General features: G+C 43.4%; 3 protein-coding genes and 1 pseudogene across 4 annotated transcripts; 3 read left to right on the forward strand and 1 right to left on the reverse strand.

Moving 5' to 3' along the window:
- The first annotated feature begins 9244 nt into the window (after positions 1 to 9244).
- LOC139573481 (popeye domain-containing protein 3-like) lies at positions 9245 to 11348 on the forward strand. Its single transcript, XM_071396973.1, has 3 exons — positions 9245 to 9897; positions 9981 to 10089; positions 10652 to 11348. Exons 1-3 carry the CDS (start codon positions 9395 to 9397, stop codon positions 10976 to 10978), a joined length of 939 nt encoding a protein of 312 aa, XP_071253074.1. The 5' UTR covers positions 9245 to 9394; the 3' UTR covers positions 10979 to 11348.
- A 388-nt stretch (positions 11349 to 11736) lies between these two features.
- LOC139573480 (blood vessel epicardial substance-like) lies at positions 11737 to 20872 on the forward strand. Of its 2 annotated transcripts, XM_071396972.1 has the most exons (9): positions 11737 to 11891; positions 12558 to 12834; positions 15937 to 16061; positions 16729 to 16916; positions 17104 to 17212; positions 17434 to 17601; positions 18355 to 18496; positions 18905 to 18952; positions 19749 to 20872. In XM_071396972.1, the coding sequence occupies exons 2-8, from the start codon at positions 12570 to 12572 to the stop codon at positions 18943 to 18945; spliced, it is 1038 nt and encodes a 345-aa protein (XP_071253073.1). In that variant the 5' UTR covers positions 11737 to 11891; positions 12558 to 12569; the 3' UTR covers positions 18946 to 18952; positions 19749 to 20872. The 2 variants fall into 2 exon arrangements, with proteins under 2 accessions (XP_071253073.1, XP_071253072.1); XM_071396971.1 differs by lacking the exon at positions 18905 to 18952.
- On the reverse strand, positions 20812 to 34119 carry LOC139573482 (protein lin-28 homolog A-like). Its single transcript, XM_071396974.1, has 4 exons — positions 33708 to 34119; positions 32991 to 33175; positions 28979 to 29172; positions 20812 to 26038 (listed from the first exon to the last, which is right to left on the reverse strand). The coding sequence occupies exons 1-4, from the start codon at positions 33715 to 33717 to the stop codon at positions 25669 to 25671; spliced, it is 759 nt and encodes a 252-aa protein (XP_071253075.1). The 5' UTR covers positions 33718 to 34119; the 3' UTR covers positions 20812 to 25668.
- A 9268-nt stretch (positions 34120 to 43387) lies between these two features.
- Positions 43388 to 72810, forward strand: LOC139572584 (E3 ubiquitin-protein ligase HACE1-like; annotated as a pseudogene).
- The last annotated feature ends 71369 nt before the right edge of the window (positions 72811 to 144179 follow it).

The raw sequence follows: 144179 nt of genomic DNA on the forward strand, positions 1-144179 counted from the left end.
CTGTTACTTTTAGATTACTTTCCTCTTAAGAGGCATTAGAAGACAAAAATGGATGTTACCAATTGAATGACATCTATTGCAGGATAAATCAATGTTAAAGTTTACATAGCTGGCCATTATTGGATGTTAAATTTTACTTTATGGGTTGGTTATGTAGACTTCCTCTAACCCATCGCTTTCTACTACATATGAATCATTTATAGCTTTACATTAAAAACCAAAGTCCAGTCATTCCAATAAATCTTATACCCCTTGATCTTCAAGAATAGGACATTAAAATATGGAAGTACAGATTAGCCAAATTGTTTTACCGGAGCATGATCCCAAAACTAAGGACTTATTAGCCAGCCCTACTCTGTTGTTTATTTTGTTGTCATGGAGGACTGATTGGGCTCATTGATTCGAGTTGAAAAATAAATGCTGCACTCGTGGAATGGCATGCTTTGAGCACTACTGAAAAGTGCTGTTTACATGTGAAATGAATGCCATATGCTGCATTTGCTATCGGACTGTTTACCTTTTTGTTGGTGACACTTTGATATCTTGATAATATGCAGCTGTTTAAAGGGTAAATCCACAGATTAAAAAATAACAAAACGGTTGCCCCGCCTCTGTTTTGGTAAACAGCTGAGGGGTGGGCCTGGAGAAATGTAACCACTCTCAGATTAATAGACAGAGCTATGGATGCAAACACTGACCATCCATGATAAATCCAAAAATTGATGTAGCAACTACAGATTGCCCCTTTAAGTCTATCAAAAGCGTGCAAATTTGAGCATGTATCCATTAGGCCTATGGATTCTTTTTTTTATCAGCATGAATTAGATTGAGCAATAAAAGCCCCACTTTTATTCCGTAGGCTTGGATCCGCACTATGCAGCTGTTGCAAGAGCGCATTTTTCACTGGCTGTTCATTGGTTTCAAAAACAATGATTGATAGGCAGCTTAAACTTCTTGAATTCATCCATTATTGGATTCAAATACACATTTAGATTGGTGAACAGCAATCCACAACACCGACAATCTGTTAGGCGCAAATAGCTTAATGAGAGCGCAGCAGTGTGATTCACATCAATGCGCAAAGTAGATATCAATAATAAGTGAAATCCGTATTGCCGCAGACTACACCACTGCTGTCATCCTTACCTCCAAACGTTTATTCAAATTGAATAATCTTTAGGTGCCGACAGCAGTTGCACCATTGGAAGACATAGCTTGGACTGTAGCCTACAAAAGCATATTCCTGCTCTTTCCCGTGATCCACCAACACATTTGGTGTGTCATCATAGTGGTCTCTGACTTGTGGTCAGACTCGCTCAGGTGGAAAATACTTAAACTTGCGCCTTTTTTTAATGCTGATTTGAATGTCATTGGTGAAAACAGAAGTGTCAAATACTTTTTTTTTTAAACATCCTTTCTGAATTTAAAATGAATCCTCAAAGTAATCATCTAGTTTCCCAAAAGTATCTGTAATCTGATTACAATATTTTAGCTGGTAAAGTAACGGAATACAGTTACCGTTTTTTATAATCCCTTACATGTAATGGATTACATGTAATCCGTTACTCCCCAACCCTGGTTGCTGTGTCAGTTAGCCTTGTTCCTAAAAGTTTATCTAAAAACAGCAGTAAAAATAGAAAAATAATCAAAATCCCCTCTAAGCACAATACCCCAAAAGAAAAGAGATTCTATCCCTCACACAATAATTTATATACTGACCTACCCTTTAACTCCTACTTCAAAACTGGTTATGTCTGGTCCATATTGGACTCACCCACCCCCAAGCCCCATTTTTCGTTGCACTTGTCGATCTCCAGAAGGACGTCAAAGGAGGGTTTGGAGGAAGTTCATGTTCCATTGCCCTTTCTTCAACCTACCTGTCTGGTTCTTCCCCAAGCTCCACCCTTGGATGCTGGTGTCGGCAATGACCATGCTTACTCTGCAGTCCTTGGCTGACTGCGACGCTGCCCAGCTTTCCCCTTACTGTTTTTCCTGCCCCACGATGAATCTCTATTTTTCTGGCCTCATGCTCCCTCTGTCCTAGAATTAACTGTAGCTCAGCAGGGATGAGAGTTACATCCATGGTCACGACACCCCCCTCCATGGATTAACTCTCTCTCCTGGTAGATAACCTTTCCATTGGCCTGGTGAATGGTTCGGGTTCTGCCCCCACACAGCTTTCCCCACGACTTCACCTCATGGATATATCCCATCCTTCTCCCTCCAGCTCTCTCGGGTCATCCCACTCCTTGTGAGCCCAGCGAGGTGTGCTCTGTACCTCAAGCTTTTTGTACCTTTCCATATCTACCTCCGGCAACTGGTCCCTGAAAATCCAGTCACCACCAGACCTCTTCTATCACTGTAGACCTCTCTACACAGTTGGTGCATAGTGGTTCCCCCCGAGGTCAACCATAGGTAATGGCATCCTACATGGGCAATCCCGCATGTTCCACAGTGGGCCTACAGAAACAAACGGCCATTGTTAGCATGTAAATAAACCCACGAGTGACTGCGGCCCCTCATGAGTTCAGAATGTTTGTGGCCCCCACCCCCATCAAAGTCGGAGCTCCGACTTGTTCGCTCTGTAAAGAGGATACCGTACATTATTAACCATAACATAATCAGTCCATTTATTTGTAATATAATCCAGTCTAATGCAGTGAACAATCCCAACACCAGCAGCCACCCTGAGATCTTACACACAGCTCAGTAGTATCTGTCACCACAGATACACACCTGTCTGCGGTACACCCCATTCTTACACGCTGTTCCCAACCTGCCTTGTTGATGCACATTCTTGCTGCCCATGTTCACACACACCACCAGATGCATTCCTAAATACACCACTATCAGTGCTTCTATCACCCACAACAGTGGCCTCAGGGTTCCATACCGTTCTAATCCTACGTCCACAGCTTGACACACCATCAACACTCCACATTTGCAATACTGGTCCTTGTCTTGTTCCATAGGGCATCTCCTCAATAGGTAAACCATAAACCAACTGCATTAGTACCTCCAGGGCGCTCCCAACCATATCCTCCCTCCTAGTTTGTTTCCCCCTAGTAAAATTATAATCCTAATTACCCAACCCTCCTTCCATGAGCCCTGTACACAGTATCCCAACCAAGGTATAGTCTACCCCACTCACCCAGGACTCATTCAGGTGTGTCTCGTTCTTGGTGTAATTGCCCTCATTGCTGCTGGTGAGGTTAGCCGACATCTCACCCCTTGGCTCCTATCCTCTCAAGTGCATCCCTCACCTACAACACTTGACTTATATCACATTTTCTCCCTTCAACAGGTAGTGAAACTGCTCCACCTCTACTTCCCTTTTCTGCATACAGAATGTTTTACTGCTGACTCAGGGGGGGCTATTTTAGCCCATTCTGTCAGCAATTCTTACACTCACCAAAAACGGAGCCCCTTCCTACACGCAGGAGACCGGGTTCAATTCTCTGATGGGATGGGGAGCCACTCCCAGCTATGTTCCCTTCCGCCAAGACTATTATTAACCTGTTTACTAACTGCTCTTGTTCAATTATTACAGGTTCATCACGGAGCACCTCGGATTCCGGTCTTGCGTCAAACCATGAAACTTTCGACATACCTCAGATAGCCCTTCTCCTCTCCTCCATCTGCTCCCTGAATGTTTTCCGAGTGCCCAAACTCCTAGGTTCAGACTTGACCAACTTAGGGGGACCTCCTTCCCTAAGATATCCTCCATTCCCTGGTGCTATATAGCCACCTGGCCCGGAGCGTGCGGTTCTGTCCCCACCAGCGCCCTTGAGGCCCCTTTGGCACAGCTCCACTGCAGTGGTTATTTTCCGACCCTTTAGCAAAACAGCCAGATCCTTCCGGTTACATCCATCCCATAGGTCAAGACAACTGTAGCTAGTGGTTGTCGTGGAGGAGATAGCTGTGCTGCTGTTGCGGTGCCATGAGTGGTCCTCATCATTGAGAGATTATCTGTCATTCCTCCCCCGCTCTCTGTCTCTGTTTACCGGCCACTTTGGCACAATGGCTCAATGGCTTATCAAACCGCCCTCTCCTCCTCCCCTTCATCTACAGTACACTGATTGGGAATGACTTGCTAGGTGGAAATAATATGGTGGAAGCTCATCATTAGGCTGGATTTCACGTGGTCAGGTCTTTCAAATCAGTGCAATGAAGGAGAGGAGGCAAGGAGAGGACAGACTTTTAGACAATGGAGAGAGAGCCAGTGAGTCAGTCCTCTTGTGTTAGACACACACACCTCCCTGGTCCTCCTAGCTGTGACTATGCAAGCAGCTTCCTGATTACTGGAGTGGGACCTACAGGTACACTGACTAATGAAGAAGACAAGGAAATTAAGACTCTCTCCTCTGCTCCTAGACATGTGTTCATATGAGTGTGTGTGTGGGAGAGATGGAGAGTTTACTGAGTTTGACTTGAAGCAAAGCAGAACCAATGGCTCTAGCTAGCTACCAACTCTGTGAAGCTAGTTGGGATGTTTTTAATGCCAGTACTTTATGTTGGGGACATATTCAGAGTGATGTGTGTGACTGGAGCTTTGAACTCTGGAAAGTGTGTGTTTATACACTCTTTAAAAAAGGGTCCAAAAGGGTTCTTTGACTGTCCCCATAGGATAACTATTACGATCCAGGGAGAACCCTTTTTGGTTCCACGTAGAACCCTTTTGTAGAACCCTCTGTGGAAAGGATCCTACATGGAACCCAAAAGGGTTCTACCTGGAACCAAAAAGGGTTCTTCAATGGGCTCTACTATGGGGACAGCGGAAGTACCCTTTTAGGTTCTAGATAGCTCCTTTTTTTCCTAAGAGTGTAGGAGCCATAAAGACACCGCTCACCTTTTCTCTTTTTCGTTAAGTCACAAAAAATAGAAGAGTCTCTTGTTCGTCAGAAAGAATGAACAAATGAACGTCTTTGGAACACAGAGAGAGAAAAGGCCAGATAAGAATCCCCCGTCTGAGTCTCATTATACGAGAGGAATGAAAAGAGGCACTTCGTTTTCCATATTCTCTTTTATCAGAGGCCAGTCTCCTTTTCCCTTTCCCTGTCGTGTGTGTGTTGTATAGACCCAGACACATATCGGCGAGGCTGATCTGCTGCTCTGATGGACACGTACAGGATGAAGATAACGAGGAGGAGGACGATGGCCTGTTTTCTCTTCTCCACTACGAGATGCAACAGATTCTCTCTGCAACAGGAAATCAAAGTAGGCTAATAAATAGCTCTTTTTGAGGTAATAACAAATGAAAATGTCCTGGGAGTGGGAGTGGAACTAGAGACAATCTCAGTCCTCCTGTATAATCTGGGCTCTGGTAGCCTGTAGTTACATTACTTCATTTGTATTTATTAGGGATCCCCATTAGTTTCTGCCAAGGCAGCAGCTACTCTTCCTCAGGTCCAAACACATTAAGGCACTTACGTTGCTCATTAAACAAAAGATAAAACAAGTACATCATATAACATTATTACACCACTACATATCTACAATACAAAATGTATAATACCCCCATAAAACAATATTACAATGTACGTGTGTGTAGAGTGTGTGTGCTAGCGTGTGTTCATGATTTAAATTAAACACAATATTCTCTTCCTTCATAGAATACGTGTCATAATATAATTGTAAACCAGTACTGTTATAGCCTCGTTGCAATATAAGGCTTTCAGAGACAAACAAACCCACACCACTTTCATCCTCTGATCTGCCTCTCACCCTCACCTCTCACCATACACCCCCCACCCCAGCTCAGTCCATCTATCTGTCTGTCCTCTCTACTTACCCCTGAAATCTACCTGCCCCCCACCCCTCCTTACATATCCCCAGTTCTGTCCCCTTCCTGTAGCTCTGTGTTCCCCTAACACGGTGCAGCAGGCCTGTCACACTGCATTTGTAGAGCTGGACTGCCTCTTTAGGAAATAAATTAGTTCATCATCCAGACTCACAGATGAAGGAAGGAACACAGAAGAGTATGTGATATGTATGAGAGTTTGTGTATGAGGTTAATAGTTATGGGCTTGTAGTTAATGGCTGCATCTAATGGAGACTAATGGAACACTATCACAAGCTTGTCCCTTGTCGGACTAATCTTATCTATCATGGTGTGTGTGTGTGTGTGTGCGCATGACAAAATACATCAGTGTATCTTTGCATGAGTAGAGTCATTAGAGACGGCGTACAGTGTGTGTGGTTTCCTCAGTCAATCCAAGGTCCAGGGCCTCTATCTGGGGAGTCTCTAAAAATAACACTAATGACAGTGCTGAGAATTCTCTGAAAGAGATTCATTACGCCTCGGTTTGAGTTCACCAGTGTTGTGTGTAGAGTGTAGGGGTGGATGTATTTGTCTGACATACTTTATCCTAACCAAAGTTAGTACCAGACATTCAGATATCCCTACATGCTCATACTAATTGGCATTTTTCATACCCACCTGCTCTCTCTCTCTCTTCTCTCTCTCTCTCTCTCTCTCTCTCTCTCTCTCTCTCTCTCTCTCTCTCTCGGACAGATGAAGACCTAAGGGACAGATACTTCTCTCTCTGCCAAGGTTGTTTAATGCCATGGCCCAATTAACACCATCCCTCTCTAAATTAATGAGGGAGAAGGTCTACCATTTGTCAAACCTGAACATACACACAAACACACACTAGCGTGTGGAGGGTGTAGTCCTATTTATAGATGGGTTGGGTTTCTGATAGTCTTTGTATAGCTGCTGGTAGCTGGCACAATCTATATCACATTCTCCCTGTGTTTAAATGTAGTTGCACACTCACGTACACACAGTGCTTGAATTGGTCCGGTGCACACCAGCACCTCTAATGCTGTACTTTGTAAGTACAGGTTATTTTAATCTCAGACTGGAGTGTGCCCCGGGGGATAAACACTGCTCCAATATTTGCTCTACAATATGAACATTGGTACTGTAAAAGTACCAACGCCTAAAATGAATTGCACCTCTTTTATAATGAGATTGAGTTTGATAACCAGGGTAGTGTGTTGGTGAGCGTGTATGTTTAGTGTTCTGAGCAGCCCGTGGTGCAACCACAATGTTAACCTTAGACTGGAGTGTGGGAAGGGGGATAACCACTCCTAGCATCAAGTCACTCACAACAGCTGAAGCCAGGGTTCGATTCCACCACTACATACCTTCAGACTGTCCCTTACTGTTTCCCATCTCCCATAGACAGTTGTGGTAACCTTCAGTTTGAAAAGAGGGCAAGAATTCCTCAGAGAGAGAGAGAGAGAGGGTGACTGAGTGAGACAGAGGTGGAGGGCTGAGAGAGAGAGCGAATGAGAGAGAGAGATAGGGGGACTGAGTGAGACAGGTGGAGGGCTGAGAGAGAGAGTGAAAGAGAGAAAGCACTCACACAAACACAGAGGATGTATCTAGCTCTCTGTCTGTCTGACATACTGAAGGATTTGGACCCAGGGGATCTCTGCATGTGATTGCAGCATGTCCTAAATATTTCACACTGCCTGAGTTTTCAGTCCTCTGCAGCTCTGTGATTCTCAATGTCACCTTGACTGTCTGGTCAGGTAGCAGCAGCTCACCAGGGGAAACTGCAGTGGGTTATTTTAGCCCAGATAGATCACTGCTGCCTCCCTGCCTCCCTACTGTTAGTCTATCACTGTGATTTATGATGTCCTGGTCTGAAAACAGAGAGATCAAGGAGTGGGAAAGACACACACACACACACACACAACCTCTCATTAGAGTTGAGCTGTTTCATCCCCCCAGGGTCCACCCTACTCACCTTTACACCTATAGCAGGGTCCATCCTACTCACCTTTACACCTATAGCAGGGTCCATCCTACTCACCTTTACACCTATAGCAGTGTCCATCCTACTCACCTTTACACCTATAGCAGGGTCCATCCTACTCACCTTTACACCTATAGCAGGGTCCATCCTACTCACCTTTACACCTATAGCAGGGTCCATCCTACTCACCTTTACACCTATAGCAGGGTCCATCCTACTCACCTTTACACCTATAGCAGGGTCCATCCTACTCACCTTTACACCTATAGCAGGGTCCATCCTACTCACCTTTACACCTATAGCAGGGTCCATCCTACTCACCTTTACACCTATAGCAGGGTCCATCCTACTCACCTTTACACCTATAGCAGGGTCCATCCTACTCACCTTTACACCTATAGCAGGGTACATCCTACTCACCTTTACACCTATAGCAGGGTCCATCCTACTCACCTTTACACCTATAGCAGGGTCCATCCTACTCACCTTTACACCTATAGCAGGGTCCATCCTACTCACCTTTACACCTATAGCAGGGTACATCCTACTCACCTTTACACCTATAGCAGGGTCCATCCTACTCACCTTTACACCTATAGCAGGGTCCATCCTACTCACCTTTACACCTATAGCAGGGTCCATCCTACTCACCTTTACACCTATAGCAGGGTCCATCCTACTCACCTTTACACCTGTAGCAGGGTCCATCCTACTTACATTTACACCTATAGCAGGGTCCACCCTACTCACCTTTACACCTATAGCAGGGTCCATCCTACTCACCTTTACACCTATAGCAGGGTCCACCCTACTCACCTTTACACCTATAGCAGGGTCCATCCTACTCACCTTTACACCTATAGCAGGGTCCATCCTACTCAACCTGTACACCTATAGCAGGGTCCATCCTACTCAACCTTTACACCTATAGCAGGGTCCATCCTACTCAACCTTTACACCTATAGCAAGGTCCATCTTACTCACCTTTACACCTATAGCAGGGTCCATTCTACTCACCTTTACACCTATAGCAGGGTCCATCCTACTCACCTTTACACCTGTAGCAGAACAAGAAACAAGTAGAGGAAAATGATACAACCCTACTGAGTTGTTGGAGACCACCTTCTGTCAGAGACCTTGGAGGCTTATCATTCATCATCACAATCTTCTCTTAATCAGGCAAATTCATAACACCATCATCACAGTGTATGTTTAGTGAGTTTGAGAATTATCAGAGATTTGCATTGAAAGGTAAATATGTTAGGCCTACTTGGTGGTGTTGTGTAATGTCATTTGCTTAGGTTGTAAGTTGATGAATGCGTCATTTGATATCCGTACATCTCAATATCGCATTTCAATTATTGGATTTATCCTAGACGTCATGTGCATAGAAAATTTGGTTTGGATGAGCCGGATAGAGCTTTAACCAGTAGGACGTCAGGACCAAGGGGAGCAGTTACTTAGCCACCCCCGTCCCGATACCCGGGTCATATTTTAAGAGGTGATATAATCAAAACTTAGGGCGATTACATTTTAGGGTGGAAGTCTCGGTGACGTTTCACTTATTCGTTTTCTCTTACCACCTCTCAGTTTTCTGAAAAGTGACGTGCTCCACACGCGCGACAATGGAGGCGCCAGAATTTTTCCCACCTTCTGAAAACTTGACGGCGGCTGTCGTGCACCCGTTATGCGAAGAATGGAAGGGGGGATCCGAGGGTGCCATCTTCCACCTCGCCAGTATCTTCCTTGTTTTGGGGTTCATGGGAGGGAGCGGGTTCTATGGGCTCCTCTACTTGTTTACCTTTCTGACGCTCGGTTTCTTCTGCACAACCATTTGGTCATGGTCGGACGCATGCACCACCGACACCTTTTTGTGGAATTTCGCTCTCTTTGGGATATGTGCGGTTCAACTTGTGCACGTCGCCTACCGGTTGAGGAACGTTACTTTCGAAAAGGAGTTTCAAGATCTGTACAGCTACCTGTTCAAAAAGCTGGGGGTGTCGCTCACCCACTTCGGCAAGATAGTCGCCTGTTGTGAAGGGGACATCCACACTATAGAGAAAGACCACTGTTTTGCCATGGAGGGCAAGACTGCTATTGATAAGCTGTCCGTTCTTCTGTCCGGCAGGTGCATTTCAACTTCACTTTGACATTTTATCCAACTGTATTTGGTGTTATGTCATATAAAAAGCCATTTTTTTTTTTTTACAGAATTCGTGTGACAGTAAATGGAGAGTTTTTACATGACATATATCCTTTCCAGTTTCTCGATTCACCTGAATGGGACTCTCTCCGGCCGTCAGAGGAGGGAGTTTTCCAGGTAAATAGTAAACTGATCGAATAAAGCAAATTTTGGCTAATGTGTCTGGCATATACACTGAGTATACAAAACATTGGGAACACCTGCTCTTTCCATGACATAGACTGACCAGGTGAATCCAGGTGAAAACTAGGATCCCTTATTGATGTCACTTGTTAAATCCACTTCAATCAGTGTAGATGAAGGGGAGGAGACAGGTTAAAGAATGATGTTTAAGCCTTGAGACAATTGAGATATGTATTGTGTATGTGCGCCATTCAGAGGGTGAATGGGAAAGACAAAAGATCGAAGTGCCTTTGAAATGGGGTATGGTAGTAAGTGCCCGGCGCACCGGGTTGTGTCAAGAACTGCAAGCTGCTGGGTTTTTCACGCGCAACAGTTTCCCGTGTGTATCAATAATGGTCCACCACCCAAAGGACATCCAGCCAACTTGACACAACTGTGGGAAGCATTGGAGTCCACATTGGCCAACATCCCTGTCGGGAGTGCAACTCAATGCTAAGAAGGTGTTCCTAATGTTTGGTATACTCAGTGTATAAGCATTCGTGTTTTCTTTCCCCAGGTGACCCTGCGTGCAGATAATTGCTGTAGGTACGTTTCTTGGAGACGTAAGAAACTGTACCTACTCTTCGCCAAGCACCGCTATATCGCCAAGGTCTTTGCGCTCGTGGTGCGGAATGACATCGCGGACAAGCTGTACTCCCTCAACGACAAGGCGTTCGACAGCAGCGGGTTCCGATATGATCTCCGGTTACCCACCTACTGTCACGTGTCCCCGTTGCCAGAATTAGACCGAACAGATGGGTTCCTACGAGTCCCAGCGCAATATGACCATGGCCACCGTGGCCGTGTACCTATAACTATAACAGCACCCGAAGAGACTGACTAGTGACTGGAACGGAACTTTTAAATGTTTGTTTTTCATTAATGGATGTTGTTTTTGTCTGTTTGTTATCCTCAAGTCCTTAGCTTATGCCATATCCATAGCCTATGTAGTTTACGCATCAACATAGAATACATTGTAGCACATCAAGTAACCCTCCACTTGGTTTTGCCAGACATCATGCAATAGGCGCGTGCGTGTGTGGGGGGGATTTTCTCTGCATCAAAATACCAGTGAAATGTTACCCCCTGATTCCTGTTTGTTTTATAGTGCACTTTACTACCTGTCTGTCTTAAATTGAGACTGTATTTTCAATTGCCTTATTGAGTTTTTTTTGTCAATATTTATGTTTAATCATAAAAAAGTATTAACAATGCAATGTGGCCCTATACGTTTTGTATCTCGAATAACTTTCATTAGGCCTGCAACATTTTCTTCGGAGAGCGTGAATTTCTGTGGAGCATCAACAGGTGTGTCAATCACTTTCTCGCGCTGATCATGGCGCTGACCTTGGTGCTGATCTCATTAATATCCGCTCTTGTCACCCCATCACGCAGCTCATGTCACCTCTGGAGGGCGAAGGAGCACTGTTCAATTAGGTTTACCAACATCTCGAAACACATAACACGATTCACTCGACTGGCTTCATAATATTTGCTGGCTGCTAGGCTATATTATCAGTTCTCAAAAAGGGAAGTTTTACCTCCCCCTGTTGGCGTGCCCGGACTTTGCAGGTGCGCAGCGACGGATAGTGTTGACTGCTGTCCCCTCGCCTCTTGCCCATTTTAGTCAATGCCTGTCAGCTCGCTGGAATGTGCGACTCACATTGTGCAGTCCCCCAGCTCGCGAGGACCTTACATTTATAGCTCCTCAATACTTGTCCATTGTTTTCTATTCGTGATCGATTGTTGTCAGATTGGTAAGTTACATCTCCCATTCTCTTTTATTTTACTCTGACTGAGTGGTGAAAGGAAAGTTAACGCTCAAACAAATTAGGCTATTTCGTAGGTCCCGTTAATTTTCTACAAGCAGCGTATTGTAGCCGAATCATTTCGCACTTTTTCCATATCCATTTCATAACCTATATCTGAGGGACTGGCAGTCAAATATTGTTGCGCGTTGGTCGGCAGATCCGCTCAAAAACCCAGCAATGTTAAAGTGAAACCTTTCAATATCACTCCAGTGCTGTATGATCGGTATGATGAATTCCCAGGCTATTTACAGTATTAAATCAGTTAATTGCTGAATCAAATATGAACTTGACAGTGTCAGTAGGCCTATAAGCATCTCAAAAGTTATTCTAATGCATTACTACATAAAAGAAAACATTTGGAAATACAGTAATCTGTTATGAAAATCTATTGAAACCTGAGGATATTGAGATTGTGATAGTGACAAATTGATGTACACTATGAGAACAGCAGCAGCGTGAATTGACATTACAACTGCAAAAATCTGCTGTTTCTACCACCAATCCTGTAACACTTAACTTGAAAGGTACCAACATAATACATTCATAACATGTACATACCCCATTCATAAGCAGTACATAAACAACCACAACACCCTCCCCACCTCTCTCTAGGTGAGGATCAGGATGTCTACCTCTCCAGAGATGACCAGTAGCCTGTTCTACACCACCCTGGCCCCCCTGCGGTCGGCAGTCCCTGGGTCTGTACCCGGGGCTGGAGGTGGAGGTCTGGTGATGACCACCATGGAGCCCAACGTAACCTCCTGTGAGGAGTGGGAGGAGGCCCACCACCTGCTGTTCCACCTGGGGAACCTGTCTCTCCTCCTGGGCCTTGTCATTCCCACCACCCTGACCCTGCACATGATCCTGCTGCGCCTCATGCTGATGACAGGTGGCTCCATTCTGGCCTCTGCTGGCCCAGATTACAGTCCAACTCGGTGGTCATGATACGATTGCATTACACACTTTTCAGTTTCATTACCAGCTCTACCACCACAGTATCTCTCCCTTCTCTCCAAAGTATTCACTCGTTCACTCCCCCTCAAGGATTCATATGCATTGAATTGCTTTTAGAAATGTGATAAACACTATAGTGAGTGAACGAGTCCACACTTCCTGGAGATGGGGGAGTTGATGCGGTAGTATAGCTGGAAAGGGACTGAGCAGAGTGGAATGATATCATATCATATGACCACTATGTTGGTGGTAGTACAACTGGGGAAAGGGACTGAGTAGAGTGGAAGGATATCATATGATATGACCACTATGTTGGTGGTAGTACAGCTGGGAAAGGGACTGAGCAGAGTGGAATGATATCATATCATATGACCACTATGTTGGTCGTAGTACAACTGGGGAAAGGGACTGAGCAGAGTGGAATGATATCATATCATATGACCACTATGTTGGTGGTAGTACAGCTGGGAAAGGGACTGAGCAGAGTGGAATGATATCATATCATATGACCACTATGTTGGTGGTAGTACAGCTGGGAAAGGGACTGAGCAGAGTGGAATGATATCATATCATATGACCACTATGTTGGTGGTAGTACAACTGGGAAAGGGACTGAGCAGAGTGGAATGATATCATATCATATGACCACTATGTTGGTCGTAGTACAACTGGGGAAAGGGACTGAGCAGAGTGGAATGATATCATATCATATGACCACTATGTTGGTGGTAGTACAGCTGGGAAAGGGACTGAGCAGAGTGGAATGATATCATATCATATGACCACTATGTTGGTGGTAGTACAGCTGGGAAAGACACTGAGTAGAGTGGAATGATATCATATCATATGACCACTATGTTGGTGGTAGTACAGCTGGGAAAGGGACTGAGCAGAGTGGAATGATATCATATCATATGACCACTATGTTGGTGGTAGTACAGCTGGGAAAGGGACTGAGCAGAGTGGAATGATATCATATCATATGACCACTATGTTGGTGGTAGTACAACTGGGAAAGACACTGAGTAGAGTGGAATGATATCATATCATATGACCACTATGTTGGTCGTAGTACAACTGGGAAAGACACTGAGTAGAGTGGAATGATATCATATCATATGACCACTATGTTGGTGGTAGTACAACTGGGAAAGGGACTGAGCAGAGTGGAATGATATCATATCATATGACCACTATGTTGGTGGTAGTACAGCTGGGAAAGGGACTGAGCAGAGTGGAATGATATCATATCATATGACCACTATGTTGGTGGTAGTACAGCTGGGAAAGGGACTGAGCAGAGTGGAATGATATCATATCATATGACCACTATGTTGGTCGTAGTACAACTGGGGAAAGACACTGAGCAGAGTGGAATGATATCATATCATATGACCACTATGTTGGTGGTAGTACAACTGGGAAAGACACTGAGTAGAGTGGAATGATATCATATAATATGACCACTATGTTGGTGGTAGTACAACTGGGAAAGACACTGAGTAGAGTGGAATGATATCATATCATATGACCACTATGTTGGTGGTAGTACAGCTGGGAAAGGGACTGAGCAGAGTGGAATGATATCATATCATATGACCACTATGTTGGTGGTAGTACAACTGGGAAAGGGACTGAGCAGAGTGGAATGATATCATATCATATGACCACTATGTTGGTGGTAGTACAACTGGGGAAAGGGACTGAGTAGAGTGGAATGATATCATATCATATGACCACTATGTTGGTGGTAGTACAACTGGGAAAGGGACTGAGCAGAGTGGAATGATATCATATCATATGACCACTATGTTGGTGGTAGTACAGCTGGGAAAGGGACTGAGCAGAGTGGAATGATATCATATCATATGACCACTATGTTGGTGGTAGTACAACTGGGAAAGGGACTGAGCAGAGTGGAATGATATCATATCATATGACCACTATGTTGGTGGTAGTACAACTGGGAAAGGGACTGAGCAGAGTGGAATGATATCATATCATATGACCACTATGTTGGTGGTAGTACAACTGGGAAAGGGACTGAGTAGAGTGGAATGATATCATATCATATGACCACTATGTTGGTCGTAGTACAACTGGGGAAAGGGACTGAGCAGAGTGGAATGATATCATATCATATGACCACTATGTTGGTCGTAGTACAACTGGGGAAAGACACTGAGCAGAGTGGAATGATATCATATCATATGCCCACTATGTTGGTGGTAGTACAACTGGGAAAGACACTGAGCAGAGTGGAATGATATCATATCATATGACCACTATGTTGGTGGTGGTACAACTGGAAAGACACTGAGTAGAGTGGAATGATATCATATCATATGACCACTATGTTGGTGGTAGTACAGCTGGGAAAGACACTGAGTAGAGTGGAATGATATCATATAATATGACCACTATGTTGGTGGTAGTACAACTGGAAAGACACTGAGTAGAGTGGAATGATATCATATAATATGACCACTATGTTGGTGGTAGTACAGCTGGGAAAGACACTGAGCAGAGTGGAATGATATCATATCATATGACCACTATGTTGGTGGTAGTACAGCTGGGAAAGGGACTGAGTAGAGTGGAATGATATCATATCATATGACCACTATGTTGGTGGTAGTACAGCTGGGAAAGACACTGAGTAGAGTGGAATGATATCATATCATATGACCACTATGTTGGTGGTAGTACAGCTGGGAAAGACACTGAGTAGAGTGGAATGATATCATATCATATGACCACTATGTTGGTGGTAGTACAGCTGGGAAAGGGACTGAGTAGAGTGGAATGATATCATATCATATGACCACTATGTTGGTGGTAGTACAACTGGGAAAGACACTGAGTAGAGTGGAATGATATCATATCATATGACCACTATGTTGGTGGTAGTACAGCTGCCTACTGGAGTTTTCTCAAACTAGTTTAAGAATTTACCGCTATAGGGCAATATGAGGATATAACTCAACCAATAACAACTCAAGTGTGCTTTATTACTTCCTGTTCCTGTCCCTGACAGGAAGCTGTCTGTTCATCACCTGGGCAACGCTGTACCGGTGTAATCTGGATGTCATGGTGTGGAACGTGGTCTTCCTGCTGGTCAACTTCATGCACTTCTTCTACCTGGTCTACAAACGCAGACCTGTGAGTTCTGCCCCAACCCAACACAGTCCAGTTAGAGGCAGACTGTGGTCCATTTATATACAGTACATACATACAGCTTAGAGTAGGTACAAGTTGCCTGGAACAGTTATTTTGATGAGGACTTTTGGAGATTCGTTTTCCATTGTGTCTCTCAGCGGTGAGACAGCGTCACATCCCCCTGGGGTTGGGGCCACTCTGTCTCTCTCTACCTAAATGAGATGCAGGTCTTTGAAATGCACTGCTGCAACCAGGGGACTTCTAGTGTGTATTGGGCCTTCACATAACTGACAGAATGGGACCACCTCTCCTCATAACGAGAAAGGAAGTTATGTTTACGTCTTACTGCTGTCCTCTTCACTCCCATGTCTCTGCTCCTCCCTCCATCTACTAACACTGAATGACATACATGAGTGAATTGTGTCCTATCAATTCAATATCAAGGATGAGTAGAACTTGGTGGCCCTCACTTTATGTTGGCTGCTGTGGTGACATTGTATTAAAGACCCTAAAATATACCTAATGCCTGGTCCTTTATGTTACACCCTGTGGTTATCCACCCTGAATCAGGAGCCTAGCTCAAGTCACGTCAATCATCCATCATAACACTTTATATTCCACTCTATCAGCTATAGACAATGAGCTGTAACCGTGCTATGTCTTCTGTCAGATTAAGATTGACAGGGAGCTGAAGTCAGTGTACAAGCGGATGTTTGAGCCGCTTCACGTACGCGAGGCCCTGTTCCAGAGACTGACGGGCCAATTCTGCACCATCCAGAGCCTGAAGAAGGGACAGGTATATGCTGCCGAGGACAAGACCTCCGTGGATGAGCGCCTCAGTATCCTCCTTAAAGGAAAGTAAGTATCACTCTGAGACATCTCCCTGTCACCTATCTACCATGTCATTCCACCCCAGGTTTTCCCTGAATGATGATCAATAATGATAATAATAATGATCAATAAGGTTTAGCAGTATCTGTGTGCATCTGTGTGCATTTGATCCATCCATGGTCATCCATGTTGACTATATGTTTTTGTGCGACAGAATGAAGGTGTCATATCGAGGTCATTTCCTCCATAACATCTACACAAATGCCTTCATCGACTCCCCTGAGTTCAGATCAACCCAGATGAACAGAGGAGAAAAATTCCAGGTAACTAGACACTCAGATTATTGAATGTACCATTTATTTATTTTTTGTATTCTTTTTGTATTCTTTTTGTATTTTATATATACATATATAGGTGTTCCTATATAACCCAATTTACCACTAACCCATATTCCAGTTGATAGTGTATCCATACTGGGTAAAACCAAACATGATAGGGCAGGTTTGTTACCATGACAACCTGTGACTTGTTGATTCATTTACAGGTAACCATCATGGCGGAGGAGAACTGTAAGTTCCTGTGTTGGTCCAGAGAGAGGCTCACCTACTTCCTGGAGTCTGACTCCTTCCTGAACGAGGTTTTCAGGTACCTCATTGGCAAAGACATCACCAACAAGCTGTACTCGCTCAACGACCCCACTCTCAGTGACAAGGTGGGTTTAGTCACTGTTCAGAAATTGAGACACTGTAGTTTGTATTGTCTACAAACATACACGGATTGTACAAAACATTAGGAGCACCTTCCTAATGTTGAGTTGCACCCCCCTTTGCCTTCAGAACAGCCTCAGTTCATCGGGGCGTGGACTCTACAAGGTGTCCAAAGTGTTCCACAGGGATGCTGGCCCATGTTGACTCCAATGCTTCCCACAGTTATGTCAAGTTGGCTAGATGTCCTTTGGGTGGTGGACCATTCTTGATACACATGGGCAACTGTGAGTGTGAAAAACCCAGCAGCGTTGCAGTTCTTGACACACTCAAACCGGTGCACCTGGCACCATACCCTGTTCAAAGGCACTGAAATCTTTTGTCTTGTCCATTCACCCTCTGACTGGCACACATACACAATCCACGTCTCAACTGTCTCAAGTCTTAAAAATTCTTCTTTAACCTGTATCCCCTTCATCTACAATGATTGAAGTGGAGTTAACAAGTGACATCAATAAGGGATCATAGCTTTCATCTGGATTCACATGGTCAGTCTATGTCATGGGAAGAGCAGGTATTCCTAATGTTTTGTACACACAGTGTAATTGTGATTTGGTCATTAACCTTCCTAAATTATGAATTGTCTCCTTAGATTCAAATAACAATGATTATGTAAGAAATTATTATGATGATGGTGGTGGTGACACCGATCATAACAATGATGACGATAACAATAACGATGACTATGTTGACATGAACAGGCAGCGAAGAAGATGGAGCGTCAGCCCAGCCTGTGCTCCCAGGTCTCTATGATGCAGATGAGGAACAGCATGGGCAGCACCAGTGACACCGACGACATCCTGAACCAGATCCACCGTGGAGGCTCCAGTGGATCCTCACATCGTAAGTCTCACCACCTCCCATCAAGCTGTGATACTATTGGCCCATCTGTCAGTGTCCAACAACCTGATTAGCTATTGAGTCTGAAAAAGACTGACAGTATCATTCTTGTAATGCCACCTTTTAATAGTGACAAAGTTTCGATTCACAGTGAATCTTTGCCAGGTCAATAGTAGCTGTTATACAGTCACTTAATTTACTCAAATCATGAGGCAATCTGGGTTGAGTCCGTCTTCATCGTTTACCCCTCATATCCTCTCTGATGTGTGATGTTAACAGTCACTAAATCCTTGTTTATTAGGGGTTTAGCTCCAATCTGACAACATTGTTTACTAAGTGTTGTGTTCTAGTTAGAGTTGTTCTCTGACATTGTTTCTCCTGTCCCCCCCCCTCCTCCTCCTCCTCCTCTAGCTGTGAATCAACCCACTCTCTCAGATCACACCTTGCCCTGAAGGGGGTGTAAGACTATCTCTTTTCTCCCCATCCCACTGCCCTCAAATTCACCTTCCTAATGCCTGAGTCCCAGATCTGTTTGTGCTGTCTTGCCAACTATCATTTGGCGTGACAAAGACATAGGAGTTGGCAAGACAATTGAAACAGATCTGGGACTCGGGCTAGTTCATTCCCTCAAACCCAACCCTAAATATTTAACCCTACAGCTCTGCACTATGTTGCCTGTTCTAAAACGAGTGATCCCCGGTAACCTGGTTTGTCCTTTTAACATCTTCAAAGTTCAGTGTTTAAGAGTAAGACAGCATTCATTCATATCATCCATCCTGTAGTAATAGTGCTGCCGTACAGCTCCTACTCGAACACGTTCAGTATTTAGACATACAAGATACTCTTTAACCCCAATAGCTTCTACATTATCCTGTTGCAATTTCCATATCAAATGTAGGGATTGAATTGCAAATGTGAGGGATATGTCTGGAAAAGGATTCAGAGTGCTTTTGTTTTCTTACCATGATTTAACTTCACACTGTCTTCCCCCTGTCTCCAACACAAACATACAGTATGTGAAATTAGGGCTTATCTGTGTATTCTGTCAAATGTGTGGTTGTGATTCTGTTTTGTTTTTAAAGTATTGTCATATGAGTCAGAATGAAGGCTTGTGGAATTTGTGACCTATGACAACCTCGTTTGTGCCACCTTTATGGTGTGTTTGACTGTGACCATATGGAAACACACACGGTTATATTAAAAAAACACACACACACCTCTTTTCCCACGCTAATTGTTGTGTCCTTCTTTCCAGAAAAATCTCCTGGCTCCAAGACATCCAAAACGATGAAGCCCATTGAAGAACAAATGGAAGATGACGTCTTTATAGAGTCTGAGTCAGACTCTCCTGTTAAGAAACGCCACACCCACTCGACAGCCATAGAGGTGTAAGATGTGACATTATCCTACAACAACAGTGCTGACCACCCACCTATATTGTAATCTGATACAGACCCTGGTTAGTTATGGTAGAATAACTTAAACAATAGCTTGAAAAAGGCTTTTACATTATCAAAATATCTATGTACATGTATCTAGAAAACGGAACTGCACATTTTGGCATCTCACTTTGTCTTGTAGTGTTTGGTATTATTGTGAGTTTGTAGCTGTTGTACTTTTTAAATCCTGTTTGATTGGATGTTGTACAATGCCTTTGCTGTTCATTCCTACACAGTGAGTGTTCAAAAAAGTATTAAGTGTCACAACCAAAACATTTTATGGTAAGCACAACCTCTGAGGAAGGTTTATTTTAAATATTTTACTCATTGTGTGACATATTGTGTGATAAATTATCTTATTTATGCACTGAGCTTCTGCATGGTTGTGTGTTGATGGATGTAGAGATTTAACAAGTTAAACCTCCTGGTCAATGCTAACCATTTGAGGCTGTTGTGCTGTTTTTTCACGGCTATAAGTACACAAGCTTGGGATCACTCTTTTATGCCATGATTGTTACCTTGTTACCATGATTAATTACTCAGAGGGAACACCTGAAAAAGAAATCAACAGAATTGATGCATTTTTATCCTCTAGCGCCCTCTAGGAGCTATCATGAGTACTACCGGTTTCTTTTCTCATTCTGAACTCCTGTCACTGTTAAAACCAGGTCAATGTTCAAACTCATTCCATGGAGGGCGTGTTTTGGTTTTCCCTTTCAATTAAGATCTAGACAACCAGGTGAGGGAAGTTCTTTACTAATTAGTGACCTTAATTCATCAATCAAGTACGAGGAGCCAAACAGAAACTCGGCCCTTCGTGGAATGAGTTTGACACGTGGTTTAAACCATCACATCCCTGAAAGATCAACCAGACCAAAAGAAGATGTAAGCAACATGCTTTATTATTTCAGTCAAATAAACCTTTTGAATATCCAGACAATCCATGATTGATGTAACAAACAAAAAAAGACGTTGAATACAATGAATGAATGAAAACAATACAACAGATATCAGTGCTCTTTCGAGATGTTAAGACAATCTTCTGCTATGGACAAACACTTGATTGTTTTATACAACCACAACACTAAAAATACATACATACACAAGCTTTTATTTTTTTTACAAAAACGTGAGTCCATCACATCACAATATGTCCTTTATGTGGGCTACTCAACAGTGCTTTCTGGTTTGTATTTGGGGTATATATCTCCCCAATAAATGTGTTGGTTCAGTCTGCATCCACAGGGCTGTCTCAACTATTACAGAAATGTTGCAGAATAGTTGGGGTCAATTCCATTTCCATTCAGGCAGTTCAGGATTTCAACTGAAATTTAAATTCCATTTTACCTAATTGCTTTCCAAATGGAATTGGAATTTTAGTTTCCAACCTGAACTGACTGAATTGAAATGGACCCCTACCCTGTTACATAACCATGAGATAGCGATTCACTGTTGTTTATCTGTTATGAATTGATCATTAATACACACGATTAGATGATATGATCCATACAAGGTTAAAACAATATCAGTAGTTGCATCAATCTCTGAGGATCACACATAACAGAGAGGATACAACACACACCGAGGTGTTAAAATTGTCAAATAAACAAAAAATATGACTAAATGCTACATTTTTTGTCAGATGAGTTTAACAGAAACCACAGTTCCATATGTCCAGCGGTGATTTGATATACACTGACTGTACAAAATATTTCTTACATAATCATCGTTATTTGAATCGAAGGAGAAATTCATAACTTAGAAGGATAGTGACCAAATCACAATTACACTGAGTGTACAAAACATTAGGAACACCTGCTCTTTCCATGACAGACTGACCAGGTGAATCCAGATGAAAGCTATGATCCCTTATTGATGTCACTTGTTAACTCCACTTCAATCAGTGTAGATGAAGGGGAGGAGACAGTTTAAATGAGGATTTTTAAGCCTTGAGACAAATGAGACATGAATGGTGTATGTGTGCCATGCAGAGGGTGAATGGGCAAGACAAAAGATTGAAGTGCCTTTGAATGGAGTATGGTAGTATGTGCCAGGTGCATCTGTGTCAAGAACTGCAACGCTGTTGGGTTTTTCTCACTCAACAGTTTCCCGTGTTTATCAAGAATGGTCCACCACCCAAAGGACATCCAGCCAACTTGACACAACTGTGGGAAACATTGGAGTCAACATCGGCCAGCATCCCTGTGGAACGCTTTCGACACCTTGTAGAGTCCATGCCCCGATGAACTGAGGCTGTTCTGAGGACAAAAGGGTGGTGGGGTGGTGCAACTCAATATTAGGAAGGTGTTCTTAATGTTTTGTACACTCAGTGAATAAGGCCCGTGTGTAGGATTTCAGTTTGGTCCTTTGTCTAAGTGGTGTGACCAACGAATGCTAAGACAAACAGAAACCATAATGTAAACAGAATATAAATTACCAGAACTTACCACTAGATGGTGGTATGCACTTACAATAACGCACAGGTTCAGACAGGTGTGGACATGTCTGTTTACAATGTAACATGGACATAATAACAGTATGTATACCTAGAACTCAGAGGTAGTTACTAAGATCAGTACTTAAGTCTATAGAGTTGAACACTAACTCAATATCACATGGTTTGCTTAAAACAAAAACACATTTAGTTCTATGATGATGATTCCCCTCAAAATGAAAAGTAAACTTTTTGGTAAGTTCCCTGAGAACATTATTTCTCCTGTGAGAAAATATAAAATTTGAGTCCTCCAGGGATCTAGTTTGGTTTGTGCTAATGTTTGATTATATATATGATCTATGAGTATAACATGTATTCACTGTCAGTAAACATAGTAGAGCCTAGACGTTCAATTCATAGCTGCATTATAGAACATATCAGGGCTTTGTTTCATGCAGTATCATGCCCTTCAGTCACGCAGTCAACAGATTGAAGGCAAACATTTCACCCCATTGATTATTTGTCATCTTACACTTCCTACTAAGGTCATTCAATTAGATTAAGTTTGATTTGTCAACACACATTAAGAAGTGACTGCTCCGCTGACACACTGAGAATTCCCTTTCACAGTCAGTCAGTGCAGCCGTACCCTGTGGGAGAGAGAGTACTGTATGGTCATGATATGGTGTGAGTAAAGTTAAAACAAACATAAACCATGTCTCCTTATAAATGCATTCAACATTCATCTTAATATTTACATTGAGTATTCTTATTGATGAGGATGAATGAGACCATGAGGAAGCAGGTATACTACTTCTTCACTGCCCTGAACAGACAAATGATCATATTAGCATTGGTTTAGTTAGAAACAGTTTCCCAGAGACAGATCTAGTCTAGTCCTGGACTAAAAAGCACGTTCAATGACAATCACGATTCTCCATTGAAAGGGCGTTCTAGTCTAAGACTAGGTTTAATCTTTGTCCGGCAAAGAGGTATGAGAGCTATGATTGGGTTTGGGTGTCTTTGGCTACCGTCTGATGAAAAACGCACAGAGAAAACAAAGGCTTCGAACCGCCCCGTGTAGTTCTCCAAAATAGAGAAAGAAAATCAAAGAAATACTTCCCGTTGGAACAGGTGAATGGTGAATCCATGTGAATGGTGAATCCATGTGAATCCAGGTGAAGGGTGAATCCATGTGAATCCAGGTGAAGGGTGAATCCATGTGAATCCAGGTGAAGGGTGAATCCATGTGAATCTAGGTGAAGGGTGAATCCATGTGAATCCAGGTGAATGGTGAATCCAGGTGAATGGTGAATCCATGTGAATGGTGAATCCAGGTGAATGGTGAATCCAGGTGAATGGTGAATCCATGTGAATGGTGAATCCAGGTGAATGGTGAATCCATGTGAATGGTGAATCCAGGTGAATGGTGAATCCAGGTGAATGGTGAATCCATGTGAATGGTGAATCCAGGTGAATGGTGAATCCAGGTGAATGGTAAATCCAGGTGAATGGTGAATCCATGTGAATGGTGAATCCAGGTGAATGGTGAATCCAGGTGAATGGTGAATCCAGGTGAATGGTGAATCCAGGTGAATTTGAACAGACTGAGCTTTGGGACAATAGAGTTCAGATCAGGTAAATTATGAAAAAAGAAAGAACAAGATTGCTTTGGCTGTTTGTGTGTCAGTCCCATTCCCAGTTGTCTTCTTATTGCAATTGATAGTAGAGCGGATGTCAATGAACCTGACTGAGCAATGGAAACACAAGGGTGACTGACCATCCCTGTGCTACCAGTCTGAGGTAGATGAGGCTGAATCTGGCCCAGGAGGTAACTAAGAGTATAGGTCTATCTATGTGGAGATGGATTGAGTTGGCCCAGGAGGTAACTAAGAGTATAGGTCTATCTATGTGGAGATGGTTTGAGTTGGCCCAGGAGGTAACTAAGAGTATAGGTTTAGCTATGTGGAGATGGTTTGAGTTGGCCGAGGAGGTAACTAAGAGTATAGGTCTAGCTATGTGGAGATGGTTTGAGTTGGCCGAGGAGGTAACTAAGAGTATAGGTCTATCTATGTGGAGATGGTTTGAGTTGGCCTAGGAGGTAACTAAGAGTATAGGTTTAGCTATGTGGAGATGGTTTGAGTTGGCCCAGGAGGTAACTAAGAGTATAGGTTTAGCTATGTGGAGATGGTTTGAGTTGGCCCAGGAGGTAACTAAGAGTATAGGTCTATCTATGTGGAGATGGTTTGAGTTGGCCCAGGAGGTAACTAAGAGTATAGGTTTAGCTATGTGGAGATGGTTTGAGTTGGCCGAGGAGGTAACTAAGAGTATAGGTCTAGCTATGTGGAGATGGTTTGAGTTGGCCGAGGAGGTAACTAAGAGTATAGGTCTATCTATGTGGAGATGGTTTGAGTTGGCCCAGGAGGTAACTAAGAGTATAGGTCTATCTATGTGGAGATGGTTTGAGTTGGCCCAGGTGGTAACTAAGAGTATAGGTCTATCTATGTGGAGATGGTTTGAGTTGGCCGAGGAGGTAACTAAGAGTATAGGTCTATCTATGTGGAGATGGTTTGAGTTGGCCCAGGAGGTAACTAAGAGTATAGGTCTATCTATGTGGAGATGGTTTGAGTTGGCCCAGGAGGTAACTAAGAGTATAGGTCTATCTATGTGGAGATGGTTTGAGTTGGCCGAGGAGGTAACTAAGAGTATAGGTTTAGCTATGTGGAGATGGATTGAGTTGGCCGAGGAGGTAACTAAGAGTATAGGTCTAGCTATGTGGAGATGGTTTGAGTTGGCCTAGGAGGTAACTAAGAGTATAGGTTTAGCTATGTGGAGATGGATTGAGTTGGCCGAGGAGGTAACTAAGAGTATAGGTCTATCTATGTGGAGATGGTTTGAGTTGGCCGAGGAGGTAACTAAGAGTATAGGTTTAGCTATGTGGAGATGGATTGAGTTGGCCGAGGAGGTAACTAAGAGTATAGGTCTAGCTATGTGGAGATGGTTTGAGTTGGCCTAGGAGGTAACTAAGAGTATAGGTCTAGCTATGTGGAGATGGATTGAGTTGGCGCAGGAAGTAGCTAAGATGTACACAGTTTAGTAGAGGGAGAGTCTGGGAGGGATTGGGGAAGTAAAATAGATACTTTACTGTCCATTTGGTTAGAAATGTGGATCTGCTTGAGGTTGCTCAGGAGGTAGCTCAGGATGTGTCTGTGTGAGGAGGAGACTGATCAGACTGAAGGAAGGTGGTTTTATTGGACCAGAGGTAATACTAACAGGTGGCATCCGTCCATGGTGGATGTGGATCAGGATTGTTTCCACCTGTGGTGCACTCCAGATCTCCTCTGGATCTGTGCCGGGTCTTCCGGAGAGCTGGAGGACTTGCTAGAGGACTTGCTGAGGGGGGAGGAACTGTCCTGAGGGGGCTGGGAGTGCCTGTTTCCCTGCCTGGGACTGGGGCTGTAGGAGGTGGTGGTAAAGGTACCGGGGTACTGGTCCACAGTAGTGCGTCTTCCCTGAGTGGCTGTGGCAGGGCCAGGAGACAAGGGGCCGGGGGAGCGGTGAGGACAGTGGGCCACCATGTGCGTCGCGCTCTGGCAGTAGTGGCACTTCTTTGGCTGGGGCGGCAGGCCACACTCTTTGGCATGGTGGTCTAGTCCTCCACAGTTATAGCATCTGAGACACAGAGAGATGAGATCCGTGTCACATTCCAATTCACAAACAAGCAATTTCTTTCAACTTCAGGGCTTAAAGTGCGTATTTATTCTGAATTCAAAGAATAATACCTAGAACTTCTTATATGGGTTATCATTACATTTTCTCTAGAATGTAATATGGTACAAATACAATTATAACATGCTTACTAGATTGGTTGAATTATATTTACCCAAAATCTGTTGGTCCAAATGTATCCTTTAGAAGGCAGCATTTCACATAGAATACACCATAGAATATGCATAGAATACACCATAGAATACACCAATACTGAACCTTTAAGAGAAAACAGTTAAAGTGACCAATGCAAATACAATACTTCTCATATGTGTTCTCATCAAGAGATGACAAACCAAATAAATAGATAAATAGCTTATTATTTTCCCTGCTAAAATGCGCTTAAATAACAAATTTGCACACTTGCTGATATTTATAGCTTACTGCCAAATGTCTATAGAAATGCAGTATGTCAACAACAGGCCTAAGGCCTGCAATAAATAACCAAGACGCTGCTCACGGGCGGAAACAATGACAAGGCGAAACATTGATGACAAGGCGAAACAAAGCAGGGCTCCACACAGGGAACTAAGTCGTGTCACTCCAGCCTGTCACATGGTCTGTTTTACTGAATCAAATAGGAAGCTATTCAATGAACTGGTTAATATAAGAGCAAATCATACCAATTCATTTGCAATAGACGTGATCATTAGATATCAGGTCATAAACAGATAGGCTCATTACGACATTATTAACTTGCAGTCAGATGTTATAAGGCTACATTTCAGGCCGGTCACCCAAAAAGTTACATATTGCAGCTTTAACTCTTTCAGATGGAAACAAAGTGTTTCGCATGACTGAGCTGGAGGCTTGCAGGGGGTCCCTCGGTGGCATCTTCAATTAGAACATGCGAGGGGGGAAGAGGGAAGGAGAGGAGAGGGGGAAGGGCATTGGAATTTAGGTTTCATCCAGGCTAGTTCGCTTGCTTGGGAGGTTACCTACCAATACCCCCTCCTCCACTTCCCAACCCCCACCACATAGACTCCCATTCTAGCTGGTAAGAGTGAAAACCAGTTTTCACAAGACAAGCTGCCATGATGGTCGTAAATGTTTCAAAATTGTCCCTGAATCTATGTTTTTATAACATATCAATCACATAGGCAGGCACTGTTTAGACACATGGTTACATAGTTTCCACAACGTTTATGTTTGCATCATTTCTAATACTTGCATAGAACAACAAATCAGCTGAAGTTTGACTCAAGTAAACCAATAACTCAAGTGAAGAGAAAGGTGTTGGCACAATTTATTTGTAAATTCCAAAATGTTCAAATATTGTCAATGTTTATAAGATCGGGGATGTCACGTTCTGACCTTAGTTCTTTTGTTATTTCTTTGTTTTAGTATGGTCAGGGCATGAGTTGGGTGGGTTATCTATGTTCGTTTTTCTATGTTGGTTTTTTCGTTTGGCCTGGTATGATTCTCAATCAGAGGCAGGTGTCGTTAGTTGTCTCTGATTGAGAATCATACTTAGGTAGCCTTTTTCCACCTCTGTTTCGTGGGTGCTTATTTTCTGTCTTTGTGTATGTCACCAGACAGGACTGTTTCGTTTCGTGTATTCTCGTTTATCGTTAGTTTTGTTGTTTTGTTCGAGTTTCGTTTTCATTAAAAGGCATAATGAACACTTACCACGCTGCACCTTGGTCCTCTGATCCTTACTACTCCTCCTCGTCAGAGGAGGAGGAAGACAGCCGTTACAGGGGAGCCAAGAGTTTAACTGTGTAACACTGTAATACATCAACCCATTAAATAAAAAATATGATAAACCAATATAAAAAAATAAATGCTGGTGGATGTTATTAAAGGGAATGTAGTGTTTCTAAAATGTTTTTAACCTGCCTATTTGGATCCAACCAGCAGCTCTGTTACTGACCCAGAAAGGTTAGGGGTTAGAGGTCAACACACTGACCTCAACATATTTCTATTCCTGCCTTGAAGAAAGATCCTTCTTACATTATAACAATGGGGAGGGAAATTAGGATGAAATGTCTACACAAAAAATAAGTAGACATTGTTAAATAAATGTGATCATTGATGTAGCATAGGCCTAACTCAGGTCATAAAATTAGTATCCTCCATAACACAACATGATGCAATATAACATCACCTAACATGATGAATAAAAGGGCAATCCTGTATAAAATAAAAAGCCTGTTTCTGAGAATTCCTCTTCAGTCTAAAGTGATATTTGCTATCCATTACAACATTGCATCTACCAATCTATGTCAGTGGGGTAAAGGACAAATTTGTATTCAAAGCAAATAGCAGCCAGCAGTAGAGCCTCAAAACCAACCATCACGGAAATAGCAGCACTTAAACCGACTAGACCTCCGTCATACAATATTGCTGTAAAACCATGGCAACTGGAGCCCTATAGAATAACAGTTTGGGTGGAAATGAAGCACCACACAGGAAATGGTCAAGCACAATCACATTCATTATTTATACTAAACTCATCATACATTTGACCTCTAAAGGAACACCATGTAACAGAACCTCTACAAATGTGGACCTTTGACATAATGTAAATATTGCAGCAGGTATACTCCACACAGAACCTCTGAATCATACACAGGTAAATACGAATATGCAGCTACTGCTAAATATATTACATCAATGCACACATACACAGGCACACGCACATGCATGTATGCACATACAAACACACACACACCACTAATGATCACCGCAGCACTACCCTGTTCCTTCCAACATCATTGTCTGTTCTGTTGCTAGTCTCAATTCCCTCCCTGCAGCAGCAGGTCTTAACCACTCTATATTCACTCATAACAGAACATGAAAGGAAAGTCTGTTCTAGTAATTATATTTCTATGGTTCACTCACCGGTCTCCTTTTGGCTTCCATCTCTGCTGCGGGGCTGGGGGCTTGGGTTTCTGTCTCCTCTCACTGCCCGAGCAGGGGCCTCCCTCGGGGCCCGTGACTTGTACAGACTCCAGGCCCCTGAGGGACCTCTGGAAAGTAAACTCTAGTGGCTCTCCCTCCCGCAGGCTGCGAAAGCCCTCCATGTGCAGTTTGCTCTGGGATAGAAGGAGGAGGATAGGACAGGATAGGGAGAAGAAGACACAGGTTACACAGGGATCTCCTGGTCTAGTCACACACAGTAAAACTAAATCAACCCACCTCTCCATCTAGGTCTCAATCAAACAGATGGATGAATCAAATTCATCTATCTACATCACATTTGATAATTTGCTACCATGTATCCAAATACGTGCTTGAGGACTACTTTTATGGTAAAGACAGACATAGCCATCATAATGGCTGATCCCTACAGTCACTTGCTCCCTGCCATTCCCTGGGTCTGTCGCTGTGTACTGAGCACATTAGTTCACTTCCAATACCAGAGGATTCAGATGGACCATAGCACACTACAGCAGAACACTAGACTTTTAGAATTGACGCACAAGGGAATTTTAGATCTTTACACAGACCCACAGAGACACAGACCCACACAGGAATGCGAATAACTGTACTTTGAGCAGGATATTGTTAATGCCAAGTAGAAAACGAGGTATGGTTGGTGTAACATTTACATTTTTTACATTTTAGCACACACTCTTATCCAGAGCGACTTACACTTAATGCATTCATCTTAACGTAGCTGGGTGAGACAACCACATCTCACAGTCGTAGTGAGTAAAACTTTCCTCAGTAAAGCAGCTATCAGCAAAGCCAGTGCTAGTAAAAGAAGTCAAGTTTCAGTCTTACATGATGATCTGTGAACTCAATCATCGGAATCTTAGGCATTCAGTTGCTAATATAGATCACTAAATGTTTCTAAAACAATTTAATGGCAAGTGAAAAAGTATTTTGGTGTAAAAAAATGCATTTGTTGTATATAATCTTGTAATAACAAATCTATTATAATTACTGCAATTATCATCACTATTGTCCCATTATAAAATACAACAAATATATTTTTACAGTATTTAAAATATGTATAAAAAAAACAAATAATATCTTACTGTTTGTGAAACTTTAAAACAGTTGGTTCCTTTCCATATTTGTTAGAAATATATTTCTATGTATGATCTATTCATGTATCAAATACTAATAAATGCTTGATTAAGGTTCATGAGTTCTTTAAATACATTTAATCCAAAGAAAAACACAATTACCAAATACTATTTTACAATTATTTTATTATAAAAATTTTAATAATAGGCATATATAGTATATAAATGGTAATACTATTTATGTTTTATCAAATTAAACACAGATAATTTAGGTTTTGAATATATTCAAAATATCCTAATAATCTCTCAATTAAAGCTTTATTCCTTTTCTTAAACAACTTTTCTTATTAAATTTACATCTAATAAAATTTTCATGGATCTTGTCCAAAATAAATGTTTACTAAATGAATTAATACATTTACAGTAACTTTTACCTCAACAACAGCATTAATTAAGCCAATTCACCCCCAGTTCACAATACATAATAACTTTATCTAATACACAAAAGGAATACCACTGATTAAAACAAATTATTTGATTTCTGTGAAAGTTGTTTACAGTAATGTAAATTATTGCATGTCTGACCGACTGCAGTGACAAACCCCTAAAAACGAATAACTCAATCGAGCAACGAATTAAAAAAAAAAACTAAATAACCCATGAATCCTAATGAAACAACATTCAACTAAACTTAATCCTAGTTCATCTTTACAGAGGCCAACAAAACTAATCTAGCCCATATTTCTACGAGTCACTCGAAGTCACTGATTTGTGTTTCAACAGAAGTCAAAGCATAGGTTCAGGATTCTCTGATCCAGACACCTCGTCCTCCCCCCGACATATTTGAGCCATCAGACCTCAGCCCAGGCCAGCTCTCTGTTAGCCCTGCTGGAGCCACCTAAACTCTGGGCTACCACAGACCAACCCAGCACAGCAGCCATTTTGCCTGTTTTCGGTTGGGGGATGTGGGAATGAAAAAGGGCATAGAAGAGAAGGGAAAAACAGAAAAAGTGAGCAAGGAGAAAGGAGGAACATGACAAAGAGGAAGGGGTGCAGGTATATACAGTACTTTTCTTTTTTTTCAGCACATGGTCTGTTTACTAGCTCTTCCAATAGTGGAGGAAGCTTTTGCCACTGGACGGCTTGATTGAGAGAAATGTGATATGAATGACAGGGTTGGAGAGGACATACATGTTGAAAAAAATGACAAAACCCTAGAGTTCAGGCTGGGTCAGGCTTCAGCAAGTTTAACTCCTGAATATACCTCAGGCGTTTGTTGAGCTTCAACTGTTTCATCGTCAACATATCACAACTAATTCCCAGTATAAAGAGAGAAATTCCCCCGCTTGAAGCAGTTCTTCAGGTCATTCTCCAAAGCCATATGCGGTCTCTCCACAGTCCTGTCTACAGAAGCATCCTGTTAGTCATTTGTTAGTCACAATCAAGCTATGCAAGGAAACCTAGCATATCAATCCACGCAACTTTGTGAAACATTTCCAGAAATCAGTCTCAGATTCATGCACCAAATATTTCCCAGTTAAAATGAATCTGAATTGTAATTGAAGAGTGAGTAAATCATGCATTGCAGTGGTCTTAAAAGCCCGTGGAGGCAGTGACTCAACATCAAACAAGCAGTGGTCAAAAGCACAGACAGATAACATACTGCAACTGCAATGCTCCAACAGTGTCGGTTAGCAGTTAGCTGCACTGTCGTCATAGGCATTTCATCAGCTGGTCATAGAAATCAGTCTTCTCTATAATCAGTCCCTCTATCAATAGATGACTCACTGTAAGAAGGAAGTCATGTGAACACAAGTAGGTAGGTAGCTTTTTTTTTCTTTCTCCCCTTTGAGGGAAAAAAACACCAGGAAGAGGAACAAACAAAGGCTGGTATTAGCCTAGCCCTGGAATGAAGGAGGAGCCTGCCAAACACACAGTGAGATGAGATGGACTGATGAGCAGTCATAACCAAGGATCCACTCCAGCCAGTCTCCCATCGCATCATACACTATATCCCCCACCACACCACTCCCCAAACCTATGCTGCCCAAGCAAATCCTACTACATTTACATTTGAGTCATTTAGCAGATTCTCTTATCCTGAGCAACTTACATACGTTTTCGCACTTGTTCCCTGTGGGAATCTAACCCACAACCCTGGCATTGCAAGCGCCATTCTCTACCAACTGAGCCACACGAGATGGGGACTTGGCAAGCTAAATTAAGCACACCTAAAATGTGGCAATTTTGGGGTGGATTTGGTGGAATTCTGGCTCTAATTGGGCTGTAAAGTGTCAATAGAATCTAACAACATGGCACGGGATGGTGAAGGAAAGCAGTGCTATAACATAAATAGCCCAAAGCCCACACAGGAGTGAAATAATGTTCAAAATCTAAACCTGGTTGTGAGGTTGGCCTCTAAGCACATGTTTAACCTGACCACTACCATGCATGCACCACCTGTCTTTTCTTTGGCTTCAGAAAACCCCCTCTTATACAGAGGCCCTTCCCCCTGTCTTCTGGGTCTATAAAACATGACAAGTAACATCTATCAATCACCCAATTTTCCATTGCAAAACTATTTCACTATAACAATCATTTTCCCGAATGTTAATTATTTCCTGTAGTCCTACAGACATCCTAAATAGAAGCTCATTCATGAGGATGCTACAACTTAGGTGTTACAATGTTACCACTGCTCCTCAACAATGTGCATGTGTCTCAGAGATATGTGGTAGATACAAACTATCCAATAGCCTGCACTGTGTGATCACCTCGTATGTGGGACAATTTGTATCCAACTTGTGTAGACATGAGGGTTCAGCTTGACTATCTATCAGCTGATTATTTGTATCCATAGATGGTTCAACTTAACTTACTTGGTGAACAAATACATCCATAGGAGGATCTACGGGAGTTCCCCCACGACTAGTCATGGATATAAACCCGAAGCCCATCCGCACATTGAACCACTTGCAGTGGCCTGCGCCGGGCATGGACTGTTGCTGCCCACCCTGCAAGGATCCTGGCTCCTCTCCTCTATCACCACCTTTGCCCACCCCTCCTGAAAGCAAGTTGAGAATACAATGTTAAAACATCAATGAAATCACTTCCCATTCGTTTCAGTAAAACTTATTTGGGCAAATTATTCCACTTCTAAAATGTATTCTGCCTTGTACACAATTCATATGCAAAGTACTTATTTTCCAGAGCGGGTAACCAACTCATAAAGAACATAAAAAAAACTTTATTTACATGATTTGCCAGCAGATGGAATTTGCTTTGCTTTGATGGCTATCTAATAAATAGCCATCATAGGCTACTCCAACTTGGATATTGAAGTGTTTATATATCAGCTATGAACTTTCATCTGCACTTGCATCACTTTTAATTTTCTAACAACAAAGGTGAAATAACAGGTGTCCATTGTCACCCATAAACCTCAGCAAAAAGCGCACAAAAAAACTCGAAGTATATAGCAACCGCTGTGGGCGGTAACAACATCTCGGAGGCTACAGTCAGTCCCCTCTCCTTTCCCAGGAAAGAGGGACGCCAGAGAGACAATCTAAGCAGAGATACATAGAATATAGAATAACCTTCGGCCATGTTTCCCTGCCAAGTTTCCGCTCCAAACTTCGGTGATATAAACCCTGCTGGTCTTGATATTGTTTATTCCTCTGCGTCAGTCGAATATTCTGATTCGAGCGACCATACTTTTGCGTGCATGATCCAACGTGCGTTCCCCCATAGATTTTCAGCATATTCTTCTATGGATTTCTCTTGCTTTGTTCACGTGACTCTGTCAATTTACATGCTTTCTGGCGACTATTTTGTTCGGTCCGTGCAATCTGGGATCCTTAGGATGTCCCTAACCATTTGAATTTGAAATGTAAAATGGTTACGGTAGTGGTTAAGGAAAGGGTTTAGTAAGGGTTATGGTTAAGATTAGGGTTAAAGTAAAGGTAGAGGTTAAGATTAGGGCAGGGTTTAGGGTATGGACGTCCCAAGGATACCGGATAGCAGTGCCATTTTTTTCTCCTCGAATCCAGGCAAAAGAGTTCGTTCGGAGCACAGAGATAACCAATCGTCGTTCCACAAACCGAACATCAACATATTTGTGTAGGCCTATGCCACGTTTATTTATTCATTAGAAGTTTCAAAACATAAGTATTTGGCACGCAAATGCTTGAGTTGTCATTTCGTGCCAAGAATAAACTGAATAAGTACCCTCATATATGTGTGGAAATGTGGTTATGTTAAATACATAGGCATATCCTCAAGTCATGATATATACAGTACCAGTCAAAAGTTTGGACACACCTACTCATTCAAGGGTTTTTCTTAATTTTTGTACTATTTTCTACTTTGTAGAATAACAGTGAAGACATCAAAACTATGAAATAACACACATGGAATCATGTAGTAACCAAAAAAGTATTTAAATATTAAAAAAAAAAATATTATTCAAAGCAGCCACCCTTTGCCTCGATGACAGCTTTGCACAATCTTGGCATTCTCTCAATCAGCTTCATGAGGTAGTCACCTGGAATGCATTCCAATTAACTAATTAATTAATTTGTGGAATTTCTTTCCTTCTTAATGCGTTTGAGCCAATAAGTTGTGTTGTGACAAGGTAAGGGTGGAATACAGAAGATAGCCCTATTTAGTAAAAGACCATGTCCATATTATGGCAAGAACAGCTCAAATAAGCAAAGAGAAACGACAGTCCATCATTACTTTAAGACATGAAGGCCAGTCAATCCAGAACATTTCTTCAAGTGCAGTCGCAAAAACCATCAAGTGCTATGATGAAACTGTCTCTCATGAGTACCGCCATAGGAAAGGAAGAACCAGAGTTACCTCTGCTGCAGAGGATATGTTCATTAGAGTTACCAGTCTCAGAAATTGCAGCCCAAATAAATGCGTCACAGAGTTCAAGTAACAGACACATCTCAACATCAACTGTTCAGAGGAGACTGCTTGAATTAGACCTTCATGATCAAATTGCTGTAAAGAAACCACTACTAAAGGACACCAATAATAAGAAGAGACTTGCTTGGGCCAAGAAACACGAGCAATGGACATTTTCACACACTGTACATAGATTTTTCTATTGTGTTATTGACTGTACGTTTGTTTATGTGTAACTCTGAGTTGTTGTTTTTGTCGCACTGCTTTGCTTTATTTTGGCCAGGTCGCAGTTGTTTATTAATCAAAATGACGCCAAACAAAACAATAAACTCTACAAAAACAAACCGTGAAGCTCAAAGGCAAAGTGCCCTAAACAAAGTAAACTTCCCACAAAGACAGGTGGGATAAAAGGCTACCTAAGTATGGTTCCCAATCAGAGACAACGATAGACTGTTGTCCCTGATTGTGAACCATACCTGGCCAAAACATAGAAATAGAAAATCATAGAAACACAAAACATAGAATGCCCACCCCAACTCACGCCCTGACCAAACCAAAATAGAGACATAAAAAGGATCTCTAAGGTCAGGGCGTGACACAACCTCAACCCAATTGAGATGGTTTGGAATGAGTTGGACCGCAGAGTGAAGGAAAAGCAGCCAACAAGTGCTCAGAATATGTGGGAACTCCTTCAAGGCTGTTGGAAAAGAATTCCAGGTGAAGCTGGTTAAGATAATGCCAAGAATGTGAGCAAAGCTGTCATCAAGGCAAAGGGTGGCTACTTTGAAGAATCTCAAATATAAAATATGTTTTGATTTGTTTAACACTTTTTGGGTTTACATGAGTCCATATGTGTTATTTCATAGTTTTGATGTCTTCATTATTATTCAAAAATTTAGAAAATAGTACAAATAAAGAATAACCCTTGAATGAGTAGGTGTGTCCAAACTTTTGACAAGTACTGTATATATCAATAAAAACTGTGATCACATTTAACTCCAAGGTAACTATTGCACCGAATTAGGCTACTTCTTATTATCCGTTCAGAATGAATGTCTCTGTAACTATCACATATCACACATATGCCTATCCTTCCTGAAATGTTTATGGGAGTAGAATAGTCACAGGGTTGATTTATGTGATAGAATAATAACTAGTTAAGATAGGGTTTCTGTATCGAGGTCTGAAACATGGTGGCTGACATTAACCAATCTGGTGGGTCCAGTCTTTCCGGGGATGAACAAGTCCTTAGCCTAACTACTTTGTCAGACTCGTAAAATATATAACTACGAGCATCACAGCCACAATGCTTGGGGCATTAAAATAAACCTATTTTCACAGGTATCACAGTTGTCTCACAAAGACAAGCCAAAATTACTCTCAACTGACTTTTAATTTGTATTTTTATCTATATTATTATTATTATTATTATTATTATCACTGCGTTGTTGGGAAAGAGTTCAAGGTAAGAATACCACTCTACTGTTTTACACCTGTTGTATCCTGTGCGCGTGGCGAATTAACTTTGAAACTTGAAACTCACCAGGTAAAGTGAGTTTAGGCTATTTATCACAAAATATGGAAATCCGTATTACTTATAAGCTAATCTGTGTTGACATGTATGAGGCAACAACAGATATGCCTAAATATATATCTACCGCGTAAAAGGAAACTAAGAACAAAACATGAACGCATAGATCATACAGGCCCGACCTGACATTCCTGTGCTGTTCTCGACCATAGGTTATCATTTTAGCAAAACCCATGTACAGATCAAGTTAGCAGAAATATCTCACAGATAGGCGTATGTGTTCCTTGCATGGTACACATTTAACAGGCCACATAAAGACTATTCGTGCGTATTAACACCTGGTTTTAGTCAATACTATCATCGAATTGTCAAAATAAAAACAATTCCCCGATAGATAATTAGACTATGGCATAAATAACATGACAAAGGGTTCAAAACACAGAGATTGGACAGGGCGAATGTTAGGGGAATTCTTTATGAAGGGGATTGGGGTAGAAATACTCCCAATACATTGTAAACACGCCCACACTACTGCAGGAATAGCCTGATGGACCCCGCCTCACACTTCAATCCGCCTTCAAACGGTGTTTGTGAAGATGCAGAATACGAGAGGAATTGGAGCTCAGCACAAACGCAGCGTGGAACATTGGGCCAGAATGACCAGGCAGCAGCCGTATCAGATGTTACCGAAGCAGCTATTTTCTCAGCTATTATACATGAGTGGACAAATGCGTCAAACTGAATCAGCTCCAATTTGGAAGATTGAGGAGGATTTGGAAACAGAGTTATGTGTTGTGTGTATGATATAAAAGGTGAGGACTGAGAGCAAAACATCATCAGACCATGTATAGTCACAGTTATGAGGTGAAAGTAACCATGCATAATTGGTAATGTGATTGGTACTTATCAGTTATTTTCAACCAGAAATGCCGAGGCCACCGGAGAGCCTCCCTCTCTCTCCCTTTCTCTCATTTTATCGAGTTCATTGGGTTTCATTCCATTTTCTATCATTTAGCACTTTTTTTGCAGTCTAGCTTTTGAGTGCCAACAATGTTCATATTGATAAAAAAAATCATTAGGCTGCTACTAATATTAACAACTCTAAGAAATGTAGAAAACTACAATTTAACTGTTTAAACTACAATGTAAAGTGTAAATATATCAGAATCAGATTGTACACAATATATTTAGATCGAATGTCTCTTTTTTTGAACAGTTTTGTGGAAAAAACATTTGTAAAATGGGCTCTACATCCATATAGTCTTTGCGCAAATGTCGATTGTATTGCCTATTCTTGTAACCCCTTTCGAGAATCTGAGATCCTTTCGGAGTGATATTGGGGTACTTATGATGTTTGGTGATAATCAGGAATTTTCCCCATGCAAAGTAAGTGGCTGGGAGGGGCCCGGGCATTGATGGAAGGGAGGCAAGGGAAACGTTAAGGGGTTGTTCTCTTCCAATGCCTTAGCAGATCGAGATAGTGAAACTGGGGAACGAACGATTCGATTTAAAATAAACGTAAGAAATGCGCAATTGGAATCAAATTTTAAGATTGTGCAACTTTTATTTAGGTGCATGTGTAAACTATTGCTCGTTCTCTGAGGCTACCGCTTTGCTAAACTGTTGAGCTCAATGAGGTTATATCTTAGTCCATCAAATTTTTAAATACACAATTGTGCCCAATAAATCAGATTATGGAGATTAAAAACGATATGTTGAAACACATTAAAGGGAAATTAAATATTGGACAATGAATATATTTAAACCATACGGTAGTTAATAACTAAGTCTCAAACATACTGAACAAAAATATAAACCCAACATGTGAAGTGTTGGTACCATGTTTTATGAGCTAAAATAAAAGATCACAGAAATGTTCCATAGACACAAACAGCTTATTTATCTCAATTTCTTGGCACAAATTTGTTTACAGCCCTGTTAGTGAGCATTTCTCTAATAATAATAAAGATAATTCATCCACCTGACAGGTGTTGGATATTAAGAAGCTGATTAAACAGCATGATCATTACACAGGTGCACCTTGTACTGAGGCCAATAAAAGGCCACTCTAAAATGAGCAGTTTTTTCACACAACACAATGCCTCTATCTCAAGCTTTGAGGGAGTGTGCAATTGGAATGCCGAATGTCCACCAGAGCTGTTTCCAGAGAATTTAATGTCGTTTTAGAGAATTTGGCAGTACATCCAACTGGCCTCACAACCGCAGTCCACGTCTCACCACCCCAGCCCAGGACCTCCACATCCGGCTTCTTCACCAGCGGGATAGTATGAGACCAGCCACCTGGACAGCTGATGAAACTGTGGGTTTTGCCCAACCAAATAATTTCTGCACAAACTGTCAGAAACCTCAGGGAAGCTCATCTGAGTGCTCATCATCCTCACCAGGGTCTTGACCTGATTGCAGTTCGGCGTCGTAACCAACTTCAGTGGGCAAATGCTCGCTTTCGATGGCCACTGGCACACTGGAGAAGTGTGCTCTTCACAGATTCAAATGTACCGGGGAGATGGCAGACGTGTGGCGCTGTGTGGGCGAGCGGTTTGCTGATATCAACGATGTGAACAGAGAGATGGGGTTATGGTATGGGCAAGCATAAGCTGCGGACAATAAACACTATTGCATTTTATCGATGGCAATTTGAATGCACAGAAATACCGGGACGAGATCCTGAGGCCCATTGACGTGCCATTAATACGCCGCCATCACCTCATGTTTCAGTATGATATTGCATGGCCCCATGTCACAAAGATATGTACACAATTCCTGGAAGCTGAAAATCTCCCAGTTCTTCCAAGGCCTGTATACTCACCAGACATGTCACCCATTGAGCATGTTTGGAATGCTCTGGATCGACATGTATGACATGTTCAAGCTCCCACTAATATCCAGCAACTTCGTACTGCCATTGAAGATGAGTGGGACAACATTCAATAGGCCACAATCAACAGCCTGATCAACTCTACGAAAGAGATGTGTCGCACACACACACACACACACACACAAATATTATTGCACAGCTAACCTTGTGGGGAGCTAACCTTGTGGGGACATACAATTCAGACCCATTCAAAATCCTATTTTCTCTAACCCCTAACCCTAAACCTAACCTGTACCCTTACTCTAACCTTAACCCTAACCCAAAAATCTAACCTTAATCCTAGCTCTAAAACTAGCGGTCTGGCAAGGGTTGACATCTCAGCTCAACTAGCGGTCTGGCAAGGGTTGACATCTCAGCTCAGCGACTGAAGACTGAAGAGTTTCGCCACAGAGTTTCTAAACCCAGAGGCGCAACATCGCGAGACTACCGGGAGCGCTTGCCAAACAGACCAGGCCAATGAGTCAATGAACGAAGTAAAAAATTCTTCCTTAATTTTCTCGAAATCTAAAGGTACAACCTAGATTCGAGCCAATGTTTTAAGTAAACGAATATGTCATTACTCCAACCTCGTGAAACTGACAGGTTAAAATTTTTCATCAAAAACAACCTATATCGAAGAAGTGCCATTGATTTGACGGCATGCACATGCGCAGTTTGGCGCGAGACGAACGTTAGACGTGTTTCTACGCATGCGCTTAGCAAGCAAACGTTGCCATGACGTCGCCTACAAGTGAGATCGGGGATTTCTATTGGAGAAGAAATTTTAGCCTATCTTCATACTGTGCTGCCTTTGATTTCGCAGCTGTTTATCCTATTGCCTCCATCTCCATCTTCGGAATATAGCCTTTTAGAAAGTATAGCCTAATGAATGTCAATAGAATGTAGGCAAGAATGTCCACATGGTAACAAACTGTTTGGATGCTAACCAATGGCATTTATTAAAAAGCCTATAAGAACCCGGAAGAATTTGAAATAAATCTCATATTTTTCATTATAGTAACATAATCTCCGTGTTGGCTCATTTGACCACCCTCTCCAGTCTCTGCGTTGCCTGGTCCAAAATCAAAGCATACTTACATAACGTTTATGGTTAATTAATTGCAGAACATTAGGCTATAGGAAGAAGTGGGGAACACATATGCATCAATTTAGCTTACCGATTGTTCACCATTGCCGAGAATATAGCAACTGATGGATCGGCTATTAGTTCCTGAGGAAAGATGGAGAGGGTAGTTTGTATCGATACTAGTCTATTGGTAAACTGTTTGCAGCTACCAGCTGCGCTGTCCAGCCATAGCGCCTCTGCGCAGCCTCACCTTCTGCCACTCTCGTGGCTGATTGGATGCCTGTACAAATAGCGCCAAATTGGAACAGTGAGTGTTGCTCCCTAGGAACTCAGTGCAATCATGTTGATATAGGTAACAGCGTAGCACCATCTAGTGTTCATTTCATTACATTGAAAGAAAGCCTAGTACAGTAATGTGTAGTGTGTAGCCTATTGGAAATAGGCAGCAATATACTTTATATTATTTTACTCCCCCCCCCCCAAAAGCCTTTGTCGTAATTAGATACTTCAATATTGTTCAACTGTGTGTTGACTGTTTTTGTTTCTTTCGATGTGTAGTTTCTATTTTAGACCTTCACAGCAATAGGTAGCCCTGGGTATCTATTTAATTTCGGAATGTGGAATTTACATGAAAGGTTTTGCTCTCTTGTGTCATCTGGTGGTTGCTGGGGATTGGCTCTCTAGGATGCAGCCCTAATGCATGTAGTGAAATATATGTGAATAGTAAACCATACAATAACTACAATACAATTCACAATCGAACAGTCTACATGTTTTAAAATAGATAGTCCTGTTGTAGAAGAGATTCGATTAAGATCAAAGTTGTTTGATTATCCTATAGTGTTTGGGTAGCTATCAAGCAACGTGCATCGATGAAGAAGAATCTAAAAGTAGATTTTAAAAACAAATGAAACACGGACGTTATTTTTATGAAACTTAAATTCCCAATAAGGGATAGCCTACCAGACTAAGAGTTTTAGGACAAAGTCTAAGTATTTCGATTGGAACGGACCTTTTTGATCATCCTCACAGATATATTATTCATACAGAACCTTTACATCTCAATTTAAACCAGACAAAACTTCATTTCATTCATCTGAATCACAGAATCGGACAATAAAAACAACAACAATGTATTCAAATGTTTGCCCAAAATGTTGTGTAACATCTAAGAATGTTACACGTTTGAACAGCCCTTTTTATAAAACAAATAAAAATAAGTAAATGCACAAATTAACTGCAAATATTTTTTGAAGACTAAATTCACGAAATTCTTAATGAAAAAAATGTACATTTCCATGTAAGTGCCAAAGGTGTAAAAGAGAGAAAGAACAAGTTCTGGTGCCGTTTTGGTTATCAACAATTATATTAACAAAATATTATTATTTCAGAATTTCTAGAAGGAATTTAATTCAACTCCTGGACATAAATTGGAAATGTAGGCCTTTCTAAATACAACACATTTTCTCTCTTTCAGATACAGTGCTCATTTTGATAAACCTGAAATAAATATACAATTCCTATCCTTTCCTGTATTAATTCATTCTTTAATTGTTTACTTGGTCCTATACTTTTTTATGATTTTGTTATTGTTTTATTTTCTAATAAAATGTTTCCAGTGATGGGAATTGAACAACAGGTTGTTATCAATACACAAATGAATTCATGGCTGATTATTACTAATTGATCATATCTGACATTTTAGCTCAAAATGTATTACTCTAATTAAAATAAATAGTAACAGAGTGAATTTTATGTTCCAATCCAAATGTTGATTTTCATAATTTATTGTAACCTTTTGTATAATCTACCTGGTTAATCTTTGGATTTATTATACTACTCATGTCTTTCTCTTGGTGCATTTTTTTATTATCACAAAGGTAAATATAAAATGTAATGATGATGAATAAATATTTCAATTAATCAATGCTTTTTTCTCAAATTTCCCACACTTGTCATATAATTTACAGTGAGACATTTCTGGCCTCAGTCCTTATGCTTAAACATTGAAAAAGCATGCAAATCAGAATTTCCAATGCAAACAAAGTGTGATGTATGAAATGCATGATATTTTCACTGAGGTGGTTGGGCTACACATGACTGGCACCATAGCTTGGAAGCCCTTTATTGAGAGTCACTGGAGGGTGAAGCATGGTCGCCATTTTGTTCAAGCATGCCTCAACTTTAGGTTCTGGTTCTAGCTACCCACACAGTGGAGGCTGCTGAGGGGAGGATGGCTCATAATAATGTCTGTAACTGAGCTAATGGAATAGCATCAAACACATGGAAACCATTCCACTCAATCCGCTCCAGCCATTACCACGAGCCCGTCCTCCCCAATTAAGGTGCCACCAACCTCCCGTGACACACACATTATTCATGTCTTGGAATATAACTACACGTTTTCAATTCTAGTCCCACAATCTTTTTTTGAATGCAAAAAGACACATTAAAAGTCACCAGAATCATATGGGGTAGAAAGGTGTGAAAGCTAGAGAGGTTTACTACATGTTGGACGTTTGAAACTGATGTTTTTTCTGAAGACATCAAACCTGAAAGTTTTATCCAAGTCAAATCAATTTAAGAGAACATGACCATAAGCAGCGTGACGCAGAGGTGTCATTGCATTCATTCAATAGCAATTAATGAAATGAAAAAATGAACAGTTAAAAACATTACAAGAATAATATCTTATATATATGAATTATTTGCCTTTTTTGTATAATGAGATTTTTTTTTACACATTAGTCCGATCTCTATGGTTGAAACACAATACACATTCTGACAAAAAAAACATTTTAACAGCATAGTTCACTAAACAATACAGAGATATACACATTTGATGATGAATGAATCAATCAATAAACCGTCATAAAATACTATAAACTACACATATTGATCACGGGAAAACTACAGTACCCAGACCGCATTGCCATCGGACGTAATGAAAACAGGAAGAATGAGACTTGACACAAGCAATGTTCACGAATGAATCAGAGGGTAGAGAGAGATAAATGGGCAGCCTAATGTAAATTTCTCGGCGGCTCGATGGATGACATCGAAGCCAGAAGCACCCTTTTAGCCGCAAAATAATCTTGCTCGAGGCTTTGTACCCTCGGTTTTGTTCCCGGTTGTTGGTACACCTATGATGGAACGGGCGATGGAGCAACTAAACGTACATCTGAACAGGCTGACCTTTCTGCGTCGCGCCAGGACCGTCGATCTCCCAGAAGGTATAGCCTATCGACCAAAGGACACAAATAATCGACCGAGCATAATAGGAGGCTTTAGCTATATCTATAGCATACTGTATATTAATGCTAATACATATAGTCATTAAATGTTGGAATTACAGTATCATTTTACAGTTGGTCAATAACAAGGCGCAAGCCAGCAACCCGTGAGGGCATTAGACATGTCCCAGTGTACAGACTGTATGCTGGATAGGGTATTATGCTAACCATGTAATAGTAATAATATGATATGAATCTAGTGAGACCAACTGATACATACTTTGTTTCATGATACAAAAACGAAGGATTGACTGAAAGATGTCATGGTAATATAAGCCTAGTCGTGACGTAAAGTAATGGGTTGCAGATACAGACAGACCTGTCAGTAAATATACTATTTAGACTGACTTCACAGACAGTTCAGTAGGAAGCATTTATTTTATTTTTATTTTACCAGGTAAGTTGACTGAGAACACATTCTCATTTGCAGCAACGACCTGGGGAATAGTTACAGGGGAGAGGAGGGGGATGAATGAGCCAATTGTAAACTGGGGATTATTAGGTGACCGTGATGGTTGAGGGCCAGATTGGGAATTTAGCCAGGACACCGGGGTTAACACCCCTACTCTTACGATAAGTGCCATGGGATCTTTAATGACCTCAGAGAGTCAGGACACCTGTTTAACGTCCCATCCGAAAGACGGCACCCTACACAGAGCAGTGTCCCCAATCACTGCCCTGGGGCATTGGGATCTTTGTTTAGACCAGAGGAAAGAGTGCCTCCTACTGGCCCTCCAACACCACTTCCAGCAGCACCTGGTCTCCCATCCAGGGACTGACCAGGACCAACCCTGCTTAGCTTCAGAAGCAAGCCAGCAGTGGTATGCAGGGTGGTATGCTGCTGGCATAAGCATAGCTGTTATGGAAGAGGATCCCCTTCTCCCTCGTTGATTACTGTATTCTGTTACCTTCTATTGATCCAGAAGTGCATGTCTATTGTCTAACTAGCAACACCATTATATTACCGCTGTACTCGTGTCCATGTCTGACAACAGCAACAACATTACCTTTGAGTTGAACTCAAGATCTATTGGAGTAGGAAACAGAAACGTGTTTTGTCTTGTACAGGAAGTGCGTGTTTTGTCTTGTACAGGAAGTGCGTGTTTTGTCTTGTACAGGAAGTGCATTCTTGAGTCTGAGGCGCTACATTGTGCAATCCATTTAGACAGCCCAGCTGATAGTGTCTGGTTTGAAGGAAGTGCAGTCACTGATAGTGGTTGTACATCAGTAGTTAATATGGCCCTAAGTATGAGTCAGTAGCTTCTACATAGAGAGCTCTAAGAATACAGATTTTAGCAGAGGAAGATCTTTGTTCTTTAATTCCACAATTATCAATGACACACCCTCTCCCTGTTGCTCCCCTCACAGACAATGACACCGCAGTCTACACACTAATGCCAATGGTTATGGCTGACCAGCACAGGTACGTGTGTGTGTGTTTATGTGTGTGAGGAAGTTGTCAACATTGGTTCCCTGTAAATAATTATCTGACATGTCTGTCTTGTACTTGAAGGTCGGTTTCTGAATTACTCCTCAACTCCAAGTTTGATGTGAACTACGCTTTCGGACGAGTCAAGAGAAGTCTACTTCACATTGCTACCAAGTAAGGAATGTTTTAATTTTTAGCACTGATTGTTCTAATTGTTCCATTGTTTTGTTAGAAACCAACCAGACAGCCTAATCTCTCCAGCATCTATTTTTATCACAGTGGTGTCTCTGATGAAACTCAGTATCTGGTGTGATGTGTCTCTGTGGGTCTTGGTGGGTCTCTGTGGGTGTGTGTCTTTCTGTGTGGGTGTGTGTCTTTCTGTGTGTACGCTACATCTATTTGTGTATTGCGGTGCTTGTGAACGTGTTGGTTATTGTGTTGTAGCTGTGGATCAGTGGAGTGCCTGGTTCTACTGCTAAAGAGAGGAACGAACCCTAACTACCAGGACATCTCAGGCTGCACCCCTCTGCACCTGGCTGCCAGAAACGGGTAGGATACTGTACATTACTGCATGTTCACTATAGTACTCTGCTGCCACCCTTTGGTAGGGAGGCAGAATACACCTTTACATGGCAATCACAGATCCCTGCCAGCCCAGTGAACATGGTTTAGTGATGTTGATGATAGTGATAATGTTTACCGTATTATATCTGATACTAAAGAATCCCCCTCCTCATCTTTCCTCCCTATAGACAGAAAAAGTGTATGGGAAGACTACTAGAATACAATGCAGACGTGAACATCAGCAACAATGAGGGACTGACAGCTGTGAGTATCACTGTGAAGTCATGTGTATAGACAGACCAGTAGTCCTGTTAAATTCTTGTCATATCTCAGGAATGTAGTGCTATTAAAAATGGTGAACACAGGTCAAGACTGCGTACAGTAAATGCCATTAACACAATAAAAAGGTGTGTATACAGGGTTTACTTATGTTTATGCTTTACTACATCCCTCTTCCTCATCTTCTTCCTACCCTCCTTCTCCTCCTCTAGATCCACCCGTTGACTGTGAACGGGCGGACTGAGCTGCTTCATGATCTGGTGCAGCATGTGACTAACGTGGATGTAGAGGATGTCATGGGACAGACCGCCCTTCATGTAGCCTGCCAGAACGGACACAAGACTGTGAGTAGATAACACACATATATCAACCAAGACCTGTATGGAAATACCAACATTTCCATAAAATGTTCAGTATACAGTGTTCATCATAGACACAAGGCTGTGAGTGTACAGAACAGGTGTCATTTTTTATATCTCAGTAGTTGTAAAAGGATTGTGTTAATTTGGAACCTTTGTCAGTGTTATATAATCAAGTTTCAAAGTTTATTAATCATAACTTCATGATACGTTCCATGGTGAATAACATGATGAATACCAGACAGTGGTCTGGATGATGGGTTTGTTTCTCTTCTCACTTTCCCTCTTCCTCATTTGCCTGTGTGTGGTCGATGACGTCATCAGACGGTGCAGTGCCTGCTGGACAGTGGAGCGGACATTAACAGACCTAACTGCTCTGGGGCCACACCCCTCTACTTCGCCTGCAGGTCACTACGTACACTAGTACAGGAATGATGATGCAATACTTCCTCTCATCCTTCTTCCTATTGTCCACTTAGAATTGTAGATGGAGCATGAACTATTCTTTGTAACACATTGGTTCGGAAATTGAAATGCAAAGGTGTTGTTTTGATTCAGTGCGGCTGTAAACATATATTTCACGGCATTGTACAAGGCTATTAATGGGAGGAGGAGGATTTGGAAGAGGAGGAGGAGGAAGCTGGGGGATGGAATATGAAGAGACCAAAGAACAGTGATCACAGCCAGACAGCTGTCCAGAGTTATGTCCCAAACTTCAGTAGCACACTCCTATCCCTGTCAGTCCTCTGATGGTCTCTATGCAGCCTGTCTCATTCAGATGATAAGAATAGGCACGAGGAAACTCATCCCTCAGCTTCAGAGAGACGGAGAATGATGAGGTTCCTATTAATTCAGAACATGACAGTGACACCCCAGCCTTCCTTTGAGTGCTATGTATTAAGCTCCACACTCAAACAAACGCATACACACCCACCCACATGCAGAGGCACACACACACGCAGAGACACACAAACACACATGCAGAGAGACACACACACACAGAGGATGAGCAGGGCTGGAGACTGCAGTGATCGTATAATCCTCTGATCTGATCTTTTGTTTTGATTATGTTTCACTTGTACATTAGTCAGTTCCCATTAAGGAGGCTCAATCTGAAAAGCACTGTGATTAGAACAATTAATCTGTAATGAACTGTGGATAAATTAAGTGTTGTTTTACTGTCAACTGACTGCATGTATATCCGTCTAAATTTGGTGCCTGGCTCACCAACTAATGTACCTCTCTAGTGAATGAAATAATACACTGGACATCTTGATTTGGTACAAGCCCTTCTCAGATCTCCAACCCTGACTTCAGCCATCTATTGACCACCACCTCTTAACATTAACCCTTATCTTCTGAAATGTCATTATGTATTGTTATATAGAGTTTAAACCTTAACAAACACTAACTTGTTATATTTTGTTAGAACTCTGTGTGTGTAAGCCTTAGTCATAGTGGCTAGAGTGTTACAGTTAAGTTTACCATTTGTAGGTACGATGATACAGTTGAAGTCGGAAGTTTACATACACCTTAGCCAAATACATTTAAACTCAGTTTTTCACAATTCCTGACATTTAATACTAGTAAAAATTCCCTGTCTTAGGTCAGTTAGGATCACCACTTTATTTTAAGAATGTGAAATGTCAGAATAATATTAGAGAGAATGATTTATTTCAGCTTTTATTTCTTTCATCACATTCCCAGTGGGTCAGAAGTTTACATACACTCAATTAGTATTTGGTAGCATTGCCTTTAAATTGTTTAACTTGGGTCAAATCTTTCATGTAGCCTTCCACAAGCTTCCCACAATAAGTTGGGTGAATTTTGGCCCATTCCTCCTGACAGAGCTGGTGTAACTGAGTCAGGTTTGTAGGCCTCCTTGCTCACATACACTTTTTCAGTTCTGCCCACAAATTTTCTATAGGATTGAGATCAGGGATTTATGATGGCCACTCCAATACCTTGACTTTGTTGTCCTTAAGCCATTTTGCCACAACTTTGGAAGTATGCTTGGGGTCATTGTCCATTTGGAAGACCCATTTGCGACCAAGCTTTAACTTCCTGACTGATGTCTTGAGATGTTGCTTCAATATATCCACATCATTTTCCTTTCTCATGATGCCATCTATTTTGTGAAGGGCACCAGTCCCTTCTGCAGCAAAGCACCCCCACAACATGATGCTGCCACCCCCGTGCTTCACAGTTGGGTTGGTGTTCTTCGGCTTGCAAGCCTCCCCCTTTTTCCTCCAAACATAACGATGGTCATTATGGCCAAATATTTATATTATTGTTTCATCAGATCAGAGGACATTTCTCCAAAAAGTAGGATCTTTGTCCCCATGTGCAGTTGCATACAGATACTTTTGTACCTGTTTCCTCCAGGATCTTCACAAGTTCCTTTGCTGTTGTTCTTGGATTGATTTGCACTTTTTGCACCAAAGTACGTTCATCTCTAGGAGACAGAACGCGTCTCCTCCCTGAGCGGTATGATGGCTGCGTGGTCCCATGGTGTTTATACTTGCGTACTATTGTTTGTACAGGTGAACGTGGTACCTTCAGGCACTTAGAAATTGCTCCTAAGGATGAACCAGACTTGTGGAGGTCTACAATTTTTTTTCTGAGGTCTTGGCTGATTTCTTTTGATTTTACCATGAAGTCAAGCAAAGAGGCACTGAGTTTGAAGGTAGGCCTTGAAATACATCCACAGGTACACCTCCAGTTGACTAAAATTATGTAAATTAGCTTATCAGAAGCCTCTAAAGCCATTACATAATTTTCTGGAATTTTCCAAGCTGTTTAAAGGCACAGTCAACTTAGTGTATGTAAACTTCTAGCCCACTGGAATTGTGATACAGTGAAATAATCTGTCTAAACAATTGTTGGAAAAATTACTTGTGTCATGCACAAAGTAGATGTCCTTACCAACTTGCCAAAACTATAGTTTGTTAACAAGAAATTTGTGGAGTGGTTGAAAAACTAGTTTTAATGACTCCAACCATGTAAACCTCTGACTTCAACTGTGTATTTATATGTGTGTGTGTGTGTATAGCTCAGGCAGGTTCTAGAGCGTGTCTCCCAGCAGTGTGACAGTCACTACCAGATGATCCTGACCAGTCTAGCAGAGGTGGCCACTACTAATGGACACAAACTCCTCAGGTAATATACCCTCTGCTAGACTAGTCTCCCAGCCACACCTGAGGCAAATGCATATGGAAGTGCACTTTTTTTTAGTTTCTAACTAATTTCTCTGAAGAATGTTTATTCAGGCATTACAAGTATGTAACAGCAACGCCACTACCCCTAAATGACTAGCTTTAAGGTAAATGTTTCTTCTCTTCCATACTCACTGTCAGTCTCCTCTCCAGTAGCTACGAGGCTCAGATGAAGAGTCTTCTGAGAATCATCCGGATCTTCTGCCATGTCTTCGGCCTGGGCCCTTCCTCTCCCAACAACGGGAATGACATGGGATACAATGGGAACAAGAGGCAGCGCAGGCAGGTCTTTAAGGTCAGTATGGGGTTAGTACTGAACCTGAATTCAGATACACACAGAGATGTAGTACATGGTTTGAATCAGAAGAGGGCATTGAGAGATTGTTCACCATCTACTGATCCCCTGATCCATGACTTGTCCTGGTGCATGACTTTGAGTGTGTGTGTGTGTGTGTTTTTGGTGCATGGCTTTTTAGTGTGGTGAGGGAGTGGTTTGATGTCCTGTCCAATGAGATCATCAATGCAGACTATGGCCTCTTCACCCAGTCAGCGGACGGTGAGACACCTTTCGATTGGCTGATGAGATGTTGTTTGTGTAAACTGTGTTTTTTTTACTGTAATTGAGGGTGTATTTTCCTCCCTCACTGTCAGCATCTACCCCTCTTTCTTTCTCTTCCTCTTTCTTTCCCTATTTCTCTCTCTTTTTTAACATCTGTCTGTTTGTCTCTCTCTCTCTCGCTCGCTATATCCCTCTTTCTCTTCCCTCTCTCTCCTCTCTCCCCTTCACTCGCTCCGTCTCCTTCACTCACTCAGTCTCTTTCCTTGCCTCTCCCTTTCCTCTCTCTCTCTGATTTCTTCCAGCCGTTGGAGTTGCTGTGGCACTCTCTAGATGAGTGGTTGGTGTTGATCTCCACAGAGCTGGAGAAGAGAAGGGGAAGAGCCCTCCTCATCCTCAGGGAGCGAGATCGCCTCCCTCCTCCTCAAACAACGTGGCGAGGTCGACTCCACCCCTGCCGTCTTCACGGTGGCACCGTCGCTGCCACCCTCCATGCCCCTACCCCCTTTGCTGGACCCAGAGGTTGACAAGAGGACCCCGAAGGTTGTTATGGAAAATGCCGGAGGTATACACGGATGGAGAGGATGTCATCTCTATGACGGCCAATCGGCTCAGCGCGGTGATCCAGGCCTTCTACATGTGCTGTTCCTGTCAGATTCCACAGGGGTGAGAATGACCCCTGACCTCTGACCTCTAACCCAGGGATGGGCAACTCCAGTTCTTGGGAGTCCTAAGTATCTGCTGGTTTTCACTTTGGCCAGGCTCTGGATTGCACTCAAGTGCACACACCTGATTTTACTGATCTATATTGGCCTCTAAATGACAGTCAGTGTTCCTCTCAATATCTCCTAGTTTCACAGAGATACTTTATGTAACTTCCTCCTTCAGAGCCCCTCTGTGTGACTAGGCCTGGGAAATAATGGAGCTTTAATGTCTCATCTACACACACACACACACACACACACACACACACACACACACACACACACACACACACACACACACACACACACACACACACACACACACACACACACACACACACATACACACACACACACCTTTCCTGGCCCCCTGGCTAGATAATTACATTTTAATTAGATCATTAAACTCAGCCTAATTGAACGCTGAATAGGAGCGACTGTTATTGGCCCTATGCTGCTGTAGTAGAAGAAGATGGCTGTGTTTGTCTTTGCGTTTCTCCTTCCCAGGCCTGCTCTTCATTAGTTGATAGCCTGGCTGTTCCCCTGTCAGGGAAACACTGTTTCAATAATGCAGGTTATTGTGTTTTGGAGAGGGATCAGATCCACTCATTATAATAGACAGATGCTGCACTACTTATCTCTGTGTTGTGTTCTTCTGAAACACAGCTCCTGGTTATGTAGTGAGTGTTTTCATTCTCTTATTCTCTTGCTTCATCTTCTCTTTTTGTCTCCCTCCTCCCTCTTTATCTTGCTCCCTCTGTCTTTCCTCATCCAGAATGACGTCTCCTCGCTTCATAGAGTTTGTCTGCAAGCATGACGAGGTTCTCAAATGTTTCATAACCAGGTGAGTCCTTTGACAGGATCTTACCCAGACAGTTCTTATCAATCTCTCTAACTTAACCTGTCGTTTCTCTCTCCATTTCTCTCGCTCTCTCCATTTCTCTCTCTCTCTCTCCTCTCTTTCTCCATCCCTCTATTGCTCTCGCTCTCAGGAATCCAAAGATCATCTTTAACCATTTCCACTTCCTGTTGGAATGTCCAGAGCTAATGTCCCACTTCATGCACATAATCAAAGGCCAGGTGAGAGCTGTGATTGGCTGGTCTATCAGTCAACTTCCTGGTTGTGTATCTGCTGTAGGTAGGACATAAAAGGGCCAAGACAACGTTCCCATGGCCTCTTATTTGCATGCTATGACAGCAGCTTTCTTTCCCCTTCCCTTTCTCTATCTCTTTCTATATATTCTCCTCTCTCTCCCTCTCTTTATGTCCCTCTGTAGTTCTCCCTCAGGGGACTATGTTGCGAGTGACTTTGAAACACCTGTGTCTTCCAGGCAGGATCATTTAACAACGTTATTGCCATGGCGATAACACTTGTCTTAAGTTCCTTTTATACAGCTTGATAAATTGTAAGTGCCTGTTCTAAGTTGTGTGTAGTGTTTCACTCCTCACTCCTCACTATTCATATTTGAGCGGCGGACGGCGTGGCAAGCCTCGTTACCTCTGGATTATATCCCACCTGGGAATAAGAGCCCCTCGTTTTAATGACAGATTTTACCCCGACGAAGACTTCCATCTCCACATCTCCCTCTGTATGCACAGGAGACCCAGGGGAAAATCTCTCTCTCTCATTTCTATCTCTCTCTTGCGCTCTCTCTCCCCAGCTCATCTCTCATGGAGAACAAAGACATTCAAATATTATGCAAATATAAATGCCGTTCTTCCCTCTCTGCATTCTTTAGACACTTGAGGCTTTGGAGCCATTGGTTTAGACATCGTCTCAGATTTGAAAGTGTAGAGAGAGATAATGAATTTTGGGAAGTGCTGTGGCTGGTATTTAGTTAGGATAATTATAAGACATAATAAGGCCTTTGAAGTCTTGTAATACATTATATCTGCATCATAATGCACTATACCTGCAGGCTGTAAGTAAATCGTTATTGTTTGTTCCCCTCACAGCCATTCAGGAGCGCTGTGAGTGGTTCTATGAGCACCTATTGGCAGGACAGCCAGACTCAGACATGGTCCATCGACCTGTCAACGAGAACGACATCCTGCTAATCCACAGAGGTACCAAGCCCCCACTGATCCACCCTTCATACAGTATAACCCATCGTTCCTGTACAGCTAACCCCACTGACCCACCCTTCATACAGTATAACCCATCGTTCCTGTACAGCTAACCCCACTGACCCACCCTTCATACAGTATAACCCATCGTTCCTGTACAGCTAACCCCACTTACCCACCCTTCATACAGTATAACCCATCGTTCCTGTACAGCTAACCCCACTGATCCACCCTTCATACAGTATAACCCATCGTTCCTGTACAGCTAACCCCACTTACCCACCCTTCATACAGTATAACCCATCGTTCCTGTACAGCTAACTCCACTGATCCACCCTTCATACAGTATAACCCATCGTTCCTGTACAGCTAACCCCAATGACCCACCCTTCATACAGTATAACCCATCGTTCCTGTACAGCTAACCCCACTTACCCACCCTTCATACAGTATAACCCATCGTTCCTGTACAGCTAACCCCACTGATCCACCCTTCATACAGTATAACCCATCGTTCCTGTACAGCTAACCCCACTTACCCACCCTTCATACAGTATAACCCATCGTTCCTGTACAGCTAACCCCACTGATCCACCCTTCATACAGTATAACCCATCGTTCCTGTACAGCTAACCCCACTTACCCACCCTTCATACAGTATAACCCATCGTTCCTGTACAGCTAACTCCACTGATCCACCCTTCATACAGTATAACCCATCGTTCCTGTACAGCTAACCCCAATGACCCACCCTTCATACAGTATAACCCATCGTTCCTGTACAGCTAACCCCACTTACCCACCCTTCATACAGTATAACCCATCGTTCCTGTACAGCTAACCCCACTGACCCACCCTTCATACAGTATAACCCATCGTTCCTGTACAGCTAACCCCACTGACCCACCCTTCATACAGTATAACCCATCGTTCCTGTACAGCTAACCCCACTGATCCACCCTTCATACAGTATAACCCATCGTTCCTGTACAGCTAACCCCACTGATCCACCCTTCATACAGTATAACCCATCGTTCCTGTACAGCTAACCCCACTGACCCACCCTTCATACAGTATAACCCATCGTTCCTGTACAGCTAACCCCACTGATCCACCCTTCATACAGTATAACCCATCGTTCCTGTACAGCTAACCCCACTGATCCACCCTTCATACAGTATAACCCATCATTCTTGTACAGCTAACCCCAATGACCCACCCTTCATACAGTATAACCCATCGTTCCTGTACAGCTAACCCCACTGACCCACCCTTCATACAGTATAACCCATCGTTCCTGTACAGCTAACCCCACTTACCCACCCTTCATACAGTATAACCCATCGTTCCTGTACAGCTAACCCCAATGACCCACCCTTCATACAGTATAACCCATCGTTCCTGTACAGCTAACCCCACTGACCATCCTACATCCCCAAATGTCTTACACTCCACCCAGCAATGTATCAGTGTGTGTCTCTTTCTCAATGTTTCTCTTTTCTCTCAGAGTCCATATTCAGCAGTAGCCGTGCGATGGTTTCCAAATCGACCAATGAGGAGTTCAAACAGGGCATCGCCGTACGATTCCATGGAGAGGAAGGAATGGTGGGTATTATCAGTGTCTGTCTGACCTAGGTTCAAATAGTATTTTCTTTTAAAATACTTTCGTTTAGAAACTCTTGATTGAACTTGCCTAGCGTAATGGAAACAATGGAATAGTTCCCAAAATGCAAAGGGAATAGGGCACCATCTCAAATGACCCGTGCTTAGTCCTAGAAACACTTTATTAGTGCAGTATACAGGAAACAGGGTCCCATTTCAGCACATGCTCAGTTAGCAGTTGACCTGTGACCTTTGTGTCCAGGGCCAGGGTGTGGTGAGGGAGTGGTTTGACGTCCTGTCCAATGAGATCATCAATGCGGACTATGGCCTCTTCACCCAGTCAGCGGACGGTGAGGCACCTTTCGATTGGCTGATGAGATGTTGTTTGTGTAAACCGTGTTTTTTTTACTGTAAAAATACACCCTGTATTTTCCTCCCTCGCTGTTTTTTAAATTGTTGTTACCTTGCATCATGATCCAAATACTTTGTTGGTTAATTATACGTTTGTATGCCTAGCCTAGCCTAGCTGTGTATTGTGACTGTGAAATGTTTTCCTCTCTCGCATCAGAATCCAAAAACGTATTCAAGATAGGTAGGTAAGAAGATCAAAGCTTGACTGGTATTTATTTGTTTGTCACTGTGTGTGTGTGTGTGTGTGTGTGTGTGTGTGTGTGTGTGTGTGTGTGTGTGTGTGTGTCACAGGCACCACGTTCCAGCCCAACAGTAACTCGTCAGTGAACCTTGATCATCTGAACTATTTCTGGTTTGCGGGTCAGATCCCGGGGTTGGCTCTTTACCACCGTCAGCTGGTCAACATCTACTTCACCCGCTCCTTCTACAAACACATACTGGGTAACACACACACACACACACACACACACACACACACACACACACACACACACACACACACACACACACACACACACACACACACACACACACACACACACACACGTTCTACAGTGGGTTGTTAACATGATGTAATGTGTGTCCAGGCATCCCAGTGAACTACCAGGATGTGTCGTCCATCGATCCAGAGTATGCCAAGAATCTGCAGTGGATCCTGGACAACGACATCAGCGACCTGTGACTGGACCTCACCTGCTCTGTGGAAACAGACGTGTTCGGCGCCATGGAGGAGGTGCCACTCAAACCTGGCGGGACTAGCATCATTGTCACCCAGGACAACAAGGTGAGCCAGCCTATCACAGAAGGAGGATCTGAAACTCCTAACCCCTAGCATTTTTGTTGTTGCTCTCAACATCAACTAGGTGAGAATAGCAGATGATTGACAGGTCAAGCAGAAGGAAGTTGTGATGTAGACTGGGCCCCCGTATTCTCGAACACTTATGACCTTATATGATTAATATGTAATGTGTATATGATGTGCGTGCGTGCTTGCCTGTGTTTGACAAAGTTCATTTGGAATTTGCGAGTGTAGTACCACAGGTGGCCTGCAGGTGGTAATATTCTGTAAGGAAGAAGCCTGTGAAACAAGACGTGTTAGAGGGCTGCCCAAAGATCAATCATTCTCTGTCTCTCTGTCTCTCTGTCTGTCTGGCAGAGTATGTCCAGTTGGTAACAGAGTTGAGGATGACTCGAGCCATCCAACCCCAGATAAATGCCTTCCTGCACGGGTTCCACACCTTCATTCCCCCCTCCCTCATCCAGCTCTTTGATCAATATGACTTGGTTAGTGTCCTTGCTTTTCTTCTCTTCTCCTTTTGCCTGTGTTCAACTCCCTTCTCCTTTACCTCTCTTCTCCTCTCTACTGTCCTTAACTCTCTTCTCCTCACCTCCTTCTCTGCTCTCACCCCCTCTTACCCATTATCTTTTATTCTCCTTCTCTGCTCTCGCCTGCTTGCCTAGCGGGATCTGATGTCTGATGCAGGGATTGATTGGCCTTGTCTGGCTTGGGGGGTGTCAATGGGATGTTGGGGTCACCTTGAGTGTGTGTCGGCAAAATCCATGTCCTCACTAGTCCCTGGATCGATAGGGTACCATGGCGATTATCTGGCCCGCCGTGTTATTGGACATGTGTGTGCAGGTACAAGCCTCGGTCACACGGTCACAGCTCGCCTGCTGACAACACTCAGACTCAGTGGGGAGGGGAGTTTAGCTCTGCTCTGTTTACCACTGGACCACCCGTGTTCAGTTGCGTTAGAAAAACACCCTTGTGTCTTTGTCAACATGATTTTGAACAGAAGAAGCATGAAGTTAGGTTTTATAAGTCTGTTGTATATGATACAGTTGAAGTCGGAAGTTTACAGACACCTTAGCCAAATACATTTCAACTCAGTTTTTCACAATTCCTGACATTTAATCCTAGTAAAAATTCCCTGTCTTAGGTCAGTTAGGATCACCACTTTATTTTAAGAATGTGACATGTCAGAATAATAGTAGAGAATGATTTATTTCAGCTTTTAATTCTTTCATCACATTCCCAGTGGGTCAGAAGTTTACATACACTCAATTAGTATATGGTAGCATCGCCTTTAAATTGTTTAACTTGGGTCAAGCATTTCGTGTGGCCTTCCACAAGCTTCCCACAATAAGTTGGGTGAATTTTGGCCCATTCCTCCTGACAGAGCTGGTGTAACTGAGTCAGGTTTGTAGGCCTCCTTGCTCGCACACGCTTTTTCAGTTCTGCCCACAAATTTATGGGCTTTGTGATGGCCACTCCAACACCTTGACTTTGTTGTCCTTAAGCCATTTTGCCACAACTTTGGAAGTATGCTTGGTGTCATTGTCCATTTGGAAGACCCATTTGCAACCAGGCTTTAACTTCCTGACTGATGTCTTGAGATGTTGCTTCAATATATCCACATAATTTTCCTTTCTCATGATGCCATCTATTTTGTGAAGGGCACCAGTCCCTCCTGCAGCAAAGCACCCCCACAACATGATGCTGCCACCCCGTGCTTCACGGTTGGGATGGTGTTCTTCAGCTTGCAAGCCCCGCCCTTTTCCTCCAAACATAACGATGGTCATTATGGCCAAACAGTTCCATTTTTGTTTCATCAGACCAGAGGACATTTCTCCAAAAAGTATGATCTTTGCCCCCATGTGCAGTTGCAAACTGTAGTCTGGCTTTTTTATGGCGGTTTTGGAGCAGTGGCTTCTTCCTTGCTGAGCGGCTTTTCAGGTTATGTCGATATAGGACTCGTTTTACTGTGGATATAGATACTTTTGTACCTGTTTCCTCCAGCATCTTCAGAAGGTCCTTTGCTGTTGTTCTGGTATTGATTTGCACTTTTTGCATCAAAGTACGTTCATCTCTAGGAGACAAAACGCGTCTCCTTCCTGAGCGGTATGACGGCTGCGTGGTCCCATGGTGTTTATACTTGCCTACTATTGTTTGTACAGAAGAACGTGGTACCTTCAGGCACTTGGAAATTGCATCCAAGGATGAACCAGACTTGTGGAGATCTACAATTTTTCTGAGGTCTTGGCTGATTTATTTTGATTTTCCCATGATGTCAAGCAGAGGCACTGAGTTTGAAGGGAGGCCTTGAAATAAATCCACAGGTACACCTCCAATCGACACAAATTATGTAAATTTGCTTATCAGAAGCCTCTAAAGCCATGACATAATTTTCTGGAATTTTCCAAGCTGTTTAAAGGCACAGTCAACTTAGTGTATGTAAACTTCTGACCCACTGGAATTGTGATACATTGAATTTTAAGTGAAATAATCTGTCTGTAAACAATTGTTGGAAACATTACTTGTGTCATGCACAAAGTAGATGTCCTTACCGACTTTCCAAAACTATAGTTTGTTCACAAGAAATTTGTGGAGTGGCTGAAAAATTAGTTTTAATGACTCAAACCTAAGTGTACGTGAACTTCCGACTTGTACATGTGTCCTGACTACTACTCTATTTAACCTCTGTGTGTGTGTAGGAGCTGTTGCTGTCTGGGATGCCAGAGATCGATGTGCAGGACTGGCACAGGAACACAGAATACACCAGTGGCTATGACCTGGAGGAACCTGTCATCCAGGTGAGTTAGCTCTCACCGGTTAGGACTCTTTTTAATGTAACACCACCTCATCAGAGAGGAGGACCCTTTTTACTGGAACAACTCCAATTTAGAGAGATGTACCACAGGCATGGCTGATCCTACAGAGATCTTAACACCTCCTCCCAGGCTGGCTTAGTGGTTTAAAGTTGATTCTCTTGTCAGATTCTCTTATCTCACAGTGGTTTTCATTTGGTTTAATATGGATTCTCTTGTCTTGTAGTGGTTCTGGAAGGTGGTAGAAAGCCTTACCCAAGAGGAGAGGGTCCTGCTGTTGCAGTTTGTCACTGGCAGGTGAATTTCTAATTAGTCAGTGTATGTGTGTATGTGGCAGGTGAGTTTCTCACATAAGGCCATTGTAAGATCTGATCAATGATCCGTCACTTACTCTCACTCCTGTCCTGTCTAATTCCTTTCTCATGTCCCTGTTAGTTCCAGGGTACCTCATGGTGGCTTTGCCTTTCTGATGGGAGGTAGTGGCTTACAGAAGTTCACTATTGCCTCTGTACCATACACATCAAACCTACTGCCTACCTCCAGCACCTGGTGAGGACCGCACGCACGTATATTCTCACACACATGCGCTCACTCGCTGTCACTCACTAGAGAGAGCAGCATGCTGACAGAAAAAGCACTAGAGGGCAGTATGGTTCCTCTGTCTCCTTTGCCTCTGGAGGTAGGTGTGTGTGTGTGTGTGTGTTGCTTTAGTGCACTAGTATAGGAGAGGGAAAAACAGGGAGGGCTTTCTGCATTTTGGATAGAAAGGACAGGTACTGTAGTTCTCATCGCTGTAGGTCTATACTTTGGCAGGTAGAAATCACCACTGTACTGTATACTACAGCAGCTGGATATGATATGAGACATAATGACATGCCATCAATCTGCAGTGAACCACAAGAAACTACATTGACCATGATGCTCCTCCCACAGCATCAACATGATGAAACTCCCAGAATACCCCAGCCAGGAGGTCCTGCGGGACAGGCTGCTGGTCGCACTGCATTGTGGGAGTTACGGGTACACCATGGCGTGACGCTGGCTGCAGCTACGTCTCAGCGGGACTCCTCTGGTCCATGCACACGAGAGTGTGTGTGCGCATTGGCATGGACACACATCAGTGCAGGGAATGCATCCAACACTTCCTAATCCAGACATATTTCACCTTTCTATGTGGCATATTTCACCTTTCTATGTGGCATATTTCACCTTTCTATGTGGCATATTTCACCTTTCTATGTGGCATATTTCACATTTCTATGTGGCATATTTCACCTTTCTATGTGGCATATTTCACCTTTCTATGTGGCATATTTCACCTTTCTATGTGGCATATTTCACCTTTCTATGTGGCATATTTCACCTTTCTATGTGGCATATTTCACATTTCTATGTGGCATATTTCACCTTTCTATGTGGCACATTTCACATTTCTATGTGGCTTATTTCACCTATCTATGTGGCATATTTCACCTATCTATGTGGCAGTTTGTTTTAGCTGGGTATATTCTATTCTACAGCCAGAACAAGGTATGATTTTTATAAGATTAACAAGCTCCCAGTCATTTCAACCCAATTGAAGGCAAAGGAAATGTGATACCCCTGATTTCACTCTGAACTGCCAAAAACATGTTACCATGGTCACAACAACAACTCTAGCCAGACCTCTTATCCACTACAGACTGGCTGCACAGCATCCCTCCCACGGCGTGAAGCCAGTCAGCTGCCTTCCTTTAAGTCTCTCTCCTTTGACATTCTTCTCCTGTAACATGGTAATATGGAATGATCTGGTTGGTGTGTATTTCAGAATTGAAGGGGGAGTCTATAACGATATTACATTAAGGGGGTGTGGCCAGGTGGTTTTACATGTGTTTACCAAGGTGGTAGTTGTAAAAAGTTGGTGAAGAGTCTAGCCTGCGAGTAACAAACACTAATGCAGAAAACGCTAATTTGTCCTGGGAATAGGTGCATAAACGATTCCCAAATGAATAGAAGCGTTAACGGTGCTCACAGGTGTTTACCCCCTGCTACAGTACATCCCTGATCTTCACAGCTGCCTAACCACAACTCCCTCACCCTATAAGGTGCACGTCTAATGTGGCTCTACTTTGTGAGATTCTTCAGTTTAGTGTCATTCTGTTGTGTTGGAATGTCTAAGTCTGTCATCTGTAGCTGTATTTCTGTGTCCTTGTAGTGATCATTAGGGCCCAGTTTTTCAAAAGTGATCTATCCGGATTTCGCCTATCGGATAGGATTAAATACATAGAAATATAATGAATAGAACAGACGAATCATTGACTTCTATTCATTCTATTTCTATGTATTTAATCCTATCCGGTTAGAAAACTTTTGAAAAACTGGGCCCAGTAGTCAGTCATCCCTTTCTATTGTATCTGGCTGGCAGGACTTTCTGTGTCCCAAATGGCTCCGTAGTTCCTATATAGTGCACTACTTTTGACCAGAGCCCTATGGGATGTATGTGCCCTCAGCATGTGCTGTGTTGGGTCACAGGCTCAGATCAGCAGGGCTACCTGTGCTAAACGGTTTCCTCAGCACTTTCCCTCAAACACAATCTGTGTTCCATCTCTCTGACACACACACTGTGACCAAAGCCACATTCTAAACACGCATGTTCTGTTCCCCATAGCAACGCTGCATCCTCCATACAATCTGCCATTCCCAAGCTCTACCTTAAACACAGCCTGGCTGGTTCACCATGGCAACGCCAACGTCTGGTTGAGTACACACACACAGGCAGCACAGCATGGACAGGCCCAGGGCTGGCTGAGATGTGGACCTGGCATATGTCCCCTTGACAACCCAGAGCGAGAGAACAGACAGAGAATGTAAAAGTGGTTGAATATGTGGGTAGAACAGGGAGAGCGGGAGAGAAAAGATGTCCATCACATTGTACCACATACTTTTGCCACACTAACATGCACTCTTATCATTCACTTAATTTAATTAGCTAACTATTCATGCTCACCCTCCAGTCTCCTACCTGGACCTGTGTGACACATTCAGGCGATAACACAGTACACACACACACACTGCTTTAGACACTGTCAGGCGATACCACTGCACTATAGAGTAGAGTCTTACCTTTGACCTCCAGAGTTCTTCATCTGGCTGGTTGAGGTTTTTCTGATTGTTCTGTGTCCTCAGGCAGAGATACATGTGCTCCTCTGGCTGGCCTCTAGAGTTATTACCTCTGCATCCGCACATACTGATTACATCTGCTGTGTTCACCCTTTCTCTGTTTCTTATACACACACAACCATTTGACTGCGTACATGTCCTCTACTATAGTACAAACTGCACAAAGCAACGAGGCTGAAAATGTGGTCGTGTAGATTGTCACTCCCCTTCGGCTTGTTCTAGTGCAGACACTGGGGCATGTTTCACCAAGGCAATGACCTGTTCCTCTCTACTACAGTGTACAGTGCCTTCAGAAATTTAAAATGGATTCAATTGAGATTTCTTTGTCACTGGCCTACACCCAATACTCCATAATGTCTAAGTAGGATGATGTTTTTAGAATTTTCTTCACATAATAAGTTGCATGGACTGTGAGCAATAATTGTGTTTAACATTTTTGAATGACTACCTCATCTCTGTACCCCACACATACAATTATCTGTAAGGACCCTAAGTTGAGCAGTGAATTTCAAACACAGATACAACCACAAAGACTAGGGGATTTTCCAATGCCTCGCAAAGAAGGACACTGTACTGTATTGGTAGATGGGAGAAAATAAAAGCAGACATTTAATATCCTTTGGAGCATGGTGAAGTTATTAATTACACTTTGGATGGTGTATCAATTCACCCAGTCACTATAAAGATACAGGCATCCTTCCTAACTCAGTTGCCGGAGAGGAAGGAAACCGCTCTGGAATTTCACCATGAGGCCAATGGTGACTTTAAAACAGTTACAGTACATAGTTTAATGGCTGTGATAGGAGAAAACTGAGAATGGGTCAACAACATTTTAGTTGCTCTGTAATATTAACCTAATTGACAGAGTGAAAAGAAGGAAGCTTGAACAGACTAAAAATATTCCAAAACATGCATCCTATTTGCAACAACGTACTAAAGTAATACTGCAAAGAAATGCGGCAAAGCAATTAACTTTTTGTTCTGAATACAAAATGTTATGTTTGGGGCAAATCCAATACAACACATTACTGAATACCACTCTCCATATTTTCAAGCATAGTGGTGGCTGCATCATGTTATGGGTATGCTTGTAATCGTTAAGGACTGGGGAGATCTTCAGGATAAAAAGAAAAGGAATGGAGCTAAGCACAGACAAAACCCTAGTGGAAAACCTGATTCAGTCTGCTTTCCACCAGACACTGTGGGATTTATTCACCTTTCTGCAGGACAATAACCAAAAACACAAGGCCTAATCTACACTAGAGATGCTTACCAAGAAGACAGTGAATGTTCCTGAGTGGGCCAGTTACAGTTTTGACTTAAATCTACTTGAAAGTCTATGGCAAGACCATATAATGTTTGTCTAGCAATGATCAACAACCAATTTGACAGAGCTTGAAGATTTTTGAAAAGAATAATGGGAACATTTTGCACAATCCAGGTGTGGAAAGCTCTTAGAGACTTACCCATAAAGACTCACAGCTGTAATCACTGCCAAAGGTGCTTCTATGAAGTATTGACCATGGGGTGTGAATACTTATGCAAATGAGATCTTTCTCATTTTCAATACATTTGCAAACATTTGTTAAACCTGTTTTCACTGTCATTTGGGGTATTGTGTGTAGATTTTTTTTTTGGCTGTAACACAACAAAATGTGGAATAAGTCAGAGTATGAATACTTTCTGAAGGCACTGGATGTTTTATCAGGAGCTAAAATGGCCGACATGTTGGTTAACGACATCACAAGCAGCTCTCACCATGTCACCCTAACTAACTGTCCGCGTGATTGGTGTTGTTGCTGCCAGCTCACTCCTCACTTGCCCTTATTAAGCCTCACCTTGTCCCTGCGGTCCTTCTTATTCAATTATGGGTGAAAGTCGAGAGGGTGTGTGTTGTCGGGATACTCGCCGGAGCTTAGTAAGCTTTTAAAAGTCAAAGACGTATTGTACTGTACTTAGACAGTCAGCAGTATATGTCCAGCTGATTTACATCGATGTGCATGGCTCACCGCTCACCTGGGTGATGTCATTTATCCTGGGTAGAGCATCTGGGCTACATGTCTATGTTTCATTTGATGAACTGTGTGTTATGTGCTTACAACTAACAGCAATAGGCAGTGACATTATTGATTCTGTTTCCTGATGTTTATATACAGTACATGTTTGCCAGCATGCAGCCTTTCTGTACAGTAGGGCAACTGAATGAGATACAGTAGGTTGCCTTTTGCATGAAGGAGATGTGTATGTGGTGGCATGTTACATCCCACTGGGGAAAATACTGGTTGAATTAATGTTCTTTCCATGTAATTTCAACCCCAAAAATGTAATGTGATGTGAAGCAACGTGGAAAACTAATTGGATTTGCAAAAAGTGAGGGCATTTCGTCTTTTTTTCACCCAACTTTTAACCTAAATCCAATGACTTGGTGAAATGTTTTGTTGAATTTACGTTGAATTCACGTTAGTTGACAACTCAACCAAATGTAAATCAAAACTAGATGTTGAACTCATGTCTGTGCCCAGTGGGATAAGATTGAGGTACTATCTTCAGTGTCTTGACAAACGGATATGTTTTCCTTGAGACATCAAAGACATTCATCCTCCTCCTCCAATTCTTTCCTCGGCTACTCTGAAGCATATTGAATAGGCAGTGTTGGCAAAGGAGGTACTGTACTGTTTGTGCAGTAAGGCTATCTGTGCCTCCCCACCCTCCTCTTCCTCCTCCCTCCCCATTCTTCCTCCCCGGACCCCAGTCCCCTGCTGTGTGCCTCATTGAAGCAGACTGCAGCTCTCACGGCCATTTACTGAGATTGGGCGGCAGCCCTAACGTTCTCTGGCACCCTCGTCACAGGAGCTGCATTCACTCAGCGCTCCGCCAACAAGCCAACGAATAGGGTGGGTGGGGGGGACAGGCAGAATACTACCAGGGAGGATAGGGGGTAGGATGCTTGCCAGATTGTAGCGTTTTCAATGCCATTGAATATTTAGAGTGTCAGCTTTGTGTGAATAGAGCTTGTCATTCTGCATGCTGTATGGAGTGCATGTTTACCCAGAGTGTCTCCTGTTGGCCAGGAGCTCACATTATCTCACTGGTGTTTTCACTTATACACAATGAGGAGCAGTGCCCCCCCCCCCCACACAATCTCTCTCTCTCTCTCTCTCTCTCTCTCTCTACCTCTGTCTCTCTCTTCTTCCCTCTCTGTATAAGTGTTTATTCCCCCTCTCTTTCTCTCTCTTTCCCTTCTCCCAACCTGTTGTTCTCCCTGGTGTATTCTTTACTAAGTGTGGTTGATATCAGCTCTTGATATTGGTTGAAGCCAGATGTCAGATGTCACATGTACGGTACATTAGTTGTGTTAGCTAATTATGTACATATATTAATGCATGCTACTCCATTAGTTGGACATAAAATCACAGATGGGAAAATCACCAAATACCTTATGCAAAGCCTTGGTTTCATGCATGTTAACATTAGAAGCCTCCTCCCTAAGTTTGTTTTATTCACTGCTTTAGCACACTCCACCAACCCTGATGTCCTAGCCGTGTCTAAATCATTGCTTAGGAAGGCCACCAAAAATCCTGAAATTTCCATCGCTAACTATAACATCTTCTGACAACATAGAACTGTCAAAGGGGGCAAAGTTAGCCTGCAGAGTTCTGTCATACTATCCAGGTCTGTGCCCAAACAATTCGAGCTTCTACTTTTAAAAATCCCCCTTTCCAGAAACAAGTCGCTCACCGTTGCCGCTTGTTATAGACCCCCTTCAGCCCCCAGCTGTGCCCTGGACACCATATGTGAATTGATTGCCCCCTATCTATCTTCAGAGTTTGTACTGTTAGGTGACCTAAACTGGGATATGCAGCAACTTGCCCAAGGCCACCCCCCGCTTCTACTTCACCCAAATCCAGACAGCTGATGTTCTGAAAGAGCGGCAAAACCTGGCTCCCTACAAATCAGCTGGGCTAGACAATCTGGATCCTCTCTAAAATTATCCGCCGAAACTGTTGCAACCGCTATTACTAGCCTGTTCAACCTCGCTTTCGTATCGTCTGATATCCCCAAAGATTGGACAACTGCCGCTTTCATCCCCCTCTTCAAAGGGGGAGACACTCCAGACCCAAACTGATATAGACCTATATCCATCCTGCCCTGCCTTTCTAAAATCTTCAAAAGCCAAGTTAACAAACAGATCACCGACCATTTCGAATCCCACCATACCTTCTCCACTATGCAATCTGGTTTCCGAGCTTGTCATGGGTGCACCTCAGCAACGCTCAAGGTCCTAAACGATATCATCACCGCCATCGATAAAAGACAGTACTGTGCAGCCGTCTTCATTGACCTGGCCAAGGCTTTCGACTCTGTCAATCACCACATTCTTATCGGCAGACTCAATAGCCTTGGTTTCTCAAATGACTGCCTCGCCTGGTTCACCAACTACTTCTCAGATAGAGTACAGTGTGTGTCAAATCGGAGGGCCTGTTGTCCGGACCTTTGGCAGTCTCTATGGTGGTGCCACAGGGTTCAAATCTCGGGCCGACTCTTTCTCTGTATATATCAATGATGTCGCTCTTGCTGCTGGTGATTCTCTGATCCACCTCTACGCAGACGACACCATTCTGTATACATCTGGCCCTTCTTTGGACACTGTGTTAAACCTCCAAACGAGCTTCAATGCCATACAACACTCCTTCTGTGGCCTCCAACTGCTTTTAAATGCTAGTAAAACTAAATGCATGCTCTTCAACCGATTGTTGCCCGCACCCGCCCGCCCGACTAGCATCACTACTCTGGACGGTTCTGACTTAGAATATGTGGACAACTACATGTACCTAGGTGTCTGGTTAGACTGTAAACTCTCCTTCCAGACTCACATTAAGCATCTCCAATCCAAAATCAAATCTAGAATCGGCTTCCTATTTCGCAACAAAGCCTCCTTCACTCATGCTGCCAAACATACCCTCGTAAAACTGACTATCCTACCGATCCTTGACTTCGGCGATGTCATTTACGAAATAGCCCCCAACACTCTACTCAGCAAACGGGATGTAGTCTGTCACAGTACCATCCGTTTTGTCACCAAAGTCCCATATACTACCCATCACTGTGCTCTCGTTGGCTGGCCCTCACTACATATTCGTCGCCAAACCCACTGACTCCAGGTCATCTATAAGTCTTTGCTTGGTAAAGCCCTGCCTTTTCTCAGCTCACTGGTCACCATAGCAACACCCACCCGTAGCACGTGCTCCAGCAGGTATATTTCACTAGTCATCCCCAAAGCCAACACTTACTTTGGCCGCCTTTCCTTCCAGTTCTCTGCTGCCAACGACTGGAATGAATTGCAAAAATCACTGAAGCTGGAGTCTTATATCTCCCTCTCTAACTTTAAGAATCAGCTGTCAGAGCAGCTTACCGATCACTGTACCTGTACACAGCCAATCTGTAAATAGCACACCCACCTACCTCATCCCCATATTGTAATTTTCCTCTTGCTATTTTGCACCCCTGTATCTCTACTTGCACATCATCATCTGCACATCTATCACTCCAGTGTTAATGCTAAATTGTAATAATTTCTCCTCTATGGCCTATGTATTTCCTTACCTCCCTACTCTTCTACATTTGCACACACTGTACATATATTGTTCTACTGTGTTATTGACTGTACGTTTGTTTATGTGTAACTCTGTGTTGTTGTTTTTGTCGCTCTGCTTTGCTTTATCTTGGCCAGGTCGCAGTTGTAAATGAGAACTTGTTCTCAACTGGCCTACCTGGTTAAATATAGGTGAAATAAAAAAATGACTCTCCTATAAAGTGCTTCATACTTTAGCACAGAGCTGGCTTATTTTTGTAAGATAATTTTTTTCAAACAGTACAAAATATACACATACAAACAACTGCATACACACAAACATCAACAACATCACCCTGCCCAGATGCCCAATGACCTGACCTATTTTCATTAATTATTCTTGTTTCTATTTAAAGATGGATTGGCGCTTTTCATGGAAAACTCTCATTTGGCCTCTCTTTTATTGCTGACTCCCACACTGCTGTCCTGCTCTTTTCCCCACTGCCCTGGTCATGTTGCTTTGGGAACATTGCTTCATCAGTACAAGAGTCATTTTAGTAAGAGGCCTGAGGCAATAATATGTCCCAGCTAGCACATTTGGTTCCTTGGAAGTTGGTGGAACATATGTTTATGGTTTCACATTTGGTTGTGGGAAGGAAGCCAAATGTTTCCTAACCAGTTAAACCAAAAGTTTTTAAAATGTTCTGAGAACAGACGTGAACATTTAGCCCATTCTGGGAACATATATTTTTAGGTTGCAGGGAGGTTCTGAGAACATTTTACTCTGGTTCCTTGAAAGTTTTCGTGGGAGGTTTTATTAATGCTCTGAGTACTGAAATGGTAGGTTATTTGGAGGTTTTTAAATACCTTTCTTAAAACTTTCTTTAAATGTTTCAATAATACTGTTAACTTTTTTGAACTCCAACCACAGATAGGACACATGGGAATTAATTTCCTTATCCATTATTGTTTCATTTTGTGACACATCATCAGTGAGATTCAAACCTATAATATTCCGGTCTCTATGAATGGAAGTAGTCCACTGTTCCACCAAGATGGAGCTAGCATGCCAGGTTGATTTACGCATTCAAAGCTGTTCATTTTAGTCTATTCAAACAGACCGCCTTTCAAAGGAAACAAGCACTCATTAAGATCAGGTGTGGCAAAATAGTGGGCGCGGCAAACACACATGAACACACTTAGAGGGCAGAGAGAATTTTGTTGATGCTACGTAATGTATATGTTTTTAAATAACATTCTTATAACGTTCTCTGAACGTTACTAAAGTGTTCTTGTGGGATGGTTGTATGCAAAATAACCATAGGACAACCATGCTCACACCAAGCTCTAAGAAACATATGGTTCTCAGAACGTTGTGCTAGCTGGGGTGTAACTAAGAATATTTTTGAAAGGTGACATAAACTGTGATATGTGTCAGTCATTCACAAAGCAGCAGATTTCTGGCTTACCAAAAGTGAGTGGCCACAGAAAATAGTTATGCAGTGCTGAAGCAGGTAGGTAGTGACCTCAAGGTTGGGGGGATTATGGGAACACCAGAGGGCAGAGAGAGACAAGGGAGGTGACGCCGGGGGCTGTTTTTCTATTAATTTCTCTTTCCCTCTCTCCCCCTCCCTCCCCTCCCTCCCTCATGCCTGTGGCCTCAAAAGAGAGGTCAGGGATATGGTCAGGGTTGGAGTCAGTGCTTTTTCTGCCTGAGAGCACCATGAAAGGGGCACCCCATCAAACAGCAGATGAACTACTCCATAATATGTGTGCCTGTATTATTGTGTAAGCATGTGTGTGTATGTGTGTTTGCTATTCACATTCTCCTACATTTTGGCCTTCCTCTCCTTATTTACACATTCATGAATACACATCAATGTGTTTCTCCGTTTGAACTCCCTCCACCTCTGTTTGACTTTGGCTCTGATGTTGGCAGTTGTGAGCGTGCTCAGTGTGTTTCACGCTGCCACGCACTACCTCCCCTTCATAGCGGCGGTGCTCTGGGCTCCTCAGAAGGGTTCTGGTTCTGGGACACTGACATACAATATTGATCTGTCCATCCCATCCTTCCAATTCCATGTCAAACAATCACAGAGACCTCTGAGGTCCTCCATAATCTTTTCCAGAGTGCTGTTGGGTTTTTTCTTTGCTGTTTGTACTGTAATTGGCATTAGTTCAGCTTGATTTGTTGTTTGGTTCTTTTTCTTTCAGTTGTGGGTCATACATATTTTATGTTTAGAACTCTCTAGTGTGTTATGATCTTGCCTAACTGTGGCATGTCTTTTCCTTTGCTGCACTTTTTCAGGTATACGATTCAAAATATATATTTTTCTAAATCATTGAAGCCCACACATTGTCTTTTGATAAACTCTTATGTCAGAGAGAAGAGAAGAAGTTAAAGGGAGCGAGATAGAAAGAGAGAGAGGGACAGAGAGAGAGAGAGAGAGAGAGAGAGGGAAAGAGAAAGGGAGAAGTGGGTGAGGTAAGGACAGGGGTTTATCATTAGCATATCTAAGGAGAAGGTAGAAGAAAGGGATGGAATGTCCTATTTTGCTCTTTGACAGATAATTCTAAAGCCCTGTCTTGTTTCCAAGCAATAACAAATATATATCCCTCTGTCACGATCGTGTGGAGGAGAGACGGACCAAAACGCAGCATGAGGAAAATAAGCCATCTTCTTTTTATTATTGAAGAAGGCAAAACGAAACAAAAACACTTACAAACTAACAAAACAACAAAACGACCGTGAAGCTACAAACGTTGTGCACATACATACAGGCTACAAACGTTCTACATAGACAATTCCCCACACCAAACTAAAGCCTATGGCTACCTTAAATATGGCTCCCAATCAGAGACAACAGAAACCAGCTGTCTCTAATTGGGAACCCATTCAGGCAACCATAGACTTTCCTAGACAACTACACACAATATAGACACAGCTAGACAACTATACTAAACATAAAGCCAACTACTCTAAATAAACCCCCTAAACCTTACAATCACCCTGGACACTACAAAACCCACATAAATACCCATGTCACACCCTGACCTAACTAAAATAATAAAGAAAACAAAGAATACTAAGGCCAGGGCGTGACACCCTCCCTTCTTCTTTCGCCCCGCTCTTGTTTTCCTGTGAGAAATATTCTTACTCCTGGCGAACAGGGGAAGACATATTGTTCTGTGAGGAGCCGTGAAGAGCTCTTTGATACATTGAGATTATTACAGGGCTCTGACAGATTTTCCTGCTGGCCTGGTGTGTGTGTTTGTGTTTGTGTGTGTGTGCGTGTGCGCGCTCCAGGCATAAGAGACATAAGCAGTCGCTAGGGGGCCCCGACCAGGAACTCAGTCGGAGTCTCAACGTAATATTGAGAGTAAGAATAGCGGAATATAGAAGGAGCCATTTCAAAATTTGGTTGCGCATCAGCAGGTTTTCTATTGTTATGTCAGTCACTGACAGTCACTCAATATGCCATGTGAGCTAATGATTTTTAGATGGTAAGATAGTCTAGCCAGCTATCTAAACTTGTAGTAATCATGGCCGAATACTCACCCGGGTATGCAGGGCACGTGCCCAGGGGCCCTGACGTCCAGGGGCCCCCATTGATTTTGTTAGTCACTCTCATTCACATATTCTATTAACATGGCAAAATGTGTAGAATTGCAGAAAATGGGCTTTAAAACTGCAAACATTTCTCTCCACCCCATGGCAAAATGTTTAGAATTGCAGGAAACTTGCTTTAATTAAAACTACACCATTTGTAGAATTGCAGGAAATGTACATTAAAACGTAAATGTTTCTCTCTGCCGTCAAGAGGTGGCCCACTAAAATGCATGTCATTCAATTGTTGGAGACTTCCTCGTCGTCAATCATTCTGGATGGACTGAGTGTGGAAAGCTAAAAGAAATGCTAATTAGATTTTGGAGGTCCGACTCCTCCGAGTTTTTGGCAGTCTCAGAGAGTTTGCTCCGATCGTTCACCACGTGAAGTGATTATGCTGCAAATGGCCCTTTTGTTATCTTGGGGAGGCAGTCAGTTGTAAATAGCTGCAGAGTTATCTGGGCAGCACAGTCAGTCGGAGAGGAGACGAGTAATTGGATAATTAATTTAGTCTTGGACAGGTCAAACGGATTTTCCTCATCTGCTTTTCCTTTCCGGCACTCGCTCTGTGGCAAGGTCTCCAGGACACGTGATTGATGTGTGTGTGTGTCTGTGTGTGTCTGTCTGTGTGTGATTGATATGTGCCATGGACGGATAATTACAGCGCATTCATCTCCCCTCACCCTCTCTCCCTCACCCACTCTCCCTCACCCTCTCTCCCTTTCACCCTCTAGACATGCAGGATGGGTAATGATGATGACATGAGAGGTTATTTCAAGTGAAATGGTGTTTCAAACACACACTATACCATATTTAAAGAGATAGTTTACTCAGAATACAAACTGACATGATTTTCAACCTACCTTGGCTGCAGTTGATTCAAGAAGGCAGTTTTGGGATATTTAGTTTCCTTTCAACACTTAATATCCATATTTGGTTACTGTTAGCAATCTCAGTAACCCTTAACATGAAACTGTTCTTGTGCCTGTGTAATAATCTGTAATTACTTTGGAGAAACGTTTTATTAGCATGTTGTTACATAATACTTTGGTAATTGCATTTCAATTGCATAGCAATGAGCTGAGAGTTTTGTGTAACTACTGAACACGAGGAATAGTGACTGTTCCTTATTCCACTTCTGTCATAACTCCATTATTATGCAATTTCCAAATTCCTATGTAATAACAATGTTGCTATTGTAATAATCACAAGGTTAGTATGTCATGATATGACGAAATCAAATGAAAATGTTGCTCGTACTTTTTTTCACGTGTATTTTTTGGGATTTCACATACGTTTTGTTTTGGAGTGTCACTGAGTGGATTCATAGGAACATTGCCGATAATCACAGGAGAGTAACAACGGGAGGAACCGGAGCACCTCACAGCACAATTGGTACACCGCCCCTTGTGAGAATGCAGGTACAATCATTCAGATGTATTCCCATTGGTTCACAGCATATTGAAGCCTGTATTTAAAGCCTTGCAGAAGCAGCACGGGAACAGAACCGCGTGCGGCGCCAATGAGGAAGGAACTCAGACAAACAGTGAAGTAACAGGGAAGTGCATAGTTTAACTATTTTCCACTGGACTGGGTGATTTTAAAGAATGGATTTAGGATTTTAAGGAATAGACTGGTTTATTGTAAATATATATATTCAAAGACAATTGTGTGGCATTGTACTGCTCAATATTTCTTTGTGCCTCAGGCCTATCCCAAAGGTGGTGAATCTGGAGTGGACAGAGCAGAAGGAAAACCATGAAAGGACTTCCCCACCTCTTAAAATTCAACTTTAGACAATTAGTGAGTGGTCTAAATGTTTACCTATTTATTTTTGTTTAAAATAAATGTCCATACTTTTTGCTGAAATCTTGCCTCCTTGTGTTTTATGGTTACTGTGATTCGCACCCAACTGGTCACTAGAACTCAAACTTTATACTGTTAGTCCTGGTGCTCCAAACCTCCACCAGGTGGTGTAGTCAGGGTTTTATGACAACTGTACATATAAGAACTAACTAAATCTATAAGAAGTGTTACTGCATTACCTTCGTCTCACTCGTTATGAAAATATATTTCTTAGTTATTTTGAAGCTGCAAAAGTGGTCTACTCTAATGTAGAGGTGATTCCATGTCCCTCATGTATTTCATTCTAGTCTATATGGCTATGTTAGGTTCATATCTAAGAGCCCTCCAAACCATTATATTTACACTCATTCAATAACTGTTGTAGTTTTTGGTTCTTGGCAGCTATCAAATATTTTTTTATTTTCAAAAAACTTCAAATACATTTGGTTTTCTGAGGTATTCAAAATACTTTCAATTATTATTTTGTTTTATGAGACGTGTATTTGAATATCAAAGAAAATAGCCTTTTATTAAAATCTATATAAACTCTATTCGACTACCTAGAGCAGTGGTTCCCAAACTTTTATATTTCCGTACCCCTTCAAACATTCAACCTCCAGCTGCGTACCCCCTCTAGCACCTCGGTCAGCGCACTCTCAAATGTTGTTTTTTTGCAATCATTGTAAGCCTGCCACACACACGCTATACGATACATTTATTAAACATAAGAATGAGTGTGAGTTTTAGTCACAACCCGGCTCGTGGGAAGTTTTTGTTGAGCACTTATAGGCACTTATGAGCACTTATAGGACCAGTGTCACGCCCGGACCTTAGAGATCCTTTTAATTCTCTATTTGGTTAGGTCAGGGTGTGACTAGGGTGGGCAATCTATGTTTTCTATTTCTTTGTTGGCCTGGTATGGTTCCCAATCAGAGGCAGCTGTCTATCGTTGTCTCTGATTGGGGATCATATTTAGACAGCCTTTTCCCACCTGTTGTTTGTGGGATCTTGTTTTTGTATAGTTGCCTTGAGCACTGCAATACTGCACATTTGTTATATTCTTTGTTGTTTTTGTTGTAAGTTTCACTATTAAATATAATGTGGAACTCTAAGTACGCTGCGCCTTGGTCTGACCATCCTTCAAACAATGATCGTGACAACCAGGGCACAAATAATAATATAATAATAATCAATAATTTTGCTATTTATTTAACCATCTTACATATAAAACCTTATTTGTTCATCAAATATTGTGAATAACTCACCATAGGTTAATGAGAAGGGTGTGCTTGAAAGGATGCACATAACTCTGCAATGTTTGATTGTATGGGAGAGAGTCTCATTCTTAAATAATTTTCCACACAGTCTGTGCCTGTATTTAGTTTTCATGCTAGTGAGGGCTCTGAATCCACTCTCACATAGGTAAGTGGTTGCAAAGGGCATCAGTGTCTTAACAGCGTGATTTGCCAAGGCAGGATATTCTGAGCCCAGCCCAATCCAGAAATCTGTCAGTCGCTTCTGATTAAATGACATTTTCACAGAACCGCTTGTTGCAATTTCGATGATGCTCTCTTGTTCAAATATTGGTAAATGGACTGAAGGCAGGGCATGAAAGGGATAACGGATCCAGTTGTTTGTGTCATCCGTTGAGGGAAAGTACCTGCGTAATTGCACACCCAACTCACTCAGGTGCTTCACTATATCACATTTGACATTGTCCGTAAGCTTGAGTTCATTTGCACACAAAAAATCATCCAATGATGGAAGACCTGTGTGTTGTCCTTGTTAATGCAGACAAAGAAGAGCTCCAACTTCTTAATCATAGCCTCAATTTTGTCCCGCACATTGAATATAGTTGTGGAGAGTCTCTGTAATCCTAGATTCAGATCATAAAGGCGAGAAAAAACATCATCCAGATAGGCCAATCGTGTGAGAAACTCGTCATCATGCAAGCAGTCAGACAAGTGAAAAGAAACTTTTCACTTTTAAAGAAAGCTTTAAGCTTGTCTCTCAATTCAGAAAAACGTGTCAATACTTTGCCCCTTGATAACCAGCGCACTTCTGTATGTTGTAAAAGTGTTACATGGTCGCTGCCCATATCATTGCATAGCGCAGAAAATACACGAGAGTTCAGCGGCCTTGCTTTAACAAACTTAACCATTTTCACCCTGTGTCCAAAACGTCTTTCAAGCTGTCAGGCATTCTCTTGGCAGCAAGAGTCTCTCAGTGGATGCTGCAGTGTACCCAAGTGGCGTCGGGAGCAAGCACTGCTTGCAAGCACGTTACCACTCCATTATGTCTCCCTGTCATGGCTTTTGCGCCATCAGTACAGATACCAACTTGAGCAGCAGATATGTTTGGCTACATACGAACCGTTAGTGGAATTCCCGCGAGAGAGTAACGGTTAATGTGATTGGATGTTAATTATTTGACTAGGCTACCTGTATTTGGCATTGTGTTGTTTTTTGCTAGATAAACAATAGCATTTTGTTGTTATTTTGCTATTTAACACTAGATTGTTTCATTTAATTTTTGGCAGTGAAACGAGGCTACTCAGGCGAGAAACCCCCCCCCCCCCCAAATTTATGGAAAATATAAATGGACTGTTTGAAAATGTGAAGAAAAAAATAAATATATAAACACGTTTTAATTAAAAAAAAATAAACTTGTATCACATTTGGATTTGTCGTACCCCCGACGGCATTGCATGTACCCCACTTTGGGAATACCTGACCTAGAGTATTTGAAATTATATTCTCCCCAGGTCTGTTGAACGTAATGAGATCCAGAACATCAACGGGATCCTTTGTTGCCTCTAAAGAGAGCTCATTACAGTGATTATTATCCTGATTAGTCCTCAATAAGATCCTGTGGAGAGAATGAGTACATGCTCCCCCATCTACCACTGATTGACATCTAACCGTCAACCCCCCATGGTTTACACAGAACACAAATCATATCTGCCCTACTACTGTTTTATCCCTGCACTGCTTTCTGGGAAATTAGCCAATGAGAGGAGGTCAGTAATTAAATCCATCTATTCAAGGACTGAGCCAACTCCTTTATTAGTGCCTTGTCTTGCGTTGTGGTGGGCTAGCTACTTGAATCATCATCAACCTCATCTCAAGGGTTCATTATAACTGATGGTCTATTGATGAGTCCATCCACTCAGATCAGAGAGGAGGACCAGATGGAGATGATGGAGATGACTCTTGAAACCTCGTCTCCCAGTGCTCTCCCTATGTGGAGAACCGATGCAGGGAGAAAGGCTACTTATCATTATCTGTGATTATGTCTCAAGGTGGTTAGCTGTTGGCATGGGCTCAACGGAACCCTCTCCTGTTTCCATAGCGTGTCTTTTAGCGAATGTGTGTGTTTTCGTGAATGTGTGTTTGTGCGTACACGTGCATTCATGAGTGTGTTCTTGTTCTATGAGGGCCTGCGTGCTGTACGTCCCTGCCTTATAATAGGGCTGAAATTGCCTTTCTTGAGGTACAGCAGCTGCTTTGAAGTGGAACAGCGGTTAGAAGCTTTTAGTCTTTTGTGTGTTGGTCACACTTAGGAGAATAAGAATGGGGCAGGTAAGTGAACGGAGGTAGAGCAGAATGGAACTGTGGAGATGGAGAGCTCTGACGGCCAGAGCTTTTAATCTCCATTAGCCCTTCATAATGCCTCCTTTCAGGGTTGATTTGATTTGACGGGCGTTGCTCGGGAGTCCGCGCCTCCCATCCTGCCCACACCCCAGCCCCATGAAGCGTGAGCGCTGATATTACCCCCCCTACCACCACCTACCACCCCCTTATGACTAATATAAATCTGCTCTAATAGCTTTTTATTGTTCAAGCCCATTGGGGGTGAGAGAGAAATGTACTTACGCAAGTTTGAGGGAATTCTGACAGGAAAACTACCACGTATTTTACACAGAAAAGGTGCTTAAAAAATGTGGCGGTCATTTTGTTCCTCTAGCTAAATGTGGTGTTGACATTTTAGGAAAAGAGTCCCTGTATACATGGTCGAGTCACTACATATACTTCATAACTGTATTTAATATTTGTCAGATGTCAACTCCGTTCCTTTCAAGATAATGGCAGCTTTTGTTCTTGAGTTCTATTATAATGTAAATCCTGTAGAAGGATGTTGTCAGGTATAAGTGGAATGCAGCCTAATAGAAGTCTTTGAAGTGTTATTTCCTGCATAATGCACTGCTCTGATTGGTACAGTGAGGGACTGTGAGATGTGAAGTACTGAACTGGCCTTGTTAACAATGAAACTGAGGATGAGGTAGAGCTGGGCGATATGGACAAACATCCATATCAAGATAAATTGCCAAAATGTATGCGATAACGATAAATATAACAATACGTTTATGACATTAATGTGCACCGCAGTTAAAAAAAATGTTGATGGTTGTACTGTAGCCATTTATTGTCCTTTTAACAATCACCTATATTAGCAAACTTATTTAGTTTCAAACATTTCTCTTGTACAGGCTACTTATTGTAATGAACAATATCAAAATGCCTGCGATAAGTGATCAGTATGGTCGGTGTCGATCGTTTTCAGTTTATCGTCCCAGCTCTAAGATGAGGTACAGCAGAAAACATACTCATCCCCCTGCTGTGGTGCACTGAGATTTGCGAGAGAGAGAGAGAGAGAGAGAGAGAAAGGGAGGCACTGAGTGAGAGAGAGTTTGAGATAGACAGTAAGAGAGAGAAGGGGGTGATGAGGAGGAAAAGAAGACAGGTTCTTGTCCTTGAGAGGAAAACAACAGGATATCCTTGGATATCGTGCAATAATTGTCTGTTCTGTTCTTTTGTTGTTCTTCATGGAAATGCACTACAAAGCTGTAACAGAGTAATATTCCCTGGTAAACAGACAAGGACTGAATAAAGGACATGTTCTACTGCTGAATACTGAAAGAGAGAGACAGTGGGAAAAGAAAGTCGGGGTAGGGGTGGTGGGTCTTTGCATATGGAGTTATTTTTCCATGGTCCATTTCTGTCTTATCTAGAGCCACGTCCAGTTCTAAAAGCACTACAGTGATATCAACACAGGCCTAAAGGAAATTGAAATCTACCCCGGGTCTGATAAGAGTGGTCTTGAAGATAAACATCTACATGTATTATAGGCATGCCATTATGACCAGTGCTCCCTACCACCACTACTACCACTGTTCCACGCAATATCTCCATGTGATGGGGGAAGAATGAAGGGCCCATGGTGTTTGCATAGCCCTTAGTTGAACTCTCGTGGTGCAGCTTGAGCACTATGTGCAGCCAAGCAGATGAACGATCCTTTGACAAATCACCTCGACCTGCTCCCTTTATCAAACCTCCCAACCCCCAGTCCCCACCTGCCTTAACCCACCTCAATCACCATTATCTTTGTGACTAGGCACCACTGGAGGTCACATTCAATGACTAGTACATAAATTGCTTTCTTTCTCCCTTTATCTTTCTCTCTCTCCATATTGGTTTCTCTTTACCCCTCCCTCTCTCTCGCTCTCCCTCTCTCACGTGCTCTCCCTCTCCACCTCCCCCTCTATCTACCTCTCCATCTTTCTTCCCTTACTCCCTTTATGGCTGTAGCTCCGTGTTCAATGTAATTTCAACATACTCTGTACATACAGTACCAGTCAAAAGATTGGACACACCTACTCATTCAAGGGATTTTCTTTATTTTTACTATATACTACATTGTAGAATAATAGTGAAGACATCAAAACTATGAAATAACAAATATGGAATCATGTAAACTCAGCCAAAAAAGAAAGTTCCTTTTTCTGGATCCAGTCTTTCAAAGGTAATTTGTAAAAATCCAAATAACTTCACAGATCTTCATTGTAATGGGTTTAAACACTGTTTCCCATGCTTGTTCAATGAACCATAAACAATTAATGAACATGCACCTGTGGAACGGTCATTAAGACACTAACAGCTTACAGACGGTAGGCAATTAAGGTCACAGTTATGAAAACTTAGGACACTAAAGTGGCCTTTCTACTGACTCTGAAAAACACCAATAGAAAGATGCCAAGGGTCCCTGCTCATCTGCGTGAACGTGCTTTAGGCATGCTGCAAGGAGGCATGAGGACTGCACTTGTGGCTAGGGCAATAAATTGCAATGTCTGTACTGTGAGACACCTAAGACAGCGCTACAGGGAGACAGGATGGACAGCTGATCGTCCTCGCAGTGGCAGACCACGTGTAACAACACCTGCACAGGATCGGTACATCCAAACATCACACCTGCGGGACAGGTACAGGATGGCAACAACAACTGCCTGAGTTACACCAGGAATGCACAATCCCTCCATCAGTGCTCCGACTGTCCACAATAGGCTGAGAGAGGCTGGACTGAGGGCTTGTAGGTCTGTTGTAAGGCAGGTCCACACCAGACATCAATGGCAACACCGTCGCTGGACCAGACAGGACTGGCAAAAAGGGCTCTTCACTGACGAGTCGCGGTTTTGTCTCACCAGGGGTAATGGTCGGATTCGCGTTTATCGTCGAAGGAATGAGCGTTACTCCAAGGCCTGTACTCTGAAGCGGATTTGGAGGTGGAGGGTCCGTCATGGTCTGGGGCGGCGTGTCACAGCATCATCGGACTGAGCTTGTTGTCATTGCAGGCACTCTCAACGCTGTGCGTTACAGGGAAGACAAACTCCTCCCTCATGTGGTACCCTTCCTGCAGGCTCATCCTGACATGACCCTCCAGCATGCTAATGCCACCAGCCATACTGCTCGTTCTGTGCGTGATTTCCTGCAAGACAGGAATGTCAGTGTTCTGCCATGGCCAGTGAAGAGCCCGGATCTCAATCCCATTGAGCACGTCTGGGACCTTTTGGATCGGCGGGTGAGGGTTAGGGCCATTCCCCCCAGAAATGTCCGGGAACTTGCAGGTGCCATGGTGGAAGAGTGGGGCAACATTTCACAGCAAGAACTGGAAAATCTGGTGCAGTCCATGAGGAGGCGATGCACTGTAGTACTTAATGCAGCTGGTGGCCACACCAGATACTGATTGTTACTTTTGATTTTGACCTGCCCCCTTTGTTCAGGGACATATTATTCAATTTCTGTTAGTCACATGTCTGTGGAACTTGTTCAGTTTATGTCACAGTTGTAAAATCTTGCTATGTTAAATAACCGCAGTTGACAGTGAGAGGACATTTCTTTTTTTGCTGAATTTAGTAACCTAAAAAGGTTTAAACAAATAAAAAAATATTTTATATTTGAGATTCTTCAAAATATGCCAATAGTGTGCAAAGCTGTCATCAAGGCAAAGGGTGGCTACTTTGTTTAACACTTTTTTGGTTACTGAGAGGACCAAAAAAGTGTTACTACATGATTCCATATTAGTTTTTTCATAGTTTTGATATCTTCACTATTATTCCACAATGTAGAAAATTGAAAAAATTAAGAAAAAGACTTGAATGAGAAGGTGTGTCCAAACTTTTGACTGGTACACATGAGTAGTGGGCGGTGTTAAATGTTTCTGGGTGGCAGAAAAGAGGACGAGGAGGAGAAGGAGGATGAGGAGTGGCAGGTTGCTGTGTGTGGACCCATTGCTTAGAGCTACACATTTATGTGCAAATGCATTGTGTTTGCCAGTGTAAATTCCCCAGCGTGGTGATGTTATTCATGGAATATGGAATCCTCTGAGAGTTGTGACGGCTGTCGTCAGCGCCTACCTTCTGAGTTATTCATAGCCCTTTAAAAAGCACTATAAAAAAATGCTTGTTCATAACTCTCAACCAACATCAAATAGCTCCCTTCATCCTACCACCAAGGTGTGAATTACGGGAGAGCCAGGGGGTGCTCAGCTCCCCTGAATGAGACATTAGCTCCCCTAAATTCAATGATCTAATTCAATTGTTAAATGCTTTATTTATGACAAATAACACTGTCATTAATGTCATTAATGTAAAGAAAGAAAGGTACTGTTTTATGCCACACGATATGTGAAGACTCCAAGTATTTACGCATAAATTATGGACAACTCATGAACTAGGATGTAAAACATGTTTTGATTCAACTTATGTATTATATTGAATGTAGGCTACCTCTTCTGCATGTGTTCATGTGTATAAAATTGTCTTGGCTGAGAGGGTAAACTATCGGCAGTGATGTAGGCCTAGTGGAGGGTAAACGTCGGTAAATGCTGTTTACTCACCTTTTTCTGAAAAATGTATTGAAAGTATGGAAAGCATTATTATTATTTTTTTTACTTGACTGGCAAAGTTTACCCACCTATTTTTTTACCACTACATCACTGGCTTCCGGTAGGCTTATTTAAAGTTCATGGTAATACACATTGTAGTCTAGTAAGTTGACCGTGTGTGTTAGGGTGACCATCCCGTGTCCCTACTTATCAGGCTACCAAAAAGGTAAATTTGTCAGCAAGACGCATCAATTTATGTTAGCAATCACTGAATGTCATTAATCTGTTTTGGACAGATGTCTATTTCCATTCATCAAATGTATACGTGTAGTTTGGATGCTGGAATTCTTTTGGAGTGGACGAACAGACTACTTTTTGAAGTGCTTTGTTTGACTATCAAATGAAAATATCATGACTGGTTGTAATCATGCCACATTAAATTGTAATTCATTTTAAATTACGTCTTTATTATTAGGCCCATAATTCTCTCTCTCGCTGTCATTCTCTCCCTCCCTCTCCCATATCTTTCCCTCTCCTCTCCCTCTCTTTCCCTCTCTCCCTCTCACTTTCCTTCTCCTTCTCACTCTCTGCCCCTCTTACTGCAGCTCTTGAAGCTTAGGGAATCTGTCGATAAACGACCTCATAGAGCAATTCATGTGAATAGTTTAACCTTTCATTTGAACTTCCTAGAGAAATCATTGTGACTTCATAACCCGGCTCATCAATAAAGCCTCAGTTCCATGGGCCATTTCAAAAAGGTTAATAAGTATAACCCAGCTTCCTTCCCCTTTTCTCCCCGGCCTTCACCATATGTCCTGATCCACCATCCAATCCATGTCTCCACACTACAGTGTGTTTCCCCCACCAACCCCTCTCGTCTGTTCGTCTGCATCTATTTGTTTTTTCATTAATGACATCTTTATAAGCCCTGTAGGAGCTGCTGCTGATCGTACAAAGTGATCGATCAACTGATCAGGTCGTTTGCTGAGGGGTTTGCGATTGGATCAGGCAATGGGGGGATTGTGGGGGAGAGGGGAAGGCCATCGGAAGTCCTCTGAAGGATCATTGGAATGTTTTTCTTCAGGATGATGTAGTGTAAGCAACTACTAGAGTGCTACCATAAGTCACGACCAATATGGAATGTGCATGGACATTGATAATGGGCTGTGTGAATGTTGAGTTAATATGAGTACATATGGGTAGTGGGGTATATTTGTGTGTTCCATTCAATCCATTGCCTTGCAGAAGAACAAATGTACAGTAATCTATAGTCTCATTATGAATTAAAACACTCTTTAGTGATCATAGGAATGAATCTGTCTCAACTTTAAATGAGACATCATTACATATTCAATTAAGGGCAATTCCTACATCATTTGCTTAACAGAGCTTACAGAGCAGCTAATGAAAACAGTTGATGGTAACACAGACAGTGGAAGACTGAAAGCCCACCTTTTGGCAGGTAGATGAACCTGTTATTTCCCTTAGGATGCATTCCACTGGTGTGCCGCACCTCAAGACCTTAACAGGGTAATAGATGGCTTTTGCAGAGCAAATGTGTGTGTGTACGCGCGTGTGCATGTGTGTACGCAGGGTACTGTAACATGCTGCACGACAACTAGCTGATCATCATTCATCTTTGTGCGAGTTCTCCAACTCTGTCCCCACAGATTGCAGATACAGATACAGGCTGCTTCATTTTGCTGAGCTTTCAACTTAAGTGGAGCAAAGCAGAAAGATTAATCCTGTGAAAACAACTATTTTTTTGGAAATTAAATGACAAGATGCAATTTTCCATCCCGCTGGCCTGGTACCATGGAGTTGGAGGCAGATGGCTGGGTGGGAGGTTGGGAGTGTGTGTGTGCACGGGATTTATGAATAGGGTGGGGGGGGGTCTGCTGGGAGAGAGCAGAGTGAATACTCTCATTCCCCAGTGGTAGCGGAATAAGTGGGGTGGGGGGGGGGGGGGGGGGAGAACCCTCTGAGCTCTCAGCTCCCCTCTCAGTGCACCATCTGATTATTTCTCTAGACAGCTAGGCTCTCAACACACACACACACACACACATTCCAGCAGTGCGTAGGAACAACACTACAAAACACAACATACCACAACACGAGACAAAACTACATCAACATAACAGCCTGAGGACAGACTACGTACACCATTTCAACACTCATCACTGCACATAACATAATACACCATCCCATTCCCAACACACACAGCACACCATCTCAACAACTCTGCATACACACACATACTACCACTATGACTACACATAGTGGTGGTGTCAATGGATCATAGAGATGAACGTTTACTCACCATCACACCATCTCTCTAACTACACACATAGGCCAGGTGAATCTTAGCATTCCACTACAATAATACACATGTGTTTGTGTGTGGATGTGTCGGTGGTTTTAAGACATGTTCCTTTACTCTCCGTTAGAACTCTTAATCCTGGAACATGAGGTTTGTTCAAATTCCAAATTCTTCTGAGGTCCAGACTAGCCCAGAGGTCCACAGAACAAATCAAATCAAAGACAGTAGGTTGCATACGCAGTTTAGCAGATGCTAGAGCTTAAGCTACTAGCTCCTAACACTGCAGTAAAATTCACAAATAACTCAAATGGAAAATAAATTAAAAGTGAAATAAAGAAACAAAGAAACATAGGAACATATCTAATTAACAACCCCAAAATCACTGTAAAATCCAAATGCAATTTATACGTATATACATCTGATGAATTAACACAAGATATACTAAGAATGATTTGTACAGCAGAAGATATATTAGAGTGAGCTATGTCAAGAATCCAGTTTATAAATGTGCTGTGGTATAAACAGCATGACTAAAACACAATGTACAGTAGTATAATAGTTATAAGGAGCTACGTCGAGAAGTGTCCAGTGGGATAGCAACATGGGATAGCAGCTGTGTGTTTGTGAGTATAAGGTGTGTGATAGCTTGTGTGTGTGTTTTGTGTCAGTGAGTGTGAATAACCTGGTAGACAGCTAGTGATGGATGTTCAACAGTCTGATGGCCTGGTAATAGAAGCTGTTCAACAGTCTGATGGTCTGGTAATAGAAGCTTTTCAACAATCTGATGGTTTGGTAATAGAAGCTGTTCAACAGTCTGATGGTCTGGTTAAAGAAGATGTTCAACAGTCTGATGGTCTGGTAATAGAAGCTGTTCAACAGTCTGATGGTCTGGTAATAGAAGCTGTTCAACAATCTGATGGTTTGGTAATAGAAGCTGTTCAACAGTCTGACTGTCTGGTAATAGAAGCTGTTATACAATCTGATGGTCTGGTAATAGAAGCTGTTCCACAGTCTGATGGCCTGGTAATACAAGCTGTTCAACGGTCTGATGGCATGGTGATAGAAGTTGTTCAAAATTCTGATGGCCTGGTAAAAGAAGCTGTTCAACAGTCTGATGGCCTGGAGATAGAAGCTGTTCAACAGTTTGATAGCCTGGTGATAGAAGCTGTTCAACAGTCTGATAGCCTGGTGATAGAAGCTGTTCAACAGTCTGATGGCCTGGTAATAGAAGCTGTTCAACTGTCTGCTGGCCTAGTAGTAGAAGCTGTTCAGCAGTCTGATTGCCTGGTAATTGAAGCTAATCAACAGTCTGAGGGTCTGGTAATGGAAGCTGCTAACGGTCTGATGGTCTGGTAATGGAAGCTGTTCAACAGTTTGATTGCCTGGTAATAGTAGCTGTTCAACAGTCTGATTGCCCTGGTAATAGTAGCTGTTCAACAGTCTGGTGGTCTGGTAATAGAAGCTAATCAACAGTCTAATGGTCTGGTAATGGAAGCTGTTCAACAGTCTGATTGCCCTGGTAATAGTAGCTGTTCAACAGTCTGGTGGTCTGGTAATAGAAGCTAATCAACATTCTAATGGTCTGGTAATAGAAGCTAATCAACATTCTAATGGTCTGGTAATGGAAGCTGTTCAACAGTCTGACTGTCTGGTAATAGAAGCTGTAAAACAATCTGATGGTCTGGTAATAGAAGCTGTTCAGCAGTCTGATGGTCTGGTAAAATAACCTGTTTAACATTCTAGTGGCCTGGAAATAGAAGTTGTTCAACAGTCGGATGGTTTGGTAATAGAAGCTGTTCAATAGTCTAATGGTCTGGAAATAGAAGCTGTCAACAGTCTAATGGTCTGGTAATAGAAGCTAATCAACAGTCTAATGGTCTGGTAATAGAAGATGTTTAACAGTCTAGTGGTCTGGTAATATAAGCTGTTCAAAAGTCTGGTAGCATGGTCATAGAAGCTGTTCAACAATCTGATGGTCTGGTTATAGAAGCTGTTCAACAGTCTGATGGCCTGGTAAAATAAACGGTTCAACAGTCTGATGGTCTGGTAATAGAAGCTTTTATACAATCTGATGGTCTGGTAATAGAAGCTGTTCAACTGTCTGATTGCCTAGTAGTAGAAGCTGTTCAACTGTCTGATGACCTGGTAGTATAAGCTGTTCAGCAGTCTGATGGTCTGGTAAAAGAAGCTGTTCAACAGTCTGATGGTCTGGTAATAGAAGATGTTTAACATTCTAGTGGCCTGGTAATAGAGGTTGTTCAACAGTCGGATGGTTTGGTAATAGAAGCTGTTCAATAGTCTAATGGTCTGGAAATAGAAGCTGTCAACAGTCTAATGGTCTGGTAATAGAAGCTGTTCAACAGTCTGATGGTCTGGTAATAGAAGCTAATCAACAGTCTGATGGCCTGGTAATAGAAGCTGTTCAACTGTCTGATGGCCTAGTAGTAGAAGCTGTTCAGCAGTCTGATGGTCTGGTAATAGAAGATGTTCAACAGTCTGATGGTCTGGTAATAGAAGCTAATCAACAGTCTGATGGTCTGGTGACAGAAGCTGCTCAACAGTCTGATGGTCTGGTAATAGAAGCTGTTCAACAGTCTGATGGTCTGGTAATAGAAGCTGTTCAACAGTCTGATGGTCTGGTAATGGAAGCTGTTCAACAGTCTGACTGTCTGGTAATAGAAGCTTTTATACAATCTGATGGTCTGGTAAAAGAAGCTGTTCAACAGTCTGATGGCCTGGTAATAGAACCTGTTCAGCAGTCTGATGGTCTGGTAATAGAAGATGTTTAACATTCTAGTGGCCTGGAAATAGAAGCTGTCAACAGTCTAATGGTCTGGTAATAGAAGCTGTCAACAGTCTAATGGTCTGGAAATAGAAGCTGTCAACAGTCTAATGGTCTGGTAATAGAAGCTGTCAACAGTCTAATGGTCTGGTAATAGAAGCTAATCAACAGTCTGATGGTCTGGTAATAGAAGCTAATCAACAGTCTGATGGTCTGGTAATAGAAGTTGTTCAACAGTCGGATGGCCTGGTAATAGAAGCTGTCAACAGTCTAATGGTCTGGTAATAGAAGATGTTCAACAGTCTGATGGTCTGGTAATAGAAGCTTTTCAACAGTCTGAAGGTCTGGTTAAAGAAGCTGTTCAATGGTCTGATGGTCTGGTAATAGAAGCTGTTCAACAGTCTGAAGGTCTGGTTAAAGAAGCTGTTCAATGGTCTGATGGTCTGGTAATAGAAGCTGTTCAACAGTCTGATTGCCTCGTAATAGAACCTGTTCAACAGTCTGATGGTCTGGTAATAGAAGCTGTTCAACAGTCTGATGGTCTGGTAATAGAAGTTGTTCAACAGTCTGATGGCCTGGTAAAAGAAGCTGTTCAACAGTCTGATGGTCTGGTAATAGAAGCTGTTCAACAGTCTGATGGCCTGGTGAAAGAAGTTGTTCAACAGTCTGATTGCCTTGTAATAGAAGCTGTTCAACAGTCTGATGGTCTGGTAATAGAAGCTGTTCAATAGTCTGATGGCCTGGTAATAGAAGTTGTTCAACAGTCTGATGGCCTGGTGAAAGAAGTTGTTCAACAGTCTGATTGACTTGTAATAGAAGCTGTTCAACAGTCTGATGGTCTGGTAATAGAAGCTGTTCAACAGTCTGATGGTCTGGTAAAAGAAGCTGCTCAACAGTCTGATGGTCTGGTAATGGAAGCTTTCATACAATCTGATGGTCTGGTAAAAGAAGCTGTTCAACAGTCTGATGGCCTGGTAATAGAAGCTGTTCAACAGTCTGATGGCCTGGTGAAAGAAGTTGTTCAACAGTCTGATTGCCTTGTAATAGAAGCTGTTCAACAGTCTGATGGTCTGGTAATAGAAGCTGTTCAATAGTCTGATGGCCTGGTAATAGAAGTTGTTCAACAGTCTGATGGCCTGGTGAAAGAAGTTGTTCAACAGTCTGATTGCCTTGTAATAGAAGCTGTTCAACAGTCTGATGGTCTGGTAATAGAAGCTGTTCAACAGTCTGATGGTCTGGTGACAGAAGCTGTTCAACAGTCTGATTGCCTTGTAATAGAAGCTGTTCAACAATCTGATGGTCTGGTAATAGAAGCTGTTCAACAGTCTGATGGTCTGGTGACAGAAGCTGCTCAACAGTCTGATGGTCTGGTAATGGAAGCTTTCATACAATCTGATGGTCTGGTAAAAGAAGCTGTTCAACAGTCTGATGGTCTGGTAATAGAAGCTGTTCAACTGTCTGATGGCCTAGTAGTAGAAGCTGTTCAGCAGGCTGATGGTCTGGTAATAGAAGCTGTTCAACAGTCTGACTGTCTGGTAATAGAAGCTTTTATACAATCTGATGGTCTGGTAAAAGAAGCTGTTCAACAGTCTGATGGTCTGGTAAAATAAGCTGTTCAACAGTCTGATGGTCTGGTAAAAGAAGCTGTTCAACAGTCTGATGGTCTGGTAATAGAAGCTGTTCAACTGTCTGATGGCCTAGTAGTAGAAGCTGTTCAGCAGGCTGATTGTCTGGCAACATAAGCTGTTCAATAATCTGATGGTCTGGTAATAGAAGCTGTCAACAGTCTAATGGTCTGGAAATAGAAGCTGTCAACAGTCTAATGGTCTGGTAATAGAAGATGTTTAACAGTCTAGTGGTCTGGTAATATAAGCTGTTTAACAGTCTAGTGGTCTGGTAATATAAGCTGTTCAACAGTCTAATGGCCTGGTAGAGATGCTGTTCAACAGTCTGGTAGCATGGTAATAGAAGCTGTTCAACAATCTGATGGTCTGGTTATAGAAGCTGTTCAACAGTCTGATGGTCTGGTAATAGAACCTGTTCAACAGTCTAATGGCCTGGTAGAGATGCTGTTCAACAGTCTGATGGCCTGGTAATAGAAGCTGTTCAACAGTCTGAAGGTCTGGTTAAAGAAGCTGTTCAATGGTCTGGTCATAGAAGCTGTTCAACAGTCTGATGGCCTGGTAATAGAAGCTGTTAAACCGTCAGATGGCCTGGTAATAGAAGCTGTTCAACAGTCTGATGGTCTGGTAATAGAAGCTGTTCAACAGTCTGATAGCCTGGTAATAGAAACTGTTCAACAGTCTGATGGCCTGGTTATAGAAGCTGTTCAACAGTCTGATGGTCTGGTAATAGAAGTTGTTCAACAGTCTGATAGCCTGGTAATAGAAACTGTTCAACAGTCTGATAGCCTGGTAATAGAAGTTGTTCAACAGTCTGATGGCCTGGTTATAGAAGCTGTTCAACAGTCTGATGGCCTGGTGAAAGAAGTTGTTCAACAGTCTGATGGCCTGGTTATAGAAGCTGTTCAACAGTCTGGTGGCCTGGTGAAAGAAGTTGTTCAACAGTCTGATTGCCTTGTAATAGAAGCTGTTCAACAGTCTGATTGTCTGGTGTAGAAGCTGTTCAACACAACAGTCTGGTAGCATTGTAGTAGAAGCTGTTCAACTGTCTGATGGCCTAGTAGTAGAAGCTGTTCAGCAGGCTGATGGTCTGGTGATAGAAGCTGTTCAACAGTCTGATGGTCTGGTAATAGAAGCTGTTCAACAGTCTGATGGTCTGGTAATAGAAGCTGTTCAACAGTCTGATGGTCTGGTAATAGAAGCTGTTCAACAGTCTGATGGTCTGGTAATAGAAGCTTTTATACAATCTGATGGCCTGGTAATAGAAGCTGTTCAACAGTCTGACTGTCTGGTAATAGAAGCTTTTATACAATCTGATGGTCTGGTAAAAGAAGCTGTTCAACAGTCTGATGGTCTGGTAAAAGAAGCTGTTCAACAGTCTGATGGTCTGGTAATAGAAGATGTTTAACATTCTAGTGTTCTGGTAATATAATATGTTTAAAAGTCTAGTGGTCTGGTAATATAAGCTGTTCAACAGTCTGATTGTCTGGCAACATAAGCTGTTCAATAATCTGATGGTCTGGTAATAGAAGCAGTTCAACAGTCTGATGGCATGGTAATAGAAGCTGTTCAACAGTCTGATTGTCTGGTGTAGAAGCTGTTCAACACAACAGTCTGGTAGCATAGTAGTAGAAGCTGTTCAACTGTCTGATGGCCTAGTAGTAGAAGCTGTTCAGCAGGCTGATGGTCTGGTGATAGAAGCTGTTCAACAGTCTGATGGTCTGGTGATAGACGCTGTTCAACAGTCTGATGGTCTGGTAATAGAAGCAGTTCAACAGTCTGATGGTCTGGTAATAGAAGCTGTTCAACAGTCTGATGTCCTGGTAATAGAAGTTGTTCAACAGTCTGATGGTCTGGTAATATAACCTGTTCAACAGTCTAATGGTCTGGTAAAAGAAGCTGTTCAACAGTCTGATGGCCTGGTGAAAGAAGTTGTTCAACAGTCTGATTGCCTTGTAATAGAAGCTGTTCAACAGTCTGATGGTCTGGTAAAAGAAGCTGTTCAACAGTCTGATGGCCTGGTGAAAGAAGTTGTTCAACAGTCTGATTGCCTTGTAATAGAAGCTGTTCAACAGTCTGATGGTCTGATAATAGAAGCTAATCAACTGTCTGATGGTCTGGTGACAGAAGCTGCTCAACAGTCTGATGGTCTGGTAATGGAAGCTGTTCAACAGTCTGACTGTCTGGTAATAGAAGCTTTTATACAATCTGATGGTCTGGTAAAAGAAGCTGTTCAACAGTCTGATGGCCTGGTAATAGAACCTGTTCAACAGTCTAATGGCCTGGTAGAGATGCTGTTCAACAGTCTGATGGCCTGGTAATAGAAGCTGTTCAACAGTCTGAAGGTCTGGTTAAAGAAGCTGTTCAATGGTCTGGTAATAGAAGCTGTTCAACAGTCTGATGGCCTGGTAATAGAAGCTGTTAAACCGTCAGATGGCCTGGTAATAGAAGCTGTTCAACAGTCTGATGGTCTGGTAATAGAAGCTGTTCAACAGTCTGATAGCCTGGTAATAGAAACTGTTCAACAGTCTGATGGCCTGGTTATAGAAGCTGTTCAATAGTCTGATGGCCTGGTGAAAGAAGTTGTTCAACAGTCTGATTGCCTTGTAATAGAAGCTGTTCAACAGTCTGATTGCCTGGTAATAGAAGCTGTTCAACAGTCTGATGGTCTGGTAATAGAAGCTAATCAACAGTCTGATGGTCTGGTGACAGAAGCTGCTCAACAGTCTGATGGTCTGGTAATGGAAGCTGTTCAACAGTCTGACTGTCTGGTAATAGAAGCTTTTATACAATCTGATGGCCTGGTAATAGAAGCTGTTCAACTGTCTGATGGCCTAGTAGTAGAAGCTGTTCAGCAGGCTGATGGTCTGGTAAAAGAAGCTGTTCAACAGTCTGATGGTCTGGTAATAGAAGCTGTTCAACAGTCTGATGGTCTGGTAATAGAAGCTAATCAACAGTCTGATGGTCTGGTGACAGAAGCTGCTCAACAGTCTGATGGTCTGGTAATGGAAGCTGTTCAACAGTCTGACTGTCTGGTAATAGAAGCTTTTATACAATCTGATGGCCTGGTAATAGAAGCTGTTCAACTGTCTGATGGCCTAGTAGTAGAAGCTGTTCAGCAGGCTGATGGTCTGGTAAAAGAAGCTGTTCAACAGTCTGATGGTCTGGTAATAGAAGATGTTTAACATTCTAGTGTTCTGGTAATAGAATATGTTTAAAAGTCTAGTGGTCTGGTAATATAAGCTGTTCAACAGTCTGATTGTCTGGCAACATAAGCTGTTCAATAATCTGATGGTCTGGTAATAGAAGCTGTTCAACAGTCTGATGGCATGGTAATAGAAGCTGTTCAACAGTCTGATTGTCTGGTGTAGAAGCTGTTCAACACAACAGTCTGGTAGCATAGTAGTAGAAGCTGTTCAACTGTCTGATGGCCTATTAGTAGAAGCTGTTCAGCAGGCTGATGGTCTGGTGATAGAAGCTGTTCAACAGTCTGATGGTCTGGTGATAGAAGCTGTTCAACAGTCTGATGGTCTGGTAATAGAAGCAGTTCAACAGTCTGATGGTCTGGTAATAGAAGCTGTTCAACAGTCTGATGGTCTGGTAAAAGAAGCTGTACAACAGTCTAATGGACTGGTAATTGAAACGGTTCAACAGTCTGATGGTCTGGTAATAGAAGCTAATCAACAGTCTGATGGTCTGGTAATGGAAGCTGTTCAACAGTCTGACTGTCTGGTAATGGAAGCTGTTCAACAATCTGATGGTCTGGTCGTAGAAGCTGTTCAACAGTCTGATGGTCTGGTAAAAGAAGCTGTTCAACAGTCTAATGGACTGGTAATAGAAACGGTTCAACAGTCTGATGGTCTGGTAATAGAAGCTAATCAACAGTCTGATGGTCTGGTAATGGAAGCTGTTCAACAGTCTGACTGTCTGGTAATGGAAGCTGTTCAACAGTCTGACTGTCTGGTAATGGAAGCTGTTCAACAGTCTGACTGTCTGGTAATAGAAGCTGTTCAACAGTCTGATGCGCTGGTAATACAAGCTGTTCAACAGACTGATGCGCTGGTAATACAAGCTGTTCAACAGACTGATGGCATGGTGATAGAAGATGTTCAAAAGTGTGATTGCCTGGTGTAGAAGCTGTTCAACACAACAGTCTGGTAGCATGGTAATCGAAGCTGTTCAACAGTCTGATTGCCTGGTAATAGAAGCTGTTTAACAGCCTGATGGTCTGGTAATAGAAGCTGTTCAACAATCTGATGGTCTGGTAATAGAAGGTATTCAACAGTCTGATGGCCTGGTAATACAAGCTGTTCAATAGTCTGATGGCCTGGTAATAGAAGCTGTTTAACAGCCTGATGGTCTGGTAATAGAAGGTATTCAACAGTCTGATGGCCTGGTAATACAAGCAGTTCAATAGTCTGATGGCCTGGTAATACTAGCTGTTCAACAGTCTGATGGCATGGTGATAGAAGTTGTTCAAAAGTCTGATGGCCAGGTAAAAGAAGCTGTTCAACAGTCTGATGGCCTGGAGATAGAAGCTGTTCAACAGTTTGATAGTCTGGTAGTAGAAGCTGTTCAACAGTCTGATGGCCTGGTAATAGAAACTGATCAACAGTCTAATGGTCTGGTAATAGAAGATGTTCAACAGTCTGATTGTCTGGCAACAGAAGCTGTTCAATAATCTGATGGTTTGGTAATAGAAGCTGTTCAAAAGTCTGATGGCATGGTAATAGAAGCTGTTCAAACGTCTGTTTGCCTGGTGTAGAAGCTGTTCAACACAACAGTCTGGTAGCATGGTAATCGAAGCTGTTCAACAGTCTGATGGCCTGGTAATAGAAACTGTTTAACAGCCTGATGGTGTGGTTATAGAAGCTGTTCAACAATCTGATGGTCTGGTAATAGAAGGTATTCAACATTCTGATATCCGTGTTATAGAAGCTGTTCAACAGTCTGATATCCTGGTAATCGAAGCTGTTCAACAGTCTGATGGTCTGGTTAAAGAAGATGTTCAACAGTCTGATGGCCTTGTAATAGAAGCTGTTCAACAGTCTGATGGTCTGGTAATAGAAGCTGTTCAACAGTCTGATGGTCTGGTAATAGAAGCTGTTCAACAGTCTGATGGTCTGGTAATGGAAGCTGTTCAACAGTCTGATAGTCTGGTAATGGAAGCTGTTCAACAGTCTGATGGTCTGGTAATAGAAGCTGTTCAACAGTCTGATGGTCTGGTAATAGAAGCTGTTCAACAGTCTGATGGTCTGGTAATAGAAGCTGTTCAACAGTCTGATGGTCTGGTAATGGAAGCTGTTCAACAGTCTGATGGTCTGTTAATAGAAGCTGTTCAACAGTCTGATGGTCTGGTAATAGAAGCTGTTCAACAGTCTGATGGTCTGGTAATGGAAGCTGTTCAACAGTCTGATGGTCTGGTAATGGAAGCTGTTCAACAGTCTGATGGTCTGGTAATAGAAGCTGTTCAACAGTCTGATGGTCTGGTAATGGAAGCTGTTCAACAGTCTGATGGTCTGGTAATAGAAGCTGTTCAACAGTCTGATGGTCTGGTAATGGAAGCTGTTCAACAGTCTGATGGTCTGGTAATAGAAGCTGTTCAACAGTCTGATGGTCTGGTAATGGAAGCTGTTCAACAGTCTGATGGCCTTTCTAATATATGCAGTTTTTCAGTCTCCCTGTCTTGGCACTGATGTACTTGTACTGTATCTGTCTGTCAGACGGTAACCGAGTCAACAGTCCGTGGTTTGGGTGAATGGTGTTAATGATCTTCTTGGCCTTCCTTTGACAGAGAGTGCTGTAAATGTCCTGGAGGGCAAGCTGTGTGCCCCTGTGATGTGTTTGGCTCACTGGGGATGCAGTTGTTTTCTCTGAGAGACTGAGTGAGGACCAGAGGGTCAGCAAGGCTGTGTAGCTCATCGGTGTTTCTATCTACATCAGGGGTGGCCAACCTTTCTCAAGAAGTTATTATCCAGTTCCCAGCTAGTTACCAACCTGCATTTCCGGCCCTAATCTAACACACCTAATTGTACTAATCAGCTGCTACTCAGGACTTGCCAGTTGAATAATTTGTTTTTGTTTGTGTAGGGTTGGAGCAAAGGTCTGCAAACTAGTAGGTCCAATAGGAGGAGGGTTGACCAGCCCTGATCTACAATACACTATGTAGCGTACAAATAGTATATAGGTAACTGTCAAAATAAAGGAAACACCAACATAAAGTGTCTTCATAGGGTGTTGGGCCAGAACAGCTTCAATGCATCTTGGCCTAGATTCTACAAGTGTGTGGAACTCTATTGGAGGGATGTGACATAATTCTTCCAAGATAAATTATATGCTTTGGTTGATGGTGGTGGAAAACGCTGTCTCAGGAGCCTCTCCAAAATCTCCCATAAGTGTTCAATTGGGTTGAGATCTGGTGACTGAGAAGGCCATGGCATATGGTTTACATAGTTTTTACGCTCATCAAACCATTCAGAGACTGCTCGTGCCCTGTAGATGGGGGCATTGTTATCCTACAGGGGCATAGCCATGGTGGCCAAAATAATGGCCAAAATAATGGCCTGCCCAGCATTTTTATACACGATCCTAAGCATGATAGGATGTTAATTGCTTAATTAACTCAGGAACCACACCTGTGTGGAAGCACCTGCTTTCATTATACTTGGTATCCCTCAATTACTCAAGTGTTTCCATTATTTTGTCAGTTACCTGTTGGTGTGTGTGTGTGGTGATAGGTCACACCTAGCAGTGTGCACTTCTATAATGAGGACCCCCTCTGATGAATCAGTCCAGCCTTGTTCAGGTTAGACTGCCTCCCCACATACACCTTGTCTTCTGCTGAGAAGACATCTGACCTCTAACCTCTGACCTGGGTGTCTGGGAAAGGGCGGAAAAGAATAGATGGTAGTGGAAATGTTGAGGAGTCCAGAGAACTGGGGCAGGAGAGGAATGATTCTGACAGACCAAAATCAGTGGAGCATTTTTTGTGTTAGGTTCCTGACATTCTGTGGCCTTTCCCAGAGGTTTTTCTGTCTTCCCGTTAAAACTTGATTGAACTGAGTGGAGCAGAACTCACAAATCACGGTGATCTTTTTTATCTTCTTGAAAGATCTATGGCAGGTAGCTAGCTGTTAACACATGCACCAATTACTCTAATCTCTCTCTCTTACTCTTTCTCTTCTTCATCCCTTCATGGTGTAAAAAGTGAGACGCCACGGCCTGCAGAACAAAACAGACAGGGAAATTGGTCCCTTGGAGGCCCTTTGGCCTCGTTACTACCTCACTCAGAGCCAGACACACACACACACACACACACACCTCGAACCTATAACAAATGACCGGATTTATGCTACTCCGCTTCAGGAGTTGTTGCCAGATTTGTCTTAGGTTTGTTCCCATTACCAAGGGAATAATGTCTCCCCCTGACTCCCTCCCTGTGCCCAGAACACTGCCAGCTCACACTGTTGCCAAGGTGATGACTGGATATGGTGTGTGTGTGTCTGCATACGAGCGCGAGTGCATGCATGTAGTATTGACTGCTAGGCTCTGTCTAGTCCATTATTTTCCACTCAGTCCAGGGACTGGTCCTGATGATGTACTGTACACTATACACTATGGTCTGGGGAATTGACTGTGGACGTTATTAGAGGGAGGGCAGAGATTGGAAGGAGACCGGTGAGCACACAGACTAGAGCAGACCACATAGAGATGAATCAACAATATGATTCAACAATACAAGAGATGATCAGTGTGTGTGTGTGTGTGTGTATGTCTGTGTGTGTGTTTGTGTGTGTGTGTGTGTGTGACTCCACTCCCCCATCCCTCTACCACCATTATGAGAGAACCGCCTCTTCAGTTCTGAAAACACTACAGAGGGATATGCTAATTAGCCAGACTGTGGAAAGTGTGTATTGTAGCCTATTGTCCAAGTGCATGGTCTTTTAAAGACTGGCTTTAAGACTCTTTTAGTGTTGTCTCCCTGTTTTGTTTTTATAGTGTATCACTATCTACTGCCTCTTATAATGTTACTGGAGCAATAACGGACAAATGCATTGCTAAACTGCACTACAATGCATAGATTCATAGAATCTGAAATACGTGGCAGTTTGTGTCCTTGGTATACATGCCTATTTGTTGAAGTATGAATAATAATGGAATTAAGTGTGTGTGTGTGTCTGAACGTTCATCATAAAGCAACTGCATGAGAGTGCTCACCCAAGCAGCCTTATGAAAAATGCAACAGCACAGAGTGGAAATATCAGTGTTTTTTTACGACGTCCCATTGAGACTGTCTCTCTGTGTAGCTTCAAATGACTGTGTTAGTTCAACCTTCCTCCACAGGTTCTGCCTGCTCTTCTCTTCTGTGATCTCTATCCAGGGTTGGGTAGGTTACTTTCTAAATGTAATCTGTTACAGTTGCTAGTTACCTGTCCAAAATTGTAATCAGTATCGTAACTCTTGGATTACCCAAACTCAGTAACGTAATCTGACTATTACCAATTACTTTTGGATAACTTTCCATTTAAGAGGCATTAGGAGAAGACAATTCCATTTGGTGTGTCATCATAGTGGTTTCTGACTTGTGGTCAGACTCGTTCAGGTGGAACAATGTTCAACTGGTGCCTCTTTTCAATGCTGAATTGAATGTCATTGAGAAAACAGAAAGGTGTCATTATATCTTTTTATCCAAGATATAATCATCTAGTTTTTCAAAAGTATCTGTATTCCGATTCCAATATTTTTGTTGGTAATGTAATTGATTACAGTTACAGTTTTTTGTAATTGGATTACATGTAACCAACCTGTCTATCTATAATGATGAGGGTTTCCCTTCCCCCTACCCTCCTGCAAATACCACCTCCTCTCTCCCTGAATCCCAAATCAACGTCCAGCCCCTGCCCCCTAGCTACAGAGTAGATATGAGAATATTGGATAGGTATAAGCAATATAATGATAGCTCCATCTTGCTTTCTAATAGGCCAGTCGGAATTATCTCCATATCTATTTTACCAACGCAATCCTCTCAGATCTACACAACACAAGTAAGGGGTTACGTTTGGATATGTTCACAGTATTTATCCCGTTACCCCGCCTCGTGGGAAGGTCCTCCTCATAATAAAACCTGTCATTATGGTCTGGCCAGGGAAAGGAAGATCAGCAAACTCTGTATAATTGGGTCGACGCCGGAGGTTCCCCTTTATGTCTTTGACAAAAATAACATAAATAAAATAATGCATGATGAGAGGAAGGTAGAGGGATGGAGAAAGATAGAGAGAGAGATGGCAACGGTGCCGGTCGACGGGGTAGCCTAGCTGTGGCTGTGAGCAGGTTGGAGGAGAACGGGGGTTATGAAAGCCATGAAAAACATTGGCAGCAGCAATGACATGCATATCAATGCCTGAACCCTGCAAGGTAAACAATGACTCTTAATTAGCAGTTGAAGTTTTAATTAAGATGATGCTGCACTAATGATGGTCCCTGACAGTGATGATGGAGTCTGTGGTCTGATTACAGCAGCCAGCCACAGGAACACCTTGTAACACCGACCTTCCAACTAGCCTGGAGGGAGGCGCACACTAATGACATGACCTCGCTGTTCACAGAGGTGGATGGGGAGGGGCTGAGAGGAGGGAGTGGGAGGGAGGGAGGGGAGGTAGTGGGCGACAGGGGGGGATCTTTAACACGCACTCATCTAATTTGACTGTCCTCCTCAATACAGCCATGAGATCACTCAGAGACAATGTGTCATAGATAGCAGGAATCAAGTTAGGATCAAACAGGTGCATACTTACTGAAGGCCTCCTGTAACGACGGCCTTTTCCAAGTGGGAGTAGAAGAGTGGGCGCGTGTTGCAGATGTAGTAGAGGTGTGTGTCTGTGTGTATCTACATACTTCATCCAGTTAAAGTGTTTTAGTGAGTCACAGGGAACCAAAGTGCGACAGTCTCCCTCCCTGTAGCCTTCAAGTTCAAGTTTCAGTGCTATCAAAGCGCTTGCAGGGCTTGTGTGTGAATACGGCTGAGTTTACAGTTTTACACCTATTATCTGCTTCAGTGGGAACACAATTATAAACAGGAGCAGGGAGGATAGACTGTAGGGGAAACAAGACAGATGGAACAGTAAACACTAGCACATAGATTCTACTCCTGACTGACACATCCCATTGGGCACAGACCTCAATTCAACGTCTATTCCAAGTTTGTTCAACGTAATTTCATTGAAATTAAACATTTAATTGAAGTGCCCAGTGGGATTGAACACAACAAAACAGTTTTGGCTCTTGGTATTCTATAGAATATAGGATTAGTATTGCATTCTATATAATACACAGAGACAATGCTGTTTTGTTGTGTTCAACGAGAGTCAGTCAGTAGTAATGTCCTTCTCTTTAGAATAGAGCTCTTGGTAACAAAGGTGGTGGGTGCACTGTGGACTTGAAAGCTGCGTTTACACAGGCAGCCCAATTCTGATATATTTTTTCCCACTAATTGGTATTTTTACCAATCACATCAGATCTTTTCACAACAGATTGTTTTCAGACCTGATCTGATTGGTCAAAAGACCAATTTGTGAAAAAGATCAATATTGGGCTGCCTCAGAATACTGTTCCATTATACAGTTCTGCTTTATCAAACAGCTAGAGTCAAAGTTATTTAACTTGATGCAGAATGTAATGGTAACAATTCATTCCACAACTCACCAGAGATACAGTGCATTCGGAAAGTATTCAGACCCCTTGACTTTTTCTACATTTAGTTACGTTACAGCCTAATTAAATCGTTTTTTCTCCTCATCAATCTACACACAATACCCCATAATGACAAAGCAAAAACAGTTGTTTTAGACATTTTAGCAAATTTATAAAAACATTAAACTGAAATATCACATTTACATAACTATTCAGACCCTTTACTCAGTAATTTGTTGAAGCACCTTTGGCAGCGATTACCTCCTCGAGTCGTCTTGGGTATGACGCTACAAGCTTGGCACACCTGTATTTGGGGAGTTTCTCCCATTCTTCTCTGCAGATTCTCTCAAGCTCTGTCAGGTTGGATGGGGAGCATCGCTGCACAGCTATTTTCAGGTCTCTCCAGAGATGTTCGATCAGGTTCAAGTCTGGGCTCTGGCTGGGCCACTCAAGGAAATCCAGAGACTTGTCCCAAAGCCACTCCTGCCTTATTTTGGCTGTGTACTTAGGGTTGTTGTCCTGTTGGAAGGTGAACCTTCGCCCCAGTCTGAGGTCCTGAGCAATCTGGAGCAGGTTTTCATCATGGATCTCTCTGTACTTTGCTCTGTTCATCTTTCCCTTAATCCTGACTAGTTTCCCAGTCCCTGCCGCTAAAAGACATTCCCACAGGATGATGCTGCCACCACCATGCTTCATCTTAGGGATGGTGCCAGATTTCCTCCAGATGTGACGCTTGGCATTCAGGCCAAAGTGTTCAATCTTGGTTTCATCAGACCAGAGAATCTTGTTTCTCATGGTCTGAGAGTCTTTAGGTGCCTTTTGGCAAACTCCAAGCAGGCTGTCATGTGCCTTTTTCTGTCTGGTCACTCTACCATAAAGGCTTGATTGGTGGAGTGCTGCAGAGATGGTTGTCCTTCTGGAAGGCTCTCCCATTTCCACAGAGGAACTCTAGAGCTCTGTCAGAGTGACCATCGGGTTCTTGTTCACCTCCCTGACCAAGGCCCTTCTCCCCCGGTTGCTCAGTTTGGCCGGGTGACCAGCTCTAGGAAGAGTCTGGGTGGTTCCAAACTTCTTCCATTTAAGAATGATGGAGACCACCCTGTTCTTGGGACCTTCAATGCTGCAGAAATGTTTTGGTACCCTTCCCCAGATCTATTTCTCTACACAATCCTGTCTCGGAGCTCTACGGACAATTCCTTCGACATCATGGCTTGGTTTTTGCTCTGACATGTACTGTCAACTGTGGGACCTTATATAAACGGGTGTGTATCTTTCCAAATCATGTCTAATCTATTGAATTGACCACACAGGTGGACTCCAATCAAGCTGTGGAAACATTTCAAGGATGATCAATGGAAACAGGATGCACCTGAGCTCAATTTCAAGTTTCATAGCAATGGGTCTGAATGCATTTTCAAAACAAATTTAAAACCTGTTTTCGCTTTGTCATTATGGGGTATTGTGTGTAGATTGATGAGGAAAACAAATTATTTAATCAATTTTAAAATAAGGCTGTAACGTAACAAAATGTGGAAAAAGTCAAGGGTTCTGAATACTTTCCGAAGGCACTGTATTTACTTTTTTCCCAGATCTCAAGTGTGTACTTCATATACTTTATATGTAAAAACCACATCAAAGGAATTTGACATTTTCATATCGATTTAATTTAATTGTATATTTATATCCTTATTTTCTCTGCTTGTATTGTATTTATCTGTTTTAATTGAGGTGAATGCTGCTGGTTGTGGTTTTGTGGAGTGGCTTGGCGATGCTGATGTCTTGCTGAGGCCTTTACAAAGTTGGGGAATGTGAACAGACATATCAATGAATTATTCACTGTAGATGACTGGCAGAGCCGCTCCAGTGGTCTTTACTAATGAATGAACCTTCTGATGTTGTATGGCCTGGCTTCATCAAGAACACACAGAGTAAACAGTCAGATTAACCAGCAGGTTCAACAATCACCCAACAACACAAACGTAAACCCACTCTGGGCTGTTTAGAGTACAAAGCTCCAGCCAAGCTAAAGCCAAGGAGGGCACAGAGACTTACTGAGAGTGTTTACGCTTTGGCTACTTGACTTATTCATTTCAGCTTCTAGTGCAGCAAAGGGCCTCAACAGTCTATCTCTAGTGAACGCTGTTCAGGGTGGTTTTCTTCACTTTGTTCCAGGTGAAACAGCTATATAACAGGATGCTGCAATTTTTTCAGCCCCTGCAAGAAATCCATAAGGACAAAACGGACATTAGGTTGAATGTCTTATAACCGTCACAATGTGTACAACCAAGTCCAACTGTCACACAATGCTTGGTACTTTGCAAAGTCGGAGCACCATTGGCTATTATGGCTAACAGCAGTATTCTGCTTGTGTGACTGCCAAACAACATTGGCCCCAATGTCAACTCTTTAAGGACAGTATTAGCAGCAGCAAGGCTTAACCAAAACATCAGCTTGTGTGATGCTGAGATGAAGGATTGGGCTGCTGTTCATACATCTATGTTAACAAGGTCATCTTCTGGACATATAAATAAAGCTTTTAATTTATGTAGTGGCTGATGCAATGTAGCATCACTAACGCGGCAGCAGTAACGGGATCAAAAGGAGTTATTCAGAAAGACATCTTCAACAGAGCTGTCACTTCTCTAATCACCTGGCCTTTAGCCGTTCCCCTGCAGGACCGTCTTACAGACCAATACACCCTGATTATCAGCTGGATATATCCTTCAGAAAGGTTGATTGATTATCAACAGCTTTCTGACCTTATCACGAAGAAGATCCTCTCAATAAAATACAAATACATCTTAATCTGTTTGGATTTTTCCTTCCCTGAGGAAGTTGAACAAGACCAATCAGTGTGAATTTATTGAAATGTAAACACATTGTGGGTTGAACAGGATATGCATATAAATGTTGTTTGTTCCTTCTCTCTGTAGTATATGAATTAAGGCCCATCGAGGAAGGTGTTGTAGGTTTTCTCTAATCAGGTGGATTAGCTGTACGAGCTAAACTAATATTATGGGCTTTTTGGATTAGGTGTGTGTGTGTTTAGGAAGGATTGATGCTCCTCTAATCCTATAGAACATATATTGGTTAATAAGACAGACCAAGTTCTTCTTGGCCGTCTGGGCAGGCAGGCAGGAAAGAGATGGACTGCAGTTCAGACCCTCTTCCATGTACGTATGAGGGCTGTATGGATTTTTCACTCCGTCTACTAGCTCTCCCTCTCTTCTTCACTCTCTGTCTACTTGTCTCTATCTCTCTCTTTCTCCTTCACTCTCTACTCTCTCCTCCCAGTAATCTCTTCATTCTCTCCCGCTCTCTCTCTCTCTCTCGCTCTCTCTCTCTCTCTCCCTCATTCTCTCTCTCTCTCTCTCTCTCTCTCTCTCTCTCTCTCTCTCTCTCTCTCTCTCTCTCTCTCTCTCTCTCTCTCTCTCTCTCTCTCTCTCTCTCTCTCTCTCTCTCTCTCTCTCTCTCTCTCTCTCTCTCCATCTCTCAAAAAAGTTAATAGCCATGTAACAGAGAAGACGGAATGATATCTGTCAGGTCTCACGTTCTCGTTCTCACCCTCTCTCTTACTCTCTTCCCCTCTCTCATCTCTCTCTCATTCTCTCTCTCTGTCTGCCGCTCTCTCCAGCTGACCTCCAGGCTGAACTCTGGTTCAGTACGTAGGCCCTGTGTTAAAAATGTTAAATGTTAAAACAACACATATTCTTTATTCTAATGCTTCCCTCCCACGGCTGATGTGCCCTGTGTGTGTGGGGTGAAAATTACAGCCATTACCAGCATCGTCACTGACGGAGCACGCCTGGGAGGCCTCTCTCTGTTCCCATCAGACCTCCACCCCCCAGCCTCTCTCCATCCCCATCCCACCACTCCACCCCATCTCCCCCCACCAAATGAACGGCGTAATATGAAACAGTAACTGAATTCCAAATGTATCCCGAGCCGTCCGTAACAGAATAAAATGGATGTGTTGAATGGTAAGCTCTGCATCAAAGCATGACGATAATGGCCTGGTGTTTTACGAGCCTGGTCGTCTCGACAGCCATCCCTCCCCTCCTCACCCCCACCCCGTGCTCCCTTAATCTTACCTTAGCCCGGAGCTCAAATAAATCCCGGCTGCTGTGAACTCTATGGTAATAGAACTGCTTTTCTAAGTATTGATCATTTTTCTAAATGTCACTCATTGCGTGGCCCCTTGTGTCTGTACTACAGGCTGTTCCAACAGGCTGGAGGGATCGGAGCTTTACTGCAGACATGACACGTGACTGACGGCATGTGTGTGTGTGCTACTGTGTTAACATTCACTCACTCCTACATAAACATGCATATACTGTTTAAGCAAGCACACTCACAGAGATGGATGCACACACACACACACACACACACACACACACACACACACACACACACACACACACACACACACACACACACACACACACACACACACACACACACACACACACACACACACACACACACACACACACACACACACACACACACACACACACACACACACAGATATTGTGGTTAGATTAACGACATTGTTACCCCTCACAAGTATCATTCTATACTGTGATAGTTTGAAGCTTTCTGCAGTAAAAACTACAGTTGCTGCTCCCTTTCTTGAAACTCTGGCAGACTTTTACATTACCAACGTAGTGGAGTTCTCTGCTTGTGAGTACTGGCTGCTGCTCAGTGTAATCAATAGGAGGACATGCTGTCACAGACACTGGGGTAAAGTGATTGAAGTGGATCACAGCAGCATATTTTGTGAGTTCCTGCTTCGTCCTCTGATGTAAGGCCATTCACTACCTGTAGGAAGGAAGGAGAGAGCAATACAAAGTAGTTACTATAGCTCTCTCTCTCTCTCTCTCTCTCTCTCTCTCTCTCTCTCTCTGTCTCTCTGTCTCTCTGTCTCTCTGTCTCTCTGTCTCTCTGTCTCTCTGTCTCTCTCTCTCTGTCTCTCAGTCTCAGTCTCAGTCTCTGTCTCTGTCTCTGTCTGTCTGTCTGTCTGTCTCTCTCTCTCTCTCTCTCTCTCTCTCTGTATCTCTCTCTCTCTCTGTCTCTCTGTCTCTCTGTCTCTCTCTCTCTCTCTCTCTCTCTCTCTCTCTCTCTCTCTCTCTCTCTCTCTCTCTCTCTCTCTCTCGCCCCTCTCTCCCCGCCCCCCCCCCTCTCTCCCCCTCTCTCCCCTCTCTCTCCTTGCCCGTGACTCAGTCAGCTGAGATGTTTTCTGAAGACATAAATAAATAGGAGTTTCTCTATGGTGTTTCTCTCAGTTTCTCTTCCTCTCTGATCTCCTCCAGCCTGAGAGGCTTCTCAGAAACATCATTATTTTCTCTGCTACTTCAATCTCACTAATACCCACCGCAGATGAGTTTCTAATACAGTATGTCAGCTTGGAGCCCATCTAGGATCAGTACCGCCGTTGATTCTCACTGTTATGACATCATGTACCTGCCTGGAGTAGGCCTGCGGAGAGGGTCATGGGAAACCGTCCTTGCATTACAAGTTATGTTTTCTCTGTATGATGGAAGGATAGATCAGTGTTTCCCCTAGCATTTTTTTCAGCAGTGGTGGCAAGGTGTTAGCGCTATGACATGCTAGCTGTCCCCATAGATTTCTAGTCATTGAGCCAACGACTGTCCATTTAAAAGCGTCCATTTAAAAGTCTCGGCAGAAATATATAAAAATGACATTACATTTTTTCTGCTAAATGAATACAGGAGAAACATTTTAGAAAGATAGATATATACAGTAGATGGTGGTGCTATGGACACGGTTGGTGTATGATTATGGTGACTATTAAATGTAGTCTCAGAGGCGTCGCTGTGAAATCAATGACTTTGAGAGAAAGCTGTAAGGAGAAACAATCCAAGCCGATGTGTGAATTGGTCATCTTCTCTGGCTGTGCTGTGAAGAGGTGTGGAGCCCCCTCCCCCCCCTGCATCTGCAGTGTTTTGAGAGCCAGAATGACAGTCATTTATAGGACAGGTTGGTGGTGTTTCTCTCATTGTCTGCACCACAGGCTATTCCTCTGAGGTGAACAGCTTTCAGGGAAAGGACAGAAAACTACAATATACAGTTGAATTCGGAAGTTTACATACACCTTAGCCAAATACATTTAAACTCAGTTTTTCACAATTCCTCACATTTAATCCTAGTAAATATCCCCTGTCTTAGGTCAGTTAGGAACACAACTTTATTTTAAGAATGTGAAATGTCAGAATAGTAGAGAGAATGATTTATTTCAGCTTTTATTTCTTTCATCACATTCCCAGTGGGTCAGAAGTTTACATACACTCAATTAGTATATGGTAGCATTGCCTTAAATTGTTTAACTTGGGTCAAACGTTTCGGTAGCCTTCCACAAGCATCCCACAATAAGTTGGGTGAATTTTGGTCCATTCCTCCTGACAGAGCTGGTGTAACTGAGTCAGGTTTATAGGCCTCCTTGCTCACACATGCTTTTTCAGTTCTGCCAACAAATTTTCTATAGGATTTAGGTCAGGGCTTTATGATGGCCACTCCAATACCTTGACTTTGATGTCCTTAAGCCATTTTGCCACAACTTTGGAAGTATGCTTGGGGTCATTGTCCATTTGGAAGACCCATTTACGACCAAGCTTTAACTTCCTGACTGATGTCTTGAGATGTTGCTTCAATATATCCACATCATTTTTCTTCCTCATGAAGCCATCTATTTTGTGAAGTGCACCAGTCCTTCCTGCAGCAAAGCACCCCACAACATGATGCTGCCACCCCCGTGCTTCACGGGTGGGATGTTGTTCTTCGGCTTGCAAGCCTCCCCCTTTTTCCTCCAAACATAACGATGGTCATTATGGCCAAACAGTTCTATTTTTGTTTCATCAGACCAGAGGACATTTCTCCAAATAGTACGATATTTGTCCCCATGTGCAGTTGCAAACCATAGTCTGGCTTTTTTTATGGTGGTTTTGGAGCAGTGGCTTCTTCCTTGCTGAGCATTTCAGGTTATGTTGATATAGGGGCGGCAGATAGCCTAGTGGTTAGAGCGTTGGACTAGCAACCGGAATGTTACAAGATCGAATCCCTGAGCTGACAAGGTAAAATCTGACATTCTGGCCCTGAACAAGGCAGTTAACCCACTGTTTCTAGGCTGTCATTGAAAAAAATGATTTGTTCTTAACTGACTTGCCTAGTAAAATAAATAAATATAGGACTTGTTTTACTGTGGATATAGATACTTTTGTACCTGTTTCCTCCAGCACCTTCAGAAGGTCCTTTGCTGTTGTTCTGGTATTGGTGCGAAAAGTGCAAATCAAAGTCATTTATCTCTAGGAGACAGAACGCGTCTCCTTCCTGAGGGGTATGACGGCTGCGTGATCCCATGGTGTTTATACTTACGTACTATTGTATGTATAAATGTGGTGGTACCTTCAGGCATTTGGAAATTGCTCCCAAGGATGAACCAGACTTGGCTGATTTATTTAGATTTTCCCATGATGTCAAGCAAAGAGGCACTGAGTTTGAAGGTAGGCCTTGGAATACATCCACAGGTACACCTCCAATTGACTCAATTGATGTCAATTAGCCTATCAGAAGCTTCTAAAGCCATGACATAATTTTCTGGAATTTTCCAAGCTGTTTAAAGGCACAGTCAACTAAGTGTATGTAAACTTCTGACCCACTGGAATTGTGATACAGTGAATTTTAAGTGAAATATTCTGTCTGTAAACAATTGTTGGAAAAATTACTTGTGTCATGCACAAAGTAGATGTCCTAACCGACTTACCAAAACTATAGTTTGTAAACAAGAAATTTGTGGATCGGTTGAAAAAATGAGTTTTAATGACTCCTACCTAAGTGTATGTAAACTTCTGACTTCAAATGTCGTTACTGTTAGATGATGTCTGGAGAGCTGTGAACTAAAGAGCCTCTCTCCCTCTGTTCTGCAAAGACAAAATAGTAAAATGTGTCTGTACTTGTACTCTAACTGTGTTGCAACGTTGTGTGTGTGTGTGTGTGTGTGTGTGTCAGGAGGACCTCTCTGGTCAACCTATTCGGAGAGAACATATATTTTTCTCAAACCCTCCGTCCCCCTGTCCCTCTACTCCTCCGTCTCCCTGTCCCTCTCCTCCTCCGTCTCCCTGTCCCTATCCTCCTCCATCCCCTTGTCCCTCTCCTCCTCCGTCTCCCTGTCCCTATCCTCCTCCATCCCCCTGTCCCTCTCCTCCTCCGTCTCCCTGTCCCTCTCCTCCTCTGTCTCCCTGTCCCTATCCTCCTCCATCCCCCTGTCCCTCTCCTCCTCCGTCTCCCTGTCCCTATCCTCCTCCATCCCCCTGTCCCTCTCCTCCTCCGTCTCCCTGTCCCTCTCCTCCTCCGTCTCCCTGTCCCTATCCTCCTCCACCCCCCTGTCCCGCTACTCCTCCGTCTCCCTGTCCCTCTCCTCCTCCATCCCCCTGTCCCTCTCCTCCTCCTTCTCCCTGTCCCTATCCTCCTCCATCCCCCTGTCCCTCTCCTCCTCCGTTCCTATGTCCCTCTCTTCCTCCCTGATGAATATGTTAATGCATTATCCCTTCATTAGAGTTGCATCAGTGTGATAAATGAACAGCTCCTTTTCTCCCAAGACACCCCACAACCCCCTGCTAGTGCTGCCTGATCTGGATCTAGTGTCCTGGGGCTGTGGAGTGGGATGGGGTAGGGTGGATGATGAAGGACGGGGAAGGTGGGGGTGAGGTGATGGGTCTAGGCTCGGGGTATGAGGTTAAGAGAGGGTTTTATTTCCTGTGTCACATGTGTGTGTGTGTGTTTGTTTGCGCGCATGTGTGGTCCTCTCAGTGGCGCTGGCCTCTTCCCACTCCCCCGGCCCCATTCCAGCCCTCTTGGCTGTCCCGGCACATATCCTTATTCCCACAGACACTAGAAGGGATCTGTCCCCGGTGGAGCCTAATGGAATGATACATATGTATAGGACACTTTCCAGCCGGGCCTGATGGAATGGTACAAGCGCATTAAAAGTTTGTCTGGCAGATCAGAACTATCGGGAGTGTGGGAGGAGGGTGTCTATGTGTGTATCTGTTGGTGTGTGTGTGTGTGTGTGTGTGTGTGTGTGTGTGTGTGTGTGTGTGTGTGTGTGTGTGTGTGTGTGTGTGTGTGTGTGTGTGTGTGTGTGTATGTATGTATATATATATATATATATATATATATATATATATATATATATATATATATATATATATATATATATATATATGCGCGCGCGCGCGCGTATGACCAGTGTTTCAGAGACTTCCAGCAGTGAGCAGACAGACAGGCTAAATCCTGGAGTGTTTGATGAATTAATGAGGTCTGGAGGGGGCGGGCAGGGCAGTACAGTCAGGGGTCTGGACAGCTCACCAGGCCATGGAGAGACACATCACGCCTAGGTAGACCATGAAAGAGAGAAGCGGGGTACCGGACACTGGGTGCGCCGGGCATGGGGTCAGGGTAGGGTCGGCTTTGTTGCCCCCTCCTGCACCCCAGCCTTTCAGCGTCTCTGACTCAACATCAGTAATGTGATACTTGTTATGACTGTTATGATTGTCTGAGATGTAATGTTTGTGATACATATCATATTTAACATACATAAGTCACAGCTGCTTCATTGATTTCTCACAGTAGATTTGGCAAATATATCCTAGCACATAGATATATCCTAGCACATAAAAGTTAATAGCCCTGTAGCAGAGAAGACAGTATGATATCTCTCATCTCCCTCTCTCCCTCTCTTGTTCTCTCTCATCTCCCTCTCTCCCTCTCTTGTTCTCTCTCTCTCATCTCCCTCTCTCCCTCTCTTGTTCTCTCTCTCTCTCTCTCTCTCTCTCTCTCTCTCTCTCTCTCTCTCTCTCTCTCTCTCTCTCTCTCTCTCTCTCTCTCTCTCTCTCTCTCTCTCTCTCTCTCTCTCTCTCTCTCTCTCTCTCTCTCTCTCTCTCTCTCTCTCTCTCTCTCTCTCTCTCTCTCTCTCTCTCTCTCTCTCTCTCTCTCTCCTTCTTGCTCTCTCTCTCTCTCTCTCTCTCTCTCTCTCTCTCTCTCTCTCTCTCTCTCTCTCTCTCTCTCTCTTCTCTCTCTCTCTCTCTCTTGCTCTCTCTCTCTCTCTTCTCTCTCTCTCTCTCTCTCTCTCCTTCTTCTCTCTCTCTCTCCTTCTTGCTCTCTCTCTCTCTCTCTCCTTCTTGCTCTCTCTCTCTCTCTCTCTCTCTCTCTCTCTCTCTCTCCTTCTTGCTCTCTCTCTCTCTCTTGCTCTCCTTCTTGCTCTCTCTCTCGCTCTCCTTCTTGCTCTCTCTCTCTCTCTCTCTCTCTCTCTCTCTCTCTCTCTCTCTCTCTCTCTTCCTCCATCTATCTATCAATAAAATCACTACACATCCCTCTTGGCACTGACGTAATTTCAGCATCTACACCCTTAGAAAAAAAGGTGCTATCTAGAACATAAAAATGTTATTCGGCTGTCCTCATAGGATAATCCTTTGAGGAACCCTTTTTGGTTCCATGTAGGATCCTTTCCATAGAGGATTCTACATGGAACCCAGAAGGGCTCTACTTGGAACCAAATATGGTTCTACCTGGAACCCATAAGGGTTCTCCTATGGGGACAACCGAAGAACCCTTTAGGAACCCTTTTTTCTAAGTTTTAATTTACATTTAGTTGAGTTGTCAACTAACATAAATTCAACGTGAAATCAACAAAAAATGTCACCATGTCATTGGATTTAGGTTAAAAGTTAGGTGAAAAAAATGAGAAATTCCCTTGCGTCAATGACTTTTTGCAAATCCAATTAGTTTTCCACGTTGATTCAATGTCATCACATTCAATTTCTTTGTCTAAATGACGTGGAAACAACGTTGATTCAGTGTGATGGCACATATCTTGTGATCCCAGCGTAACACATGCTACTGGGTGGTGTGGCACAACAGCAGACATAATATTGACCTGTGAAGCCACTCTCAAAAAAACGTTCAGAACGAAAAACACCACCACTTCTTTTTGAATACAATATTACTGTACTACAAAAACAAGGTTATCCTCTCCTTCCCTTTCCTTGTGTTCTTTATCGTCATTAGTTTTCACGTCATTGCAATCATTTTTTTTTAAATGGCCCCCAAAAAACAGTGTCACCCAATCAGTCATGGACGGAGGAGGCTATGTTTGAATGGGATCCAGCAGCTGTAATTTGAACACTGCCGCGGCGTCTGAGCATCTTCCTTTTTACAGGCATCAGATGGCCATTTGAAGTCGTGAGCAGTAAAGTGCTGGAGGACATTAATCAGGAGGAACAAGCCGCCCAGTTCACATCTGCTTTGAGTTGCCATGTTGGCACATAGAGCTGGAACTGTCTGTCTACCTGACTGTCTGTCACTGCCAGAGAGAGAGAGAGGACAGAGAGACAGAGGGAGAGAGAGAGAGAGAGAGAGGGAGAGAAAGAGAAGGGGGGTCTTTCTCTACGTTGTGTGTTCCCCTCCATCTTGAAGAGATATATTTAGACTAAAAGATGTGCGTTCATGTCTGATTCAATTAAATACATCCTTCAAGGTGGCAAGTTAGGATTACACTGGAGGCTGTGTGTGTGTGTGTGTTTGTGTGTGTGTGTGTGTGTGTGTGTGTGTGTGTGTGTGTGTGTGTGTGTGTGTGTGTGTGTGTGTGTGTGTGTGTGTGTGTGTGTGTGTGTGTGTGTGTGTGTGTGTGTGTGTGTGTGTGTGTGCGTGTGTGCGTGTGTGTGTGTGTATGATAAGTGGAATTGATGACAGGCAATGAAATTAAAAGAATAAATTCGCTAATTATAAATATCGCTATTTCTATGTTTTAAATCCAGGACTTTTTTTTGTCTTATCTTGTATGCTGTATTTATCGATGTTTGAGATCCAGTTGGATTGAAGGGAAGGTGAGTTGAACTCAACATGTTATTTCTGGGGAGGAAGTCCTGTAATGTCCTACTGTGGGCTGAGCTATGATTTCCAGAACCATATCTATTCTTTTTGATTTATACAAACCATAAGGGTTGAGAGTAATAACATAATATTGTAGAGAGAAATCCATATCATTGTCTATAGCCATAGATTCTGGGAATCCAGGGCAGTGAGGACCATGGTCATCTGCTGGTGAGGAGAAGGAGAAGGAGAGATGGTGAGGGGTGAGCGGGGTGCAGAAGGCTTGAAAAAAGAGGAGAGGAAAGAGAGAGGAAGCCTGCCTTTGTCCTGTATTTCTTTGATCTGACAGCTCGTTATCAAGGAGGAGAAGAAGCCTGGACCTAGATATAGCCCTGGTTATTTTACCTCACTCTCTCTCCATCTCTTTCAGCCACTCTCTCTTCTTTTACCTCTCCCTCCATCTCTTGCAGTCTTTCTCTCACCATCTGCCCATTCACTCACTCTCTCCCTCCCTTTATTAGCCCTGTTGTTAGTTAGGATGTGTTTGACACATCACTATGGTGCACATTTGACACTCTTAATTGAATACATGCACAGAACTAGACACTGCCAGCATGTTGACAGTAAACAGATAGGTGAGGTCCTCAGGATGTCTTGCACCTTTCATGCATGAGAAGCACAAATTACAAAACTTTAATTGACAGTAATAGACAGTAATAATGTCACTCTGTGTATTTGTCCCTGATAGGTCAGTCAGCCCATCCTATCTGCGGGTTTCCATGAACACTCCAGCCGCCGTGGCAACCCCCAAATTGTAAATAATTGGCTGACACAAACACTCGCTAAGGGGGTAACCATGGCAACTGAAAGGTTAGGGTGTTTACATTTTTGGGACTAGCCATATGCTACGGGAGCCCGGAGGCTATTTTCACTCTCCAGGAAATCTATTAAACACAATCTAGTAGGGAGGACCAGGGCCACTCACAGCACAGCAACACATACTGAAAGGTGGTCAGGATTCCAGACATACAGACCAAGGGAAGTTGAGGCAACTGCTTCGGTCTCTGGTGGTACAAAGACAAGGCTGTCTGTCTGCTTTCAGTGTCCTGTCCTTTCTATCACCTTTATAGTCAAGTACATTCACACATACACAGACTTAGTGAGAAGATTTTAACAGTGAGGAAGCAACAATGCAGATGTGATGTTTCTTGCCAGAGAGAGGTTTTTATTTGCAAGTGAAGAAAGACAGCCGGCGACTGCACAATATATACAAAAACAATCAACTGGACGTTGCAACACAAGGAACATAAACTGAATCAAATACAGCTCTTATTAAGAAAAACACAGGCATCACGTACACACGTAAAACCAGCAGCATGCCGACCTGTCCCCTGCCTCTGTCTCTCAAACAATGAAAGGACAGGGTTTAAATAGGACTACCCGCCATGCATTTGACCAATAGGAAGAAGACTTGTTAAATGGCTTTTTAATGAACAATTAACATTCAACAGGCAGTAATTTCAGTCTACACATATTCAGATCCTAAGCATACAATAATTACTATAAGCACTCATATCAATAAAGTGATTCACATGCTTTAAGCACAAAGAACACTGAGACATGAACATATACGTCCACCTGGAATTGGGAACTCTAGCTGACCCGTAATACTCTATGAACTATGCAATCCTGAACGCACCCCTTTGCCCGTCAGAACTCAGACTAGGAAATGGACAGATAGCCCTCTTCAAACAACTAAGCAATTACGTACAGCATTTACAATCTTAACTTTCACATTGTAATTGTTAAACATGATCACATCACAGTTGTACTTCCTGTTCATTAAATTCATGTTTAGAAAGAGAACTATAACCGGGCGACACACAATAAAAGGTTTTGCGCGCACAAATCAATTGCCGGCGTGCGACCTTAAACTGTAACTATGTGTGTGTCATCTTTCTTTCACAGATGGTCATCAATCAAAAGGACATTGCTATCTTGCCTGGCTACCCAAACTCCTTGCTCCAGCCAAACGCTATGCTACGCCACGCCTCGCCCACGGACATTTGTTTATTCTCCTCAATGAGTCTGGATCTGAGTACCTCCCAGACGATTTCTAGAACGCAAATAGATTCTAACCGTTCTGATTGGTCTCAAAAACCGATGGGTTGGGCCAGAGCCAGAACACATACGGGCAGAGCAGCATTTAGAAAATGTGTCATTGGCTTTGATACTCTAATTGGTTAGAAATTATCCAAACACTGATGACTTTGTTTTGTACAACACCCCTCGTTTTGATGTCACCACAAACAAGTTTAATGATGGCAGTCTCAGACTGAAGTATATAGCGAATATAGAGCAGCGGAAGAATTCATTTGAGTCGTTAGGCAAATCGCTATCCACACATAAATACAATTAATAAATGTGCTTCCCATAAATGATTTCATAAACAGTATCTGATCATTCATGTAGGTATGCCTTTAGATTAAGTGATTGAGGACATATGACAATCATCACAACTTCCCTTGGTCTGTATGTCTGGAATCCTGACCACCTTTCAGTATGTGTTGCTGTGCTGTGAGTGGCCCTGGTCCTCCCTACTAGATTGTGTTTAATAGTTTTCCTGGAGAGTGAAATAGCCTACGGGCTCCCGTAGCATATAGCTGGCGAAAACAAAAGACCCAAAAACACCCTAACCTTTCTGTTGCCATGGTTACCCCCTCACAGAGTGTTTAACACCCTATATTCCTTAGATAGAGCATTACTTATAGGGGATAGGGTGCTATTTACTTTACAAGGCCAGGCTGAATCATCCCATCACTGCCTCTCATACTATAAAAACGCAAGGTTCACATTCACCACGTTTCACTGTGCGTGTGTGTGTGTCATCTTGTGGTTCACAGAGGCATATCCCAGGCCGTGTTGATATGATTCTAGTTGTAATGGATTATCCTCTTCCTTCGCTGTGGAACTCCTGATAAGCCAGGAATTTCATCCGTTCCATCCATCCCTCTCTCCATCCCTCCCTCTCTCTCCCTTTGTGGGTCTGGGGTTATCTGCTGTTGGGCTCCAGTGAGACAGAACCCGTGGCAGGGCTGAGGCAGGGCCAGGGGAACAGGAACAGTATTTCTAGCTGGTGTCAGGGTGTCACTGACAGCTTATTTAATGCAGATAAGCTCTCTTCCCTCTCACCTCTAGTCTGGGGAGAAGAATGGAGAGGAAGGAAGGGCCGGCAGAGAATGAGAGCTTCCTACCTTCCCTCTTTCCCCTCTTCTGTTCTTTCCTTTCCTCCTTACCTCCTTCCTTCTCTACTTTCCTATTTCTCTCCTTCCCTGCTTTTCATCCTTCTCTCCTTACCTCCATTCAGCAGCATTTAGGTGGAATGAGGCATACAACTTAAAAACTCCTGAAAGTCCCCATTTATTCCCATAATGATCAGCTAACCCTGTGCATTGAGGATCTCCCTATCAGTAGCCTGGTGCTTATTGTGTGTGATTGTGTTTAATTTGCTGGTGTTAGCTTTATGTGCCTCATATTAAATCCTCCTGCGTCCCAACCTCTTTCAGAGTGAGATAACGTATAATGTAATGTTGTGTTCAGTGAACCTCCGGAGTAAAACATCTATTTGGTCTGAAGTGAACAGTGAGCCGCCAGCATGGTTATGTTGTGGTCGGCGTTATGCCTGCGTCTCTCGCCATACTCCTCTTGAGTGCTTTAATATTAATCAAATTACAATACTGTAATCTTTCTATCTGATGTGGATAGGAACTTCCAGGAGCTTTTAACCATCAGTTTTCAGTCACCACGTGTTCCTATCTGCTTGACAGAAGGCTACCTATTTTTCCAGGGTTGGGAGGAAGCAATTCTGTTACTGTATATTGTTTGGACAGATTCCAAATGTACTAATGCTATATTCTCAGCATTTCAATTCTAATATGTTTGATGTTGTTGGTTATAGAGGAATGTGTCCAATTGGAGAATATATCCTATCTATGACTAATATCTTCTAATATTATAAACACATTCTAATTACTCCGTTACAATCATCATGACAAGAATCCCTTTGAAACTAGCATTTTCTCCTGCTCAGATAGCCCACACCTCCCATAACCTTGTAGTTTGAATTCAAACACTGTCTTTGTATTGCGGGTAAAGAAAAAAGGGAATCTTTAAAATGCAACAGCAGCAGCAGTAGCAGTAGATGTTAATGGAGGTGGCCCTGGCATTGGCTGCTATTGAAATTGCAGATAGGAATCAGAAATCACCTAGACGCTGGTGACCCTGAGTCCTCGCTCTGCTCGCAGGGCAGGAACAAAGGGAACAGGAAGGAGGGAGGGAGGACGGAGGTTGAGGGGGGTGCTGCTGGGGTGGTCTGGCGACACGGCCGCACACTCTATGTAATAATACAAATCATGATAAAGATACAGACAAACACCTCATTACACAGGTTAGGTAATGGGTGTGTGATAAGACAGGTAGACAGATGGACAGACAGACAGGGAGATTCTATAAGCTACCAATTAAGTTTTAGTCACCTACACATCTGTTATGAAGTCGACAAAGCATACCTTCATTTACCAAGAGAGTTTCACTGTGGGGAAAACATCCTACAATAAATATTCAACATTACTTTTTTTGTGTCTGTCTTGAGGTTTAGGCTTTAATTTTCCCTGTGAGGGTATTGCTGTCAAAACAGTCCGCCATACAAACAGCAGAGGAGATTTGCTAGCTTCTAGACACCGGAGGCCATTTTAGGTGTCACAGAGGCCATTTTGATTGTCTCCATCTGACAGGACTGCAATTCATCACTGGCTCTGTAATCTTTCTCCTCTGTGTGGTCTAACTGTGTCTCTGGTGTCTGTCTGGCCTCCCTTCCTCCACAGGCCTGGTCTGTCAGAACCTTGACCTCGTCTGTGGAGAGGGCCCCAGACAGACAGAAAGCACTAAAAAGCACCCCCGCTGGCCTGGATGGTCCACAGCACCCAAAACAGCCTTCACAGCTTTCACAGCCCAGGGCCAATATCCATTGCATCTCAGTTTTGCAATTTAGATAATAATAAGATTATATGGATAGGGGGGACCTGATCCTAGATCAGCACCCCTATGCTGAGAGGCTTTGTGAACACAGGCCCAGAGCAGCTTTCACAGACTCACCGACAGGGATCTTTACAGGCAGCTGGAATATGGATCACATGAACAATTAATTCAATCAGAGACGCCTGCCAGATTCCTTCCCTTAGATTAAAAATAGAAATATAATATCCCTTCCTCATGCAATGTAAATTCTAATTAATTAAAACTGTATATCATTCTGCAAATAATTGGATCTCAATCATCTGTGTAATGAGAATCATTTGATTAATTTGTAAAAAAAATACAAAAATAAATGATCTAACTTTTCATTTCTGTCTCACTGAAAGAATCCCTCAGACAGATTAATTTGTGCGTGACGTCAGGAGGAATAAAGCACATGTTTTGGGGATACAGAGATGGATAGATATGTATGTATGTGTGAGTGGTGGGTTTGAGCCCAGCCACCAGGCAGCCAGGGAGAAAAGGGGAGGTTGGGGGAGAATGTGGTATGATGAGGGAAAATGTAGGATGAATGGGGGGAGTCGGTATTCAGGCTTGGCTGGGGGACGGAGCCCTAGGGTCATTGGATTTCCTCCATTCAGGGGGACATGGAGAGGAACATGGAGAGCAGATGAGATGGGCTTGTGGTGCGTCAAGGGACCAAACAAAGGAAACGCTTAGCAGGCACGCATGTCACTGAGACAGGAAGCTGCTGCTGCTGTCTCTCTCTACATCTTTCCTGTCTCTCTTTCCTCTTCTGCCAGGCTTTTCTCTCCATTTTTCATGCAAACTCTTCAACCGGCGCAGATGTTTCCATCTCTTCCTCTCCAGAAGCCACCCGATTGAGACAGTCTCTGGGGCTATCTTGACATTGGTTTCAGGGTAGCCAGTGATGTTGTTTCTGGCTGGGTGCAGCCGGGAGACGAGTATTCTGTGAGGTGAGGTGAGGAGAGAAGGGTGTGAGCAAATTTTCTAGGTATTTTGTTACAAATGGAATAATCGTGGAGTTTTGTCAAAGCATTTCAGACCTAGGGGGATTGGGAGGAGGTCTGCTCGGCTGTCCTCTGCTCACCTGCCACGATCACTCTCTATTACAACCCCCCCTTTCTCTCCCTCCCTCTCTGCCACTCTCCTCCCTGGCTGGCCCCTGACACAAACACCACATCAGCACCAATTTCTGTCACTTACTCCGTGCGAGACCAGGAGCGATTACTCCCAGTGCCACCTGGCGCTAGATCGGTTGCAGTGGCTGCCCGCTCCGTCGCCGCGGCGTGCGGAGGACCTCAGCTGGCGCCGTAATTTGCACTGACACCTCATTTTAGGAGCATTCCGCCACACGCTCCTCCAGCCCCCGCCACAGCACCACCGTCACCGCGGCGACCATGAGCCAACCGAGAGAGAGAGATCTAATCTAATCTAAGGCAGGACGAAGAGACATTACTCCTCGGTTGAGTTTTTCTTTCAGATATAGGTCTAACTCCATTCCACACACAGACGCTGGAATGAAATGAGAAACAGAAACAAAACAACACGTGTTCAGCTGTGTCCTTCTACTTATGTGGATTATTTTAATCTCAATGTGACCTATCATTTTGTATAACGTGACAACAGCTAGTTACATAGAGTACTCCATAAACTACTTACTACAACATTTTTTTAAATATTTATTTCCCCCCTCAATGCATTTGAACTAAATAAAAAAAACTGAATTTGTTTCTCTCTTAAAATACTTTGAATTATCAGGCCACTGCAGGCTGAGTTAACGTTGAGAACAAGAGAGATAATTCCTTAGAAGCAGCAAGCAACTCAATGCTCAATATTTTGTTAGTTAATCATCAGCTTTAGGCTCTCCTCTGCTCTCCCGGCGTCGCAATGGCTCCTTTTAAATGTACTATGCCCCAATGCCCTACACAAATCAACAAATGCACAAACAAATAAACAAACACAAACCACAGTAAAGATGTTCAGGCTGTGGAAATCCTGTGAGCCACAGAAAAACGACAATTAGGGAAAGCAATATATTCTGTTAACCTTGGGCTCAGAACGGTGAAGCAACAACAGCCACAGCAGCAGAAGTAGCAGCAAGGTCTCTGGACTGACCTTGACAATGGTAGCTCACTCACCACTCAACCTTTTTGTTGCCCTTAGTGGCACCACACACACACACACACACACACACACACACACACACACACACACACACACACACACACACACACACACACACACACACACACACACACACACACACACACACACACACACACACACACACATATATATATATATATATATGCCAGAGCTGACACTGGCTCTTTCATTTAGAAATATTCAGTTGAACTCAGGGTGAAAGAGAGCCTGTCTAGTTATAGGCACTGTCTAAAATGATCCTTCCGTCCCTGTCGCTGGGAGAGAGTGTCATGGGAACGTTGGAGAACTTTGGAGGCCGTCCTGGCAGGCGGGCTGGGTAGGCTGGGTAGGCTGGGTAGGCTGGGTAGGCTGGGTAGGCTGGGTAGGCTGGGTAGGCTGGGTAGGCTGGGTAGGCTGGGTGGTAGCAGGTGCTTCTTCTATGTAGCGTATTTACAAAGGAATTAAGATGTAATGTCAGAGACCGGTGTCTTGGTAGGATGACTCTTTCTTTTCTGAAGGAGAGAGGGAGGAAGAGAGGGAGGAAGGTAGGGAGGGAAGGTGGTGGGATATGAGGAGGCAGACATTGTTTATTTTGCAGGAGGAGACAAAATCATCTGACAGTCACACAGACAGAAGCAGGCAATGGATTCTGCTTTCTCGCTAGGCTACCTGGGGTAACGGCAGAAGTAAACAAGTGGAAGGAAACGCACGCTGCTAGACAGTGAAAACGGGTGGTACAGAGAAGGTTATGGATATGGGTAGGATTAGCAGTATGGTAAAGGCTAGTCATAGGGTGGTGTCAAGCCATTTGATGAAGATTAGCAAGATGGCACTGGTTAGGAAGATGATGAGAATGGACAGCATGGTGAGGATTGGCAATGCTGTATAGGTTAAGATTATTGTGAAGGACGTTTGATTGTTAACAGTATGGTATCAGTGACCATGATCAAGTTGTACATGACTTTAAGCCATATGAATTTGAAGATGTAATCCCCACCCTCTGAAACCATCTAAAATCAAATCACTATTTCACTTTACCTGATTCAACACTGGCTGAGTCACAAACTCCCAGTTAATGTTGTAATGAATGATGCTTTTATGATTGAAAGGCCTACAACTGATGAGGGGGAGAGGGGGAGAGTGTGCTTGAGTGAGAGTGTGTGTGAACGTCAGCGTGTGTGTGTGTGCATGTGTGTGTGTGCGTAAATATCAGCCTGTAGCCTTCAGTTTCCCTGAGCAGGTTTGATTGATACCGACAGCCCAGGATCTTAATGTAACAATAACTCAGTCCACAGTCTCTTGCCACAATTAGGTTTCCCCCATGATTTAAACATGGCCGTGTCAGTCAGTCAGACAGACAGACTGTCGAAGAGGGCTGAGCTGCAGCCCCAGCCCAATCCTGGCTGGCATCAGGACCTGGCTGATACTTAAGAGAATTACCCTTCCCATAGATCAGCTGTGATGTGACAGAGAGCAAGGAACTCCTTCCTTTCTTACCAGGGAAACCACAGATGTCCATAATGTACAGTCACAGTTCCCTCCCCAACCCTAGGTAGAATATACAGTACTTAACACTAGCCCCAAACCACCCCCACAGCTACTGTACTGTCCGGTACTATACTATACTATACTACACTACACTATACTATACTCTACTATACAATACTATACTACATTACACCACACAATAATATACTATACTATCTCGGGGCATTTAAGAGTTGTGTCACATTTGATTGAATATACATATGAAATACCAATATAATGTCTACCTGCTTACATGGGTGCTGTTGCTTTCAATGCTATTCCTTTCAATGTCTGGTATTGGCTGAGAGAGACCAAGAGAAAAAAAACGGTGTTGAAATATCATTGAGCGTAATGCATTCACAAACGGGGGAGAGGGTTGGGTTTTAATTGAAAATGATCTGAAACTGACTGACAAAAGCTCTGCAGAAGTGATGATCTTTTATTCATTAGAATGTCAGTCTACCGCGGCCTTGTCGTGGGGAGAATTGGAATCCACTGCCAGTACCACTTAGTATTGTGATTTAGAATATATGCAATGGCTGCAAGAGGGCCGCCTTACACACAGTAATAAATGGGTTCGTATAAAGTACAAAGAACACGAAACACGATAAAGTACTGTATAAATATCGAGAGGTAGAGCAGGAATATAAACATGACAATGATATTGATACTAATAAACCACCAGGACACTTCATTGTCTCTGGGATGTGATGGTAGACCAAGACATGATATGGCACTAACACTGTATCATCAATTTGAACTGTTTCATTCCCACCAACATGCACGCCCTCATGCACACACACAGCCACTAACACAGCATCACATGCTTTACATTTACAAGTATAACACGTCTTGCTGATATGTTGTTTTCTCTGAAAAACTCACGGTTCACAGGCATTGACAATAAGTTTTCTGAGCACGGGTCCAATCTTCAATTCTGCTTACTGTCGTGTATCTCCAGCTCTGTGTATTTTCCCTCTCAAACCCCAACGTCAAACGTGTGCCTTGATGTGGAAATGCAGTAGAACAGAGCTTCCTCTCTGCCTGCTTAGAAACTCCTTGGGTACTGGAGCATCGTGGGCTCAATCTATTCCATGTCTTCTCAGAAGCACCTCTTCCAGCCGTTGCAGGAGTTTCTTTTCTTCTTTTTGGATTTAATAGAAGTAAGAGAGAGTCCCTCGCTCTCCAAGCGACTGCTCGACCGGCCAACACAGGGAGGGAGAATTCTTGATTTACATTCTGGATGATGGATAGGATGGTTATTATTTATTTGCTTGCTGGGTGCCCTTGTGACATTAGGAGCCTTGGAGCAGCCTTGAGGAGGCCCAGGTGCAGACGATGGTGTTGACCATACAAATAGAATGTGTGATTCTCTGAGGGGGGCAAAGAGAAAGGTCCCCTCCTCTCCCTGCCGTACGACGGGCCCGCGTTTGACCTCCAGCCGTCCCCCAGGGTTCAGACAGACACAGTCATTTATCATTCGCACACACACACGCACACACACAAAGGTTTCCTGTTGTGTGAAGAGTTGTACAGTCAGTCTCATATTGCATTCCTGATATTCAGTGCCACTATCGTTTCTACATCCCCCCCCTCCAACTCTGTGACTTAAATAGTCAATCTAATCCATTTTATTGTACGTGGACTGATTTGCCACAATACAGTGTTCATTTAATACATCAAAATCATTGACCCGGTATTAATTCCATTTTATAATAATACAGCTGAAATGTAAGTAAAGGAGAAGATTCATTTAAAGTTAACTAAATCGTCAATTAAATTCATTTGTACAGTAACATACTTTGCAAGTCCTCAAATCTTATTAGGCCTAATTAAGAGTGGATTTATGCACCTTGGCAATTACCTTGTGCTTTTTTGCGGAAGAGTGAGCAACAGTTTTTGAATACCAAATAGGAATAAATTGACGTCAGAGTGACAGCAGGGTCATCGCAGTATGAGGCCACAGACAGTACAGCTGGGGATCTTCTTCTGGTCAGGTTTTCCACATCCTCAGTGTGTACATGTGTGTGAGACCCTCAGTGTGTACATGTGTGTGAGACCCTCAGTGTGTACATGTGTGTGAGACCCTCAGTGTGTACATGTGTGTGAGACCCTCAGTGTGTACATGTGTGTGAGACCCTCAGTGTGTACATGCGTGTGAGACCCTCCGTGTGTACATGCGTGTGAGACCCTCGGTGTGTACATGCGTGTGAAACCCTCGGTGTGTACATGCGTGTGAGACCCTCAGTGTGTACATGCATGTGAGACCCTCGGTGTGTACATGCGTGTGAAACCCTCGGTGTGTACATGCGTGTGAGACCCTCAGTGTGTACATGCATGTGAAACCCTACCTTGCAATCCAATTCCAACTAGTTCAAACCTCATGCAGTCCTCAATATCAGATCAACTGGAAGAAAGCGAACGTCATGTTTCTGTCAGGCCTGATAGTCTTGGAAGTGTTTCTGTCAGGCCTGATAGTCTTGGAAGTGTTTCTGTCAGGCCTGATAGTCTTGGAAGTGTTTCTGTCAGGCCTGATAGTCTTGGAAGTGTTTCTGTCAGGCCTGATAGTCTTGGGAGTGTTTCTGTCAGGCCTGATCATTTCTTAGGAGTGTTTCTGTCAGGCCTGATAGTCTTGGGAGTGTTTCTGTCAAGCCTGTTAGTCTTGGAAGTGTTTCTGTCAGGCCTGTTAGTCTTGGGAGTGTTTCTGTCAGGCCTGATAGTCTTGGGAGTGTTTCTGTCAGGCCTGATCATTTCTTAGGAGTGTTTCTGTCAGGCCTGATAGTCTTGGGAGTGTTTCTGTCAAGCCTGTTAGTCTTGGAAGTGTTTCTGTCAGGCCTGATCGTCTTGGGAGTGTTTCTGTCAGGCCTGTTAGTCTTGGGAGTGTTTCTGTCAGGCCTGTTAGTCTTGGGAGTGTTTCTGTCAGGCCTGATCGTCTTGGGAGTGTTTCTGTCAGGCCTGTTAGTCTTGGGAGTGTTTCTGTCAGGCCTGTTAGTCTTGGGAGTGTTTCTGTCAGGCCTGATAGTCATGGGAATGTTTCTGTCAGGCCTGATTGTCTTGGGAGTGTTTCTGTCAGGCCTGTTAGTCTTGGGAGTGTTTCTGTCAGGCCTGATCGTCTTGGGAGTGTTTCTGTCAGGCCTGTTAGTCTTGGGAGTGTTTCTGTCAGGCCTGTTAGTCTTGGGAGTGTTTCTGTCAGGCCTGTTAGTCTTGGGAGTGTTTCTGTCAGGCCTGTTAGTCTTGGGAGTGTTTCTGTCAGGCTTGTTAGTCTTGGGAGTGTTTCTGTCAGGCCTGTTAGTCTTGGGAGTGTTTCTGTCAGGCTTGTTAGTCTTGGGAGTGTTTCTGTCAGGCTTGTTAGTCTTGGGAGTGTTTCTGTCAGGCTTGTTAGTCTTGGGAGTGTTTCTGTCAGGCTTGTTAGTCTTGGGAGTGTTTCTGTCAGGCTTGTTAGTCTTGGGAGTGTTTCTGTCAGGCTTGTTAGTCTTGGGAGTGTTTCTGTCAGGCTTGTTAGTCTTGGGAGTGTTTCTGTCAGGCTTGTTAGTCTTGGGAGTGTTTCTGTCAGGCCTGATCGTCTTGGGAGTGTTTCTGTCAGGCTTGTTAGTCTTGGGAGTGTTTCTGTCAGGCTTGTTAGTCTTGGGAGTGTTTCTGTCAGGCTTGTTAGTCTTGGGAGTGTTTCTGTCAGGCCTGATCGTCTTGGGAGTGTTTCTGTCAGGCCTGATCGTCTTGGGAGTGTTTCTGTCAGGCCTGATCGTCTTGGGAGTGTTTCTGTCAGGCTTGTTAGTCTTGGGAGTGTTTCTGTCAGGACTTATAGACCCAGGCACATCTCATATACCATGTGTGTGTGTGTGTGTGTGTTTACGTGTGTCTGCATGTGTGTGCTAGCATGTGTGTCTGTCTGCATGCGTGTGTGTGCTTGCGTGTGCTTCTGTGTGTGCATACATGCATGTCGGTGTGTGTGTGTAGTTATCTGTGTGTGTGTCTGTCTGTGTCTGTGTGTGTGTGAGTCAGAGATGCTCCAGTTATAAGAGACCTATGGGCAGTGTGTTGATGAGCAGTGGGCCGTAGTTAACCTGCTCGCTCACCCCAGTCACGATGAAGTCAACCAAAGAACCAGGGAGAAGAATAAAAGATGAGGGATGAGAGAGGAACGTCCATCTCGTCAATAGAATCCCCCCTTACCTCCATCACTCCACTACCCATAATGCCCCTGGAGACGGGTGGGCCACTGACCTGAAATAATTGCTTTTGTCGAGTCGTGAGCCCGAGTGTTGACCTTGGACAAAACATAGAATAATGTGCTGTGCTTTATTACGGCAGCGTTGGTATAGAGAGAGAGAGGCTTGTTAAATCTGTAAATGTAATCTCCCTGCAGTTTTAAAGAAGGACTGACGACCTCGTGAAACCTCTCTGTCTCGGAATGCTCAGAATGAACGTCTCTTATAGATACTCAGAATGCCTGGCTAACAATGATATCAATCAACATCAGCAACGTTATCATCAGCATCATTATCATTCTTCTGTCATCGTTCATAATCACCATCATCGTCATTATCAACATCATCATCTTCAACTTTTTGAAAGAATAATATTCAGACTCAGAGTTCAAGTGTGTTCTTTCTTGTTCCTCTCTGTCACTGAAAGACAACTATAGAAAAACCTTTTAGAGGTATACTGTACTGTAGAAGAGTCCTGTTGAACAGTGGGACGCTCAGTAGAGCACTGACTCTCTGTGTGTGTGTTCCCAGTTCTAGTGCCAATTATGTTTTCTTGCAATCTGATTAATCTATGTGAACATTCTAAGAATATTTATAATTTCTTGTAAAGTTTAAAGTATTTATAGGGCCTATTCTTAGTGATGCAGGACTTTGGCATGGGGAAGAGATACCAGAGCCTTAGACCTATGGCCATTGGCTGAGGTGTTTATTGCAGCGAAACAGTGGAGTCAGTGACACATGTATTGAAGACTATCAACAGCCAAACGTTAGAGTTACAACACAACAGCTCAGCACACACTTTCAGTGCAATCTTCTACGGATGACAGAGGAAATAACAGAGATGTTTCTATCTTTGTCACAAAGCTTTTACCTTTGCCCCGCGGAAGAAAAAGTCAGGTAGCCAGTTATTTTTTAATGTGGTGATCTAAAATGCATCACACTACACAGCTACCTAACTAAGAAGCTGCTGATTAAAATGCGTAGTAGTCAGGGGGGAAAAGCAAGGAAGGAAGACAAGCACGTTGACCTTATATAAGCCTTCCATTAATGAGGTTATTCAGAACGAGTTTTCTGATGACCTGATCCGTACTCCGGCAAGATTCATCACCATCTTTATGTTCATGTTTATTAGTCCTCAGAAGAGAGAGGGAGAGAAATACAGAGAGAGGAGAGAAGCAGCTGGCGGCAAAAACACCACCAAACATCACCTTGGAAGGATTCAATGGCAACAATAAAAAGAGCGCACACTCAGATCCCAGAAGACTTCCGGTACTCAAAACTTAACGGAGCTACTTTTAATCCTGTTTCCCCAGTCTAAAGATGCCTAATGACAAGACATGAAGACGTATACAGCCTTCCAGCTGCCTTCAAGGACAACTTTTATTTCATTTCATAACCAATTCACTTAGCTCACAATCCTTTCAATTCCAGAGCCACTAAATACACATGGAAAGGCTTTTATGGTTATTGTTTTCCCTTCTAAAATATGGTTTCTGTACATTATAATCCAACTCAGTAAATCTATCATCATAAATGTCCAAACAGAGCTGGGGTATTGTATTCATACTTACCATTTCAGACAGAAACAGCTGTAATCAGTGGGTTGGTTACTGAGGAATTAGCATTGTTAGCGTAGCATCCCACTCCTGTCTGCATGATTGGCACTTTCTCACTGTAGAATGTAAATATAATGAACTCCAAGCTAAGGTAATGTTTTGTTAAGAAGTGATGCAATAAAATCTCAAATAGGAGGAATGGTGCAGTAGTTATTGATACTGTGTTAAATATTAAGGGTTCCTTGGAGAGGTAGGAGGTGGGCTGAGAAGGAGAGAGGTAGGAGGTGGGCTGAGGAGGAGAGAGGTAGGAGGTGGGCTGAGGAGGAGAGAGGGAGAAGTTGGGCTGAGGAGGAGAGAGGGAGGAGTTGGGCTGAGGAGGAGAGAGGGAGAAGATGGGCTGAGGAGGAGAGAGGGAGAAGTTGGACTGAGGAGAGAGGGAGAAGTTGGGCTGAGGAGGAGAGAGGGAGAAGTTGGGCTGAGGAGGAGAGAGGGAGAAGATGGGCTGAGGAGGAGAGAGGGAGAAGTTGGACTGAGGAGGAGAGAGGGAGAAGTTGGGCTGAGGAGGAGAGAGGGCGAAGTTGGACTGAGGAGGAGAAAGGGAGAAGTTAGGCTGAGGAGGAGAGAGGTAGAAGTTGGGCTGAGGAGGAGAGAGGGAGAACTTAGGCTGAGGAGGAGACAGGGAGAAGTTGGGCTGAGGAAGAGAGAGGGAGAAGATGGGCTGAGGAGGAGAGAGGGAGAAGTTGGGCTGAGGAGGAGAGAGGGAGAAGTTGGACTGAGGAGGAGAGAGGGAGAAGTTGGACTGAGGAGGAGAGGGGAGAAGTTGGGCTGAGGAGGAGAGAGGTAGAAGTTGGGCTGAGGAGGAGAAAGGGAGAAGTTAGGCTGAGGAGGAGAGAGGTAGAAGTTGGGCTGAGGAGGAGAGAGGGATACGTTAGGCTGAGGAGGAGACAGGGAGAAGTTGGGCTGAGGAGGAGACAGGGAGAAGTTGGGCTGAGGAGGAGAGAGGGAGAAGTTGGGCTGAGGAGGAGAGAGGGAGAAGTTGGGCTGAGGAGGAGAGAGGGAGAAGTTGGGCTGAGGAGGAGAGAGGGAGAAGTTGGACTGAGGAGGAGAGAGGGAGAAGATGGGCTGAGGAGGAGAGAGGGAGAAGTTGGACTGAGGAGGAGAGAGGGAGAAGTTGGGCTGAGGAGGAGAGAGGGAGAAGTTGGACTGAGGAGGAGACAGGGAGAAGTTGGGCTGAGGAGGAGAGAGGGAGAAGTTGGGCTGAGGAGGAGAGAGGGAGAAGTTGGGCTGAGGAGGAGAGAGGGATAAGTTTGGCTGAGGAGGAGAGAGGGAGAAGTTGGACTGAGGAGGAGAGAGGGAGAAGTTGGGCTGAGGAGGAGAGAGGGAGAAGTTGGGCTGAGGAGGAGAGAGGGAGAAGTTGGACTGAGGAAGAGACAGGGAGAAGTTGGGCTGAGGAGGAGAGAGGGAGAAGTTGGGCTGAGGAGGAGAGAGGGAGAAGTTGGGCTGAGGAGGAGAGAGGGAGAAGATGGGCTGAGGAGGAGAGAGGTAGAAGTTGGGCTGAAGAGGAGAGAGGGAGAAGTTGGACTGAGGAGGAGACAGGGAGAAGTTGGGCTGAGGAGGAGAGAGGGAGAAGTTGGGCTGAGGAGGAGAGAGGGAGAAGTTGGGCTGAGGAGGAGAGAGGGAGAAGTTTGGCTGAGGAGGAGAGGGAGAAGTTGGACTGAGGAGGAGAGAGGTGAGACATTGCGGTCATGGAGTGGAGATTAATATTTAAAGTCCAGAGACACTCGACAGGGAAGTATAATATTGCTTTATCGCTGTGATGGAAGGTACTTTGATGGTACTAGCTATTAATTTATTACACACAAGTGGTTTATAAAAACATTACCCAAAGTTTAAAAAAATATCCATATTTGCACTAGATTAAAACTGGTTTGAAAATGGTTTGGTGAACAGTCTCCTCTGTGTCTGTGGTTGGTGTTGGTGATTACATTTCTGGAGGGGTTTCTGAGATCAAAGTGAAGATAGTTGAGTATTGTGCCATTGGCCACATGGCACAGTGCGGTGGGTAGGCTCTGCTGAGTGAGTGGTGGGCGGATGAGTGGGAGGATGGGGAAGGGTCAGAAAACATTATGCAAATGAGACGTGCAAAATCAACAACGGCATGATCTTCTCTCTCTCTCTGTCTCTCTCTGTCTCTCTGTCTCTCTCTCTCTCTCTCTCTCTCTCTCTCTCTCTCTCTCTCTCTCTCTCTCTCTCTCTCTCTCTCTCTCTCTCTCTCTCTCTCTCTCTCTCTCTCTCTCTCTCTCTCTCTCTCTCTCTCTCTCTGTCTTTCTCTCTGTCTCTGTCTCTCTCTCTCGGTCTCTCTCTCTCGGTCTCTCTCTCTCTGTCTCTCTGTCTCTCTCTCTGTCTCTCTGTCTCTCGGTCTCTCTCTCTCTCTCTCTCTCTCTCTGTCTCTCTGTCTCTCTGTCTTTGTCTCTCTCTCTCTCCCTCTCTCTCTCTCTCTCTCTCTGTCTCTCTCTCTCTCTGTCTCTCTGTCTCTCTGTCTTTCTGTCTCTCTGTCTCTGATGGTGGAAATTGGTATGGTTTTCCCATCTGGCTAAGCTGGGTGGATTTCAAATGGAAATAGAAGCGGAACACAGTTCCCCAATTATCCCTGGGTAGGCCATCATTGTAAATAAGAATTTGTTCTTAACTGACTTGTCTAGTTAAATAAAGGTTAAAAATCCCAAATGAACTCACCGATGAATCCTCATTATGTCCCTACGTCACACAATATGCAACAATAAACCTATTAACAATGTGATTCACAACACTGGAACAAAACATTTCCAAAAAATATGAATAGTGCGAGTTTTGATCTTTCCCATTGGCCCATGACGGGTTCAACTGTAAGTTAAGAAATGACATCTCCTGTCAAGTTTCTCAGAAGTCATGTATTATAATGGTATTACCTTGGTTCATCTGCAGATGGTTGTTGCTGTAGCGAGGGAGCTGGCACTAAAAGCAGTACAAGGGCATGAGTGTAGTGCCGAGGAGGTGGTGCCTTTGTGCGTTTACTTTTCTCCACTCAAAGATGTTTAAAAGCACTCTTACCCTGAGCCAAACCCCGCCTGCCTCCTCGCTGCCTCCTCTCTAACTGTGAAAGACTAATTGAATGTGTGTTTTAATGCTCCAAGGAGCTGTTTGGAGCTCTATGAAGCACTTTCATTCCACCAATATGATACAGTAGGGAGGATGGCATTACAACTTATAATGGAGGTTCTACTGTAATGTACCTTGATCCTGCTATCAGAAGGAGGGAGAGCTAGGACTGGCTGTGTGTAAACTCAGTCCACATCAAACTTTTGGACATGCCTGTAAATAACAGCCTTTAATTGCCATTCCTTTTCATTGGCTTCCCTACAGCCTCAGAATCAGATGTACTTTGTAGCTATCACTTTGCCTGCCACACACTGCCTGCCACACACTGACTGCCACACACTGCCTTCCACACACTGACTTTGTCATCTGAAGGATTAGAATGAGCTATACAGTAACTACATAAGCTCAGTTCAAATGCAGTTGTATGGAATGGGCCGCCTACATGTATCTGTAAAATCATTGTCTTTTAAACAGACTCCTTTTCATGTTAATGTAACAATAACTCACTCATCCCATCTGATATCACAGTTTTAACTGCTGATTGAGTCACAATCAGATATCCTAATATTGCTTTGTTTGGAGGCTAGCTATACATTTCACTTAGCCTGCATAGCCCTATGAGAAACGACCATCACATTTGGCCTCTTCTTTTATACAGTAGCTTATCTCTCATTGAACTAAAGTCAATAAATAATTAAAACACATAATGGCATCCTTTACCTAGAGTTTTTTCTGAAAACATTGGAAAACCTAAGAGGAACGCCCTCCAAAATGGATAATGGGCAGCCTGAGATTTACGGTGCGCAGAGTCGATCAGTAAAAACGACTGCAAGCCATGAATCTAAAATGAACGGGACATTACCTAAATGATTGAGTCTGAGGGTTTTAACGCGTTTTCCTACCTGCTAATGCGCCTTATTCTAGTCAGCACATTTGTCGCTCTGCCTCCCTCCTCGTCCCCTCCTCGTCCCCTCCTCCCTCCCCACAGCAAATAAACATTAGGCAGAATGATGACTCTCATCTCATAAACATATGATCCCTCTCTCTTTCTCTTTAATGGATAACACTTGGGTTTTCACGTGTGTACGTGTTTCTCTCTCTCTCTCTCTCTCTCTGTATTTGTATGGATTTGATATGTGTGTTCTGATTTGAGTATGTACTGTGTCTTATCAGCTATGAATAGACTAAGGGGGGCATATATCAATGCCTTTGTAAATGGAATAAATGTTGAATTCACCAGTTGTCTGCTGCATTATAACGTGTGCCCACCAGCGGGACTAGTGGACAGGGGTCCAGATCATCTCCACATTGAATTATAGGGGACAGTGGGTTCTGGCATAAGCACAAGAGCCAGCTGGGATAAGACTCTCCCGTCCATTGTCCTTAAGCTCATTCTCTTGTGATGAATACAAATGCCACATTTACACTGAATCAATGTTAATATTGGAAACTGCCACTGAGAAAGGCAGGGGAAATCATTGCAGCCATCAAAGTTGAATCAGGACGTAGTGTAATACTATAATTTAATCTTGATAGAATCACAGGAAAGAGGAGAGGAAGAGAAAGAGAGAGAGAGGAGGAGACAGGAAAAGAGAGCGAGATGAAGATCTTGAGGAAGGACACAAAGAAAGAAAGTGAAAGAAAGAAAGAGAGGATTGAATCAGATTCCTTTAATCTGCATACTGTCATACATCTATAATAGAGTTGGCCCAGTAAGGCAGCAGGACTATAACACAATCATTGACTTTGCTGGACTAATCTATGACTGCACTGTGGCCCCTCTGACTGGCCCTCTAATAAAGGTTGACACTGGGTAATTGAGGGGGCGGGTCAGTGCATGTCCCCTGGCTGGCTACACAGAACAGGACAGGTGGAGGTGGTGGGGAAGTGGAGGAGGACAGCTTGTAAACACACATGCCGTTGGTTCAACATCCTCTCCTTCATTCCATCTGTAGAGTGGGGTCTGCCTAGACCAGCCTTTAATTCAGTGATAAGGCGAAGGAATAGATGATTGATTTCCCTGCAGTCCACAGTAGGAGTCTTTATACCTGGACCATGTGGTTATGTGTTGAAACAATTCAGGCCAGCAATGAAAGCCTGTAACATTATGTCTATGGAATGAGTTGGTGTGGTACTGCACAGGTGAGTGTGTGGTTGTGTGGGAGTGTGTGCGTGCGCGAACGTCTGTGTATACGTGTTTGTGATGTGTGTGTGTGTATGTGTGTGTGTGTGTGTGTGTGTGTGTGTGTATCTGTGGGTGTGTATCTGTGTCTGTGTGTGTGTGTACCTGTGTGTGTGTGTGTGTTGTGTGTGCGTGTGCGTGTGCGTGTGCGTGTGTGTGTGTGTGTGTGTGTGTGTGTGTGTGTGTGTGTGTGTGTGTGTGTGTGTGTGTGTGTGTGTGTGTGTGTGTGTGTGTGTGTGTGTGTGTGTATCTGTGGGTGTGTATCTGTGTCTGTGTCTCTGTGGGTGTGTATCTGTATCTGTGTCTCTGTGTGTGTATCTGTGTGTGTGTGTGTGTGTGTGTGTGTGTGTGTGTGTGTGTGTGTGTGTGTGTGTGTGTGTGTGTGTGTGTGTGTGTGTGTGTGTGTGTGTGTGTGTGTGTGTGTGTGTGTGTGTGTGTGTATGCATTATGTTCCTGACAGCTGTTTGCATTCCTTCTCTGTGGATGTAGCATTAGCTGGTCCAAACCTAATTAACGTAGCCCGTGGAGGGACAGGACTGGCGGTGAGCGCTGGCGGTAATGTGATGTCACTGTGGATTAGCCTGATGGGCCGCTGTGAGGTGAGCGAGCGGGAGGGAGAGAAGGGGAGGAAGGGAGGAGGGAGAGGGAGGGAGGGGGAGGGTGAAGAAGGGATGGCATTTGGGGGAGAGGGAAGGAAGGAATGGGGCAGAGAAGAGGGGGATGACGTTACCTCACTCCTCAGCTCCTGTCCAGCTCCACCTCATGATGGATCCATTGGATTATGTATTGTCTTTATTTTGCCATTAAACAGGTTATTACATAGTAATAAACACAGACTGAACATAGAACCCTCTAACCATGTAATATAAGAAAGCAGCTTCGCTGCTGCTGTGACACCATGTCCATTACTCTCTGTCTGTTGGAAAGGGATGGTGGGAGGTAGCTCGTACAATAGACTGGTGCAGTGTGGTTACTGATGGTTGCAGTGGTGGAGGGGGATCTGTCTTCATAAACTCAGCAAGGTCGGCTTCAGGCCAGAGGAGATATGGTGGGGAACACTCTAATACAATCAGCAGCCTGTTCTCCTCTCATGTTGGAGTTTCAGCTGAGCTACCCCTCTTACCGACCCCGCAGTGCAGGGAAATGCTGGGTGTGTGCATACCTTTGTGTGTGTGTGTGTGTGTGTATGTTCGCGTATGTGTGTGCCTGTGTTCGTGGTTGTGTGTGTGTAGTGTTTGTCTGCATGAGCGCACATGTATGCGTGTATGTGTGCAGAGCATATGCCAATGCCACTTTTCACCACTCTCCTGCTCAGTACAGTACATCATTCTTACTGAGGGAGAGTCAGTGACTCTGACCCAGCCCTCTCACAGAGCTCCCATCCTGCTCCCTGTGATCTTTCTGTGGTCTCTCTTTCCCTGTGCTCCCCTGTACCTCCTACCGTCTGTTTCCCTGTGTTTCCTGTCTGCTCCTCTCGCGTCTCTCTACCCTCCCTTCTATTCTCCTCAGTGTTACTAGAATGTAATGAACATCACGGTGAACATCACAGTGAACATCACAGTGAACATCACAGTGAACATCACAACATGGTTGTCCCTACATAAATACCTTACAGCACTAAGGCCTTATGCCGGAGAGCCTATCCAGCCATAGAGAGAGGGTTCTCCTTCACTCCTTCATCCTGGCTTTACTTGACACCGTACAGACCAGGCAGTGTCAGATAGGATCTTTGTTGTGGGCAGGAGATGGCAGACAGCAGGTAAACTGGGCAGGTTTTTTGTTTGAATTAAGTATTTATTTTCTTATAAGCTTGACGTGTTACAATATTGATGTGTTCTCCAACCCACTTTGGAGAGCAGTGGTCCATGAGGCTCCAGCCCTCAGTACACAACAGGGTTAAGGCTGCCATGCCCAGGAGCTAGCCTCGGGCTGGGGGAGAGAGGGCACGCCTGCCTACCTGCCTGTCTGACACGGCTGTACGGAGGAGTTAGCCAGGAAGAGAGGGAGACATCTCATATGCACAAAGAAGAGAACAAAGCCAGTTAATACCCACATTAAGCTTTCACAAAGCACAAAGACTCTACTATAACAGCCCTTTGGGTCATCATTGGCTGGCTGTCTACATATTCACTTGGCACACGTTCTATTAATGCTTGAACTATTGCAGTTGGTCTTTATTCATATTGCACACGCACGCACGCACGCACGCACGCACGCACGCACGCACGCACACACACACACACACACACACACACACACACACACACACACACACACACACACACACACACACACACACACACACACACACACACACACACACACACACACACACACACACACACACACACACACACACACATTTTCAGTAGATCGTTAAGAGATAGTTCCCCTGGGCAGAGTATTATAACATACACCTGGCACATTGTACTAGGCCGGAGATACTTAAAAACACATCTCTGTGAGATTCAGCCAGAGAGAGCAGTTATCTCTGCTAAATGTTCTTGTATCACTAATGATCAGACTCAACAACAGTGATCCAACAACATGCTATTTACTTTCCCAGCTTGTTGTTTAATACATTTGTTAAGGTCACAAAGACACCTTGTTAGGCTGAGCCAATCCTCATATCTAAGTAAACCATTTATACAGTGGGGCAAAAAAGTATTTAGTCAGCCACCAATTGTGCAAGTTTTCCCACTTAAAAAGATGAGAGAGGCCTGTAATTTTCATCATAGGTACACTTCAACTATGACAGACAAAATGAGAAAAAAAAATCCAGAAAATCACATTGTAGGATTTTTAATGAATTTATTTGCAAATTATGGTGGAAAATAAGTATTTGGTCAATAACAAAAGTTTATCTCAATACTTTGTTATATACCCTTTGTTGGCAATGACAGAGGTCAAACGTTTTCTGTAAGTCTTCACAAGGTTTTCACACACTGTTGCTGGTATTTTGGCCCATTCCTCCATGCAGATCTCCTCTAGAGCAGTGATGTTTTGGGGCTGTTGCTGGGCAACACGGACTTTCAACTCCCTCCAAAGATTTTCTATGGGGTTGAGATCTGGAGACTGGCTAGGCCACTCCAGGACCTTGAAATGCTTCTTACGAAGTCACTCCTCCTTCGAAGTCACTCCTTACGAAGTCACTCCATCATTGTCATGCTGAAAGACCCAGCCACGTTTCATATTCAATGCCCTTGCTGATGGAAGGAGGTTTTCACTCAAAATCTCACGATACATGGCCCCATTCATTCTTTCCTTTACACGGATCAGTCGTCCTGGTCCCTTTGCAGAAAAACAGCCCCAAAGCATGATGTTTCCACCCCCATGCTTCACAGTAGGTATGGTGTTCTTTGGATGCTACTCAGCATTCTTTGTCCTCCAAACACGACGAGTTGAGTTTTTACCAAAAAGTTCTATTTTGGTTTCATCTGACCATATGACATTCTCCCAATCTTCTTCTGGATCATCCAAATGCTCTCTAGCAAACTTCAGACGGGCCTGGACATGTACTGGCTTAAGCAGGGGGACATGTCTGGCACTGCAGGATTTGAGTCCCTGGCGGCGTAGTGTGTTACTGATGGTAGGCTTTGTTACTTTGGTCCCAGCTCTCTGCAGGTCATTCACTAGGTCCCCCCGTGTGGTTCTGGGATTTTTGCTCACCGTTCTTGTGATCATTTTGACCCCACGGGGTGAGATCTTGCGTGGAGCCCCAGATCGAGGGAGATTATCAGTGGTCTTGTATGTCTTCCATTTCCTAATAATTGCTCCCACAGTTGATTTCTTCAAACCAAGCTGCTTACCTATTGCAGATTCAGTCTTCCCAGCCTGGTGCAGGTCTACAATTTTGTTTCTGGTGTCCTTTGACAGCTCTTTGGTCTTGGCCATAGTGGAGTTTGGAATGTGACTGTTTGAGGTTGTGGACAGGTGTCTTTTATACTGATAACAAGTTCAAACAGGTGCCATTAATACAGGTAACGAGTGGAGGACAGAGGAGCCTCTTAAAGAAGAAGTTACATGTCTGTGAGAGCCAGAAATCTTGCTTGTTTGTAGGTGACCAAATACTTATTTTCCACCATAATTTGCAAATAAATTCATTAAAAATCCTACAATGAGCCTCCCGGGTGGCGAAGTGGTCTAGGGCACTGCATCGCAGCGCTAGCTGTGCCACCAGAGACTCTGGGTTCGCGCCCAGGCTCTGTCGCAGCCGGCCGCGACCGGGAGGTCCGTGGGGCGACGCACAATTGGCCTAGCGTCGTCCGGGTTAGGGAGGGTTTGACGGTAGGGATATCCTTGTCTCATCGCGCACCAGCGACTCCTGTGGCGGGTCGGGCGCAGTGCGCGCTAACCAAGGGGGCCAGGTGCACGGTTTTTCCTCCGACACATTGGTGCGGCTGGCTTCCGGGTTGGAGGCGCGCTGTGTTAAGAAGCAGTGCGGCTTGGTTGGGTTGTGCTTCGGAGGACGCATGGCTTTCGACCTTCGTCTCTCCCGAGCCCGTACGGGAGTTGTAGCGATGAGACAAGATAGTAATTACTAGCGATTGGATACCACGAAAATTGGGGAGAAAAGGGGGTAAAATTAAAAATATTTATTTAAAAAGAATATATATATATATAATCCTACAATGTGATTTTCTGGATTTTTTTTCTCATTTTGTCTGTCATAGTTGAAGTGTACCTATGATGAAATTTACAGGTCTCTCTCATCTTTTTAAGTGGGAGAACTTGCACAATTGGTGGCTGACTAAATACTTTTTTGCCCCACTGTATGTACTTGGGAGGAACTTGATAAAAGTTAGGACATCTCTGGTAAGTACCAGATACATTTGATAACGGAGCTCAATAATAAGTGTAACTTGAGTAGATCTATCAAACCTCTGTCAATGTGTCTCACTGTGGGAGACAGACAGTAGCTCAGTTGGTAGAACATGGTGCTTGCAGTGCCAAGGTTGTGGGTTTGATTCCCGCAAGGGACCAGTATGAAATAAGTATGAAAATACATGCATTCGCTAGCGTAAGATGCTCTGGATAAGAGCGTCTGCTAAATGACTGCAATGTAAACGAGGTCTGTGTGAGTGATGTAAGCCTCTGAGGACCTGTACATACTCAGGTTCTACAACTGATGCACATATGTGTGTTTATTTTCCTCTAACTGTCAATGACTTTTGAACTCCCCACACGGGCTCCTCCACAGCACAGTACAGTGAGCCAAGCTGAGTTGTACACTATACCACACCGCACCACACTACACCACACTGAGCCTTGTTTGATGTTAATTGTCATGGTAGCCGTCTCTCGGTGTGACGCTCGTCTAAATTGCAGCGAAATGCAATGAACAGGGAGCAGCAGGACATTAAGAGCCATATTTATCACTGTCAGGATGGGAGGCGGCTGTCTGATTGCACAGCTGATCAGGAGAGATGTCTGTGTCTCAGAGCCCTCCTCTACCTCAAGCCTCTGACTGGATCTGAAAGACCACTCAGAAAAGAGGGAAAAGGAGAGGGGTGGAGGGGAGGAGAGAAGAGGAGAGGAGAAAAGAAGAGGAGAGAAGGAGGGAGTGGAAGAGAGGAAAGAAGAGGAGAGGGGTAGACGGGGGAGAAGAGGTAGCTAGAGAGATTTGGTATGAATATTGAAGGGGATCCTACGTGTGAGTAGAGGTAGACCTAAGCTGGATAGTAGCAAGCTTGTTTGTCAGCTAAACTGGAGGGGAGAGTCTCTCTCTCTCTCTCTCTCTCTCTCTCTGTCTCTCTCTCTCTCTCTCTCTCTCTCTCTCTCTCTCTCTCTCTCTCTCTCTCTCTCTCTCTCTCTCTCTCTCTCTCTCTCTCTCTCTCTGAGTGTTTATGTACAGTATCTAATAGCAGTAGCTACAAGAGGATGTATGGAAAGGGTTCACTCTCAGCTGTAAGTCACTGTACTGTATGTACGGCTGAGTGAGCCAACCATATGCCTCTATATCAACCCAATAAATCTAGACGTGTGGGAAGCAGGTTGAAGCGTTACACTGGAGCTGATGGGGTGTGGTGTTTCTGTCTGCCTGCCTGTGTCCCTCCCGACATATCTAGATTCACACGTTACTAAGCACAAATCACATCTGGCTGTTGGGTCCCAGACAGACGCATCATTTTGCAAGATGTGTTATGATGCTATGAATCTCCTGATGGATCTGCTGCTTGTTCAGCTGTTTTTTTATGTGTATTTTCTGCATTCTGCTTCTCAGTACACAGAAGAGGAGGATGAGGGGCAAGGCAAGAAGATTGGTAGAGGAGGGAAAGGAGGTGAGATGGATGGAAGAGGGAAGAGAGGTGGAAGGGTACAGAATGGTCCATGTATATTTGACCTGATGCAATAAGGTAAGCACACACACACACGTGCTCATGCCACACACACACGTGCTCATGCCACACACACATGCAAATAATGAGATTTGAATTGTGTGTGTACATGTGTGCATGTGTGCATGCATGAGTGTGTGTGTGGCTGGTAGAGGTTCAGGTCAGGCAGTGGGTGGTGATATAATGAGGGAACCGGGAACATACACTACAGATGTCTTTCTGACCTGCAGACACCTTTCTTACCTGGTTTACATGTGTGAATGTGTGGGCTTTATCAGTCTCCACAGCTGTATTTCCCAATCTCTCTTTTAAACTTCTAGCTACGGTCATGTTGGTGTGTATTTGTGTGTGTATGTGTTTGTGTGTGTGTGTGTGTGTGCAGCCTGCACTGTGCAGTCCCAGCACTAGGGGGCAACAGCATTCTGTAAGACTCCGCCATAAGTCACAAGATGAGCTTGGTGCCAAGCATAGAGAATGATAGAGGCCTCTAGTGTCCAAAAGGCTGTCAAATCAAATCAAATCAAATTTTATTTGTCACATACACATGGTTAGCAGATGTTAATGCGAGTGTAGCGAAATGCTTGTGCTTCTAGTTCCGACAATGCAGTAATAACCAACGAGTAATCTAACCTAACAATTCCACAACTACTATGTACATAAAGAATATGTACATAAAGATATATGAATGAGTGATGGTACAGAACGGCATAGGCAAGATGCAGTAGATGGTACCGAGTACAGTATATACATATGCGATGAGTAATGTAGGGTATTCCCATCAATTTCCATTATTAAACTGAGCTGGAGTTGAGTCAGTATGTTGGCAGCAGCCACTCAATGTTAGTGATGGCTGTTTAACAGTCTGATGGCCTTGAGATAGAAGCTGTTTTTCAGTCTCTCGGTCCCAGCTTTGATGCACCTGTACTGACCTCGCCTTCTGGATGATAGCGGGGTGAACAGGCAGTGGCTCGGGTGGTTGTTGTCCTTGATGATCTTTATGGACTTCTTGTGACATCGGGTGCTGTAGGTGTCCTGGAGGGCAGGTAGTTTGCCCCCGGTGATGCGTTGTGCCTCCATACCCTCTGGAGAGCCTTACGGTTGTGGGCGGAGCAGTTGCCATACCAGGCGGTGATACAGCCCGACAGGATGCTCTCGATTGTGCATCTGTAGAAGTTTGTGAGTGCTTTTGGTGACAAGCCGAATTTCCTCAGCCTCCTGAGGTTGAAGAGGCGCTGCTGCGCCTTCTTCACCACGCTGTCTGTGTGGGTGGACCAATTCAGTTTGTCCGTGATGTGTACGCCGAGGAACTTAAAACTTACTACCCTCTCCACTACTGTCCCGTCGATGTGGATAGGGGGGTGCTCCCTCTGCTGTTTCCTGAAGTCCACAATCATCTCCTTTGTTTTGTTGACGTTGAGTGTGAAGTTATTATCCATCTTAACATGGGCAACGCCATTGAGGTCTACCCCCATTTTAATGTAGTCAACTGGGTGGGACTTCCAACTTCCTTGGCTGATCCCTCATGGTGACCCTGTTGGAGTCATGTCCAACCGGGTCATCAGGAGGGATAGCCAATCCTGAAGAAGAAAATTGACTACTTCAAAATGTCGATTGCCTCAACGATGTGTGCTCTATCTATCTCTTTGGTGTCAAGCCAAGGTTCTAATAATTGATTGAAACATTTTCGTGACTTTCTGCTCACTAATTTGTAGTTGCTTACATTTTCTAAAATGTCAGACGAAGCTTTTCCTCTTCCACTGTTTGATCCCAGTGACTTTCTCCGACGTGCTTGTTGTGAAGCCCGTGCTTGTTGTGAACAACAAACGTGTGCATGTGTGCTACACTTAGAGAGAGAGAGAGACAGAAAGAGAGAGAGAACCGAATGTATGAAAGGGAATAGCAAATTAATGTTATTTGTATTTTTTGTTTCTATTATTTGGTGAGAGAAACTGAGGACAGAAGCAGAAAGACATGAGGAACGACCTGTTTGATATTCTGCCCACGGCTAGCCAGAGATAAAGCACTGTAAAGCGTGTGGCCGGAACAGAGGGAAAAAAGAGAAGGAAAGCAAAAGAGAGAAAGAAGCATGTAAGGGAGAGAAAGAGCGAGTGAGAGAATAAGAGAGGGGAGACAAAGAATCTGGCAGAGTGCGGCAGATTCATGAAGTCAATACCCTCAGTTTGTCTGAGACACTAACACCTATATACTGTACATGTATCCACAGAAAGAGAGAGATAACAGAGAGAGAGAGAGAGATCAGAGAGCAAGACACAGACAGACAGACAGACAGACAGACAGACAGACAGACAGACAGACAGACAGACAGACAGACAGACAGACAGACAGACAGACAGACAGACAGACAGACAGACAGACAGACAGACAGACAGACAGACAGACAGACAGACAGACAGACAGACAGACAGACAGACAGACAGACAGACAGACAGAAATACCAAAACCAGAAATCTAAACGAGATTAAAATGTGCAGGGAGCGTGGAGGAGAGAGAGAGATGAGAGAGAGAAAGAGAAGATGGGAGAGTAGATTACTCCGGTATCTCCTGTGCTATTCTTCATTTTAAGCAGCTTGTTGACCTTTCCAGTCAAGCCTGTAGGTGTAGTTCAGCTTCTGCAGCAGTGCCTGCAGTAATTTAGGTGTGAACTCAGGCACCGAGCAGAGTTGAGAGTGGAGAGGAGAGAGGAGAGAGGAGAGAGGAGAGAGGAGAGTGGAGAGTGGAGAGTGGAGAGTGGAGAGTGGAGAGAGGAGAGAGATTGTGAGAGTGGAGAGTGGAGAGTGGAGAGAGATTGTGAGAGAGAGAGAGAGAGAGAGAGAGAGAGAGAGAGAGAGAGAGAGAGAGAGAGAGAGAGAGAGAGAGAGAGAGAGAGAGAGAGAGAGAGAGAGAGAAAAAAATTAAGAAAAAGAAAGCGAGAAAGGGAGAGCGAGAGAGAAAGAGAGCATCCATCCGTCCGTGCGGCTTTGGGGCAGCTGGGCTGGGAGAGTGACCGCTTCCAAATGATTGCCTCTCATAAGCTGGTGTTTTATATCGCCCCAGATTTACTGGCCATTTATGGGAGCAGTTATTAGAGTGTACCAGCTCAGAGCCAGCAGGGCTTGAGGTGATACCACTGTTCAAACCCATGAGTTCTACCAGCAATAGAGCAGTAGAGGCTATAGAGGGATATTCACACTCTAGCAGTGCCCCTGAAAAGACAGAAAAAGACAATCCCACAAAGATAGAGAAACACTTAATCAAACGACAATACTAGCTCCGGGATGAACGTTTAACGACCTTTACTGTCACAAGGTCCACCATGGTTACTTGTGTGACCCATCCCTTACGAGAGAGAGACTAAATCAACAGTTCCTCACTGAGTATGATGGTTACAGCCACACTGGTAATTGAAATAATTTATTGGAACATCGTAGCACAAGTTTGGTCTACATGGAAGGATGACTCAGTTGTCCAATGACTAAATAGAAAAGCCAATGCATTTAGGCAATTTTCCTGTCTATGGAATGTTTAGGTGATGTGTTGAGGTAACGTTTCAGTGATGTTTAGGTGATGCGTTGAGGTAATGTTTCAGTGATGTTCGGGTGATGTGTTGAGGTAACGTTTAGGTGATGTGTTGAGGTAACGTTTCAGTGATGTTTAGGTGATGTGTTGAGGTAACGTTTCAGTGATGTTTAGGTGATGCGTTGAGGTAATGTTTCAGTGATGTTTAGGTGATGTGTTGAGGTAATGTTTCAGTGATGTTTAGGTGATGTGTTGAGTTAACGTTTAGGTGATGCGTTGAGGTAATGTTTCAGTGATGTTTAGGTGATGTGTTGAGGTAACGTTTAGGTGATGCGTTGAGGTAATGTTTCAGTGATGTTTAGGTGATGTGTTGAGGTAACGTTTAGGTGATGTTTACGTGATGCGTTGAGGTATACTCAAGGTCATGCAATAAGGTAACATTTCAGTGATGTTTAGGTAATGTGTTGAGGTAACGTTTCAGTGATGTTTAGGTAATGCATTTAGGTGTACTGGTGAGCCTGCTACAAATCACCCCCACTTTCCTTAGTGTGTGTGTGCGGAATCATCTTGCTGTTTCTCTACACCACAGATCCCAGATCAGATCCAAGATCCTCTATTCCAACCCATTATAAACTCCATTATCATGTGAAAAGGCGCTATTTCTTGTCAGCCAGCTCTTCAACTGGGAACAGATGTTTTTCCCTCCCCGGGAATTGATTGGCTCCTTAGTGACAGAGGGTGTCAGCCTCGCTTTATTACTCATATAAAAAGCCTCTTAAATGACGGCATTCAGACGAAATATAGGCCTATATTCATTCTTTCAATTTGGGGCAAGTGGTATAGAAATAATTATACAGAGAGAGAGAGAGAGAGAGAGAGAGAGAGAGAGAGAGAGAGAGAGAGAGAGAGAGAGAGAGAGAGAGAGAGAGAGTAGAGTGTGTGTGTGTGAGAGAGAGAGCTTCTGATTCTCGTGTGTGTGTGTGTGTGTGTGTGTGTGTGTGTGTGTGTGTGTGTGTGTGTGTGTGTGTGTGTGTGTGTGTGTGTGTGTGTGTGTGTGTGTGTGTGTGTGTGTGTTAAAGTCACATGCTTCCTCGTTACAATAAGCCACTCAACATGCTTGTGTGAGAACAAAATGAACTCTGGAAGTATAATCACCACGGAGCAGTCCAGAGTGGATTATCACTACGCTGAATGGCATTGAGAGAGGACACTGAATGGCATTGAGAGAGGACACACTTACTGCACATTCACCACTGTTTACATACTCAGAATTATATTTTTTATTTACAATATACAATGCTTTCAGAAAGTATTCACACCCCTTGACTTGGACTGTAGCTAGTTTTCTGTTCTTAGATTTCAGCACACACATTACTCATTTTCATTAACTTTCAAAAGGAACAACAGTTTTTGGAATTCTATTGCTTGAGCAGACCCCATCACATTCTCATCAAACAAACATCTCCCTTTTCTCCTCAAATATTGTTTCATCAATGTAACGTCACAGAGCAGGGAGCAGCGGAGAGAGAGAGAGAGAGAGAGAGAGAGAGAGAGAGAGAGAGAGAGAGAGAGAGAGAGAGAGAGAGAGAGAGAGAGAGAGAGAGAGAGAGAGAGAGAGAGAGAGAGAGAGAGAGAGAGAGAGAGAGAGAGAGAGAGAGAGAGAGAGAGAGAGAGAGAGAGATTTGCATTGTCATGTTAAGGTGCAATATGATATATGGAATGAAGACAGCACACATCACAGTATGTTAGAAATGTCTTCTCTCATTTAAATGCAAACCCCCAAAACAAATGTGATTGCCACTTATTTCTACTTGAAGGACGGAAAACAGATTTTCATCAGGATCTCGGTCCTCATTAACATAGAAATGAATATGATGACAAACAATGAATATATATGCCTATTGATGCTTCACAGCCAACCCACAAAGACTAACTTCAGAAGGATACAAACAATTCTCATTAGCATACACACACAGAGAGAGAGAGAGAGAGAGAGAGAGAGAGAGAGAGAGAGAGAGAGAGAGAGAGAGAGAGAGAGAGAGAGAGAGAGAGAGAGAGAGAGAGAGAGAGAGAGAGAGAGAGAGAGAGAGAGAGAGAGAGAGAGAGAGAGACAACGCAGTCGCCGCAGGAGAGGCAGACGGAGCGGTCTACTGGTCAGACTCAGAAGGCAAGCACACCATCCACCACTCCCGAGCATATTACTCGACAATGTCCAATCTTTAGATAACAAGGTGGACAAAATTAGGGCACGATTTGCCTTCCAGAGAGACATCAGAGATTGTACCATTCTCTGTTTCACGGAAACATGGCTCACTCGGGATATGTTGTCAGAGTCGGTACAGCCGACAGAAACAAACATCTCTCTGGTAAGAAGAAGGGCGCGGGTGTATGCCTTATGATTAACAACTCACAGTGTAATCACAACAACATACAGGAAATTGAGTCCTTTGTTCACCTGACCTAGAATTCCTTACAATCAAATGCCGACCGCATTAGCTTCCAAGAGAATTCTCTTCGATTATAGTCACAGCCGTGTATATCCCCTCCAAGCAGATACCTCGTCGGCCCTGAAAGAACTTCACTGGACTCTATGTAAACTGCATACCATACATCCTGAGGCTGCATTTATTGTAGCCGGGGATTTTAACAAAGCTAACCTGAGAACGAGACTTCCTAAATTCTATCAGCATATCGAATGCGCGACACGGGCTGCTAGCATTCTGGATCATTGCTACTTTAACTTCCGCGATGCATACAAAGCCCTCCTCCGCCCTGCCTTCGGCAAATCTGACCATGACTCCATATTAAAACATGTCCTAACCAGAAACCGTAGATTGATGGCAGCATTCGCGGAAAACTGAAAGCGTGAACCACTGTTTTTAATCATGGCAAGGCGACTGGAAACATGACCGAATACAAACAGTGCAGCTATTCCCTCCACATGGCAATCAAACAAGCTAAGTGCCAGTATAGAGACAAAGTAGAGTCGCAATTCAACGGCTCAGAGACAAGAGGTATGTAGCAGGGTCTACAGTCAATCACGGATTACAAAAAGAAAACCAGCCCCGTCGCGGACATCGACGTCTTGCTCCCAGACAAATTAAATTAATTATCGCTTTGAGAACAATACAGTGCCACTGACACGGCCCGCTACCAAAGCCTGTGGGCTCTCCTTTTCTGTGGCCGACGTGAGTAAAACATTTAAACGTGTTAACCCTTGCAGGGCTGTCGGCCCAGACGGCAGCCCTAGCTGCATCCTCAGAGCATGTGCGGACCAGCTTTTTGGTTTGTTTACGGACATATTCAATCAATCCCTATCCCAGTCTGTTGTCCCCGCATGCTTAAAGATGGCCACCATTGTTCCTGTTTCCAAGAAAGCTAAGGTAACTGAACTAAATGACTATCGCCCCGTTGCACTCACTTCTGTCACCATGAAGTGCTTTGAGAGACTAGTCAGGAGCATATCAAATCAAATCAAATCAAATGTATTTATAAAGCCCTTCTTACATCAGCTGATATCTTAAAGTGCTGTACAGAAACCCAGCCTATAACCCCAAACAGCAAGCAATGCAGGTGTAGAAGCACGGTGGCTTGGAAAAACCCCCTAGAAAGGCCAGAACCTAGGAAGAAACCTAGAGAGGAACCAGGCTATGAGGGGTGGCCAGTCCTCTTCTGGCTGTGCCGGGTGGAGATTATAACAGAACATGGCCAAAATGTTCAAATGTTCATAGATGACCAACAGGGTCAAATAATAATAATCACTGTGGTTGTCGATAGTGCAACAGGTCAGCACCTCAGGAGTAAATGTCAGTTGGCTTTTCGTAGCCTATCACATTCAGAGTATCTCTACCGCTCCTGCTGTCTCTAGAGAGTTGAAAACAGCAGGTCTGGGACAGGTTGCACGTCCGGTGAACAGGTCAGGGTTCCATAGCCGCAGGCAGAACAGTTGAAACTGGAACAGCAGCACGGCCAGGTGGACTGGGGACAGCAAGGAGTCATCATGCCAGGTAGTCCTGAGGCATGGTCCTAGGGCTTAGGTCCTCCGAGAGAGAGAGAGAGAGAGAGAGAGAGAGAGAGAGAGAGAGAGAGAGAGAGAGAGAGAGAGAGAGAGAGAGAGAGAGAGAGAGAGAGAGAGAGAGAGAGAGAGAGAGAGAGAGAGAGAGAGAGAGAAACAAAGGAGAGAAAGAAAGAAACAAAGGAGAGAAAGAAAGAAACAAAGGAGAGAAAGAGAGAGAGAATTAGAGAGAGCATACTTAAATTCACTCAGGA

Source organism: Salvelinus alpinus, chromosome 4 (genome assembly GCF_045679555.1).
Source record: "Salvelinus alpinus chromosome 4, SLU_Salpinus.1, whole genome shotgun sequence".
NCBI classification, from domain to species: Eukaryota; Metazoa; Chordata; class Actinopteri; order Salmoniformes; family Salmonidae; genus Salvelinus; species Salvelinus alpinus.

Excerpts from the sequence above, each read along its gene's own strand:
- LOC139573480 (XM_071396971.1), top strand. The coding sequence starts at position 12,570 with ATGTCTACCTCTCCAGAGATGACCAGTAGCCTGTTCTACACCACCCTG. Across the intron at positions 17,213-17,433 it reads ACAGAGGAGAAAAATTCCAG|GTAACCATCATGGCGGAGGA; the intron begins GTAACTAGACAC and ends ATTCATTTACAG. Across the intron at positions 17,602-18,354 it reads ACCCCACTCTCAGTGACAAG|GCAGCGAAGAAGATGGAGCG; the intron begins GTGGGTTTAGTC and ends TGACATGAACAG.
- LOC139573482 (XM_071396974.1), bottom strand. Across the intron at positions 29,173-32,990 it reads TGGATGTATTTGTTCACCAA|AGCAAACTGCACATGGAGGG; the intron begins GTAAGTTAAGTT and ends CTTCTATCCCAG. Across the intron at positions 26,039-28,978 it reads TGGAAGCCAAAAGGAGACCG|ATGCTATAACTGTGGAGGAC; the intron begins GTGAGTGAACCA and ends TCTGTGTCTCAG.
- LOC139573481 (XM_071396973.1), top strand. The coding sequence starts at position 9,395 with ATGGAGGCGCCAGAATTTTTCCCACCTTCTGAAAACTTGACGGCGGCT. Across the intron at positions 9,898-9,980 it reads TCCGTTCTTCTGTCCGGCAG|AATTCGTGTGACAGTAAATG; the intron begins GTGCATTTCAAC and ends TTTTTTTTACAG. Across the intron at positions 10,090-10,651 it reads CAGAGGAGGGAGTTTTCCAG|GTGACCCTGCGTGCAGATAA; the intron begins GTAAATAGTAAA and ends TTCTTTCCCCAG.